The following is a 131,607-nucleotide window of genomic DNA, read 5'->3' as shown; positions in this document are numbered from 1 at the left end:
AAAAAAAAAAAAAAAAAAAAAAAAAAAAAAAAAAAAAAAAGTATGTTACTTATTTATTTAATGTCTATTTTCCTTAACTGGGAAGTTAGCTTAATGAAGGCAGAAGAGATTTTGTCTCCATTATTCAATGCTATAGTCTCAGCACCAATAATAATGTCTAGCATACAGTATGCGTCCAATATGTATTTGTTGAATAAATCAGAATGTGTACAAGTAATTCATGGATCTCATAAAACACTCTATATCTTATTTACATAAAGATAAAATGTTTCATATTTCTTAATACTAACTACCACATGTTCAAAAATTTGGTCTATCAACTGAAGAGTATCTCAATTTGATAATTAAATAAAAAGTTTACATTTTCATGTAAGCCCTTCCAAATACTCTAGCACAGATATGTGAAAATGAGATATTCTTCTTCATAGGCCATCTGCAAACTAGTAGAAAGTGAGAACCTGGGGTATAAGTGAATGTGATGGGTCTGACTTCTATTTTTCCATGCTATAAAAGCCACAAACAGTGTGGTTAATGAAGCTCCCATGGAAGCTAGGGTACAGTGGATTCGTGCTAGCTCTGGTGGCTGAACACCAGTTGAGGGCAGCAGAGAGCTACTTGAAAAAAAATAGATCCAAGAAGACTTAACAGCTCTCAGCTGAGAGTGAAGTGCTTGGCCAGGTCCACAGCGGGCTGCTAAAAATGCAGCCACTTGGAAAACTAGTCCACAGGGTGGCCAGCAAGAATGGAGTAACCAAATGTATAAATGCAGAAAGCCAAAAATCCAGGGAGATGGGTAGGAAGCAACACCAGGGAATTCAGAATAACCTGGACTCCCATTTCACACAGTTCTCAGGAGCTGTTGATTCAGACAGTCATCTTACTCCAGAGCTGCTGAATCACAAAATGCCTTACATTCCCTCCAACTCTAAAATATTAGTTTCCAAGATAATTTAAAAAGATGTTTAAAGTACAGTCTTCTTACAAGGATTATCCTTCCTGTAGAAAGAATATAAAATTGTCAGTGTGAAGAGGGAGAATCATACATGAATGAGAAGAAGCAAACACAGACTAGGGGTCCCAAAATTCTTTAAAAGTTGAAATTTCTCAAATATATGTGGTGAAATCCTGGTAAGGTTTAACGAAAAGCCCCAGCCAGTCCCCTTGGTTCCCAGTGTGAAGGCTCCAACCCTAAAATTGGCCAAGTGCAAGTTGCAGCCTGTCCAAAGCCAGGATTCATACTCCTTTCCTGTGTCTTCCTAGTTGTGTGATCTTAAGCAAGTCATTTCGCCTCTCTGGGTCAGCCTCCTCATTTCTAAAATAGAATAATACCTGTGTTTATGAGGTCTGTGAAAAATCTACAGAGGAAAACATGTCTTGTGAACTTTATACAAGCATAAGGAATTTTAACCACAAGTCCAAGCAGTAGGAAGAGTAAAAAATTATCTAGGGAACAACAAAAAGGCATCTATGAAAGAAACTTTTGATATATTTAGAATTTTCCCTGTAATGAACTTGTTTTTTTTCTATCAACCCAGGTCAATGTAGATGATTCTCCATATACATACCTATATACATATATGTGTATATATATATACACACACACAAGTATATGTCTGTGTGCATATATATATATATATATATATATATATACATAAACACACACATACTTGTGTGTGTGTACATGGGTATATGTGTGTGTCTTCAGCCACCCTGAGGTCTATATTAAATGCTGAGCATATTTGCATTATGGAGTGATATTTGCCTTCTGTGAACACTCTTCTTGCTAAAAGTATATAATGCTGTTCCTAGTCAGAATTTGGAGACATTTTATTGCATCCTCCTGAAGAAATTTATTCACAGAGACACAGAAGCAGAAAGGAAATGTGGGCTATTTGCAGTCAGAATACTTTGGCTCTGGTTCCTAAAAATAATAATAATAATAATAATTAATCATCACCATGAGGATATGGGAACATGTTAGAAAACTTGAATACAGCTGCCTCAGCTTTGTGTTCGGTTTGGTCCTATCTCACATTATGATTTTTCTGGATAGACAGCAAAGAAGAGCTGAGTGCATGCCAATGAGTTAGTAAATGGTGACTAGAGTGTCTGAGATTTTTGTTATTTTTAAAAGCAGAAAAGGGGAAAGATCAGCAAGACAGGAAGATAGAAAAGATGGAAGGCTCATCAATTCTCATTTCTGATGAGATGCCTAACTAGAGAACTCAGGAGCCATATGGAAGAGTTACAAATAACAATGAAGGCACCAGAAGGGAGTCTTCCCAAATGAAGGTTGATGATTGACTTAAAAATCTTTTGAGTTATAAGGGATAGCAGATTCAACTTTCTCATTTTGTGCATAAGAAATCTAAGGTCCAGGAGAAGTGTTGTGACTAGCTCAAATTCCCCCAAGTGTTAACAACTTGTAAATTTATCTTATTATTCTAGAACTAGCTAGACAGCATGTCAGTGACCAAATTTTAAAGTAAAATCTAGAAAATATTGGTGAAAAAATAAAATAGAATAAACAAAATTTGTTTCCCTTGAAGTTACAAAACATGAATCTATATCCATTAGTCATCAGCTGCTTTGCCATTAGAAAATTAAACACACACTTCAGCAAGCGCATGGACAAAACTGCACCCACGCACATGGCCAGCTTACAGTCACATGGAATGAGATGATTTCTACTATCTTTCTCGAGCATGTTAAATGCCAAGCGAATGCTAAAATTGTTATTTTGAAAAGTTTTGGGCTCCGCAGTCTGCCATTGCTAAAATTTTTTCTGTTCCCAGATAGTTCATTTTATCTTTGCTGTAAGAAGAGGAGAGTCCATCTAGACATAGGAATTTCACTCCTTTGAATTCCAAAATATTTTCAGCCAAGGAAATATAGACAGAGCATATATATGATTACTTAAAACACGTTATTTTTAGTATGTTCCCTGATCTCAAATCTAAGTGGTTAGTTCAGAAAAAAAAATATATATATATATCAAAAATTTCTTTTTATCAATTGTGTTAAGTATTTGTGTAGAAACACATTTGGTGATAACCTGGAATATTAGATAAATAAATTGCAGCCCCCTCCCTCAAAAAAAGAAACTTTTTACAACAGTTTCTTGACATGGAATTTAAGGTATTGGAAGAATACTCATAAAAAACTTTGTTTGCCCTGTGTACAGATTTGATATAAAAACCTTTGTCTTTCTATGTCTTATTACAACAATCGAAGCTTAGATTTTTTATTATCAAAAGTCTATTGTTTGCCAGACAGACAATCAAGATTTATTAGAAAAACCTCCATGGCTCTCTCCTCCAAAAACCTACTGTTCAGTAAACTCTTCCACAGCTTAATTGCTACTGTTGAGCCTTATGATCACTAGATGTCGCTGGTGCCGTTTGAATGAGATTTTCTTCCTGCTTCACCCCCAAAATTTTTTTCTAAAGATTCTTATGGTTTTTAAAGTTATATTTTGGTGGCGATGATGGTGGTGCTGGGAATTTGATGAATGAATGATATTGTATATATTAATAATTGCAGGTCACTTATTTTTCAGATTAAGAAAAAACTGGAAAGATGAAGTAACTTGCCTAAGGGTCCATAGAAAAGAATGCTAGAGCCAGAGTCAGGAAAACAGTTCACATGTCTACACTTCACCAACTTTTAAGAAGCAAACATGTTCCAGCTTTGAACAATTAAGACATTCACCTTTTTAAATCAAAACCCACTGGATAATATTTATCATACTTTAAGTCAGTTTCACTTTGCATTGCCCCTGATGGTCTTCTCCTTGGACAGTAGGTACACATGAATCATGAGGGCAGGTGACTTTCCCAGGCTAGATTTACTAGATAGAGTAAGAAGGCTAACAGAAGTTCATCATCCAAGTTAAGGTTATTCCTTGCTGCAGAGAATCTCCCCCTAGGGGAAACATGTCAACAAGCTCAGGAGAGTCTCCCCCCATAAAGTTATTAAAACTAAGCAAACATACACAGCACCCACACACAATCCAATACAGAGGGCATCTCCAATACAGCTTTCCCTGTTAATAGAAAGAAAGCCAGTGGAGTTTTCTTCAGAAGCCTGGAGATACAAAGGGCACAGACGGACTGTGAGGGCAATCCCCAACTGCTTCCCCGACCAAGGAGTGGAGAAAGAAAGACATGACCAAAAAAAAAAAAAAAAAAAAAAAAAAAAAGGCACGTTAACTGAGACAGGCAACTAAGCTACGCTGAAGCTTCCAGACAGTTCTGCTCTCCAGGGAAAACCAGAAATTCACCACCCTGCTTGATGGATTGGCAGGCAAGAGAAAGGGGGAAACTTCGCACACTGGGCTCAAAGTTGTTGGACCCCTATTCCAGTCCCCAACTCAAGAAAAGAAGAAGGGGGCAGGGAGGAATGGACGTGCCCTGAAAAGAAAAGAAAAAGGAGCCAACATTGCGGCCAGCCTTGGGAAAATCTCCACAGATGAGCATTTTTTGTTGCGTTAAGTGGCCGGCATTAGCAGCCTAAACACGTAGGGGAAGGCTAACATCGCCGTTAATATAATGCGGGAGAGGAATGATAGACCTGGGAGTTGAGAGTGGAAGCGCTAGTTTTGCATAAAACAAAACAAAAAACATTTCTGAGGACTTAAGCTCCTAGGGCGTTGGGTGGAGTGACAATTTGGGAAACGCCTCCATCCATAGAGGAAGCATGCATGGGGCATCAGTTTCAGAGGCTTATTTTTAAAATATGTGTTTATTTCAGCTGCCTTAGAAGTAATTTCACAGTCTGAAAAATCGCTTCTTAGACCATGGTTCTGAGGTCGTCTCTGGGAGGGAGAAAAATCATCTCTGCGATGCCTCTTTCAAACTCCAGCATTGGGATTAAGAACTGACAATTAAGGAGGTTCTGGAAGTCAGAATGATAATGGTCACCTCCACCACCCTCACACTGCTTCATTTCTCTCACACTTGGGGAGGTAGATGAGATATAGTTATGCCACACAGAGAGAGTAAAAGAGATGGGGAAAGGGAGAGGAAGAGAGAGGAAAGAGAAAAGGGAAGGAAATGCAAGGAAGGAAGGGAGGGAGGGAAGGAGGGAGGGGACTGGAAGGAAAATTAGAAGAAATGAAGCCCAATTGAAGTCCTATTATTAATACCTTTTTTTTTTTTTTCCAAAACTAAATCAACTCTCTGGTACCTCCCTCACCTTTCTAGGCAATTTTCAGCTTGAACAATATTCTAAGTGCCCTAAGGCAAAAAAACCAAAACTTTGGATGAGTGGGGCGGGGAGACATTCCTGGAGGGTCAGCGCGGGGCTCACAGCAGAGTCTGCAGTACTGATGTTAAGGAGACTTTGAGCGCTCGAATTCTGTTGGTAAATTTCTTCCCAAAGCCCCACATTCCCTTGTTTAGCATCTCCCTTCTCCAAGAATTACTTGAGAGGATGAGCTCGACAATGGTTGGCTTTTCTGGGTGAAGAGCCGATAGGATCCACCAAGACTAAAATCCAAAAAAGGCTCAAATTCTCTCCCACACTGCCTAAGTTTCTTGAAACTCGGAGACTCAGATCAGTGTAAAAACTTGGGGTTTCTCCTGGGTCGGTCTCCCTAACCACAGGGGGACCCCTGCAAACATGGCCTCCTCTTTAATACCTTTGTAACTTAGTTCTTCAAGCAACCCACCTAGAAGAATAAAAGGACCCACTGGGCTCCAAGAACTGAGTACATGATTAAATAAAGCCGGGATCTCAGATCTTCGCGCTTGGGGTGGGGAGTGGGGTCGCTGGGGAAAAGTCGGGAGTAGCCCCCGCGATACCAACTGGTGGCCAGAGGCGGGGGCGGGGGAAAGCATTGGAATGTGGCGATGTCTCCACCAGCCGTCACTTTGTGAGCCCCCAAGTCAGGCTGCTCTAGACCACTGTGGATGAAAGTGGATTGTCTCTCCAGAACCAAATATTCCCTGATCAGCTTCCCCAGCGCCCTCACGCTTTCCTGGGAGAGCACGGCGCTGATGGAGACGCGGCGCTTCTGTCAATTGCACAGAGCAATTACTAAGAAAATATTGTGACGACGTTGTAGGGCAGAAGGGGAAGAGAGGAGTGAGGGGGGAGTTAGTTAGGAGAGTAATTTCCAAAGGAATATTGACTTTGATTCCCGGGTCACCGCGGAAAAAGGGGTTCTGAGCTTCAGAGCTCTTCCTCTAGGTGGCGGACTTTGGTACTAAACCGCAGCTAGATGAGCGCTGACTTCAAACACAGGATTAAGCTTCTTGCTGGTTAAAAATAATAACAGTAATAATATAGAGGTGTGGGGCTGCTTTTTTCCCCTTTTGGATATTTATTTATTGCAGGGAAAAGTCATTGATTTTCCTAAGCAAACTGTGTTTCTCCTTCACTTGGTGGAAAATAAAAACTGTTTGAATAAATAAGTTATTTCTGAACATTTTGTTGTCAAAGTGTTAAATGTTCCCGTCATTTTTATTCAAACACTAACATGATTACAGCCAATTATATATTCACCAGTGTTCTTTATTTTAGAGTAATTGTACTTGTCACTAATAAAACAGAGGCATAATGGATCGCTACTGTTCTAGATTTTCAAGCAATTTTGTGTAATTTGATTGAATTATACATCTTATCTGCTACTTTTTTATTTTTATATTTGGGGATCCTATTTTCTTGAAAATTGCAGCTCTATGCTTGTTTTGTTGTTTCTCCAGTAACGTACACTTCGGTAACACTGATAAATAGAAAGAGTCCCTTTGAAATGTCAAAAATCAGTTGTTTTTTTTCCACACCCCCTCCCTGCACTTCAGCTTGGGGAAGACCTGAACTCTGCGCAGCAAGGGAGTCTGAGCCAGTGAGTGCGCTTCCTAAAAAAGTTCAACGTCAAGGTAAATTCCCCATTGGCCCGAAAGGTAGTCACCTCCCTGCCTTGAGTCTTTGTCTCTTTCCTGTAATGATACTGTTGGGTGTCTGGGGCTTCAAACATGCTAAGACAAGTAGACTATGGATTCAGTTCATGTGCAATATGTATCAAGGGAAAGAATATATACGGCGCAGCTAAAAGATAAACTGTATATATTACTCCAATTACACAAGCCCCAAAGGGCCTACCTACCAACCCACCCACCCCTCGACAATTAAAACAATTATCTGTTTGCCTATGTTCTTTTGGTTCCAAATATACGGGAAGGACTGGGATCAATACTTTGTTCCCCCACCTCTTTTTTTAAATGATTTCAATAATTGTTTTAAAAAGATGGGGGAAATATGCACACATCTTCCCATTGTTCACATAGCAGAACAATCAAGAAATAAATGTGACAGCTAGCAGACAGACGTTATGATCTTAAGGGACCATCTCCAAAACTGAAGGAGCAGAGAATATGTAATTCTTTTCCCAGTAAATACTTCCAGTTCCTAGGACAGGACGCAAACGTCCCGATAGGAGCTGCAGCTGCGAGATGGAGCCAAAGGCTCTGACAAGTGGCTTGTGTATGACCCAGTATTTATCAATAACAACAACAAAATCAAGTGAAACCAAGGCTGGAGATTTTGAACTGCTTCTGAAGCCCTGGCGTGGATATGCACGTGAGCAGAGAAAAAGTCGCTGGAGATGAGTTGACTCCACTTGTCCGCCCTGGGGAGCAATCCTGGGGCAAAATCCAGTGCTAATTGATACCAACCAGCCAAACTATCAGCTGTAAATGTTCAAGGGGACAAAGAATAAGCAGTATGTACTAAAGATACTCCAAGTATTTTTTTCAAGTAAATAGGGACGTGTAATCAGTAGAGTGTATATGCATATAAATAGGAAAAGAGAATTATTTTTAACTAATTAGGAAAATAATGTTTCATCTGTAATTCCAGACTTCTCTAGTGTTTCCCACCCTCCGACTGTTTTGTGATTGGGACTTCTTCTAGGAAAACTTGCGGGCCCTGTTTTGTGTTTCGAGCCGGGAGAACAGACACTCAGCTCAAATAGAGGCTGTTCTCTCTTCTTTCGGAGTGTTTATTCTAAGGCCAAAGGAAAGACGGACAAGGCAGCGGTGTGAGCTTGGTGTCTTGCACTACGGGCAGCTGAGGAGGCCCACGTTGGGACAGCTCCGGAGCGAGCTCGGTGCCCCTCAGCTGGGGGAGAGCGCGCGGCAGCCGCCTGCCAGACCCACAGGCTGCTCTCCAAAGGAGCTGGGCTTTTTCTGCGTTTCTATTTCCTTGTAGCCTCCTCTATCTTATCTAACAAGTTCAGGCTCCGGGAAAAAAGAAGAGGGTGAGAAAAAAAAAAAAAAAAAGAAAAACTCTTCACCGCGGTGATTCATAGTTCACAGGCTCGGGAGCCAAACTTGCCGACCCAGCTTTTTTCTCGAACCTTACTTTCTCTCCTGCGTGCCTTAGGACAAACCCAGAAGGAAGATACTAAAATTGGTGAACAAGAATCTAGGGTTGTTTTAAAAATAAAAGTAACCCGCCCCCCAATACCCACACCTTTGATGCTGTTGATTCTGACACAAAGGAGTGGAAGGAGTGGAGTTGCTTTGTTTACACAAGATAACGGTAACTGGCTCCTGATGCCGCTCTACCAGTAGCTTAGTCTGTCCTCTCCTCTCCTCCCCGCAAACGACTCCTTCCAAAGAGCGGGAGAGAAATACGGGTATGACTGTTCTCCCCGACTGGGCTCAATACCCATTATGTGCAATTGAATATTTGAATTCACATCATCTGCATGCACCTCAGTCTTTTAACTCCGAGATGTTTCGAGCCTTATAGAAATACAAGTTCCAAACCTTTAACTGTTTTCTATTTCCCCGCGTTTACCGTGGCAGATGACCTCTTTGCCCAAAATTATTGATATGTGTGTGTATCCGGTCTGATGTGCCAAAAAACGAGATACTTAGGTTGAAAAGCCAACTTTAAGAGGGGGGACATCTGGAGAGATGACGCCTAGAATCAAGGCCTCTGGCTCGATTGCGCTCGGCAAGCCTCTGTAACAAAGGAGCGCCGGGCGAGCGCGCGGGTAAGCGCAGGGAGCAGCCGGCGCGCAGACCTGGGAGCCCCAGCTCCGCGATGCTCCTCGAAGGAAACCCTGGCAGTTACAACCTCAAGGGGGTGGGCAGCTGAGGGAGAAGGGCTGGACCTTTTGAGAAACGCTGCTCCAACAGATTTTCCCTGGCTTGGGGGAGGGGGCTGGTGGAGTGGGAAGACCTACCGGAACCGACACCGGAGAGTGAGGGCCAAGTGGGTGTAAGATGAGCACAAAGTAAAAATTTGCTCATTGGTTTGTCCACCCAGGTTTTTTGAAATAAAACAGATAAATATGATTAGTAGATATGACTTTCCCCACGCGAAGGGAGACTTTGGGGGTGAAGGGTTCTCTGCGTGCCTCCTTGGCTTGCTTACACACTTGGGAAGTTTTCTCTCCTCTCATTTTTTCAGACCTTCAGTGGGTGCAAGCATTTCCTATAAGACACTTACTAATCTCTTACACGGACCTTGAACTGTTCGGAGTGTTTTCCGTGTTCATTTAACTATTAAGCAGTGACTAGTTCAAAGGTGACCAGCTAATAATTGCGGGGGAGTCACACCTTTCCATCTTTTCTGACACAACTGGTATCTGGGGGACCATTTGGAGGTGTGCTTCGAAACAGAAGTCTTGGTTCACCGCTCCCCTCCCCCCCGCCCCCACACGCGCACAGGTTCTCAAAAAGGTCCTATAACACTTCCCGAAGTAGATTGAGGCTTCTATTAGAAATCGCATTGAAGCTCCAACTAATTAAGAACAGTTAGGGGATAGTTGGGAGCTCCAACTCTTAAGAGGTCCGCATTTTTAGCCCTGTAAGTTTTTCTTTCAGCTTGATATATATTTATAAAGCTATTTTCCTTTTTCTCTTTCAGTGCCCCACTTATGGACAATCCAAGGTAGTGTTGTTTTGTGGGCTGGCTTTTGCCAAGTCTCACTTTCTCCCTTATGGGATAGAGCTGGGGGTTAAAACTAAGGACCTGAGCTCTAGCCTCCTTCATTCTAGTTCACCAACACCGTTCAACTCTGTTTTGTTGTTGTTATTGTTTGTTTGTTTTTTGAACTTCCCCTGTCTCCTTAAAAGGACTGACTGCACCATTTCCTTTGGCAACTAGAGGAAAAATAGGAATTGGCCTCTCAGGGGCACTTCCCCAGTGTGGAACCATTTCTCACAACTAGATCAGATATAAAAATGAAACAGGTCTATCCTCACACTATCAGGGACTCAAGTCCTTCAGCAAATCACTTACCCTCTGGAGGGCACTGGCAAATAATGAGAAACAAGTGAAAGGGTAGTGGACATTATGTTTACAATGTTTACAAGACGCTGTACAGGGTATTCGACTGAGAAGTTTTTCCAGAGACTAAAGGTCCCTTGGGCCTCTGGTGGTGTTTAGCCACGGATCTTTCCGCGCTTGGTTCTTCTTTGGGTGATGTTGGGACAAAGCTTCTCCCATGCACATTTTGCTGAAGATCACGGGGACTTTTCTCTTGGCTGCGCATGTACTAGGCTTCAGAGAGCCTGGAACACCTGGCAGCTCACAGAGACTTTCCTGGAGTGTCCCAGGGGTCTCTGTCAAGGCCTTCTCATCCTGGTCCTCTTCCTCCTCCTGCTCCTCTTCTTCACCTTGGACTTTCTCGCTTTTGAAGTGGCTCCCTAGCTTATACAAGCTAAACATTCCCACTCTCATATACGAGGCTCTCCCATAGATTTTTTTTTACTCGAGGTTCTCAAGCAAAATTGCCGGTGCCACAATGTTATGATGGAAGGATGCTGAAATGACAGGCCTAGTAGACGCTTGTCTTAATCATCGGCTTCTTAATTTAGTTTTAGTGCCGTGTGTGTGTGTGTGTGTGTACACACACTCGCAAATGTGCGCGCCCCCGGGGACATTGAGGGTGCGCGCTCGCTGAGAGCAGCCGCTGACAACCTGCAGCTCCCTAATGAGTGATGAGACAGGGCTGCTGCAGAAAAGTAACACTTCCCTGGTGTGAAGACCTCTTACTGAGAAGTTTAGTTCACTACTGTTCTCGCAAACCTAATCGTATAACCTGTAACCAAAACCCATGGAACAAGGATACAACACACTAAAGAGTAACTTCTAATCACTAAATGTTAGCACCATTACCTGCTGTTAGAAAGATATTACAGACGAGTTGGCTCCAGAGAGGGCAGACCTCGCTTACCACAGGATCTCTGTAAATACCTTGATGACTCTGCATAGGATCCCCTCACTCCCAAACGTCACAAGGTCAAAAATTCTCTGTGCATCTGCAGGAAGAAAGCTTTAGCGAAAGTTTGGTGCTGGGCGCGGCTCCAAGGACACCCTGTCCAGGGAGTGGAGGACAGGGTGGATTTCAGGTAAGTGGGGCCCACCCTCTTTTAACCAGCAGGTAGCAAGAAGAAAAGAGGCAAATCATGGACCAAAAATGGGAAACAGGCCCTAAGGAAGACTTAAATGACACTGCCAAATGGAAAAATGAAATGTTCTGGTCCCTACTCGGATGAAGTATGCTGTGGAGCCTTGGTTATTAATTAAAACTCAAGAAGAAATAATCTAATTCATTTCCTAAGCATTTCTTCCCTTGGAACTGCTCAGTCTTTACAGGGCCTGACCTCTTTGGGGGAGCTGGGGGACTGCAGACAGAGCAAGAGAGAAGTTTACTGTGACATATACCAGAAAATTACATTTTCTCTGACTTCTGTTTTTATTCATTAATAGTACACATACACATTTGTAGATATCTGTGTGAGATGAAGATGAGATTGGTCATGAGAAAAAAATTAGAATGATAGAGAATTTGTTTCGGGTCTCAGACAACTGATTCCCTCTGTCTTCTGAAGGTAATCACAAGGACAGAGGGGGGCTGGAGATAGGGCTTCAAGTGCTTTGGGAAGAGGCCCAAGGTGGACAGAGGCAGGCCTTCAAATCCAATTTGCACCCAAATTGACAGGTAGGATATACAAAGCCCCATCCAGAGACTTTCAACTTGCACAATACTATGTCCAGAACCCCCCCATGTCAGCTAGTAGCAGTTCTTTAAAAAAGCTATTGCTGAGATAAACAGGGGCTGCTGAGTAAACAGTTCGTGTTTTGTTGAATAAGCTATATATACATATACACATATATATGTGTATATGTATATCACCCTATATATACCATATATATATGATATATATATATATATCACCCTATCTCAACATAAAGTGCAATTGAAATTATTAAAATGAATTAAAACTCACTTCTTGCCAGATTACAAAAAACTTTTGTCATTAAAAAGAACAAATTTTTAAATATTATATTAAACCATATACTATTTATTCCTATAATAATATCCTATTTTAAGAGACTTGTATTCATGCAATCCTTACACTATATAACACATTCTTAATTTGAATGCAAAACATTTTCCCAGTTAATATGAGCTCCTGGCATGTAAAATCAAATTATTACAGTGCTCATTAGCAAACCCCAGTTTTTGCTATTTGAAAGTAAACAGAAGGAAAACTTATTTTCACCTGCTAAAATTCTATACAAGATTACAAAACAATGCACGCTCAGCTTTGACCTAAGAAACACCTTAAAACATTAAAAATTCATCAGTCAGAGTTGGTGTTGTATTGAAGGAATGCTCCTCCAGTTTGCTGCTGAGCTTGGATTTGAATAAAATGTCCAATGTTAACAAACAATACCCACGTTTGGCACTTTGTGTATTAAATTGATCAAACAGATTTTAGGAGGCACAATGCACAATTTGTACAGACCTGATTGAGTTAATATAATATCAGCAAATTTTACATCGAAATGATTCTGTTTCTTTTCTTTGTGTTTAAAACCAGCACAGATTACAAATTTTAATGATCTGAAAATGTTTGGTATACAAAATCATGCTTATTTCAGTATTAGCAAAAACACAAGAAATTTTTCAACACAAACACCCAGCTGTGTCTATTTTAAAAGCAGTTCAATGACAGCTTGCACTTATGAGCATGCAATCAGCTAATTTCGTTTTTTTTTCTTCTGTGTTAATCAACACTTTCCTTCCTGCATATCAGAGTACAAATAGTATAGTTACTCCACATCAGTAAATGTTTACGTAACCTGTCCTTTCCCAAGAATCCGGTTACACCGAATCATTTCACGCTAGACCGACTACGAAAACGTACCGGGCTGTCCACCTCAGAGGGAGCCCTGTGTGCCATTATAAGTGGTGGTGAGAAGGGGGGCTATAGGGGGAGAAATTGGGAGGAGTAGGTGGAGGAATGGAGACAGAGAGGAATGAAGGGAGGGGGGAAGGGGTGGGGGGAGTTAAGGGGGAAGGAGGGAGAAGGAGGGGAGGAGGGAGGAAGGAGAGTTGAGGAAAAGTAGGAAGAACAGGCCTGAGGAGGGGAGAAGAGTGGGAGGAGGAAAAATGAGCAGGAAGGGGAAGGCCCACAGATCTCTCCAGCCGGTAGGCAAGGCCCATTAGCTTACCCGTCTCTGCGAGAAATCCAGAGGATGGAAATCAATGTTTGGGGCCATGTCACTATCAGCACTGATTGTTGGAACCCTTGAATTTTTCCACATGTAAATACAGTTTGTTTTAAAGTGAGAAGATATATAGACATAGGAAAAGATACATACATACAATGGAAGGACATTTGAGGTTAGTCCAATATTCAAAGCCCCTTTGTGGCATTCCTAATAGATGTATATTTAAAATTCACTAGCTATTTGTAATTATCTATTCTTCTCTCCAAAGTTTCCTCCCCCGCCTTCTCTCTCTTTCTCAAGACTGGGGGTGGGGAAGACGGAATAACCCCCTATTATCCTAAGTATTCATCAATTGCATTCTTTATGTTACAATTTAACTTTAATATCAAGCATAAGCACCAATTTTCCTTCCTTCGTTTGCTTAAATACCAAATCTGCCAGATACCTTAACTGAGAATTTATCAAAGTGAAGAAATGCTTACGTTTGATAATTATTTACCTTACAGAGGAAGGGAAAAGTGCTTTTCATTTATGCTTCTTCTCCACCTCCCTCTTCTCTGGGGCTACATCCTCCGTAAAATGTGGTATGGTTCGTGCCCAAGTGGGATGAAACAGCCTTTGATCAATGTGCTCCCCACTAAATTCCAATCCCTGGGAAATGCTGGGCCTTAGCCCTGCCCCTGGCCACGGGATCCTTTTAAAGCCCCCGATTCGCAATTTCCCCATTCACTTCAACCTTCAACCGAACCTTCCCAGTTCCAAAGCCCAAGAAGCTGAGACTGTGGGATCGGCGTTCCCAAGGCTCCCTGGTGCTTTCCAGCAGCACTCAGGGTGGGCAAGCGCTGGCTTCAGTATACTGTTATTTCAGGAATGAGGCCCGCACAAAATAAAAGCATTTGAGAAACTGAAAGAAAAAAAGAGTGAAAATAGGAAAGCTTAAAAAAAAAAAAAAAAAAAAAAAAACAACCCCGGAAAGAAATAAGACGCCCACCCTTATTTTCCCTCCATTGTCAACAAGCAAAACGAAAATATTTCCAGGGTGATCGCTAGCAGCTACCCGCTTCCAATTTGAATTAGAAGCTGAGACTGGAGCAGCAAGGAGAAAACGACATCGAGTCACCCCGCGCGTGAGCGACGTTCTGGAGCAGGAGAGAAGGGAAAGGAAGAGACACACGTATATAGCATGTGTTACCTGATTTATTTCGAGATTGTTTGGTACTGTTTTCTCTCTGGGCACCTCTCATTTCGGAAGGCCATCAGAGGCGCCCACTACTGAGCGGCCCCCGCCCGCCTCAGCAGCACCGGGAGCCCCAGGCCCGGCTTCCCCGCGGCGCCGGAGAGCGGAGCTCGCCGCCGCCCAGGCCTCAGGAATCGAGTAAGTAACCCCTGTTTGGCCCCGCGCTCCTCTGCCGACTTCCTCCTCCTCATCCCATTGCTCCGAAAGCTCTCCCACACTCTCCTCCCCCGAGGTAAAGGACAGCCCCCCCACACACACGAGCCAGCGGTGGGCCCCGAATCCCTTCTTATCCAAAGCTGCGCCAGAATATTACCTACAAAGGGCACAATTTTCCTAAGGGCTCAGAAATGCCAGACCCGGGCCTGCAGGGCCGACTCGGAAAAGTAGTGCCTCTCCTCTCTACCTCCTCCATTTCCTGCCCTCTCCTTGCATCCTGTCCCTGCACTCCCACTCTTCCCACTGCCGCCACCACCACCCCCGCTTTCAAAAATAAAATTGGATACAAACTTTAATCACTAAGGACAAATATTGACGCTGAAACGAAAATGACCCAGTACAATGAGGAGGAAGCCGGAAATGTGAGCTATTGGCCCTAGGAGGGGGATTTCGGTGGAGCGGAGCCGGCGGGGTGGAGGGGGTGGCGGGGGCGCAGGGGCGCAGGGGCGCAGGGAAGGGCTGCGGCACCGCGTGCTCCTGCCGGCGTATCCCTACGCGGCTCCGCGCGGCCGCGGGGTCCGAGGCCCGCGGAGAGGGGGAGGCGAGCGCCCGAGGGGGCGGCAGCCGGCGGGCGGGGCGGGGGTGGGTGGGCCCGGCCCCTCCGATTGGTCGACGGCGAAAGAGACGCTCCCGCACGCCGCCGGCTCTGATTGGCCCAGCGGTAGGAAAGGTTAAACCAAAAATTTTTTTACAGCCCTAGTGTGCGCCTGTAGCTCGGAAAATTAATTGTGGCTATAGCCGCCTCGATCGCTGTCTCCCCAGCCTCGCCGCGGCCGCTCCGGGACGCGCCCGCCCGCCGCCCGGCTCTCCCCCCCTTTGGGCTGCTGCTGCTGCTGCTGTGACTGCTGCTGCGAGAGGAGGAGGAGGAGGAAGCAGCAGGGGGGGGGAGCGGGGGGTGGGGGGGAGACCAAGAAGTACAGTTGGGAGCGAGGGAGCTTCACCCCCGGGGCGGTGGTTGTTTCTTTTTTCTTTCTTTCTTTTTTTCTTTTCCTTTTTTTTTTTTTTTTTTTTTTTTCTAATTCCTGAGGGGTGGTTGCTGCTTTTGCTACATGACTTGCCAGCGCCCGAGCCTGCGGTCCAACTGCGCTGCTTCCGGAGCGCTCAGTGCCGCCGCTGCCGCCCGCGCCCCCCGCGCCCCGCTCGGCACCCACCGGTCGCCGCCGCCCGCCGCGCCGCTGTCCCGCTCCCGCGCCGCCGCCGCCGTTTCCCCCCGACGACTGGGTGATGCTGGACATGGGAGATAGGAAAGAGGTGAAAATGATCCCCAAGTCCTCGTTCAGCATCAACAGCCTGGTGCCCGAGGCGGTCCAGAACGACAACCACCACGCGAGCCACGGCCACCACAACAGCCACCACCCCCAGCACCACCACCACCACCACCACCATCACCACCACCCGCCGCCGCCCGCCCCGCAACCTCCGCCGCCGCCGCAGCAGCAGCAGCCGCCGCCGCCGCCGCCGCCCCCGGCACCGCAGCCCCCTCAGGCGCGGGGCGCCCCGGCCGCCGACGACGACAAGGGTCCCCAGCAGCTGCTGCTCCCGCCGCCGCCGCCGCCGCCGCCGCCGACCGCCGCCCTGGACGGGGCCAAAGCGGACGGGCTGGGCGGCAAGGGCGAGCCGGGCGGCGGGCCCGGGGAGCTGGCGCCCGTCGGGCCGGACGAGAAGGAGAAGGGTGCCGGCGCCGGGGGGGAGGAGAAGAAGGGGGCGGGCGAGGGCGGCAAGGACGGGGAGGGGGGCAAGGAGGGCGAGAAGAAGAACGGCAAGTACGAGAAGCCGCCGTTCAGCTACAACGCTCTCATCATGATGGCCATCCGGCAGAGCCCCGAGAAGCGGCTCACGCTCAACGGCATCTACGAGTTCATCATGAAGAACTTCCCCTACTACCGCGAGAACAAGCAGGGCTGGCAGAACTCCATCCGCCACAACCTGTCCCTCAACAAGTGCTTCGTGAAGGTGCCGCGCCACTACGACGACCCGGGCAAGGGCAACTACTGGATGCTGGACCCGTCGAGCGACGACGTGTTCATCGGCGGCACCACGGGCAAGCTGCGGCGCCGCTCCACCACGTCGCGGGCCAAGCTGGCCTTCAAGCGCGGGGCGCGCCTCACCTCCACCGGCCTCACCTTCATGGACCGCGCCGGCTCCCTCTACTGGCCCATGTCGCCCTTCCTGTCCCTGCACCACCCCCGCGCCAGCAGCACTTTGAGTTACAACGGCACCACGTCGGCCTACCCCAGCCACCCCATGCCCTACAGCTCCGTGTTGACTCAGAACTCGCTGGGCAACAACCATTCCTTCTCCACGGCCAACGGCCTGAGCGTGGACCGGCTGGTCAACGGGGAGATCCCGTACGCCACGCACCACCTCACGGCCGCCGCGCTCGCCGCCTCCGTGCCCTGCGGCCTGTCGGTGCCCTGCTCCGGGACCTACTCCCTCAACCCCTGCTCCGTCAACCTGCTCGCGGGCCAGACCAGTTACTTTTTCCCCCACGTCCCGCACCCGTCAATGACTTCGCAGAGCAGCACGTCCATGAGCGCCAGGGCCGCGTCCTCCTCCACGTCGCCGCAGGCCCCCTCGACCCTGCCTTGTGAGTCTTTAAGACCCTCTTTGCCAAGTTTTACGACGGGACTGTCCGGGGGACTGTCTGATTATTTCACACATCAAAATCAGGGGTCTTCTTCCAACCCTTTAATACATTAACATCCCTGGGACCAGACTGTAAGTGAACGTTTTACACACATTTGCATTGTAAATGATAATTAAAAAAATAAGTCCAGGTATTTTTTATTAAGCCCCCCCCTCCCATTTCTGTACGTTTGTTCAGTCTCTAGGGTTGTTTATTATTCTAACAAGGTGTGGAGTGTCAGCGAGGTGCAATGTGGAGAGAATACATTGTAGAATATAAGGTTTGGAAGTCAAAATTATAGTAGAATATGTATCTAAATAGTGACTGCTTTGCCATTTCATTCAAACCTGACAAGTCTATCTCTAAGAGCCGCCAGATTTCCATGTGTGCAGTATTATAAGTTATCATGGATTTATATGGTGGACGCAGACCTTGATAACAACCTAAATTATGGGGAGAGTTTTAAAATGTTAAACTGTAATTTGTATTTAAGAAGCATTCGTAGTAAAGGTGCCCAAGAAATTATTTTGGCCATTTACTGTTTTGTCCTTTTCTTTAAAGAACTGTTTTTTTTTTTTTTTTCTTTTGTTTACTTTTAGACCAAAGATTGGGTTCTAGAAAATGCACTTGGTATACTAAGTATTAAAACAAACAAAAAGGAAAGTTGTTTCAGTTGGCAACACTGCCCATTCAATTGAATCAGAAGGGGACAAAATTAACGATTGCCTTCAGTTTGTGTTGTGTATATTTTGATGTATGTGGTCACTAACAGGTCACTTTTATTTTTTCTAAATGTAGTGAAATGTTAATACCTATTGTACTTATAGGTAAACCTTGCAAATATGTAACCTGTGTTGCGCAAATGCCGCATAAATTTGAGTGATTGTTAATGTTGTCTTAAAATTTCTTGATTGTGATACTGTGGTCATATGCCCGTGTTTGTCACTTACAAAAATGTTTACTATGAACACACAGAAATAAAAAATAGGCTAAATTCATATATATCTTGATACTTTTGTCTCTTTTATTAAGTAGAGCTAATTTTTTAAAGACCTATCAAGTTATAGGGAATTCAAAGGCTTTTTCAGCCAAACTAAAATTTAAACTGCTCCTTTAATTTGAACTGACTCTAAAAATGAAAATGGTATTTTTCCCTTTGTGAATAAATTTTACAAGGAGCAGCCTATTTAAACACTAGCTTTAAACAAAGTATAGGCTTTTCAGCTGATACCTGTAAGTTTCTGTGGATATACAGCAAAAAGATATAATTTAATTTTTATGTGCATAGTTGTTTACCCTGTGTTTATTTTCAAATCAGTTAATAGAATGCTTTTTATATATTTTGTTTCAGGTATATTGTTAATAGAGCTTGGCAAATTATAAATAAATATATGTATATGGTTAGATAGAAGTGAATATAATGCACACATATGTAATATATATAGACACACAGAGCCCTTCAGTTCAGGTACAATTTGCGCTATGAATGCTGCAAACATTTTTGTTTAAATATTTGTATTTATACTTTCGAAGTCAGCATTTATTTTTGTGGCTGTTTACCCACAATGAAAGAGTTCTAATAAAGATGTGCTGAAGTTGCAATATAGATTTTGCTGAAGTGATCACCTGTTGTAATGACTTGCAGATCAATGTTTATATTTTATTTTGAAATTATAACAATTTAGAATTCTAGACATTCCGAAGTAAAATGCCTCTTTTCTTAATTTTCACAATGTAGAGGTATTTCTTTGATTCCCTTTTAAATGTTGGTGTAATTCAATATAGAGATTTGTTCCTTTTGCTTAGTCACAATTTTGTTTTAACTTGCCATATGCATATGTATGCATATACTGTATATGTGTATATATGTGAGACAAAATGAAAACATTTTTTGAATTGTTTCAGGCAGCCCTATAGCTACAATTGCAGAAAATAATTAGAAAACCCTAGTAAAAGGTTTAGTAACTAATTGGATCCTGTGGTGAATCTGTGGAGGACAAGTTGTTCATTTGTTACAATTGTATAGTCTGATATGTGTTCTGCAGTACTGCAATAAGCTAGTTACTTCTTAACAATGGGCCCAGTGAAAAATAATCTGTCCCTAAGATGTTATCAGCAAACACTTAGAGAGTTGCTCAGGAGAAGAGAAAAAAAAAAAAAAGAAAAAAGAAAAAAAAAAAAAAAACCTAAGGGAGAAGCAAGGTTACTGGAATAGATTTGAAATTGAAATGCTGAATACTTAATACTGGAAAATAGAAGGGAGTGGACTGTGGAGTGGAGACAGGAAAAGAGAGAGAAAGAGAGAGGATCTTTGTGGTGAAAAAATAATTACCACCAAAGAGAGTGAATGAGAGAGAGAGAGATAAGGTGAGTGATAAAGAGAGAGAGAGGCCTAAGAAAGACTATAAGGGCCAGGAAAATTAAAAGAGCTGGAACCAAATATACACAAATGGGGAATGGACAAAAATAGACCAAGACAGTTAGTTTAATTATCTCCTTTAAGCAATTAGACATGATTTTATTTTCTTAGTATAAGAACAGTTTAACCAGAGGTTCAAGTTTCCTTGAAATTTAAGTTATTCAGAATGAAGCACAAAAACATCTCCCAAACAAATTATTGTTTTAAAAGCCAAATTTATGGCCGATATTAAAAATAGCAATAAAGTCCAAGTGAATGGTTTTAGGCAAAGGAAATCCCTATTACACATTTTTAACTGAAATAGCTCAGAGAGGTATGTGTCCAAGCTGAAAAATGGTGATGATTTATTGCTTGCTTTTGCCATGGATTTTATTTGTGGAATAAGAATGTATTAACACAGGGGGAATATAGAATTTTGCTTACCAAACGTTAAAAAGAAGGTTGAACTCTTGTGGTGAGGTAAAGGGATATAGGTATAGAAGAAAGTTTTCCTGCATGAATTTTTTTTTGACCACATTAAATAACTATAGTTATTTGTGATTATAAGTGTTCATTTGGCTGACAGATAAATAGAATTTTAATGGCAAACATCATCCTTTGAAATCTAGAGTAAAACTGATTTCTTTGATTCATAGAAACGAAGTACTGGAGTAAAAGTTCTGCTTGGACCCATGTCCAAATTACATGTAATGGATATGCCTAGAAGTTTGTTAGGTATACTAGACATGAAGGCAGATATATGGAGAGAGAACCTTGGAAAGGCTTCCTGAAGCCCAGTATGAACATCTCATTTCCCTTGATCTATCCTATCATCCTTCAACTTACCTTCTCAAAAAACACATGACAGTCTGGAATGGCATGTAATACATTCTTGCATCGAACTGGTTGTAATGTTTTTACTTGTTGTCTCCAACCTTTGACGGTTAAAATTAGTTAATGTCAGAAATATGCTTCAAAACTTTTTGAGGATTTTTTTCATACTTATAATTGTTTTTAATAAGATGAAGGTTCTCCTTTGTGAGATTTTGGAACTGAAACTGATCAAAACTTAAAACTTGAAATCCCAAATTAAAGTTTATTTCCAGGTTTAAAGTATTTTACTTGAATTTGTCTGTTGTAAAGTTAACAAAAAAAATTAATATGTAAAACACAGAAAAATTATGTAATTGAACTAGAGGAGTTAAAGTATTATTTCAAATTCGTTTCTTCAGCCTGTTACAAAATTGGGAACCAAGTGAACATAAAGTCTAGAACAAAGTTTAATACAAATATACTTATGGTAATGGAAGCCTTCATGTAGTTTCTGTGACTTGCATAAAATCAAAAACAGAGAGGCAAAAATTTAGTCTTGCAGTGTATTGATTAACATATATTTAAGTTGGTGCATATTTCACCCAAATACGTAAATTTAATATATTTCGAAGTCTATAGAAGTGTGGTTTTTAACATGTGTTTTCTACATCATTGTTGAGGAATTTGCATGCTTTGGGAAAACTTTGCTTTTGGGAAATTAATTTTATGAATAGCTAAAGTGGCTGGTTGTGTTTGAGACTAAAAGCCTGTTGGAGAATTAGGCTAACAAAGGGTGAAGGTGAAGATCATTAGAGGTTTTAGAGCTGGCTGAGATGGGTTGCTGGGGTTGTGTAACTGTGCCTAGAGGGCGGGGTTCCTGTACATTCCTACTTCACCAGATAACCTGCCCCCAACACCACTTCAGCTTCTGCCAGACAGATGGAACTCTCCAGCATGAAAATCTGCGCAGCCATTCCAACAAGCAGGGTAGGTGAAACTTGAATTAAAATTCTCTCCTCTTTATTTTTCTACTTAAGGCCAGATCCTGAAGATATGGAAGAATAGAGGTCATTTAGATTCCTCTCTCAGGCACACACGTCTGCATTCTTCCTCAGGCTACCTACCTGTAAGAGTTAAAAGGCACTGGAGATCTTTTCCAGTTAGTACTTCATGCTAGATTTTCATTTGCGTGCATTTTTTAAAAGGATTTATTTTCTCCATCCCAATCATTCCCCATTTTTATTCTCCCTTCAGGGCCCTTTCCCCTCAATCACCAGCAGTTAAAATAATCCACTCAGATTTTGGCTCCCAAAGGCACCCATTCCCCACCCTAGCGGTCAGTTCTAGGGACCTTATTCTGAGGATGTAGGCCAAGCGGGCTCCAGGCTGGCAAATAGACGATGTATTGTTAGGTTTTGTATCTCTTGTCTCCCTCCCGATTTCTACTGTGTTTTGTTTTTGTTTTTTTCCCCTCCACCCAAGGCTTTGCCTGAGGTTGTCCGAAGGATGCCGAGGAAAAGGATATCAGGACTGGAAGCGCTCTTACCACAAGATCAGTAAGTGAAAGTGCTTTTCCGAAGGGAAGGGGTGGAGTAGGGAGTATGTGTAACTGACTGCTTTGACTGAGTTTTAACGCGTGACTTTGGGGTCCTGGGCTTAAGTGTTCATCTTGGAAAATGTTTGTTAGCAGGCGCGCTACCAACAGATGTAGCTGAAAGGATGCATAATGTTTTCCACGTTGACAGAAATCACAGTGAATCCCCAGGTCAAAAGGATGTAGACACGGCAAAGGAATATGGAGAGAAAACGAGACACATTTGTATGGAGAAAGGGTACTGGGAGACTGAAATAGGTCCTAAACTGTAAAATAATTCATTTTGTGGAAATATGATTTCTGATTCTTATGGCTGCTGCAGGAACTCCGGGACGTTCTTAACGCTCAAACACAGGGTTATTAGTTATCTCTGTTTCAGTTAAAGCTCTTTGCTCCAGAGCCAAGAACCTGCTTCTCTCTAAAGTTCTTCTTTGGATCGCCCTCCTCTCTCTATTTGCACACTAACAAGGCCAACCTTCCCTAGAGCTCGCCCTGGCCCCCAGCTCCTTGGCATGGGTCACACTAGGCTCCCAGTCGGATTTAGCCTGGCTGCTCTGGGTCGGGAGAGGCACTGGGCGCGTGTGGGAGTCTTCTCTTCTGTCTCTTCGAAAGACTAGGGAAATGAACACCGTTCTGGGCTTGACTTTGTCCCTGCTGGGAGTATCCCAGTTCCTGGCTTTGGAAATCTCAGGCAAATAATTGATTCTTAATGCACACTTAGGAGACGTCAGTGTACGCTCGAGAGCCTCGCTGTCCCAGAGTGGCTGAGAGCACGCTCCAGATACAGGCTGGCTCGGCCCGAGGCGAATTTGGGACTCTCTTTGCGGTGTCCTATTAATTGGCCTTCCCGGCGCCTCAGGGACTCCTGGGCGAAGATGGAGAGGTGGCTTAATAGTGGGACTTGAAGTCGTTGTGGTAGGGACCCGGCGGCGTTGTTTTCTCGGGTTTTGGACCGATCTGGAGAAGTAACTTAGGCTGCTGAGTTGGGGCCTCGCTGGCTGCGCGGTGGCCGGGAAGGAGAGGCGCTCTCGGGACGCTGCAGCGGAGATCCCCGCAGAAGGCGAAGCCGGGCGCTGCGCAAGGAGCAGCAACGTGAGGGCGCTCTTGCCCAGGACAAGCAGAGCTGAACGTTTGGTAGCTCACATTGGCTGATGCCAGGAAGAGAAACTTCAGAACCTTGACTGGCGCACTTCCCTACCTTTTCCCTTTCTTCTTCATTTTCTGTGTGCCATCCCCACCCCCCCACCACCAGCTCCACCACTTTTTTCCCCTCCCAAAGTTGTTTCCTTTTGTTTACCCGGTGCAGTTTCAGATCTCAGCACTTCTCGGCTAGTAGATAAAACTATTTGCTCTGTAATGGACATCTCCTCTCCTCTCCACTTGCTAACCGACTCCCCCTTCCCTTTCTACCCCATTTTGCTTCTCTCTGACCAAGGCTGTGGTCCAAGGTGGAGGGATCTTACAGGAAAAAAGGTAGCCTCGGTGGGAATTCCCATAGCACTGAGGGCGCACCGTTGTTGGCGAGAGGCAGGTAGGGGCTCCGCAGGGCAGAGTACTCCGTCAGTGCGTAGATTCTCAGGCGGTAATCTTCAGTCTAGGAAAGGTGATGGGAAGGAAAGGCAACGCAGAATAGAGGTGGTCCACTTCCGACTCCCCCTCACCGGCCCTCCCTTGTAAGTAAGTCTCAATTTCTATAATTCAACACCGTCTTCACCCGCTCCTCTATCAAACGTTGAGGTAGGCAGACATTCTGAAAGTGTTGTGAACACAACAGGCATTTACAATGATAACAAATAACTCACAAATTATGTTTGTGAGGGTGCGGGTTAAGATAAAATGCCCCACGTCTTTTTCGTGGTCTGTTGCTTAGCACAAAATGTTTTTCCCTATCTTCGGTCCTATCTTCCCTATCTTGCAGAAAAGCCCCATAGGAGGAAAGCATGTTGGACGTTTACAGATTTGAGATTCGTGTTGGAATGAAAGGGAGTGTTTAGTTACCAAACATATTTGGGTATTCATTTTCGGCTTAGGTTGAATTTGCCTGCTCGACTGTCACTCCCAGAAACTGGAGTCGTCGTCTTCAATTTTATTCCTCATCTCTTCCTATTGTGTCATTCTTTGAATCAGTGCATTTAAGGTGCAAACATATCTTCCTGCGTAGACGTTTTTTATTCCGTTGATTGAGCATGAAGATTAAAAACTGTAATGGGGTTATGGAGAGTTGTCTCAGTTCTTTCATTTTCTCATTGCTGTGAAATTTAATGACCTGATCATTGTTGTTTGAAGTTAAATTATCTGTTAAATTAGCCCTAAATAATAACTGATTTTTTCCTTTTGGATTTGGTTGCCCTTGAATTCTTGGCCCTGGATGGGAGAGAAGTCTGAGAGAGTGTTTTGTGATATGATATTATAAAGATAATCAAAATCAATATTTGTGTGCCAGTGATATCACATAGGAAAAAAAAATCCCTTTCAAAGTAGCTGAATTTCATAAAGAAGACATTCTTTTAAAAGCTTGTGCTTGAGAAGCCTGGATTCAAGAATGAATGTAAATAAGCATCTTTGTTGATGAAGAAAAAATATGAACACTGTATTTTCATTACTCTCCAGAATCTAAATATTCAAACTCATCACATACTGGTGCTTGCTAATCTAAATCAATTCGGCCTTCCAGGGATACATATTCTCAAAAAGAAAATTTAACTCTTAGCAAAATCTAAATCATTGTTTTAGATGTGAATTTCTAGAAATCCAAAGTATATTTATTTCTTTGAGTCAGATACTAGTTTGTTTTGCAATCATTATATGAAACACTATTAACACAATGCAGTTTTTTTTTTCTCCTTGCTTGTTTCATGGTGCCTCCATATGCAAGTATAGGTGTGAGAGCTTCTGTAGTGTATTGAGGAAATGACATCTTATTGTTTTAATAAAAGACCCAAATAATCTTTAAACCAAAATGTACTACAGCCGTTGAAAAAGATCTTTAAAATTAATAAGCACCATTGTGTGCTTTTCCTATTAAAATGTACTGAATGAATAATTAGAGGCTGGAATAAAGATTGAAAAATTCAGAGCAAGAATTAAGTGGTAATTTTATTATTTGATACTTTTATAATTTCTATAATTAATGATGTCATTTTAAAGTTTGGGAAAGCTTTCTTAGAAAAAAACAGAGTACTCCTCCCATCCCATCAGAAATACTCTAGAAGGAATAGAGTAGATTCAGGTAGAAGCGGCAGAAAGAATTGTTTATTTATTTATTTATTTTTTCCAGTGGTAGTAGTATTAGGGAAGTTGAAAAATATACTTTTAATTATACGTTGCAAGCTCTGATTGCAGGTTAGAAAACTAAAATCGATCATTCCTACATCAATAGTGTTGTTTATTACTACATTGATTTGTGTTTATTTATGCAGAGGCTTTCAGTTATTTACTTACATATTTCAGCATCTGCCTCTTGATTATTATCGTGGGTTGCTTTTAATGAAAGAGCTTATATAGGAAGCGAAACACACTTGACAGATCCATTTTAAGTAAACCTGATAGTGAATTATGGCAACCCAAGGAGATTATGAAATTACTTATTCATACTTGCTTTTTAGCAATTAGGAATATGTTTCTAATTAAAACCTCATGCTGCTTGAAAACGTCCATTCTTTTCTTCATACTTTGTATTGATGTGTTTCAATAAAATAGAAAAACAGATGATTTTGTGATGTCAGATATAATAGAATGAAATTGATAAAGAGCTTTGTTGTCTTTTTTCATTGGCATGATGAAGTTATCCTCATAACAATAAGCTGGCCATTCGGTTTATTAATGCTGTTTATGAAAAATCAAGTAGCAATCATTTGAATATAGACATAATACTTGTGTTTTAAAACACCTATTAATTCTAAATTATGCCAGGGGTACTTAGGCTGAATGAGACAATCTGGAGTTCTTTAGTATGTAGTTTATATACTCATATTTTGTATTACTTAGCATTATGTGTGATGATAACTTACAAAGATAGACATTTCTCTTGAACTAATATCTCACAGGAATGTTACGTATCAGAGTTCATTTGAACAAATAGGAAAACTAAAGACCCGGTAGTGTGCCTTTTGTAAGTACAGAGCAACAGTGGGATATTGAGATGTGTTAATATCTGTACTTCTCTTATCATCATTACAAAATATTTAAAGATTACTTGAAAATTGAGAGAAAAACGTGACCTAATTTATTGAGGGCTATTTAATCCTCACTTCATAGGACTTTTATTCAAGTTTGAGGATTAATTCTTCCTTGTTAACAGTTTGGAATACATTTACCAAATACTGTTAACAACCCTATTATTCTTCATCTTTTGCGCCAACCCCCGCCCCCAGTCTGTGCAAGGAATATAAACATAACCATTTTTGTTTTTTTTAAGAATGATAGGGCCTTGGGAGATGGAAAAGGAATTAATCGTCTCACCCTGGCCGAGTTTTCCTTAGCATCCGCACTGTGAGAGGTGGAACCGCTCAGTCCCGCGGCTGGCTGCAGGCAGAAAGTGGGCGAGTCCTGGGACTTAAAAAGTTTTGCAGAAGGTTGAAAAGAGGAGCAGAGGGAGAGTTTTGAGTTTAAGCTTTGAGCTTATTTATTTTATTTTATTTCCTTTTTTTTTTTTTTTTTTTGTCTTATGCCAAGCCCTTGAAGTTATCCTAGCAACGACATGGTCCTTGTAGGACCAAGCATTCTTGGCATTCTGTCGAGATTGTGATTCCAGAGCATCGGATGAAGGGGACTTATAGCTAAGGCGTACTCACCCACCCCTCCCTCCGTCTTTTTACGCACGCAGCAACTCGTCCTCACGTGCATCAGGGTAGTGGACAGTGTTGACTTGAATTGCTCTCCCTCGCTCCAAGCCTTTCCTGTGAATGAACCAGAAAACACTCGACAGGTCGTGAATAATCGTTTTAATGAGTGTGCAAAGCGTGCGACGGGGTGCACCGAGCTGTCGGGTTAAACAAACAACTTGTACCCTGACCAAATCCGATTGTTAAAGTGCAAAGTGATGTCAGTACCATTTCCATTGCCTTTCCGAAATCCACAGATCTGACACGCGGGAGTCCAATTTTCCCCATTAAAGAAAAATAACAATATTTTTCGACCGTGTATGTGATCTTCTTTAATATTAATCTGAGCCAAACCAAACTTCATTTGGAGAATCAGAGAATTAGTCGTGTCTGTCTCAAAGAACAAATAAGAAGAAGGGAATAAGGAGGAAGAAATCAGAACAAATATAAAATGTCTGAGGGATAATTTCTTCTTGATAGCTCGCACATCATTCCTGATCAATGTTGTAAAAATCTTCCCTTTATAGATTACTTCGTAGCTCACTAAAGACAAATATTAGGTTACTTGTATGTAAACAAATGGACTGGTAATTTAGTCTTGCGCTAAGATTGAATTTGTAGACCTGTAAAGGCTTTTACTCTCAAAAATTTAACGAAAATATTTGTTGTTTGTATAATAGTCTGTGAGAGAATGAAGGCATAAGTCGTTTGCACATTTATGCTTTCAAGGAAAACAGTTTGGAGGAAAGGAATGGAAAAAGAACCCTAACTGGCTATTATCTAAAATCATAATTAAAAAATTACAAATGAGATTTTCACAAATTATACCCTCCCCCTTTTCTGCAAAACTGCACTGGGAAATATTTTATTTCTCATCCAGAAAGAAGGCCTATTTGAAATCAGTCACATGTTCTCCCTTCTTTGTTGATTCTTTTATCTTCTTTCACAATTCCAAACATTAAATATTACATGAAGATTAAGAATAAACTGCAAAAGATTTTTTTAAAACATCTTTTACACATTACCTCTAAAAAAACCTGTGGAAAGGAGAAATGTGTAAAATATTTCCCCTACCAACATGTTTTACATATTCACAATTCAAACAAAATGGCCATGATGCTTGGAAATCAGTGTCCTAGAGCCACAGATCTAGCTTCTTCAACTCAGTAACAATATAGGGAGAGCAAGGTTGATATTTTTATTGGATTATTATATATTATGTATTTTCTATATGAAAGACAGAACATATATGATGCCCTACAATCTGCAAGCTTATTTTATCTCTTATAATTGTAATCCATTTGGAGAAATGAAATATTGGGGATATAAGACACTTGAATGTGGAAGCTCAGCATCTGCTCACTTACCTCCTATTGGCCATAATGTTGCCTACATATCTGTGTCTGTCTGTTGTGACCATCTATTTCATATACAAATATGTCTATATACAACCGATAGCAATTAAGAGAGTTAACTCACCTAAAACATACAGCTGAGGTATTTGATAGAGTAAGCAATTTCTTACATAAGTCATTGTACTTATGTTATTATGGTTGCTAGTTTTTATACATCTGTGTCAATTTAGCACCAATTAGGTAAAATGGAAGAGATTGAAATTCAATTTCCATCATCAAAACTTGGAAAAGACAACCAGGGTTTTAGGACAGTGTTTTTGTTTATTTTAACTGTTCTCTAGTAAATGTCTGTATCAGAATATCAATTCAGAATATACTTTATTTTCTATGAAATTTAACAGAAAAATTAGTATTAAAAACTAGGGGCTTGCATTTTTTAAATTGTTTTAAATATTTTTGGGCATGCAACAGACTATGCAGTTTTTACCTAACCAGATCTCTTCTCTGTGGGCTGAGCTGAGGAATTTTAGGAGTCACTCAAAGAACTGCATCCATTTCTGCTTTAGATACACAAACAGCAAAGCTAGAGGGTATGTCTGTTTTTGTGTGTATATATGTAGTTAAAGAACTACACTATCAAAACATTAATTATATTTGAAAGAGAACAGAGCGTGTTGTGAAGACAATTGCATTATTGAATTTACATTCCACAGAATTTGTCTGAGAGGGCTGAAATTCTATACCTGTCTTACATGATGCACCCTCTTCAGAGAGGGTGCATAATAAGAGCAAAGAGATGAAAGAGTCAAACTTGGAGGGGAGTGATCTTAAATGTTTGGTTGGTCCTGAGCAAAGGGTATCCACATGAAAATGCAAATCACAAGAAGAATATACATAGGATCTTTGTTCCCTGTCAACAAAAACAAATAGAAATTTTTTCCCTCTACCAAGCAAATCACAGAATAATCTTAGCTGAATTTGGGGGAGGGGAAGTGGTTGAATGACAGAAAATTTCAGTTATCATATTTTTTATCCCCAAGTCCTATTTATTTCACAGCTGCCAAATTTTATGTCCAAAATTTAGGTTCTCTTCCTCCCAAATCCTACATTAGTATGAATCATCCCTGATCATTTTTAGTTTTTGGCTTAATTACTAGCTTTCAGCTTTAAATTACCAATAAACTAATTAATCTGACTAATCTTTCTAAACTTCTGTTGAATAGTATAATAGCTGCAACAACAACAAAAATAAATAACAAAAATTACAATAATGACAAAAATAAACTGTTAATAATAATAATGCAAACAATAGCAGAAACAATTTTAAAATAATTTATCTGGCTGACAGGATGATGGAATCCATTTCAGTTTGAAATTTGTGTTTCACAGCTGCAGTCAGGCATTTCTCTGATTTCTTGTTTCACTGGTTAGTTGGATGATCTGTTCCAACCCAAGTTTCCTAATAGAGACTCCCTTGGTCTAATATCGTAGGTCTTTTTAATGGCACTGAGTATTTTTGTATCCACTCCCCTTTATTGCTATGGACATGCAGCCCTGCAGATGACATTCCCAAATAAACCAACCTGGGGAAAAAAATACTGGGTTCAGAGGCAGGTATGTAAAGGAATTCTTGGGTAGAAAGGATTCTCAGGTGCCTTCCGGATGGAGCTCTGCTGGTGAGTGGGTAAGTTGTCTTATTTGAGACGCAAGTTCACAAAGCTGAGGAGTTTGAGAAGGGCTGAGTCACTGAGGTGCCTAAGAGTTCAAAACGATCACTGGCCTTAAGGAAGCCAGCCCATAGGGCAAGAAACAAGAAGTAGGATTTAGGCTCCCCCCCGCCAAGATGAACTCTTTTGATTCCTTTAGAGATAGAGAGACATAGAGAGGATAATGAAGTCAAGGGAGTATACCTGAAGGGAAGAGAGCAGGTTAAAGATATTAGTAACTGGTGGTAGTCTGGCAAGTAAAGCTAAGCTCATTTCCTCAGAAGAAGAGAAAAATGCTTTTGTGAACTAAAAACTTGCCAAGGTTTATTGTTTAGGTGAAAGACCAGCCCCAGTTCCTAGGACTAAGCTTGAAAGTAACTGCCAGCGAGTCTGTGTCTGCAGTAATCCAACTCTCCTCTCAGCCCCATGTTCTTCCCATCTTAAGAACCCCCAGGCGCCATTATCCCCCCATAAAGAAAATGAACAAAAATTAAAAAGTGAATTGGGAGAAAATTAGACTCAATATTTATCAGGCAGATATTGAGGTGAAAGCAAGTTGTTTTATAACTGCCTTCTTTTGTGAAGGGGAAAAGAAAGCTGGTTAGGAAAGGAAGCATGATTATAGAAGAGAACAGAGACCATGACAGAAATTCTTTGGCAGTCCAGCAGCTAGGGCCAAATGGAGAAGGATCTTAGCTATAGAAGGACAATTTTAGATCAAGAAGATTAACCATTAAACATATTTTCTTTGTTCTGCTTTCTTGGAAAGTAATATAGCCCTAGTAATGTATGTAAAAGCAAGACCTGTACACCTTAAAAATTACAAAAAGAAAGACATAAATATCAATAGCAAGTTTTAACCTTTAGAAAATTTTAAAGAAGATATTGTCTTCAAACTCACATATACACACTATCACAAAACCAAACAGTAATTGATGGAAGAAAGGGAGGGATAAAAAAAAAAAAAAAAAAAAAAAAAAGGATGCAACTTCCCTGCTATAATACCATGCTTCTGTCTCTTAACCTTTCACCGCAGGGAGGCTGAACAATCTTTTTTCATTTCATTTCTTTCTAGTCTTTTCATTGTAAAAAGTATGAAAAAAATCCAGTTCATGAGAATATTATTTCACTAAAGATCAGCAAAGAATGAACAGCTTTCATTTCTGATGATAAATTCTCTGAGGTGATGTTCAGTCTTATCTTGCCTAAGACTGCAACGAGAGAAATGCAGCTCTGGCTGTAACTGTATATCAATCTACTCTTCAATGGTACCCCAGGCTTTCTCACTGCACTAATCATAACTATTAAATTCACTCAAACTCTTCTGGAAGTAGTTCTGCAACTTGAAATCAAATAGAAGTTTTCCATATGCAAGGAAATTCTAATTAAATAAAATTTTAAGAAATATACTTGGTTATTGTGATTGTTTCTTATTTGTTTAAATTGTCCCTTTGGTTAAGAAACAATCATTTATTTCAATAAGAAAATGAAAAGAAATCAGCACTGCCAGTAAAAGTAGCTTTCAATCCTGTTACCTTTACTCCCGAATGGCTTTTGAGAATTTATTTACCAACATTTTGGTTTTAATAGTATTTAACTGAGAACCTCCAAGTCAATAGAAAAAATGCATAACTAAAGTAAGTTGTGTAATACTTTTGTCATGACAGAAAGAAAACAATAAAAGCAGTTGCTTCAAGGTAGTAAGTCATGCAGACCCTATCACAAATGCAGAGTTTATGCACCCATTTAACAAAATTAATATGTGTCTATATCCCAATATCTTGACTGTTTAGCTAACCAGATATTTAAACCACATATTTAAATGCTTATGCACCTATATTACACACCATGCTGCATATGGCTCAAATACGTACTTTTTTTTTTTTTTTTTTTTTTTTTTTTTTTTTTTTTTTTTTTTACAGAAACTGAAAGCTAAACAAATGTTAGTATTTTCCAAGTTTTTACTATTCATAATTGGGGTTTACATGGGATCTATAAACACTGAAGGAAGGCCAAAACCACTATATTTTGCTTAGATTACATTATGAATCAAATAAAAGGTTCTTTCTGTTTTGGGATGTGCAAGAGTGAGGAATTTAGGGGTGGATGGAATTAGGATATATATTTTTTTTCTGTAAGTCAAGATGCAGTAATTTTATTTTTTTAACATTCTACTACTAAGTAAAATAAACATATACAGTTTCAAAAGCAGGAGCCGTAAGCTCAAGTCAAGAGACAATATTTCAGAGAAGATATTCAAATGATGCTCAATAGCATTTTTTCCAACAAAGGAAATTTCAGATACAGCCAGATCTGTTCCACAAGTGGTAAAGCAAAATATTTTAGTAATGGGCTGTAGGGGAATTTAATGGACTGACACTCTGAATATTTAAGAAGAGTAATATTCCTTTGAAGAGGATTGTATGATTTTCTATCAAACTTCTCAAAAGGGGTGAAGGAAGGAAAGGTTTGGAGGGTAGATTATGTCCAAGCATCTCAGCTATTGCTAGTCGTGAAAACATATGACCTGGGTAGAAAAGGAAAGGTTTTGATGACAGGAGAGGATCTGCAAGAGTCTATTGGCCCTATCATGTTTATTCTCTCTTAGATACACATTTCAAAAACACATCCTTTCCAATGGGCTCTCATTTCCAGTTGCGGCTTCACAGACAGCAGCCAGTTTGCATTCAAGTGTGGTCCAATGCATCAGTCTAGTTTTAAAAGGAAAATAATGGACCGGAAAAATAAAGTTACAGTCTTATCAATGAAATTCTTATCGGCAGTTGGAGAATAGGGAAAAGGAAGGCTCCAAAACAGGGTGATGGGGAGGGAGTAATAACTCTTTAGGTAAGTTTCGGGAAAATGCTAAGTAAAATGCTGTTCTGAAATTGGGATTAATCGAGCAGTTTAAATACAAATCTGCCGGAAATTGGAAATCGTGCTCTGTGCGAATGAAAATGAAAGACTTTATGCATATTCTAATTTTCCCTCTTTGGCTGCTATTTTGGAGGAAGAGACTTCTTTTGCTGATGGTGGGACTTTTTTGTTCTGCACAGGAAATGTGTAAATGAACACAAATGTTTTTTTCTTTTGCCTTTCCATTCCTCTCTTCCACTCTCCCCTCCCCCTTTCAACAATCAGAAGTTGTCAGGGTCCGCAGTTCTGCCATCACGGATCCCAGTGTTTCTTCCCATTCCCAGGATGTCAGAAGGCAGGCAATGCAGGCAGGACAGGAGAGTTGGGGCTCCTCTGGAAATCAGACCTTTGGAAATCAATGCAGAGTTTGTATTACATCTTTGGACATTCACAGAGCTAGAGGATAAGAAAAACTCTTAAGTTTAATATAATGAAAAATCATCTAGACAAAAAATCATCTAGAAAACCATTTCCTCTCAAACCGAATTCTCAGTGACAACTAGGAGGAGAGCTTAAAAGTGATCTTATAAACCGTGTCGTGAATACCTACTGACTATCAGTCCCCTGTCCAAACACTTTCCCTCCCACACCTTTGGGAAGACACAGGGATGGTACATTTTAATTACATGAAGACCAGCAAAAAACTCTAGTTTTATTCGGATGTATGTCAGTCACCTAAAGCTGAGAAGGAGTGAAGTGGCCCAAATGGTCGTTTTGGGTTTTGTGGAATACGTAGGGGACTCCTGAAGTGTGTGGGATGAAGGTAGGGGAAGAGCGATTCTGTGGGGAGAGGAGGGAGAAGAAGATTGAGAGAGAGAAAGAGAAGTGCATTTGCAGGACAGGCTGACAATTTCTCAATTAATTTGGGGCAGAGACAGAGAGACCTCCGAGTTTCTAGTTTCTTTTCTATGCCTCGGATGAAAAACTGAAGACAACCTTATTCTGAACAACTCAATTTGAAAAGAGGCCCCTGCGTACGTCCCCCCACCCCTTTGGCCCCAGCGGCCGCTGACAAAGCGCCACCGGAGCCTCGGGCGTCCGCAGAGGCCCGGGCCGGTTGTGGCCCGGATCACCGCCAGCCGCCCCGGCTCAACGCCAGCCGCCCCGGCCTCAAGGAAGCAGGGAGGCGAACATAAAGCGCCCCTCTTTCCAAAAACGCCACTGCCAGCCCCTCCCTCAGACACATTTTCGGGGCCCCCACCGGAGCTCCGGTGCCCCCGAGTAACCTCTTTCTGCGATCGCGTCCGCCGGAACCCCGTTTCTCTTTCCCCTTCAGTCTTCAGGGAGGGGGCGCCGCTCCGCATTTCCTGGGCAGTTCAGCACCCCCAACACCACCCGCGTGGCTCAAGGACCAGGGGTCCGTTCCCTTCCCCGTCCGGTTTAGGCGACGCCAATTCACCTAAGAAAACCCTGGGAGAAGAGCGAGCCCCTTCACTACAAACCTCATGTCAAGGTTACAGCCACATTTAGGAACCTCTTCGGAAAAGCTGAGAAATCCCTATTTTGCAAAAAGCCTTCTGTAATGTGATGGGGCTTTGTGGTGGGAGGAACCTCTGAGAGACCTCGTGCGGCCTGAGTTTAGAGTCACGCCCTGCCCAGGGACATTCTCCCGCGCAAGGGAGAGCCTGCACTTCCGGTCTCCAACCCTGGCGGCCGTGACTCTTCCCCTCCCCCGCGCCGGGCCCTGCATTTCCGGCCCCCTTGCTCTCCTGCACTTCCGCCCAGTCACATGGATGACGGATAGCGTTGGGAGCTGTTTTCTGTATCTTCCAGGTGACTGGTTAGAGCCTAACTTGTTTCTTTCATTTCTCTTTATTTTGAATGTCCTTTAGGGTTTTTTTTTTTTTTTTTTGCTTCCTTAAATTTGAGGGTGGAGAAAGCCAGAAGTGGAGAGAAAAGGGCCATTGACGACAATTATTTTTTGGGTTTTCAGATCACTTGCCCCTTTCTGAATTCACTGTACAAATTCATACAGCAATGAGATTTAGGCTTCTTTGTTCTCCTCCAGGGCGAGGCCAGTGTCTGCACTTAGTAGGCATGTAATGTATGTTGTAGGAATTACTGGATAAATGATATTCTGTCTTTAGGCATATTGTGCTTAGGGTTAGTAGGAGTCCTCAAATCAACTGACTTCTGTTTTTTCCTGAATTCAGTTGAAAAGTTGATAAATACCTGGGCTTTTACAGGGACTTAAGTGTTATTTATTTAGGGACTCCCCCAAACAGGTGTTGGGGATCTCTAAAGATTGTTGAAATATGTATATTGCTCATTGAGAGTCACTTTTATTGGGAATCTTAATTTTAGAAACACAAAAATCATTCTTTCCCTAGATTGGTTCCAGGAGCCCAAAATATGAGTGGCCCCTCTATTCTCCAAACTGGTCAATGACCTTCTTTATCCACTTCTTCAAGTGGAACATGTGTGTGTGTAGAAGCCATATTTCCCATCCTGGTCACAGCCTTCAATCCAAGAGACAGTGCCCATTTGATACCAGTGGTTGTTAAAGGGGTTCTTCATGACAAAGGGTCCCTCCTACCCCCCCACCCGCCCCGCACCGCACCGTTGTCACCTTCACAGGCATCCCCTCCTTTCCCTTCATCAGGCTGGTAATCAGCACAGAGCATGTTGTCAGTGATGAGGATCTGGGTGGAGGCCTTGCAGACCGGCCCCTCCTATATATACATAATTTTAAAAACATATATATATAGGTTTTTAAAAATGTGTTTGTTTTGATACAAACAAAATAAATTTTTAAATATATATATAGGTTTTTAGAATTTATCTTGTTTGTTTGTTTGTTTGTTTTGCCCTGTTGCCCAGGCTGGAATGCAGTGGTGTGATCTCGGCTCACTGCAACTTCCACCTCCCGGGCTCGAGTAATTCTGCCTCGGCTTCCCGAGTAGCTGAGGTTACAGGTACCCACCACCACACCCGGCTAATTTTTTGTCAAAGAGGTTCTCACTATGTTGCCCAGGCTGGCCTGGAATTCCTGACCTCAGGTGATTTGCCTGCCTGGGCCTCCCAAAGTGTTGGAATTACAGGCCTGAGCCACCTGCACCTGGCCTGAAAATATTTTCTTGAACTTCTTTATACATATGAGGTAAAATGCTGTGATTTTTAGATATTGGGTTTTATCAACTGTCACTCAGGCTGGAATACAGTCGTGCCACCTTGGCTTACTGCAACCTCTGCCTCAAAGGTTCAAGTGATTCTCCTGCCTCAGCCTCCCTAGTAGCTGGGATTATACATGTGTGCCACCGTGCCCGGCTAATTTTTTGTATTTTAGTAGAGACAGGGTTTCACCGTGTTGCCCAGGCTGGTCTTGAACTCCTGAGCTCAGGCAATTCTCCTGCCCGCTCCTCCCAAAGTGCTAAGGTTACAGGCATGAGTAACCTGCCCAGTATTTTGCTTTTAAAACAGTTTTATTTGATAAGAGGTCAAGACCTTTTGAAATGAATTTAAATTCTCATAGTGAATTTGAGGGAGAAACTAAGACTCCTCTTTTGCTTTTCCTCCTGCTCTATTATAGTTTAACCATTGTGAACCTTAATTCACTTCTGTGTTGTGTCTTCTGCATCATTTCACAGTTTTTGCTCTCTATAATAACTTCTGTTTTTAAATGCCAAAAGAATTTTTTGTAACCAGTTAAAGTTGTGAAGTTGTGAGACTGAATTCAGTCATTCATCATGTATTAAATGCATTATCTACTGAGTACCAGTTCTGTAACCAACAGTCTGGTTCCAAGAGCATTTCATGACCCATGTTTATTGATGGTAAAATACTGAAAATATACAGTCAATGAGCTAGTAATCATGACAGTAATTTGAAATGTTATAGTTGCAACTCAATATAAAGTAATTTTTTTTTTTTTTTTTTTTTTGAGACAGAGTCTTGCTCTGTCACCCTGGCAGGATCTCGGCTCACTGCAACTTCTGCCTCCTGGATTCAAGTGATTTTCCTACCTCAGCTTCCTGAGTAGTTGAGATTACAGACACAACATGCCATGCCAGCTAATTTTTTTTTTTTTTTTTTTTTTTTTTTTTTGTATTTTAGTAGAGATGGGGTTTCACCGTGTTGTCCAGGCTGGTCTCTAGCTCCTGAGCTCAGGCAATCTGCCCACCTCAGCCTCACAAAGTGCCAGGATTACAGGTGTGAGTCACCGCACCTGGTCTAGCATGTTTATTAGCATCATTATTAACAGGTGTCAAAGGGACACAAATAAGACCTTCTCCTGCCCTCTGGGAACTTACAATCTGATTGGGCAAAATAATGAAATGTAAATTGACAGAAACAGCTACTAAACAATATTCAATGTCTGGCATATTGAAGGCATTCAGTAAATAATTACCTCATAATAATTGCAGTCCTGCCATTCTTAGACTAGAATATGATATCGATAAGAAGTAAAGAAGAAATAATTAGTAAAACTATAGGAAATGAATTTGTCCTGTATATATATCACATGGAGGTTGGAACATGCAAGCTGTTTGTGTGTGAAAGAGTAAAGGGGACATAAGATGAGAAAGATATTTGATGAGATGGAATTGGTGGTAAATTGTACAAAAGCTTACACTATTCAGAGGAGTTTCCATTTGATAGTAGAGATGATAACGACTCATGGTGGCCCTATGAGCAGAGGAAGACATGACTAAAATTTAGTTTTATTTTAAAAATGATTCTAGGCCGGGTGTGGTCATTCACACCTGTAATCCCAGCACTTTGGGAGGCCAAGGCGAGTGGATCCTCTGAGGTCAGGAGTTCGAGACAGCCTGGCCAACATGGTGAAACCCCAGCTCTACTAAAAATACAAAAATTAGCCAGAGTTGGTGGCATGCACCTGTAATCCCAGCTACCCAGGAGGCTGAGGCAGGAGAATCGCTGGAACCCGGGAGGCAGAGGCTGCAATAAGCCGAGATCCTGCCACTGCACTCCAGCCTGGGTGACAGAGCCAGATTCCATCTCAAAAGAAAAAAAAAAAAAAAGATGAAGAAGATTCTAACCAGCTACTGAATATAGGGAAAATCTCAAGAGAAAAGGTGAAAAGATTTTGGTGCAGTTCTGGAATGTGATACTGCTAGAAAATGGCTATAGTTAGGGCTATCATTAGGTCCCTTCTCCTCAATTTTTATGCAATTGAAATTATATTGAAATGATGAAATCAAGAATGAATATTGAATAGAACAAAAGCCAGAGCACCCCTGGAATCAGTACTACCCCCTTATTCTTCATTATTGATAGTGACAGGGGATGTTAGACATTGAGAGATGGAGACTAACCACAAAATATCATCACCAGTTAACCTCTAGATATGTTTTTTGCAGTTAGCATATCTACCCATTATGTAGTTGCAGTGGTTCTCAACTGGGGTGATTTTGTCCCTTCCCTCCCCCGGAAGACTTTTCACAATGTCTGGAGACATTTTTAAGTTACAGCACCTGTGGGGCCACTATTGACATCTAGTAGATAGAGGGCAGGTATATTGCTGAACATCTTACAATTCAGAGGACAGACCTCTACAACAACAAATTATCGTGTCCAAAATGTCAGTTGTTTGGAGCATGAAAAACCTTCAGTTATGGGAATGTAGCATGAGCTCCAACTCTAGAGAGCTGCACTGAGTCCTAGGTCTTAACTTCTATTATGGCAACAATTCCAGTCAAAGTAATGCTTTGCTTAGTGAGATGAATATAACTCTGAATATGCCAGTAACTTTGCCTACCCCTGAGGCCTTAGAAACAAGAAAAATCAGAAGGGTACCTGTTTGGATTCTCTACTTTTTATAAAATGAAGTTAGCAATCTTCCTTAAGTATTTGTCATCATCTAAATGTTATTTATTAAATTAATAAAATGTGCCTTTGGAGTTGCTTAGCAACTTATGGGAAGCTTGCTTTTTAGAAGTTCATTTGTTTGTTTAAAACCTGGGTAGGTTGCATATTATTAGCTACATTACATAAATCAACAAAGAAATGTACACTGAAAACGGAACAAGATGTTTCAACACATTTTCTTCTCTCCTGTCTGGCAATTAAAACACTCTAATTGTCTGGTAGAATTGCATCAAGTACTCGACAAACATTATTTATGTATGAAACTTCAACATAATATTGAGTATGTAAGAGAACCAAAGGGGAAAAATTAAGCAGGTTTGTCATAAAGTATGTGTTTATCTTAACCTTTCTTCTTCAAAAATCTTATCTACTAAGTACTTTTATCAGACACTAATTATATGCTTTCTGAATAGAATTTCTCCAACACCCTTCAGTGCCTGCACCCTTTAATCATATCTCATTACATCTACCTAATCCATATCTTTTTCACATTGCCAGGGCTCATTAACAGTTTTAAAAGCCAATCTTGGACATCATTCCTTGTATTGAAAATAATGCCAATAATGTTGTATTTCTAAAATAAAATGGATTTTTAAAATTTTTTCTGAAGCCATTTCTTTTTTAAATATTAATGAGAAATTAACTTTCAAACATGCATTAAACTAGCAGGACTGGTAAGATGTGTCTGAAAACCCTGAAGCACCTTTTCAAAGAAGTTATTTTTATAAACTGTTTTAACAGTGGATCATCAGTCACTTTGAAGGGAAGTGATCCTTGATTAACAGTTGGCTGATATTGTGTTTCCACAGATGTGTGGCAGCAATACAGGTGCTATGCATGAAACAGAACAGGTGATTTACAGGATATATGCACTTTCTTTTACTGATTGAAAAAGCTTAAATGCTTCTTCATCTTTACATATTACCCCCATTTAATAAAATGTCTCACTGAAATAATGCACTATAGGCACTGTATTTCCCATAAATTTAAAGAAAACATTGTCAATTTGGCTAGTGCTTTATTCCTTTTGATTTCATGCTTTTAGAAAAGAAAACCCTTACAAATTTGTAGTTACATGACTAAAGTAGAGCATCATGATAATGACTTTTTAAGACTTGAAAGTCAAATCTTGTCTCTCAGAATATAATTACATAGGACTAACAAGTTATTCTCTTAAAATGGAAGCTTTCTTCACCATTATAATCACGCTTGAGATTCTTTCTTGAAAGTAATCAGGAAAAGTTTAATGGCCCATTATTTATTTATTTATTATGTACATACTGTTAAGTTACAGAGTTCAAAAAAACCACTAACCAAAAGTCATTGTCCAAAAGTACAGTTTTTTCAGGTGACATACTCCTGTAATCCCAGCTACTCCAGAGGCTGAGGTGGGAGGATCACTTGAGCCCTGGAAATCAAGGCTGCAATGAGCTATCATTGTGCCACTCCACTGCAGCCTAGGCAACAGAGACCGTGTCTCAAAAAAAAAAAAAAAAAAAAAAAAAAAAAAGCACAGTTTTTAGATAAGTGTTCCAAGCTATTGTTCATTAGTAGTGGAGACAAAAATGAAGTTTTCATTTTTCTTTGAGTTATTTCCCACTCATTAGTTCTGCCAGATAGCAAAGATCTCTTATTTCAAGTGTTTTATCAGGTGTTTCTTCAGTGTTTTTTGGAGTGTACATATTTTTTATTTTAGAATTTTGTGTTTCTTTTGAGTTGTCTCCATTAGTATGGTTCATCTTGTTGCTGACTATGGAAACTTATTAAGCAGAATCAAGTGAAACCATATAGTTGCTGAATTTGGTTTGCAAACTTTTATAGTCATACAGTTGCTAATAATTGAATAGAGTAATACAATTAGATGTTTAGGATCTGTAAGATTTTTTTTCTTCAAAACTCACTCGGAATTTTCTTTTTCAAATTCCCTCCCTCCCTCCCTCGCTTCCTTCCTTCCTTCCTCTCCCTCCCTCCCACCCTTCCTTTCCCTCCCTCCCTCCCTCCCTCCCTCCCTCCCTCCTCCCTTCCTCCTTCCTTCCTTCCTTCCTTCCTTCCTTCCTTCCTTCCTTCCTTCCTTCCTTCCTTCCTTCCTTCCTTCCTTCTTTCGAGTTTGGCTCTGTCTTCCATGCAGGAGAGCAGTGGCGCGATCTTGGCTCACTGCAACCTCCACCTCCTGTGCTCAAGTTATTCTCTTGCCTCAGCCTCCCAAGTAGCTGCAATTACAGGCACCTGCCATCATCATGCCTGGCTAATTTGCGTGTCTGTGTGTGTGTGTGTGTGTGTGTGTGTGTGTGTGTGTGTGTGTCACCATGGTTGGCCAGGCTGGTCTCAAACTCCTAACCTCAGGGGATTCACCTGCCTCAGCCTCCCAAAGAGGTGAGCCACTGCACTGGGCCCTTTTTATTTCTTTAGTCATACTTTTTGTAGGATAACATTGCATATTGCTCGCATATGCCCGAGTTGTTCACCTTTCTTTGCTTTACTGAAATAGCTTGATTATTCAGATCTTACCAAGTTTTTAGGGTGACATGATAGACAATACTTATTTAATGGAATTTCCTACATGTTATTATCAATTAAATTAACTCTATAATAAAAAAGTAAAACTTGGTGAACTTAACAACATAGTAAATCACCATAACAATTTTTAAATTACAAACACAGTATTGATATACTTTAAAATTGTTTTTGCTTTGGTAATCTGGTTTTTATCTTTGTTTATTTCTCTTATTAAGAAATTTTGCCTTTTCTGTACTGATAATCTTTTTCCTTGTTTTTTTTTCATGTTGTTATTTTCAGAGGTTTTTCATTAGTCAATACAGTGAAGGCTGGCATGATCATCAGCTTCGCATCAATTAATATCTACTCATCAGTGTGCTGTTATCAATCAGAGATTTTCAAGTGTGAGTTCTCCAACTCAAAGAAAAGTAGCTGGATCCTGGAAGAAAGGCATTTGGAGAGGAACAACATTCTTTATTTTATTTTTTTTATTTTATTTTATTTTATTTTATGTATTTATTTATTTGAGGCTGCATTTCACTCTTGTTGCCCAGGCTGGAGGGCAAAGGTGAGCTCTTGGTTTACCGCAACCTCTGCCTTCTGGGTTCAAACAATTTTCCTGCCTCAGCCTCCTCAGTAGCTGGGATTACAGGCATGTGTCACCACACCCAGCTAATTTTGTATTTTTAGTAGAGACAGGGTTTCTCCATGTTGGCCAGGCTGGTCTCAAACTTCTGAGCTCAGTTGATCTGCCCACCTTGGATCATTTCCCAAAGTGCTGGGATTATAGGCATGAGCCACTGCACTCAGCTGGAAGATTCTTTACAGTGCTCATCATGTCTCCAGAGAAAGTTACTTCAGCGTTAAAAAACAAAAAACAACCACAAAAAACAACTTCCCTCTACAGTATCTTCCAGGCTCTAAACTACTAGACAGGTTCCTAAGTTTATCCAGATCTCTCCCATGTCTGAATTCTTGGTCATCTTCCTTGCCTCTGGCTTCACAGGTAAAGAAGAAGTAATAATAAAAGAATAAAATTATGTGTTTCTGTCTGGCTGACTCATTCCACTTTTGAAGCACCCAGTGGATTAATTAGTCTTATTGCATTTACTGTCTCCTACACACTTGTTTGTGGGAAGGCACTCCTCTTGGCATTTTCCTAGTTGGAAAAAGGAACACTAAGACTGTAGCCACTGAATAATGCTCTTGAAGTTCATAGCACTGTGGCAGCATAAAGCTTCAACAAAGTTAGCTTTTTTATTGATGGAGGGCAACTGATATAGCATCATCTTTCTCCGACACTGTATGTCAGCTTTTAGTTATTCTGAACTACTTCATTTCAATGCAGCAGTCCTCGCCTATCATTGGTACCAGTTTGATACCATTATAAAGAAACATGGTACCTCTTATAGGAAGAGTTTGGAGAGTTTGCTATGGTAATCAAGACGTGTGTTGTAATAATTAACTGAATTCTGTGAACACACTGTTTCTACCTGAAGTGAAAGAAAAAGAGAACAGCTGCTGTTACTTATCTTCACTCATTTCTCGTGGATAGCCAGGATTTTTCAGTGTACATTCTTTTATCCTGGAATTATTTTCAATTCTTGTTGGTCCTTATAGATTATAATGAGAAAGTCACCAGCAAGAAATTTAAAATAAAGAACATCAAATGAGATTGCCCTTTGATTGTTAAAATTGCAGATCAATAAAAAATAAATCAGCACAATATGTGCAAAGTTATTTTAACAGGTTAATTCCTATCCAGCAGGCTTTGACTAAAACTAATGGAAGGTATTACCTATTTACAGAAACAGAAAAGTTTAACCATGAAAGCTATTAAAGGAAAGCCAGAAACAGCATAAGAAAACCCTGCTCAAATATGGTTCAGGGACTAGGGTGGGGACTTTATTCCATTGGACTTCAATCCCAATGACAAGGCCACTACGATTGTGAATTCTTATCAGGCTATTTAAACTTGATGCTATTAAATGTTCTATTCATAAAAATATTTTCATTCTGAATTCATGTTTTTCAAGAAATATTCTGGATTATTATTTAGCTGTCAAAGTAGCTATGCTCTTAGAAAATACATTAATCAGGGATGGGTACAGTGGCTCCTGCCTGTAATCCTAACGCTTTGGGAGGCCAAGATAGGAGGATCACATGAGGCCAGGAGTTCAAGACCAACTCAGTCAATGAATCAAGACCCTGTCTCTACCCCACTCTGCCACCCCCGAAAAAATTAGCCAGACATGGTAGCATGTGCCTATAGTTCTAGCTACTTGGGAGTCTGAGGAAGGAGGATTGCTTGAGCCCAGAAGTTCAAGGTAGGAGTGAGCTGATCACACTATTGCACTCTGGCTCATGCAACAGATGGAAACCCTGTCTCAGAAAAGATTAAAAGAAAATATGCTAATCACACAAATTTCAAATATACTATTTTAGTGAGCAATGTTCTAGGCCTTTAGTGAGGTTTTACTCATACAGTTATTTGTCATGAATGAATAATTTAATTTCTGGGTAAAACATTTTTCTTTTTCTTTCTTTTCTTTTCTTTTTTTTTTTTTTGAGACAGAGTCTCATTTTGTCACCCAGGCTAAGGTGCAGTGGCACCATCATGGCTCACTGCAACCTCCACCTCCCAGCCTCAAGTGATCCTCCAGCCTCAGACACTTGAGTAGCTGGAACTACAGATATGCCCCATCACGCTTGGCTAAGTTTTGTATTTTTTTGTTGAGATGGGGTTGTGCCCTGTTGCCCAGGCTGGCCTTGAACTCCTGGGCTCAAACAATCAGCCTGCTTTGGCTTCCCAAAGTGCTAGGACTACAGGCATGAGCCATGGAACCCAGCCTATGATTTCCTTGCTGTGTATCCACTTTAATAGAAGGGCATTTTTTTTTTTGGCATGTTGATAAAATCAGGGTGTAAAGTATCTGTTATGAGGGGCAAATCCAGGAGTATAATAAATTTGTCAACTTCAGGTTTTCCTGTTAGCCTTTCTTGTGATATGAAAAGTGCACATACAACTACATGGGCAGGGGAATCACTGAAGTAAGTTACCATTGTTCAAGCAATAATTTGTTGGTACCAAATATCACCCACAATGCAATTGTCTACTTTAAAAGAGCGGCCATAGAGTCAAAAAAGACCTTTGGAATCCTAGATTGCCTATTTATTTGCTGTGAGATCACCTTTACTTTTATACCATCAATTTCCTCTGTGTAAAGAGTATCTTATTAAAACTTCCTCACAGGGTCACTTCAAAATTAAAATACATAATTCACATAAATATTTAGCACTGTGCCCAAAGTATGAACATGAATGTAAAATAATGCTTTAACATTTATCACTAAGAGTAATAACATTATTATAATAAGATGACGTTGATTCAGGATATGATTTGGGAAGCAAAATTTTGACAGGGACCAGTTGCAGAATACTTGAGATCATACAGTTTCTAGAAATTATTTCTACTGTAATATTTACATACAGTATGGTCCCACCTTTGGCACCCTCTGAAGTATCAAATCTTATATTTATTTTTTATAATTCTTTATCATTTATAATATTTGAGGAAGAGATAAATGAATGAATAATCTTGTAGACTCTCTCAGATCTCTCTCAATGGCTTAATACTATCAAGATTTCTTACTCTTTCTCACATTCCAGTGCAAGTTGGGGGAAAAGTGGGGTGAATCTGCTCCATTCAGTCCCATTTAGTCATTCAGGAACCTGAAAGTGACTCTGCCATTCTTTAGGGCTTTGGAGTCTTCCAATGGATATTCAACATTGAGTAAGGATGGAAGAAAGCTTATTGGAGAACCAGCAGGATAATTCCTTAATCTCATTGGCTTGAAGTCAATCACATGGCTCAACATAATTGCAGGGAGGTTTGTGAATGTAATTTAGCTATGTATTTTGGAGGAAAAAGAAATGAGCTGGCACGGTGGCTCACACCTGTAAACCCAGCACTTTGAGAGGCAAAGATAGTAGGATACCTTGTGTCCAAGAGTTTGAGATCAGCCTGAGAAACATGGAGAGTATGTCTCTACCAAAAAATAAAAATTAAAAAATTAGCCAGGCATGGTGGCACGTACCTGTAGTCCCAGCTACTCAGGAGGCTGAGGAAAGAGGGTTGTCTGAGCATGGGAGGTTAAGGCTGAAGTGAGCCATGATCATGCCACTGCATTCCAGCTTGGCTGACAGAGTGAGACCCTATCTCAAGGAAAAAAAAATGGGTTTGCTGAACACATAGCATTACTTCTCTTCTACTAATCAACCAAACACTGCCACTAATAAAACTAAATCTTAGGATTCTTCTCTAAATTTTCAGTTACTTAAAGATGGTGAGGAATTCTTGCCTATGAAATTAATTTCCACATAGTTTTATAGAACAATATACCTTATATTAGAAAATCTTTGTCAAGAGGATTGGAAACTATCACCTTTTGATAAGTCTTTGTTCTATAGGAATTCTCTCAATAAATTTTTTTTGTGTGAAGCATTTATCCTACTTCATTTCTACTTAAAGCTCGTATATATGACAGAGATTATATCCTTAAATGAGCATTTCCTTGCTTTTATCATCTTGTGTCATTATCCCAACATTCTTTTATTATAGTTGTTATTGAGAGCATACTTTCAGATTTAGCATGGAGATTAACTGTGAAATAAGTAAATAGTGAATTGTTTTGTTGGCATGAAGTATAAAAGTCAATGCTTTTAAGTGTTTTTTTTTTTCAATTTTAACTGCCATTTATAAGTGACTACAATACTCAGAAAGAAGTGGATTGAAAACCGTAGATTCAGATTTTTTTCTATGAAGAATTGCTGTGATGTTAAACTTAACACACAATGTAAACTTTGCTATGATACTCCAAAATACGCTTTTTCTAAAGTTCCACTTTACTGATGAAAGTTCCCTATATTAAAAACTTTTCATCACATGAATTCTTGGGGTCTTTCCAAATGAAAGAGTTTTAATGTTTCCATGATTGTGTTTACTCATTATGGTTAAGGAAAGACATTCATATTTCCTGCTTATTTGACATTTTACCTAATAAATTCCAAATAATAACAAATAGCACTCTAAACTATTTATTAATACCAATAATCTGTTAGAGACTGGTTGTGTATATTTAATGGTTTCCTTTCCACTGAGAGTCTTTTCAATTATATTAATACTATTTTGTAAGAAATCACTGTTTTAATTATTTTCTCATAGTTAATATGCATATATGAAATGCATTATATTTTGATATTTTTAGTAGAGATCAAAATATCCTTTATTATCCATATTTAATAAAAGACGTATTTGCGATACATATTTAGATACAGTTGTAAATGGCCATTTTAGCTATTAAGTAAAGTTAAAGACTGACTTTTTCAATTTCTATTTTAGGTACAGGGTACATTTGCAGGTTTGTGACATGAGTACATTGCATCCAATCAGTGAGTATTGTACCCATAGGTAGTTTTTTCATCCACACCTTGTCTATTGTTCCCACATGTGCACAATGTTTAACTCCCATTTAGAAGTGAGTATGTGAGGTATTTGGTTTTCTATTACTACATTAATTTGTTTAGGATTATGGCCTCCTGATATAAAAAAAAAAGATTGACATTCCTTAGATGATTATATAGTCATGGACATACTTCTGCTTCCTTCTGCTTCTAGTGAGTATAACATCTATTAATTCTTATATAAAATACTTGTCATTTTCTAACTGCTTTTTAGTGCATGCATTTTATAATTTTTCATATAATTACCTGTTTGCAAATTAAAAGAGGTTAGAGAGTTCAAAGTAACATCATAATTTTGGTTTGTATGCCAGCCTAACCAACTTTAGCCTTTATTAAATAAATAAATGCTTTAAATGAATGTTTATAAATACACTAGATATTCAATTAGAAATGCATAGTTTTTAATTGAACAGTTCTGTGAGATAAAATGTTTGCAAATATACATTACATAGTAGAAAATGGCCTTTTACTATTTTGTTAAGTAGAAATACATTATGTACATAGCCACATAAAAACTGGGATGAGGCCAGGCGCAGTGGCTCACACTTGTTATTCCAGCACTTTGGAAGGCAGAGGCGGGCAGATCAGGAGGTCAGGAGATTCAGACCACCCTGGCTAACATGGTGAAACCCCGTCTCTACTAAAAATACCAAAAAAAAAAAAAAATAGACAGGCGTGGTGGCACGCTCCTGTAGTCCCAGCTACTCAGGAGTCTGAGGCAGGAGAGTCGCTTGAACCCGGGAGGTGGAGGTTGCAGTGAGCCGGGATCGCGCCACTGCACTCCAGCCTGGGAGACAGAGTAAGGCTCCTTCTCAAACAAAAACAAACAAACAAAAAGAACTGGGATGAAATTTTTTGGCCTTATGCATTATAAGTTCAGTCATCTTGCATTAGCTATCTTCGTATATAGCTTTTTATTGACTATATAGTTTTTATTATATAAATCATTTTCTTGATATTTAAGAATAACAGTTGATTGATGGAGATGTGGCATTTACTGAGAAAACAATTTGAGTTATTTTACCCTTTACAAATTCATTCTAAAATTTTCATTTTCATCTACTCTAGTGAACGTGAGCCTGTTAAAGAATTTTAAAGTTTTCAGTCTACTTGGACATACAAGTTATTAAATATTCATATACAAAATTATTACTTTGAGTGCTCTATGTTCTGTATGAGATTTCATATCATGTATTAAGTATTAAAAGATTTTAAGTGCTCTAGACTTTAAACTATTTTATTCCTTTTGTTTCAGATCTTAAATCGATATTATAAATTCTACATTTTCATCATTAAACTTATATTACAGAACATAGACATTTTAGCTTAAGGTTTTATGCATATTTGACAAAAATAATTTCAATCCTATAGTAGTTATGCAGAAATTATTTTAGCATTTGAAGTTGTGTAATGTAAATGTTAATTAAAATTCATTGGCAAATCATTTAAGATTTTATGTAAGCTGACTTCAAGACATTTTCTTCCAAAACAGTTGTTACATTTCTCCATGTTTCCTGCATGGTGGATTTTGAATTTAGCATCTGACATGTTTTCTCAACTACTGGTTTATAATGAAAACATGTAGGTACTCAAGGGAATGTGTTAAAAGCAAAAATTCTATGATCCTTGAAAGGTAAATGACAGCGCTGAGATAGTCACATCTGGATCAGAAATGTTTCATTTGTTTATCTAACTAAGCAAACACAAATAGAGATAATTAGGATGCTAGCAATGCATGTTTTAACAAACAACTTATGGCTTTGATTAGGTCAGAACCCAGTTTTCGGTTTTTCTTTGTTCCCACAAATTTGTAAAAATGAATTGACCTTCAGCATCAAGTGCCTTTAACTGATTACAGTAAATCTATTATTTTCTATGTTGAAATCTGAAGATAAAATTAATCCCTGGAATTCAAAGAATGATGTACATTGTATATTTAAATATATATTTTTATGCATATACACATAAACACACACAGATAATCATATACAGTATAGTATGCCTAATTATTCACTTCAATTTACCTCACCTTATTTTTATTCTTATTAGAATTGAGCTAACATATTTCAAAATTGCTAAGCTTTAGCTATAAAAAATCAGTCACATACAAAAGAAAAATGAATCTCTTGGTAAAATGACAATTGTTTATGTTTAAAATAGGTTTTCAGCATCATAGCAAACTGTTAATTGAATTTTAAATTTAGTTTTGCATATAGATTAGTAGGTTGAAGAAGAAATTTTAATGCAAATGAATACTTTCTAAATCATATTAGTTTTCTCTCCTAAAAAAAAACTATTTTTTGTATCCCGAAGACAGGAACTTAAAATATTTTGTTTACATTCTGGTCATATGGCTCAATTTTAAATTAGTATAATTATATTTCTTGCTGAGTTGAAATGTTTTCTTTAAATTCTAGTCGAAGGCTTGTTATTAAATTAATATAATCATACTCTCTTGTTCAGTTAGGAGTAAAGTAGTTGTTTAATTAAACATGATATTTGTTTATAATGTAGTATTTCAGAAATACTAGTTCAAAAGATAGGACAAGGATTTATATCAAAGGTTCCAATCTGACAAGTAAATTACATTTCTTCCACCATAAAAATGTAAGCAGAAAACTGTAGCAGCGGTGAAAAGACATATTCTTATTATCCAGTGATATGATATGCAACCACCCTGCAAAATATGACCTTTTCCAATTTCAAGACTCAGCCAAAGTTCATACAACCACTAAAATAAGGATCTTAGACTTCGCTTTTAGTACTTTTATTATGATGTTAAAACTGCCATTTCTTTCATTAGTCATCTCAGAGGACAAAAAAAGAACAGGATGGGTTTCTATATGAAAATCTGAATACATTGAAATCAAGTTATTATACTTATATGAAAAATTGTCTCAGTAAATTCTATGCTCAAGGATGAAATATACACAATGCCTCCCATTTGCCAAAGCAGAATCAAGAGGGTAACGTACATTAGGTTTTATTTCAATAAGTGGCCTTTGTTTTGATTTCTCCTTTCCACATGCTTTTGCTTTTATACCAATTACCATTGCTGTTACATTAGTAGAAGATATTCTTCTATTTAGTTAAACTTGCAAAGTGAAAAGAAAACTCAATAAGAATTGTATATGTAAAGTAAAATATTTACATAATGATTAATTTGCATGGAAGTGTGGATAATCTAAATTTGACAGAACTAGAAAACAGATTTTTTATTTTGACTATTTTTGATATAACTAAATTATTATAAATTTTTGGAGAACAATTTTCTGCATTTCATTTTCCCATTGGAATTAGAACATTGTATAGAAAAACAGAAGTTTACAAAAAGTTATACATAAATTTATAGTTTATCAGAACAAGAAAAATTGATGTTACTATGTCACAAAACATAAACAATCCAACTTTCTTGTTTTTTTTTTTTTTTTTCAGGACAGAGTCTTGCTCTGTCCCCCAGGCTGGAGTGCAGTGGCACAATCTCTGCACAAACTCACCTCCCAGGTTCAAGCAATTCTCCTGCCTCAGCCTCCTCAGTAGCTGGAATTATGTTTGCCCACCAGTATAACTGGTTAAATTTTGTATTTTTAGTAGAGATGGGTTTTCACCATGTTGGCCAGGCTGGTCTCGAACACCTGACCTTGTGATCCACCTGCCTCGGCCTCCCAAAGTGCTGGGATTACAGGCGTGAGCCACCGCGCCCAGCCAACAATCTAACTTTCTCATGTTTATTCAAAATTTAGCTATCATGAGCTTGTTAAGCATGTTTTCAAAATTGTTGAAATATTGGCTCCCTGTTCTATGAAATACAAGGTGCATATAAACATTTATTCCCTCAGTCTCTACTTGAATCTCTGTGCATCCCTCTGTTAGGTTTTCAAAATTATTATGATAGAAATATTGATATAATTAATATGTATTTGTTTTATTTTTAAACTAATATTTATTTAGCGATTGTTATGTGCCAGACACTTACATATGTTTACTATTTGGATAAATTTGGTCACTTCTCCTTTTACACACACACACACACACACACACACACACACACACACACACATTGTTATATTTGTAATATACTTGCATTTTATTCAGTAGGTTAAAATTATATATAAAAGAGAAATTGGGAACCGGTCTTTTTGAAATTAAGTGAATGAACAGGGATGTTAAAAAGTAGTAAAACCAATCTGGTATTATTTTATGTTGGCAGTTATATTTTTTCTCCCATCAGTGAACCACAAAGAAAGAAGATGGGTATGATTTGTACAGAGGTGAAATAGGTTGTCTGTCAGTTGAGGTTAGGCGACAGTCTGTCTGCAAGCCGTAAGATGATCTGCAGAGCGTCAGAGGAAAGCAGGCAGGATTCCTGGCTTGTAAGAATTGATATTGATCTACCTTAGCCACCTAAACAATGCCTCACCTGTTCGCCTTGTCCATACCTTATTTTACGCAGTCTAATGCTTGTTTTGTTTGACTTTTCTTTTATTTCTCTGGATCTGAGCTTTGATACACTTTGGGGAGTACATAAACACAGTGTTGTACTTGAACATCACCATACTTCTGAGTCCTCTGGTAGTCCAAGACCACCCCTTCCTCTTGAATACCTCTGTTATTGAAAATTATAAAGCAGAGCTAAATTACTAGTCCACATACAGAAGTGGCTGATCCAGCAGCCTAGTGTCCAATAACACTGAATGTGAGATGCTGCTAATTACTTCTCTATAGTCCTCATTTAAAATTTCTTAAATTTCAACTAGTAAAATACTTTATTATTATTAATTCTTTCTTTCCCCAGCAGATAGTTGAAAGATAAGTTACTACAGCATTTAGAATTCTATCCACTTATTTTGGAGCAAAAAAAAAATGTTACTATATACTGCCTCAAGCACTAATGAAATACAAAACTACACTCAGCTTCCCAGTAAACTATAATATAAATATTTTACCAGCACTTATTATTAGTTTGCCATTTCCTGCTGACAGCTATTCCAACTTTGCCAGCAGGCACTGGGTCTCACAATTGTATTATGTTTTGAACAAATAGCGACAAACAAAAATTCTCACAAAATAAATGAACAATATTTCTTGGGGGGAAAAAACTATTCCAATGTTAAATGAATATTTTTTTTAAACTCTGACATGGAATGTTATTTAATTTTCATATTGTGCCTTTCACTTTTACTGGAAAGCAATTAAGTTAATGAGGAACTAAATAATGTGTACTCAGAGATAATTTAATATTACTGATTGTCTGATTTTAAGTTTGTTTTTTAACTTTCTGCTATTCTAGAGCAGCCCATATCATAATACTTTTATTGATAACGGAGAACTCTGGTTTTCAAATGAATCAATTTAAAGACCAGCAGAGAATAAAGCAAGTATTTTAGAACCACAAAGTGAAAATGTTCACATAAAACTGTATTTTCCCTCTATGCTGTCAAGGAACACCATAAAACATAGCAACTGATGAAATCCAAAGATAATCAAAACGTGTCTTGGTTTTAAAGTGGTGTGACCTTCTAAAGACCTTATGTCAATGATAATCACTTCCCTGAAAACACCACCTACCTCTTTGCTCTACTCTTGCTTCATTATGATCAATTGGATAAAATACAACTTTTGTTAAACCAAACCCTCAACCTACTCTGCATTTGCACACTTGCAACTAAAAGCAGTCGGAGGAAAAAAAATACAAAACAATGCTGACCTCACCTTAAATTTAGAATCACACAAGTGGCTCCTTCATGCTGTCTAGCAATCACACTATATTTTTCGAGCTCCTTCCTAAAAATTAGATGATTATTTTATATCTTCTCTCATAAAATCTCCCACAATTATTTCCCCATCCTTATCCTAAGTTGTTGACCATGATTTCCACTTTACTAAGAAAATTGAAGTAAACAGAAGTCTTTGAGTGAGTTCCTCTACTAACATCTATCGACCTAAGTGTATTTGTGCTAATTTACTTGAACTTTTATTTACATGCTCCTAAGAAAGTGTAGCCCTCAATTTTTGTGCTAGATTCAGTTCTCTTCCCACCTAGTTTGAGATGTGGCTCCAGCAACTCTCTTTCTTGCCCTACACATATTTTTCTTTCTTGCACCACACATATTGCCCTTACTACTGGATAATTTGAATAGCACATAAACAAGTTGCAGTCACCTCCATTTCTAAAAGCCTCCCTTTTGACTCCACTTCCCATTCCAACTTATTCCCTTGACAATCTTTCCTCTTCTCAAATTTCTTTTACAACAACATTTATTGAAAATAGATGTACATTAGTTTGTTTTTGTGGCTAATAAAGACATATCCAAGACTGGGTAATTTAGAAAGGAAAGGTTTAATTGACTCATTATCACACAGCTGGAGAGGCCTTACAATCCTAGTGGAAGGTGAATGAGGAGCAAAGTCTTATCTTACATGATGGCAGGCAAGAAGGCTTGTGCATGGTACCTCCCATTTATAAAACCATCCAATATCACAAGACTTATTCATGACCACAAGAACAGTATGGGGGAAACTACCCTCATAATTCAATTGTCTCCACCTGGCCCAACCCTTGACCCATGGAAATTACTACAATTCAAGGTGAGATTTGAGTAGGGACACAGCCATCCCATATCAAGATGCAGTTTTCAATTTCTCTCCTTCTGTTCTTTCTTGAATCCATTCCAAAGAAATTTTCAGCACCAAAATTTGACCGAAATTGCTTTTATCCAGATTACCCATGAACTCCATGTTGCTAAATTTGGTGATCCATTCTCAGTCCCCATTGCACTTGAACCCTTGTTAACATTTGACAAAATGGATTACTGTCTCCTTATAACACTTTCTTTGCTTGGCTTACAAAACAATAAACTTACAGTGTTTGTATGTTTTTCCTATCTCTTTGGATGCTCCATCTGAGATTTTTTTTTTTTTTTTTTTTTTTTTTTTTAGTTTCCCCCAATTTCCTTGGCTTCTAAATGTCATAGTGTCTCTAGGCTCAGAACTCACATCAATCCTTTTTTCTATGCTTAACAATTATTTTGTTGAATTTCATCCCTCTGAAGGCTTTAATTATCATTGATTCACTGACATAATAAGTTAATATATTTAGCATGATAATATATAAAATATACACATACCTTATATAAAATATAGAAATATAAAATAGTATATATAAATCTATGCATATATAAATGTCCCCATATTTCTCTTTTTTTTTTCTTTTTTCTTTTTTTTTGAGATGGAGTCTTACTCTTGTTGCCTGGGCTGGAGTGCAATGGAGCCATTTTGGCTCACTGCAACCTCCCTCTCCCTGGTTCAAGTGATTCTCCTGCCTCAGTGTCCTGAGTAGCTGCGATTACAGGTGAGCGCCACCATGCCCAGCTACTTTTTGTATTTTTAGTAGAAATGGGGGTTTCACCCTGTTGATCAGGCTGGTCTTGAACTCCTGACCTCATGATCTGCCCGCCTCGGTCTCCCAAAATGCTAGGATTACAGGCATGAGCTACCGCACCTGGCCCATCATATTTATTTTCTAAATTCCATTATTTATAGCTGCCCATAAAATATCTCTACTTGCATAGCAAATATGCATCTTAAGTTCAACATGTGTAGAATTAACTTTTTGTTATTCTCCCACAACCTGTTCTTCGCCTAGTCTTTTCCTTTGCAGGGACAGGCAATTCCTTTCGTCGAACTGCTCTAACCAAAGGTATTATTATTATTTATTTATTTATTTATTTATTTATTTTGAGACAGAGTATTGCTCTGTTGCTAGGCTGGAGTGCAGTGGCTCTATCTTGGCTCACTGCAACCACCGCCTCCGAGGTTCAAGTGATTCCCCTGCCTCAGCCTCCTTAGTAGCTGGGATTACAGGCAGGTGCCACCAAGCCTGGCTAATTTTTTTTGTATTTTAGTAGAGATGGGGTTTCACCATGTTGGTGGTGATGGTCTCAATCTCCTGACCTCGTGATCTGCCCACCCTGACTTCCCAAAGTGTTGGGATTACAGGCATGAGCCACCACACCCAGTCACCAAAATTCTTTAGACTTATCTTTGGCTGCTAATTTTCACTTAAACACCCACTTTATCACTAGCTTTTGTTCATGCTGTTTTCAAAATTCATCTACTTCTTACCACTATTACTGCCACAACTCAGGTTTTCTGGTTTATTACAATAGGCTACTCTCTGGCCTTGTCTTTCTTTAGCTTTTCTTCAGCTGGTAGCAAGTGTACGTACAAATCTAACATGGGTAATCTCATTTTTCTGCTTGACCTCTTATTATTATTATTTTTTTTCATCTCACTCAGCCTACAAGCTAAATTCATTGCAAAGATAGGCAAGATGCTACTTACCTTTCTGACTTTGGATTCATTTACTCTGTTCCTTCACTGCTTGGTCTGAGCGCTTTTGCCTCCTGTTTCTCAAGGATACTCAAACTGTTCATGCCTCAGGAAATGTGCATTTCCTGTTCTCTCTGCTGGGAACACTTCCCTTTCTACAGCCATACCAACATACACACATGCCTCCTTTCCTTTATGTAGATGCAAATGTATCTTTCCCTGACCCACTATCAAATATTCAACCACTCCTTCATGCTTCTTATGACCTTTCCTGTTTTATTTTTCTTCTTACCATTGAACTAACATATATATTTTTAATTTATCTTGTTTATTTTTGTCTCTTCCACTAGAATGCATTCTCCATGATGTCAATAATTTTGTTTTTAAGTCTTATTTTGTCAGTGATAAACTTCCTTGTTTAAAATACTTGAAATCATAATTGGAAGGAATGTGTGAATATGTCTTTCCCGTCTAGACCTTTGCACCTACTTTTCCCTTCGTGCCGTGTACTTTTACTCCTTTTTCAACTTTCAACCTCTGTCCTTGAAGTCTCAGTCCAGATGTCACTTTCTTAATAAAGTCTTCTGACCACTTCCATCAACTGCAGGCTTGGTTAAGTGGCACACTTACACCTACTCTGACACTTACCATACATTATAAAAATATCTTTTTATTTTTCAGCCTGTCTTTACAAGAGATTTTAAATTTATCTTATTCTGTTTTCTATACACATCGTATAATTTAGTCCCCAAGTTGTGAACAAACATTAGTAAGTGTCTACTATGCTAGGCTGACCCCAGGGATGGGACTTGAACAAGGGCTGTGTCTACTTTGTTCATGCTTTTATTTTGAGCTTGTGCCTAATAAATACGTAACACATGGATGTTTAATAAATGCAATTTTACATTGTAAAACTGAAAATGAAAACATACTATTTGGCACATAAAGAAATGCTATTTCTTCCTATAATCTTTAACGATAAGACTCAAGAGGATTTCAAGAACCATCATCTAATAAACATATTCTGCTAACATGAAGTAGCCAGATCACACTGGCCTGGATTTTTGGTAGTTTCCATCATAAAAATATATATTTTTTGATTCTTGTTTCCTTCTAAGAGCCTGAGAATGTTTTTCATGAAAAAGTTATATTCCTCTAGGACATTTTGAGAAAAATCCTTTTCCCAAAAGCTAATATGAAAAAGGCTGATTTTTTGTCAAATATACTTATTTAATTCTTCAGTTTTAGTAGACAAGTTTTTATTTTGTCACTACTGTAGCATTTTAAGAAATATCCAAATTTTTTCTCTCTCAGCTACCTGCTATACATCTGTAGAGTAAGGGGTAAGGAGTAAAGAAGACAAAGTAGAGAATCAAGAGAAACTAAGTGGCATGAAAAATTTATTTTCACCAACTTCCTGTTATTTGCATAACATGAGAACCATCATAGCACTCAATTGCAGGTATTGGATTTGCTGTTGTTCTGTTCTCAAGTGCAAGTAATTGCCGGAAGAATAAACATCCTCCCTACATTCATTCAAACATTGCACACACACACACACAATCACTTCCTACAGCTCTAGTCTAAAATTATATCGAATTTTTAGGTTAAAAGTATTTTCTGACTCATAGGTCAGGAGAAGATATATAAATTACATATATGGTATGGGACATGAATCCATAATACGTGAAGAATTCTTACAACTCAACAATCATAAGTAACTCAATTTTAAAATGTGCAAAATATTTGAATAGACATTTCTCCAAAGAAGATATTCAGATGAGCAATAAGCACAAAAAAGATTCTCAATCTTCAATATCAATGGTCATTAGAGAAATGCAAATCAAAACCATAATGAATTATCACTTTACAGTACAAGGATGGCTAAAATAAAACAATAACAGTATCGAGAAGGATGTAGAGAGACTGAAACTCACACATCCATGGTGGGATTGTAATGTGGTACAACCACTTTGTAAAACAGCTTGAAAATGTCTCAAAATACTAAAAATAGAATTACCATATAACTCAGCATTTCTACTTCTAGGTTGCACTAAAAAACATATACATATATATGTTCATGCAAAAACATTATTTATACTAGCCAAAAGGTGGAAACAGCACAAATATTAATCAACAGATGAATGAATAAATAAAATATAGTATATTCACACAAAGAAACAACATTTGGCAATACAAATAAATGAAGCACTGATAGATGCTATGTATCAGTGTCTCAATGTTCAACATGTTTGAACATAAAGGCATTGTGCTTAAATAAGCCAGCCATAAATGACCACATACTATATGATTCCATTATGAGAAATGTCAAGCATAGATAAATCTGTAGAGATACTGAATATATTATTGGCTGCTAGGAGTTGGAAGAGGAGGGAATGAGGAGACACTGCCAGTGGGTGTGGGTTTCTTTTTGGAGTGATGAAAATATTCTAAATTTAGATAGTGGTGGATGGTTGCACACAACCCTATTTGTATACTAGAAACAGCAAACTGTACAGTTTGAAAGGATGAATTTTATGACACATGAATTATATCTAAATAAAGCTACTGAAAACAATATTCTGTGGTTATATGTTTTGACTATAAATACTGTGTACAACTTAGAAGTGTATGCCCCCTTGATTGCATTAACTTTCTAATATAATATTTTGTTTTTCCTAGAGCATGGCTCATAATTACATTACTTTATATTTGTTTAGTTTTTTAAGTGACCATCGTTATTTCAGAGCAAATTTTCTACCAAAATTGTAAATCTTGTTTTTTATACTGGAATCAATTAGATAACATATGTATTTCCTTTTATTATTATTGTTTTCTGAATATATATATATAACTTATGGCAGTTTAGTTTAGTTTAGGCCTACTGTGTAGCTGTTTTCCTCAAACATTTTTTCATCATCCTGGAAATTGCTTCTTTCTGATTCCTAAGTGTGATTCCCTTTTTCCTGGATTTGATATACATTGACTTATTTCTTTGGTGGAGTATATCCTTTAATACCTTCTTGAGAATGGCTACATAGAAGAAAAATTATTTTAGGAGTTACTTAAAAATGACTGTATTCTACTATCACCCTCGATTGTTAGTCGGGTTGGAAATAATTTTGTCACAGAATTTGAAAATTTTTGCTCCATTGTTTTCCACCTTCTTTTAAGAGTGATGCTATTGAGATGTTAGATACTATTGTTTCTTGATTCTTTGTATATGGTCTGTTTTTTTCTCTTTCTCTTTCTCCGGGTTGATTTTCTTTTTTTTTTTTTTGGATGTTTTTTGTGTTATATATATTTTTTCTTTTCAACTTTCAGTTACAAGGGGTACATGTGAACATTTGTTACATGGGAATATTGCATGATGCTGAGGTTTGGAGTACAGATTGCGTCACCCTGTAGGGAAAAAGCTACCTGTAGGGAATCAGCATAGTGCCCTACAGGTAGCTTTTAACACAGCTCCCCACCCATTCTCTGGTAATCCATAGTGTCTATTGTTTAGATTTTAAAATTCTGTGATGCTATGCATCTTTGGTGTGGGACTTTCTCATTAATTTTGCTGAATTCTTGGTTGTTACCTTCAATCTGGAATCTCATGTGTTTCAGGACTGGGAAATATTTTTCTATTATTGTTCTGATGAGTTTCCTCTCTAATGTTTTTTTATCCCCTGTTTTAAAAATCTTGGTGTTTGGTTTTTGACTTTCCTGAGCTGACACTTTAATTTTAGGATTCATTTTTTAAAACTATTTTCTATCTCTTTGCCTTTTTGTTATGCTTTCTGAAAGACTTTTTATTATTTCACATACAGCCCAACTTTAACTTATGATAGTCTATTTTGGCACTCTTAATATTTCACATAACTCTTTCTTGGTCTTTGAATGTTTCATTTTTGGTTCGTTGGTACAAATATTCACTCATCTTTCTCAGGATATTAATTATAGTAAAATTTTCTTCTCCTTGCTTTTGTTTCCTTTTAGTAATGCCTTTTTTCTTTTTGTTGTAATTCTCATATTTAATATCAGAAGATTTTCATTAATGTTTGAGAACTAAAGAGCACCAAAGTGCTGTTTGAAAACTTTATGTCTGGGGAGTAGTGTGTAGTGAGTTTCACATCAGTTGAGAATGTAGGAATTAGGGCACTTCTGTGGGAGATGCCCAAATTTTGGTATTATTACTTTTTTTCCCTATTTATTTATTTTATTTCATTGTAGGTTTTGGGGTACATGTGAAGAACATGCAAGATTGTTGCATAGGTACACATGTGGCAGTGTGATTTGCTGCCTTCCTCCCCATCACCTACATCTGGCATTTCTCCCTTTGCTATCTCTCCCCACTCCCCACACCCCACCGTCCCTCCCCAATTTCCCCCCCGACTGAACCCAGTGTGTAGTGCTCCCCTCCCTGTGTCCATGTGTTCTCATTGTTCAACACCTGCCTATGAGTGAGAACATGCAGTGTTTGATCTTCTGCTCTTTTGTCAGTTTGCTGAGAATGATGGTTTCCAGGTTCATCCATGTCCCTACAAAGGACCCAAACTCATCACTTTTGATGGCTGCATAATATTCCATGGTGTATATGTGCCACATTTTCCCTGTCCAGTCTATCATCAGTGGGCATTTGGGTTGGTTCCAGGTCTTTGCTATTGTAAACAGTGCTGCAATGAACATTCGTGTGCATGTGTCCTTATAGTAGAACGATTTGTAATCCTTTGTATATATACCCAGTAATGGGATTGCTGGATCAAATGGAATTTCTATTTCTAGGTCCTTGAGGAATCGCACACTATCTTCCACAATGGTTGAACTAATTTATACTCCCACCAACAGTGTAAAAGTGTTCCTATTTCTCCACATCCTCTCCAGCATCTGTTGTCTCCAGGTTTTTTAATGATTGCCATTCTAACTGGCCTGAGATGGTATCTCAATGTTGTTTTGATTTGCATTTCTCTGATGACCAGTGATGATGAGCATTTTTTCATATGTTTGCTGGCCTCATGTATGTCTTCTTTTGTAAAGTGTCTGTTCATATCCTTTGCCCACTTTTGAATGGGCTTGTTGTTTTTTTCTTGTAAATCTGTTTTAGTTCTTTGTAAATTCTGGATATCAGCCCTTTGTCAGATGGGTAAACTGCAAAAATTTTTTCCCATTCTGTTGGTTGCCGATTCACTCTAATGATTGTTTCCTTTGCTGTGCAGAAGCTGTGGAGTTTGATTAGGTCCCATTTGTCTATTTTGGCTTTTGTTGTCAATGCTTTTGGTGTTTTGGTCATGAAGTCCTTGCCTACACCTATGTCCTGAATGGTTTTGCCTAGATTTTCTTCTAGGGTTTTTATGGTGTTAGGTCTTATGTTTAAGTCTTTAATCCATCTGGAGTTAATTTTAGTGTAAGGTGTCAGGAAGGGGTCCAGTTTGGTATTCTTTATGGAGAAAGCTTGCAGTCTCCTACAAGAAGGGACCAACGTGGGTTGTCAGCAAAGAAGAGGAAGCAGGTATGCAAAATTTAAATTAATCATTCTCTTTTTAGTTCAGCAACTCATCTTGCCTTTGGCTCTGTTGGATGTCCTTGCATGTAGTCTAGTAAGTCAGTTTTCACCATCCTAGTCTATCTGCAATTTCTAATTTCATTGAAATGTTTTATCTTATTTCTTTTCCCATCCCATTATTCTTGTCATTAATGAGGTTTCTGAAGGGAGCAGAAATACACACATGAATTCAATCAAGGAATCATGCATATGTTAGCATGAACGTTATCAGTTATGTCAAGAAATGAAACCATTTTGAGCATCATCATCATCATTCAGAAATATGTATTGAAAATTTTCTGAGTGTAAAATCATGTTCTGGGCAATACAGTGATGCTAAGGAACAAACATATCATCCTTGTTTTAAGGATTAGAATGATGAAAGCATTAGAACCTAAATAATTACAATAAGTAAACATATGTGTGTTATGAGCAGTGATACTAGAGTTAGACTGTTTAGGTTTAATCTTTAATTATTAATTGTGATCTTGGACAGATTACTTAAGCTCTTTACATCTTAATTTCCTCATTTATAAGGAGAATGTATTAATGCCACCTATTGCTAAGGATGCCGACAGCTAAAAATAAAAAAATCCGTTATTATCATATTCCTTATTAACAGAGTCCTGATTTTGTTATGGATGAGAACACAGAAAAAAAAAATCTGTATAACCTCATAGTCCCTTACAGCTAGCTGTGACATTGTGACATAGTTGTGGCCAAATAAATTTAAGTAAAAGTCAGTAGGGTGAGGCTTCTAGTAAAGTTTGTTAAAGCAGGAGGGTTCTGCTGGCACGTGCTTCTTTCTGTTTTCCTTTCCTTTTGCTTGACTGAAGTGTTGGATTTTATAACCAGGCTCCTTTGGATTTGAAATTTTCTGTTCAGCCTTTCTTAACATGCTGTTTTTGGTCTTGTGCTTGTCAAACTTAATTCTACTTAGTAGAACCAGGGAATGCTTCCCAAAGAAGATGAAGTGAACTAGGTGTTAATGTCTGAGGAGATGTTAGTGAGGTAGACAAGATGAGTAAGAAAGCTCCAGATATAGGGACTGAACACGCAGAGTGGCAGAAATGGAAGAGTTTTTGGCAGAAGATGAAGCTGGAGAAGTAGTCAAATGCAGTATCACAAAAAGCCACAGAGGACATTTTAAAAGTTTGGACTTTTCTTGGAGAAGATGATGTGCTATTAAAGTATTTTGAGCCAAAGTCAGAAGATCAAATTTGCATCCTCAATAGAAATAATTCCAGCAATGGTGTGGATATTTGCTAGGAGGTGATTCAAAGCAGATAAACAAGCTAGATAGCTTATGTAGTAGGCTAGGCTAAACATTTTTCATGAGGCCCTAAACTAAGGTGCTGGCAATGGGGGTATTGAAAGGCACTTAAAAAGAAATTTAGAAAAAAGATATGATAACATTTTGATTTTATGCATTATGGGTAGGGAAAGGAAGAGGTCTAGCATGACTTCTAGAGATAAGAAAATAAATAAATAAAAGATTATGAATTTAGTTTCATGAAGTTGATTTTGAGATATTTTATGATATTCAGATGTCAAAGCCCAATGAACCTTTGAACTCAAAAGAGAGATCTAGACTGAAGATGAATATTTGGTAGTGATTAGTAAATGGGTAGTATATCAAACTATGAGTATGGATAAGACCATTCAATGTAGCAGGCTTTGTAACACTCCACTTCATATTCTCTAGTTTCATCTCTGAATTCATTTGTAGTCCCAATGGATAGTTTTTATGGCCACTGACAGGTTTCTACTTCAAGCTCTTGAATCTCTGCTTCTCTGACCAAGAGCTTTTACCAATGCCATAAGAACTTGCTCAGACATCATACAGGGTAGCAGGAATTTAATGTCCTTATGGGCAACCTTAAGCAATGAAGATGGGAGGCAGGGGATAAATGCTCAGGTTCTCTCTCAGTTGAACAGTTCTGAGACATACTCTACATGATACATTAAAGAGTTTTTAATGGATTCAGCTTCAATTTCCCACAGTGGAAACCCATTCACGAACATATTATTTTATGTTATGCTTTTTCCATTTTTTATTTGTGCTTTCTGGCATTGGTAACAAAATAATTTGTTTGCCTATAAGTTGTTGACTTAGAGTCTGCTATAGTGGAAACCAAATTAAGATATAAAAGAAAAATAGAGTAGTAAACAGGAAAACCTAATATGGAACTGTAAGAAGTACCAATAACAGGGTGGGCAAAGAAAGCAGAGCCTATGAAGGAGGCTAGGAAAGTGTAGTTAGAGTGTAGGAGGAATGGCAGGAGAAACAAGGATTCCAAGGCCAATGGAGAATTTTGAAAATAAGAAGCTAGTTAGCCTAACCATGATGACGTCAAGAAAAGTGAGGTCTAGAATGATTTAGCTGACCAAAATGAGATAAATTTCACTAGAGTGGTAGTAAGAAGTGAGAGATGAGTCTGGTTGTTGAAAATAAATTAAGTTGAGCAGTGTATTTTTAACTGCATTAGCCCAATAAGGCACAGATTTGTAGGTCCTATAAGCTTTTTAGAAACCTTCCGAAATGTTTGAGACACGGAATCTAGTACAAATATCTACCCACAGTCCCCACCAAGTGACCAGTTTTCCTCCAGAGACAATACAAGTTACCAGTTTCATCTGTGAAGAATTTTCACACAAACTAAGAAGTTTGTACCTAATTCATTTGGAAAATTGGGAGCCATTGAAGGTTTCTGAGAAGGGAGGCAAGATGACACAGGCTTCAGGATAAATTAGAATGATAAAAGACTGGAGTCAGAGATATTGGCTTTAAGGAAGAAGAATGCTAGTTGACTACATGAAGGATGAAGCATGAACCCCAAAAATAGAGACTTGAACAAAGCAACATGAAAAGTAAATAGCTTAATTGGCTGGAACCACTAAGGCCAACAAAAGAAAGTTGGATGGTAGTAAATTGTCATCCTGTACTCTAAGGAAGAATTTTCTAAAACTAAGAGCTGTACAGAAAAAGTGGAAAAATTATATGGTGGTAATATCTTTCCTATCATTAGAAGGAATCAGACAGATGATGAGGTACAGCTTCTCAGTAATGTTGTACACTAGGAAGTTGGACTAAATAGCTTAAATGAACTTATAATTTCCAGATTTTGTTTTCATTATTTTTTTGTTTACTTGTTAATATTGCAAGTGTGATTAATGCTCCTAATTCTTCTAAAGTATGTCTACTCATTTAAAGTGAGATGGAGTATTTCTGAAATAATTGGGGACATAGGGTAATTTAGAATCCAGTTTAATACTTGAGACAGTGTATATTTCTTTTCTTTTCCTTTTTTTTTTTTTTTTTGAGATGGAGTTTCATTCTTGTTGCCCAGGATGGAGTGCAGTGGTGTGATTCCTCTGCCTCAGCCTACCAAGTATCTGGGATTACAGGCATACACCACGACGCCCAGCTAATTTTGTATTTTTAGTAGAGATGTGGTTTCTTCATGTTGGTCAGGCTGGCCTCAAACTCCTAACCATAGATAATCCACCTGCCTTGGCCTCCCAAAGTGCTGGGATTACAGGCATGAGCCACCTCGCCAGGCTGACAGTGTATATTTCTGAATAAATTTATCCAATAAAAATAATTAGACTTTCCTAAATTTTGCTAGGTTTAATATTAATAGAATTTCTCATGGTATACGTTAGATATAATTCTTATTGTTCTTAGAATTGTGGTCATATCCTCAAACTATAAAAATCTTAGAAGAAAATCTAGGAAATATCCTTAACATCAGCCTTGGCAAATAATTTATGGCTAATTTCAGAGCAGTAAACAGACAACCTTACAGAATGAGAAAAAAATATATTCACAAACTGTCCATCTGACAAAGGCCTAATATCCAGAATCTGCATATAACTTAAACAAATCAATAAGCAAAAACCAAATAATATCACTAAAAAGTGGACAAAGGACGTGAACAGGCACTTTTCTTAAGAAGACACACAATGGCCAACAAACATATGAAGAAATGCTTAACATTACTAATCATCAGAGAAATGCAAATGAAAACCACAATGAGATCCCATCCCACACTAGTCATAATGGAAGTTGTTAAAAAGTTAAAAAAGTAATAGGTGTTGGCAGAGCTGCAGAGGGCGCTTATACACTGTTGGTGGAAATGTAAATTAGTTCAGCCATCGTGGAGAGCAGTTTGGAGATTTTTCAAAGAACTAAGAGTTGAACTACCGTTTGACCCAGCAGTCCCATTACTGGGTTTGTACTCCCCAAAAATATAAGTTATTCTGCTAAAAATACACCTCCACCTGCATGTTTGTTGCAGCACTAGTCACAATAGCAAAGACATAAAATCAACTCAGGCGCCTGTCAATGGTGGATTGGATAAAGAAAAGCAGATATACATACACCTCAGAATACCACACAGCCATAAAAAGAACAAAATCATGTCCTTTACAGCAATGTGGATGCAGCTTGTGGCCATTATCCTAAACAAACTAACACAGAAACAGAAAACCAAATACCACATCTTCTCACTCATAAGTAGAAACTAAATGTTGAGTACACCTGGATAAAAAGATGGAAACAACAAACACTGGGGAATACTAGAAGGGAAATGGAGGGAGGAGGGGCAAGGGTTGCAAAACTACTTATGGGGTACTATACTCACTTCCTGGGTGACAGGTTCAATTGTACTCCAAACCTCAGCTCATGCAATATACCTTTGGATTAAACCAGCATGTGTACCCCCAGAATCTAAAATAAAAATTAAAAAAGGAAAAAACAAATGGTCAGATGATATTTAACACATAGCAGAAGAGGAAAATGAAATCCTCTTCTGTAAAATCCTTTTCTTTACAATGGCAACAGTGTCCTTCTGTGAAAAAACAGGCTTACAATCACCAAAGCGATTCTTTTTTTTTTTTTTTTTTTCTTGAGACAGAATCTCTCTCTGTCTCCCAGGCTGGAGTGTAGTCGGGTGATCTTGGCGCACTGCAATCTCAGCCTCTTGGGCTTAAGCGATTCTCCTGCTTCAGCCTCCAAGTAGCTGGGATTACAGGTGTCCACCAGCACACCCAGCTAAGTTTTTGTATTTTTAATAGAGACGGGGGTTTCACCATGTTAGCCAGGATGGCCTCGATCTCCTGATCTCATGATCTGTCCTTCTCAGCTTCCCAACATGCTGGGAATTACAGGTGTGAGCCACGGCACCTGGCTGAGAAGAGCAAATGTTATAAAGGGAAGGTAATTATTGAATTGAAAATCCATTTGTTTATATTTACCATGTAATTACCTCGCCTCCTGCAATACTTTGTGAAGTAAAGGATTGGAGAAATTAATTGGATTAATTCAGTCAAGGTAGTTGCCAATTTTTATTTAAATTGTTTCCAAAGGTTTTCTACTGGGTGAGAGGGTGGGTGGGTGAAAAGACATTATTTGTCCTCCTGCCCTGGGAGTATATCAGCTATAATGTGGAGGGGATAGGTTTGTGTAGTATGGGGAGATGGGGCATGCATATATTTTGTAAAAGGTTCCCAGGGGATTCAGATTCTCCTGTCCTTACCATAATCCTGGTTAGGGCCAATGCAGGCTTGAATTTTACTTTACAGTAGCCATTTTACTCATCCTTTCAACTGCCTTACATCAACCTAGCACTGCTACTCCCCACCTTCTTCCTTTTTGGAAGGGCAAGTGATTGTGATGAAATGAGACATTTTGTAGTAAAAAGGATACAGTTTTAAATACTTTTAAAATATTTCAAAAGCAATACAATTAGCTAAGCACTTATGTTTTATTAGTAATAGCAAGCAAAATTAATAAGTAAATTCAACTAAAAATGATTATGTGTCAAAGTGTATAGTTTTTACATTGACATTTCACATAATCTGACTTTGCTTAGAAGAGAAATCACTAGGCTGTTAAAATTACTTTTAAAGAGCTGTCAAAATTAGAAAAGCTGCTGTCAAAAATATGATGAGAAAAGTTTAAAAACGGTAAGGTATGTTGACTTAGACAAAAAACATTACCTTCATGAAGGAAAACTTGAGTATTTATCATTGTCTTCAAAAGGGACGATCTTATCTCCCTGAAATTGGACATCTTGTTTTAAAAATTTTCATTCTGACACTTGTGTTTTCATTTTCATAGCAACATGAATGAACCATTTATACTAGTACCAAATGAGAACATCTTTAAGTGCTAAAAAATACTAAAATATTAATGCCATCTATAAAATAAAACAAAATAAATATTGGTAAAAACAAATATAGATGGTATACCCTTATTTTTAGCTTCTTTTATTTTACATATATAAATACTAATTAAGTAAGGTATTTTTACTAATAAAAGAATGTAAATATGTATTCTGGAAATTTTGCTAAGAATTTTATACTTTTATTCTGCCTATTTAAATTATAAGCCATATCAGATGCTCAGTTATATGCATTGAGAATTTGAATTCAATGAGAATTTGAATCCCAAGATAGTTTAGTTTTGAGACTTTATGCTAAACTTCACTTAAATATTGATTCTTCTATCTCTGTCACAATATAATTCCAGAGGAGATCAATATTAGCAGTGCATTTGAGGACAGATAGGTTAGTAAAACTAAAGCCTCTTTTAAACTCTTTCCATTTTACAATCAGCAAAATATATCAATAATTTAAATCTCAAAATGTTCTGTTTCTCTTTGAAATAGAGAGCCAATAGATTCTCCAGAATATCCTAAGCATTTAATTGTCAACTTTCAATAAAAATGCATAGGTGTTTACATCTAGATGAATAAAATGTGTGAATATGAAATAAAACACAAGATTTTCCCCCTAGTTTTCTTCATTTACTACAAATAATGTAGGCCTCTAATGTTGATATTCTGGGTAACTCCTCTATTGCCAGTGTGTCGCTGTTGTGTGATCTTATGTGTTTGCATTCTTCTCCACATGTAAAATGCAATTGTAGTTATCACCCATCTAGTACATTCACAAAAATCATATGAATATTAGTACACAAATGATTGTAAAGTACTCTGTAAATGTAAATGTTTAAATAGCCCTATTTTGTTTAGAGAAGAATTTCAAAATACAGATATAGCTACAATGGGATGAACTATTTGAACTAGAATTAGAGAAGATAAAAATTTTCCTTGCAAAAAATAACATTATAATTGTCCATCTTTAATAAAGAATATTACTGCATGGCATCAACTATATTACTGCTAATGCAAAAAAAATTTGGGCTAGCTACTAAATTTTTTGATTTTCCAATAAGTTAATATTTTAACACTACAATATTTAATCATCAAAGTTTTTAACATTAAATTTCACGTCCACGTGACATGTGTATCCTAAAACACGCAAGCTAAAGAATAAAAATGCTTATTAACATTGGAACAAATAAGTATGACTTTTAATGAAATCGACCTAAAATGCCAGCATATTTTTAGGGGATGTCAACTAAATAGAAAATTAAGTTTGAAGGTAGCAAATCTAAACACAGCTGAATGTGACTATATAAATCTTATTGTTCTCAGAAACATGTTAATATGCCCTTATTAAACAAATGGATTACAGTTCTATCCAGTAATACAAAGTACAATATGTGTACACTGGAGAAAAGTTTGTGTTGCTATGGGAACTTTGGTTTTTGTTTATATTATATGAGAAACTATATTATGTGCCTTAGTTCACTTTAATGACTACCTTCATATATTGCTAATTATACTATTTTCCCTCTTTCACTCTGATGATTAACTCCTTAAGGTTAATATTGCTCATCTTTATTGAGTTAGTTGATATTTTCCTTGAATACAGAAATATGAACTTACATTTAACTTCATTTGTGAAAATTGCATTATGCATGCCACCATCACCTATTCATTACATTATGTAAAAGGAGCTTTAGTTTCTATGAGATTTGCAAAATTACATTTATGAAAATTATAAGTTTGACCTTGTTTGCCTATGGAAACAACATTTCCAAATTGTGGAAATAAAATTTGTGAACACATTTTTGTTTTGGGCACAAAAATATATAATTTTCTTATTCAAAATCTCCTACAGCATTTTGAATGAGGAAGCCTAAACTATTAAGAAAAAAAATCATTCACATTTTCAATGTGTAGGCAAAGACACATTGAAATATTCATTATATATGTGCAGAATTCCCTGAGCTAGTAGGACTCTACAGAGCCCAGTTACTAAGTGAATGCATTATACTATCTATATTAGGACATTTTTTTTTTGAGGCAGAGGTTCAAGCAATTCTCCTGCCTCAGCCTCCTGAGTAGCTGGAATTACAGGTGCCTGTCACCATGCCCAGCTAATTTTTGTATTTTTAGTAGAGATGGGCTTTTGCCATGTTGGTCAGGCTGGTCTTGAACTCCTGACCTTGTGATCCACCAACTTCGGCCTCCCAAAGTGCTGGGTTATAGGCATGAGCCAAAGCACCGGCCAGGACTTTTTTTTTTTTTAAGGCTTATGAAACTTATGTTTGATACTCAAGTGATGGATACACAACAACATGCATTTGTCAAAATCCACAGAACTTCATAGCACAAAGATTGAATTTAATATATGCAAATTAAAAAATCACTTGGAATGTTGGGAATTCCCAGAACGAAATGCACACTGTGACAAAAGAATCTAACTGCATAACATGTACAAAATAATCTCACCAAAAAAACAGGGAGAAAATGATCTGGCATAAGGAAGTTTGAAAATGAGTGGAGCCTGTAAGACTAACTGCAAAGAAACTTCACATAAGTATTGAACTTTAATTGATATTTGTTTTCCATGGTAGAATGGGTTAACAATTCTAAAATCACTACACATGCATATTGGAATTGAACATTTAAGTCAATAGATATTTGAATGATGGAAGTCATTTTCTCACTGTTGAAACTGGAGGAGACAGACAAATGAGAGAAGTCTAGAATGATCCATTGGGTGATATAAACATCAGCATAAACTCATTTTTAGCTTAATACAGACTCAGATGGATATACCTAGAAACATTTATAGATATAAGTATATACAAAGATCAGTATACTCACATATATTTCCTACTTTATTAGCTGAGAGGGCCTAGAAACAAGCATGCTCAGTAGCAACAAACATACCTCACATTCAAATACGGGTTTCTAGAATTATCAAATTAGAGGAACTAGGGCTTCTTAAAGAAACACCTGATTCTAGGACTGAAGCAGAGAACATACAAGATGTATGTAGAGTCAGAAAGTGAGAAAGTGCTGAAGACACACACACACACACACACACACACACATTCTCTCTCTCTCTCTCTCTCTCTCAAGGATGGGAGTAAGTTAAAAGGAAGCATAAGGGCTCCCAATGGCAAAAGCTGGAATGATTTAAGCAACAAAATAAATAAAATAGTATTGGAGTATAGTCAAAAGTGTAAGATAAATATCCAGGAATTCATATTGAGAAATCTCCTGTGCCAATAATTTATGTAGATACTCTAACTTCAAGAAGATGGAACATAATTCTTCTTCTGTCCTTAAGTGTGAAATTGCATAGCAACTTTCTTCCAAGGGGTACAGTAGGTAAAAGGGCACAAAAGAGTAACTTTATAGCAGAGAAACCTAACAGCCAAGTGATCAAGATTAACATTAACAGTGGCAATTCATGTTGATAATACCTACTCTTGATATGATGTGATGAAAATGGCAATTAACTTCTGTGCTTTTCATCTCCAAAACACGTAATTCTAGTGTAACTGTAAGAAAAACACAAGGCAAATTCCAAAAAGTGGACATTGAAAAAAATACCTGAACAGTACTGCTCCAAACAGTCAGGGTCATTGAAAACAAGAAGTCTGAGTAATTGTCACAGCCAAGAGGCACCTGACAACATGTGACAAATTAATATAGCATCTTAAATGGAATCTCGGTGTCAAAAAGATCATTTGATGAAAACTAAGGAAATCTGAATAAAATGTAGACTTTAGTTAATAATACTTTATCAATATTTATTCATTAATGTTGATAAATGTATCATACTAATAAGATGCTTATAGTAGAAGAAACAATATGAAGCATATGGGGATTTTCTGTATTGCCTTTACAACTTTTTAGTAATATCTAAAACTATTCTAAATAAAACATTTATTTAGACAAATCCTTATTAAGTACTCTACTTGATACCATTCCTGCATTCTACAATGCCAGACTGAGTTTTCCAATTTTTATTTTCAGTGAACCTCCAGTTTTACAGGTCTGGGTCAGTCAGAATCAACTCTCGCCATCTTAAGGATAATGTGAGAGCAACTTAAGCTGACAGAATCAATTGCTTCAGGTTATCTTTGCAAAAATCCCTGGTGTTATGTATCTGTCTTGTCTCTCCTATTTGTCTACCTCAGCTGCTATGTAACTTTTCATTGCTTATCTACTTGTCATTGAATATTTGCCATGATCTGCATCTACAGCTCAAATAGTGACTATTTGCAGACTTCGAATCCATCATATTGTTTATTTAAGTAGGAGTGTTTGTGTGTATATTTGTGTGTTTGCATGCATGCACAGATGCACACACATGAACATATTGTCAATGCTTTATTTTAATTTTTGTTTTTAATTTTTATAGATTCAGGAAGTGCTTATACAGGTTTCTTATTAGGATATATTATGTAGTGGTGAGGTTTGGGTTTCTGGTATATTCATCACACAAATAGTGAACATTGTATCCAATAGGCAAATTTGTAACCCTCACCTTCTTCCCGTCCTCCCTCCTTTTGGAGTCACCAGTGTCTATTATTTCCCTCTGTGTGTTCATTTGTACCCATTGTTTAGTTCCCATTTATAGGTGAGAACATGAGGTAATTAGATTTTCTGTTTCCAAGATATTTCTCATGCTTTATTTATTTAAAGTAGGTCTCTTTCCAACTTCCCTTCGCAACAAACCCCCACCACCAAATTGAAATATTTTTTTCTGATTTTTATCATCTCAACTTTGCCAAATAGATTCATATCACTCTATGTTTTCATATAAAACCTTATGCCACAGTTTATTAAATTCTTGACATGAACAAGAAGAAATTTATTGCAAGTATTGTATGCTTCAAATATTGTTTCACTTCACATTATACTTTTTATTTTTATTATGTTATTATTATCACAGTATTATTTGCTACATTGACTGTTATTTGTCACATATTTGTAAATGACATTACCAATATTTTTTAAATTTTGAATTAATTTCAAATTTACAGCAATGTTGCATGAATATTATAGAACACTCCTAGATGTTCTTTTCCAAGCTTTACAAATTTAAAAAATTTTAATGATTGCATCAAAGAGAATACATTACCTAGGAATAAATTTAATCAAGGTGGTGAAAGGTGAAAGATATGAACACTGAAAACTGTGAGATTTTGAAGATGATACAAATAAAATGGAAAGCTATCCTATGCTTATGGCCTGGAATAACCAATTTTTTTTTTTAAATTTCTAACATATTTTGATTTAAAGTTTTTTTTTTTTTTTTTTTTTTTTTCTTTAAGTTCTGGGGTACATGTGCAGATCTTGCAGGATTGTTACATAGGTATACACATGCCACAGTGGTTTGCTGCCTCCATCTCCCCATCACCCACATTAATATTGCTAAATGTCCTTACTACCCAAAGTGACCTACAGATTCAATGCAATCCTTATCTAAATTTCAATGCCACTTTTCATAGATATAGAGAAAACAATCCTAAAATTCAAAGGAAACCACAAAAGTCCCCAAAGAGCCAAAGCAATCCTGAGAAAGAAAAAATTTTAGCTAGTGACATTATACTTCCTGATTTCAAACTATATTATAAAACTATACTAATCAAAACAGTATGGTACTGCCCCCAAACAGATTAACAGGCTAATGAAATTGAACTGAGAGCTCAGAAATAAACTCACACATGTATGGCCAACTAATTCTTGCCACAGTTTAAAGAATATAAAATGAAGAAAGAATAGTCTCTTCAATAAATAGTGTTGGGGAAACTGGATATCAACAAGAATGAAACTGAACTCTTATCTTACACAATCCACAAAAAGGAGCTCAAAATGGTTTACAGATTTGCATGTAAGACCTGAAACTATAAACTTCTCAAAGAAAACATAGGGACAATGTTTCTTGACAGTGGTCTTGGTAATGAATTTTTGAATAGGACAACAAAAGCACATGCAAGAAAGGCAAAAACAGACAGGTGAGATTATATCAAATTAAAAATCTTTTGCATGGCAAATGAAACAACCAATGGGGTGAAAAGGACACCTACAGAATGGAAGATAATATTTGCAAACTATATATATAAAATAAAGAGTTAACATTAAAAAATATAAGGAGCTTATACAATTCAATAACACAAAAACAATTAACTCATTTAGTAAATGAGTAAAGAGCATGACTATACATATTCTCAAAGAAAACATACCAATGACCAACAGGTATATGAAAAGGTTCTCAACATCAATTAACATTAGGGAAATGTATATTACCTCACACTTCTTAGGATGACTATTATAAAAAAGACAAGAGATAAAAAATGTTGGTGACGGTGTAGCGAGGGTATGTTTCCCTTGTACACTTTGGTGAAAATGTAAATTGGCACAATCATTGTGGAAAACACTATGATGATAACTCTGGAAATTAAAAATAGTACTATCATATGGTCTAGCAATCTCACTACTGGGTATGTATCCAGAGAAAATGAAATCAGTATCTCAAAAAGGTATCTGCACTCCCATGTTCACTGCAGCATTATTTATAATTGCCAACATATGAAAGCTGCCTAAATGTCTATTGATGGATAAATGGAAAAAGAAATTATAGTATATATTGTATACACAATTGAACATTATTCAGCTGTAAAAAGGAAATCATGACATTTGTGACATCATAGATAAACCTGAAAGACATTATGCTGTGTGAAATTAACCAGTCACAGAAAGACAAATTTTATTATCTCATTTATATATTGAATGTAAAACATTCAGACTCACAGAAGCAGACAGTAGAATGGTGGTTGCTAGAATTTGTTTGGGTCAGAGGTAGAAAAAACAAAGATATTGGTCAAAGGGTACAAACTTTCAGTAATAAGGGGATCTAATGTATTGTGCAGTGACTATAATTAATAATACTGTATTGTTTGCATAAAATTTTCTAAGAGATTATATCTTGAGTATTCATACACAAGGTAACTGTGAGATGATGAATGTATTAATTAGCTTGATTGTGGTAATCATTTCATAATGTATAAATATATCAAATTATCACAATATACATCTTAGATATATAGGGTTTCATTTGTCAATTACACCTCAATAAAACTGGAAAAAAGAAAAGTAAATTTAAACACTTTAGCATACTTGTTGTAATACTACTTTTTCTAGCTGTGTAACTATATATATATCTACAATTTGTATTTATATGTGATTTATTTTTCTTTTTTTGTTTTTATAACTTTTATTTGAAACATTGTTGATTCTTTACTTAAATGTTTTGTTTTCCAGTTTAAGATAATATTATCTTTTAAGCTATGTATACTTTACAGCAATTTGGTAAAGAATATTTTTGTGAACAAAGTTGGGTACATTTGATTTTTGTCCTGATTCCTTCAAAATTTGGAAATCATTTATGAATATTCTTGTGGCAAGATGCTTTATCTGTGTAAGTCCAAAAAATAGTTGTGATTTAATTTTCTAACCCATCTGAGAGTCAGTTGCATATATTAAGCCATTCTCTCATTTAAAACTTCGGTAATTAGAGTTGATATCTAAGAAAAAGATATTCTCTTATGTAATCAAGGTATAGCTATCAAATTTAGAAAATTTAGCTTTGATGAAATATTCTTATGATTTTAAAAAAATGTTCCCAATAATGTCCTTTGTAGCATTTTTAAAATACAAGTACAGTATCTAATTCAGGATTACATAGGACATTTTATTACCATTTCTTTATTTTAAGCTGGAAACTTTCTCAAGCTTACACAAAATCTTCCATAACAACATTGACTTCTTTCTCTTTCTCTCTCTCTCTTTTTCTGTTCGACAGAGTCTTGCACTGTCGCCAGGCTGGAGTGCAGTGTTACAATCTCAGTTCACTGCAACTTCCAACTCCCTGGTTCAAGCAATTCTGCCTCAGCCTCGAGAGTAGCTGAGAGTATAGGCATTCAGCATCATGCCCAGCTAATTTTTGTATTTTTAGTAGAGATGGGGCTTCATCATGTTGGTCAGGATAGTCTTGATCTCCTGACCTCCTGATCCGCCCTCCTTGGCCTCACAAAGTGCTGGGATTACAGGCAGGAGCCACTGCGCTGGGCAACATTGACTTATTTCAAGAGTTTAGGTCAGCTATTTTATACTGTTCCTCAATTTAGATATTTTTCATGATTAGACTCAGGTTAAGCACACTTGGCTTGACAACAAAAGTGACACTGTTTTTATGGTTTCATGTCCATAAGCTCATATTGTTGATATTAATTTTGATTCCTTGGTCCAGATGTTGTCCAGTCCTCTGCTCTCTGGTTACTCTTTCCCCTCATGCAGCTAATAGGCATTCTGTAGAGAAACATTTACAACCCATGCAAATAACCTGCTCTTCATTAAAATTCTATCCCCAGATTCAGCATCCGCTGATGATTCTTGTCTTACCCAACCTTAACTATGACGCTTGAAAAATAAAGATTTTCTAACTCTATCAATCACTCTCTTCCTCTTTGTTAGCCACAGCTTACTATAATGAAGATCCCTTTCTTCCTCCTTCCTTCCTTCTATCTATCATCAGTATAGACTTAAGGATTCCTCTTTTAATCATTGGGTTACACTCTATTACCACCTTATTTGTTTTGATGCTCAAATTTTCCTTGATTTAGCCAAAGGAAGACCCTGTAGGCTGGCTTCTGTGGGTTCTTGACATCACTTTTTAAGCACTATTCCTCTGACACAACAAGATCTTCAATACTCATTTTGTACTTTCCCTGACCCTCCCCTGGTATCTTTAGTGGAAAATAGCATTTAGAGAACAAGATCTGGGCAGAAATTGTGTTCATTATTGGTGTGGTATTTCTTCTCGACCCCTTCAACAAACAGAGCTATGATATTTATATGCATGTGTGTATGTATGTATCTAAGTAAAGTAAGTTTTCATACTAATACTTCAATTGCGAACCAAACTTACAAAGCTTCTCTATATTTGTATCTCCCTACCTCCACAGTGGAAACGCTCACTTGCAATAACATCAACTCATTTGTTCAATCATTTGTACTACATGAATCATAAACCTACTAAGAGGAGTTAAAGATTTGTTAACAGTTCTGTTTTTGTCTTGACCTGGATTGAGAGTATATAATCAAAGTATTATGATCAAAAGTTACTTGTATTAGCTCTTATAGTTTTTTCTCTTCAGTGTATTTAGTATTTTTTTTATTTGGAATTACAGTTGGGTTCATTTGTTTTTGTTTGCATTAGTTTTAGATGTTTTCCCCGTTCTTGCTAAATATTGATTTAGTTTAAGTTTTTGCATATGAAGAATACTTCCAAAATGAAAAGTATTCAAAAAGACATACTCAGAACAGTGTTACTTCATTTCATATCCTTTCCATCTGCTTCTTCCCACAACTAAACACAACAGATTTTGATATGTTTTCTTTTTATTATACTTACCCTGCTCAAACTTTATCTCATATGTACTCTATATGGTTTATTTCAGGTGAATGAACCCTGACTGATACATTTTTATCACAGAATATCTTCAAATAATATTATACCATTTCCCTCCCACCCTTTCTTGTGCCATTTTTGTCTCACATTTCATAAAATTTCAATCAATTTTGTTTCTATATTTGCCTTACAAACTCAACTTTAAAGAAATTACAGAGATCTTTAAAAGGAAGAGTACATTTGCCAAAATATTTGCCCTTTCAAGTACTCACCATTCGTTTATATAGGTAAAAGTTTCTATTTGTGTATATATGTGTGTAATGTGTATGTATGTATACATACACATTACATTACGTATATATATACATACACATTACACACATATATACACAAATAGAAACTTTACCTATATAAAAGAAACTTGCCTATAAAAAGAAATTTTTACCTATATAAAAGCAAACTATATATACAGTTTGCTCCCTGAAATCTTTTATTAACTTAAAAAATACAGATTAACTATTTGCCTGAAGAAGTATACATTTTCCTTTAATCTTGAAGGATTTTTTTTCTGGGGATACAGAATTCTAAATTGAAAATTTTTTGTTTGTTTGTATTTCTTTCAGCACTTTAAAATGTTTCAGAGTATTCTGATTTGAATAGTTTCTGACTGGAAGTCCGCATTCATGTTTATCTTTGTTCCTTTGTATGCAGTGTATCTATTTTCCTCTGGGTGCTTTTAAGAATATCTTTTTATTACTGGTTTTAACAACTTCCTCCTGTTGTATTTTGGTATGTTTTTCTTTGTGTATCCTACTGGAGTTTATTAATTTTGTTCCTGATGATTTCTTATTTTTTATTACATTTGTAAACATTTTGACTATTATTTCTTCCAGCAATTTTCCTGATCCTCAATGTCTTACCTCTTCCTTGAATTCCAATTATACTCATGTTACAGCAGTTAGTATCATTTCCCAAATCACTGGGACTTCATTACTTATTCTTTTTTTTAAGCTTTTTAAAAATGTCTGATCTATATTTAGGATACAAATACTGTATTAGAAGACTACAGTCTTCAAATTCATTGATATTCTTCCTATCATGTCTAATCCACTGTTAATTTTGTCAAGTGAATTATTCTTTAATATATTTATTTCTCTAGAAGTTTCACACTTTTGTCCTATATTCTATGTTTTTCTTCATTATGTTCATGTTACACTTTAAATGCTTGAGCAATTTTTGGTAGCCTTTTTCAAGTTGGTGTCTACTAATTTCCTCATTTCTGTCATTTGTTATCTATTTATAGTAACTGATTTTTCCCCTAGGTGTGGATTTAATTTTCTTGCCTTTCCAGATTTATAGCAGTATTCAATTGAATGCTAGACATTATGAATTTTATGCTGCTGAGTGTCATATTTTGTCTTGTTTCAAAATGTGTTGCACTTCATTCTGGCAGGCAGTTAAGTTACTTGAAGTCCAGTTTTTTCCATTCTGGTCTTTCTGTGAGGATTTGGTAGGGTGAGTTTAGAACAATCTTTACTGTAGGCTTGCTATAGTCTTCTTGGTATTGCTACAGAAAGTTCTGAGTATTCAGTGAGTAATCTGTACTCTGGCTTCTGGGAATGTGAACTTTTCCCAGACCTGCATTAGAGCTGGAAATTGTTTGACACACAACTCTCTTTTTGCTTTTTGTCTTGGCCTATATATGTACAACTTAGTGTTCAACAGCAAACTCAGAGATGATTGTGAAGATTTCCTGATTTATTTACTTATGTGCCCTCTCCTTTCGTGTACTCTTCTATACAAAATTTCAGCCTCAAAAACTCTAAGCACTTGGTCAGGTGCATTGGCTCATGCCTGAACTCAAAGAATAGACAGGAAAACAATAAAAGAAAATAAATCCCAGCACTGTAATCCCAGCACTTTGGCAGGCCAAGGTGGGCAGATCATGAGATCAGGAGATCGAGACCATCCTGGCCAACACAGTGAAACCCCATCTCTACTAAAAATACAAAAAATTAGACGGGTGTGGTGGCACATGCCTGTAGTCCCAGCTACTCAGGAGGCTGAGGCAGGAGAATTGTTTGAACCTAGTAGGCAGAGGTTGCAGTGAGCAGAGATCGCACCACTGCACTCCAGCCCGGGTGACAGAGAGAGACTCCGTTTAAAAACAAACAAACAAACAAATGAACAAAAACAACAACAACCAAGAAAACAAATAAACAAACAAACAAACAAAAAAAACAAAAACAAAGCAAGATCTCTTATCTATACAACTCAACCTGACCACTTAGCTCTGCTTGGAATCTACCTTCTGATAATGTGGTTCAGAAAGTTCTTCCCAGAAGAAATCCAGTTTGATTATAAGACTCATCTAATTTTTTTCTCTTCTCTTAGTGACTATAGTCATATAGAACGTGTTGTAGGATACCTGCAAACCCTTTATTTGCATCATTTTTCTGTTTTTCTTGTTGGTAATAGTGCACAATTAGTAATGTTCCATTCACCCTGTCATGACAGAAGGATAAACCCCTTATACTCCGCTGAGTTCTGTCATAATCGGTGACGGCTTTTTTTCTTCAAGTTCTTTTCCAAATCCTGACAGTTCACCATTTATTTTCTTTTATTGTTTTGCTGTCTATTCTTTGAGTTCTGTCTTTCTGCTCTGTGTCTTCCTTCGTAGTGGAGTTTACTTTATAAAATAGTTAAAAATCCTTGCAAAAATATTTGCTACATTTTTTATTTTCTCTGCATTATTTATTCCTGTTGAGTATTCTTCTCTTTTGTTGCCTATATTTTATTTTCTTCCTCCTTTAATGTCTTCCTATTTTTCAGTGTCTATTGTTGAATGATTTCATATTTCTTAAACCATGCTCAAGAGATTTTTGTGCTGGAGAACAGTAGGAATTGATATGTAAGTTTTCTGGCTTTCAAAACATAAAGTCTCCTTTCTACTCAAATGCCACAGAAAAATGCCTTTAGAACATGTGCAGTGTCTATGTCATTATATGTATATTATTGCTTCCACTATTCTTGGAACCAGACTGGGTCCGATAATGTTATTGTTATCGTTGCCAGCCTTGCTTACTCCAGTTCATGCACCCATAGCAGAAATAAGATGATTGATTTTTGCATTTCTGGGCCTATCCCTCCTCTTCAGAAAGTGTATCTTATGCTAGAACATTTTGAGATTTGATATTACAAGGCCCCCTCTTTGCTGATATTTCACTCTAGAGTTTTTAATTTTTGCTTTATCCCATATAGTTTGTGATCTCTTTAATCAATTTTGAAGCCATAGATTGTAAATGTCTTCCAATTTTGCCAAAATTGGAGTTCTGCATGATTATTAAAATTTTTTTCCTATTGAGTTTCAATTATTTTCAAGAAAAGAAATGCAGAATCCTGATTTCTGCAGCTATATTAATATCAGAAGTAAGATTTATTTGATTCTTTAATGCCTTTCAAGTGTCATGCTTTAATGCTTTTATTCAGTTGCAATTTAGAAAATTTTTACCTCAGTGAAACTTATAACTTGAGTGTGCTGTAGGTAGTAGATGATCAGTGCTGTGAAATTAAAACTATAGATTAAAATATCCCAGATAGAGATTTGTAATCATTTACATAATCAGGATGAGTACATCGTCAAAAATGAGGGAGAATGTCAAGGATACTGGTTGAAGAGGGAGCAGAAGTGTCAGAGTTGAATGATTGCTTAGAAACTGAGAAGCATACAGCAACCAGTTATCCAGTTGGAGGAATTAATCCAGGCCAGGTAAGAGGCATAGATTCTATGCTAAACCAAGAGAAAGCCTGATTTCTTTTCTTTTTTTTTTTTTCTTTACTTCTCTTTTTTTTTTTTTTTTTGAGATGGAGTCTCACTCTATTGCCAGGATGGAGTGCAGTGGCTGCGATCTCTGCTCACTGCAACCTCTGCCTCTCAGGTTCAAGCGATTCTCTTGCCTCAACCTCCTGAGTAGCTTGGACTACAGGTGCACACCACCACACCCTGCTAATTTTTGTATTTTTGGTAGAGATGGGGTTTCACCATGTTGGCCAGGATGGTCTCCATCTCCTGACCTCGTGACCTGCCCGCCTCGGCCTCCCAAAGTTCTGGGATTACAGGCAGGAGCCACCGTGCCAGGCCAAAAGCCTGACATATTTTCTACCATAGCAAGAACTAACAGCACCTTACCTAGCATGAGACCAACACAGGTCTGCCTTAATATATACCTGACACTTAACAACAGTGTTGTGCTAAGAACTCAGGGGGCTTCAAAAAGTTCACCAATACCTCTGTCATTGGTAAACATTTTTTAAAGTACCTTTTTTTTTTCGACAGACTCTTGCTCTGTTGCCTAGGCTGGAGTGCAGTGGCGCAATTTCGGCTCACTGCAACCTCCGCCTCCTGGGTTCAAGCAATTCCCTGCCTCAGCCTTCTGAGTAGCTGAGATTACAGGCACTTGCCACCATGCCCAGCTAATTTTTGTATTTTTGAGAGATGGGGTTTCACCATCTTGGCCAGGCTCGTCTCAAACTTCTGACCTTGTGATCCACCTGCCTTGGCCTCCCAAAGTGCTGGGATTACAGGTGTGAGCCACTGTGCCCGGCCTTAAAAATACCTTTTTATGCAGGGCGCGGTGGCTCACGCCTGTAATCCTAGCACTTTGGGAGGCCGAGGCGGGTGGATCACGAGGTCAAGAGATCGAGACCATCCTGGTCAACATGGTGAAACCCCGTCTCTACTAAAAACTACAAAAAATCAGCTGGACATGGTGGCGCGTGCCTGTAATCCCAGCTACTCAGGAGGCTGAGGCAGGAGAATTGCTTGAACCCAGGAGGCGGAGGTTGCGGTGAGCCGAGATCGCGCCATTGCACTCCAGCCTGGGTAACAAGAGCGAAACTCCGTCTCAAAAAAAAAAAAAAAAATACCTTTTTATATATCTTTTCATATATTTATTTTGCTCTATTGTAACAATAAGCTGTATACTTTATAGGTACAAGTCAGTTGTCTTTTGGTCTAATTTTCAGACTAATACAGTCTTATCAGATTTTAACCTTTATGAAATTGCTCAGGAAGATTATTTGAAGTTCAAGAAAAGAGTAACTTAAGTAGAACAGATCTTTGAAAGACTTTTCAAAACCCACAGGAACAAAAAATCAAGTAATATAAATCTCTATAAAATTCTAGAAGATGTGTGCCTGTAATTTAGGAGGCCAAGAACACTTTTAAAAGAAGGAAATAAAACTCTATAGCTTAAAGTTTAGAAGCCTCCAAAAAAAAGTCTGTAATTTCAACGTGATTTCTTAATAACAGCATTTTAGAGAACAAGTTTACAGCTACCTTTAGACAACACGAAAGAAGCTCACAGGTAATCTCCCAGGAGATGATATTGAATAGATTGGGATACCAAGGAAGATATTTAACTTTAATGAGTTTAAGTATTATACATATTTACTTTTAAGGTGTTCATTTAAAAAAAATAATGTGATGAGAATGTAGCATAATAGGAATATATGTCCTATTTTAGAAGTATGGTAAAAGAAGGCTGTTGAATGCAAAATTGTGAGTGAGATAATTTGAAGCTAAGAAAACATAAATACAGTATGAGCCCACATACCATGAAAAGTTAACAAATAGGGAAGGGAAACAGCGGGGAAAACCCCAGAGCATTTAATCTTATTTTATGGTGGCATTCATGTACTGAAAAGAGTGAAAGAACAGCCCCCACACTTCCAGAAATGAGTCAGTTTCATGTCTCAAGCTGATTATAAACCATTCAAGGGCGGCAGCCTCCTACAGCTGACTTTAACTGTGATTAGAATAGAGGATGGTCGTTAGTTTGGGCATGCCATATGTGCCCTCAAGTCTCAAAGACTGATCGTCAGGTAAACTTGAAGTTTCTCTAGGACCAGCTTACAAATAACTTTTCATGTATGTATCCTGAAAAAGACAGCTCATCAACAGGCCGGTCACATATGCTTAAACCATACTCCAAACCATTTGGCATGCACTAGAGCAATTTTACAAGTTTAGAAACTCCATCTTAATTTTAAACCACTTCAGTTCTCCAATCCTTTTCCCATCACAAAGAAAAGTATTCCATCTGATAAACGTAGGTCATACTGTTTCATACAAATCCCCAGACTCCTGTGAGAATCAGAATTTTTATCAAACAGTATGGATTCAGGACTGCTTATGATCTGAAAGAGAAAAAAAAAAGTTATTGTCTTAGATTACAAAACCCTGCATAGAAATGCTTGTAAAAATCATTTTTTCCTTTTTTCTTCTTTATTAACAAAGGACTTAATATTTAGAGATACATTTTTATTCCTTTCATTTGAACAGAAGTTTATTTATAGTGCCTATAATAAAACATTTAAAATTTCTGTTTGCAGGGTGAAAAGATTTTCTACATCTTTTCTTGATTAGAAACAGAAGTCCCGAGACAAGGTGTTCCCAGTTATGTTGCACATTTGCAAGTATTAAGCTGCAGATATGAAATAATTTTTTTTGTTCTGTGATCAACTTTGATTAAAATAATTATGATAGTATCAGAGCCGAAAGATAGTAAGTGTATTCTCTCTCAGCTGGCAGACAATGAAAACAATACACACTGGTTATTTTTATACTAGGTATATCCCAGTATATACAACAGGTTACTAAAATTACAAATTGTAAATTTAAAACATTGCAGGCTGTGATTAAAGAAAAATAAAATTTCTTCACGAAGCTATCATCTTATTTAAAACAAAACATGGAAACATATTCCAGTATAATTTATGATTACTTCACATTAACAAACAAATATACTTACTTATTTGTGAAAAATTAATTGAAAAAGTAGAATATTGAATTTAAGATAAAGAGAAGTTAGTATTTTAAATAATTATCTTTTTTCTGTGCTCAATTTAACCTGTTAAACCTCATTTAAAATTGATACATTTAAAATAATTATAATAGAGGATTTGGAAAGAAAAATCCTTTTCCTCCCACACGTACAGGAATGAAAACCAAATTAAAAGAGCATGTAACTCAAAGTTGCATAGTGATGTATTCAAAAGGAAATTTCAAAATTTGAAGATGTGGATCATAACAGAGGTGTTATATGTGTTATTTTTTCACAGTATCTTCTTAGTTTTGCTCTCAGATAGACAGATTTTAAAAGTAAGCTGAATTATTAAGGCTCCAAGATGCTTCCCACCCCTTCCTCCACTATCATGACAATAAAGGAATCTACTCCAATATAAATTCACATTCCATTTTTCTTAGGATGTTTATGGCAAAATTAAATTTTAGCTTATTTTTCATGTGAAGTAAAAGCTAAGAATGGTCACTATGCCACTTCATTTTCCTTCCAAAGAAAAACAAATAAAGCACATAATTAATCCAGGAAAAGTAATCCAGGATTAACATAAGTGGCACTACACATTTCTGAAATGTCCTCCAAACTAAAGGTTTATAATGAGTGAGACAAGAAATTATAATTCACTCTATCAAAAATCTGAAGAGGGAGGGAATATTTTTGCTATGCACAAGCTGAATCAAGTTAATGAGGCATCTAACATTGCAAAAAGAACGTTGTCTATAAATAAATTCAGTCTGATTGGGATGTATTAGTTGTCTGATAATATTCTGTAGCCTACAGATGCTTTGGGTGGAATGTAGATTTCTTAAAAGAGAAAGGCCAACGGAATTACTTCAGCAAAACTCCAGGTCATTTTCTTTAAATGGCATTAAAGGAAATTTTCCCTTTGAAATGTAGCTTTGCAATCACAATAATATTTCCAAAGTAATACATTTAGCATAAGACAAAATATGCTTATCAGCTGAAATCTACCGGAACTTTAGAATTTGAAAAAAAAAAAAACATCTTCTCACTCACTCTTTTTTTTTTTTTTTTTCCATTGAAATCTGTCTCTTAAGATACCACTCATGGGCAACATACCTAAACTCTAGAGAATCGGAAGAACGTGCACTTTGAATCTCTGCTGTTGCTCAGCCTAGACCTAAACCTTGTACGTGTACTTATGCTTCTTGTTTATGGGAAGGCTAGACTTTTATTAATGAGTACAAGTTATTTCTGACTAGTTACCAGGTGTTTCAGTAGAATGGTGAGAATAATTACAGCAATCAAATTTAAAGTTCAGGTTAATGGAACTTGTTTTTTAATGATATTGTAGAGTCTAGAAGTGAAATACATTTTATATTGTCTATTCTGTTGCCTCCTCCTTAGAGAACTCTTAATTTGTTCATTTACTCAAATTTATAATAACTCTGAAGATATGTCTTCTTTAAAACCATTTCCATATATTCAGCATAAAATTACTTTCATTATTTTACTCCCTCTAAATTATTTTTAAAATGTAAACTCTATGCATCTTTACTGAAACGGGCTCAAAGAGAAAGATATGATGTGAAATTAGAAGTACTCCCTTTACCACATACCTAACCCCTCCCTAAAACTTTCAACTATTAACACTTTCTTGTGTATTATTCCAGAAATATTTTCAGAATTCTTTGCATTCTCAAGGAGCTTAGTCTCATGATCATTTCCTCATATCCTATTTTCCCTGAATTAGTTCCCTTGCCTCATTTTCCCAGGCTTTCTTGTGTTTTAAAACCAGTCCTTGTAGGTGAAGGTAGGTAAAGGTTGTCTGGTTATCTTTCCGTCTACATGAAATCAGGAGACATAGGTATCAACTCTTGGAATTCTCCCTTAATTTTACTGACCTTTTTTTTTTTTTTTTTTTTTTTTAACAGGTTTTAACTTGCAGTTCTGGGAGTTTTACAGACTTTATAGATAATATTGTTTTCCTATCATTCTTATTATTTTTGTTTGTTTTATATTAGTGTCAGACTGGGCACTAGAATAATATCTTCAAAATGGCATGTTACACTTAATAATTACCTTTATTCGCTTAGATAAAATTTTGCTAAATTACACATTTTTGTGTTCAGGAGCTCTCTCTAGCCACACTCAATTCATTTACTTTTTTTCTCTCTTCGAATTCTTTCCAAATGGAACCCCAGAATCTTGGAGTTGAAAGATGTTTTTAAAGCATATAATCCAGCTTTCAATTGGTGAAGACATCTTTCCTTTGATATTCTTCATAACTGTTTTCTGTTCTCTGTTTGACAACATCAAGAGATGCACTATTGCATGGCATGTCCATTTTACTCTCTGCTTCTCAATAACTACCTTTTATTGTTCCTAAGTACACCTTCTTGAGCCTTACTTGGTGAGTCTAATTTGTCTTCTAGCACCACTGCGAATTTGAAGGCTTATATCTTCTTCCCTGATCATATGTTTTCTGGATGTCAGGGCAGAATATTTCTATTTCTTTTGAATATTTATCAAATGTAATAGCTGTCTGTCCCTTCATGATTTCAATGTATTCAACAAATCCTTCATTGAGTAGCTACTATTTTAAGGGTCTATGCTAGATGTTAGGTCTATAATGACTATGAAGTGATTCAAACTCTGGAGAAGTTCATCTTGGTCACTAACACTTTCCATCTTCTGGTCTAATGCAGGGGGATCAGCAGACTGTAAAGCAGCATAACATGTTTGTTTAAATATTATGATAATAAATAGGATTGTGGCCAAATACATTTATTGTCAGGCAGATTATTTAAATGGCCTCTGTTTCTATTTAGAACAAAAATCCACATTTCTTTTGGTGATCTATTCATTCCTGTTTGATATGGCCTTTGCCACCTTCTACGACCTCATCTCTTACTGTTCTTATGCCCCTATTACACTTTAGGAATATCAGCCGTTTGTAAATTCTTCTAGCAAGTCAGCTTTTTTTTTTAACTTGAGGCCTTTGCGTGTGCTCTTTCTTTTGCCTGGAATACCTTGAATTTGCTGAGGGTTTAATGCATATTTGTTGAATGAATGTAGGAGTCAATCAATCGATTTAAACAAAATTTTCTCTTTTAAAATTCAGGACTTTGTAGAACTTTTGGTATGTAACTAGACAAGCTAAATTTCTAAAAGAATGATGTAGTATGTAATGACTCCCAAATTTATTTGGCCATAATTTTTTTCATGCAAATCTCTAAGGACAAATTTATCATGTACAGACTTTGAGAACTGTAGCAGAGCAAAAATCACATTTGAATCCTGAATGTCACCATTTAATTGATATAATCTTGGGCAAGACAGTTAATTTCTCACAATCTCATGTTCGTGCCTCTGACAGAGATCGCAGAATCAACTTTTATTTTTTCAGGCTTCTGAAAAAACAATAAATAAAGCAAGTGCCAGATAGAAATTAAAACATTTTATTTATAATGAATGTCAGTGGGAGGACAGAGCTTAGTGTGAAAGATAAATGAATCTGCAAACTGGACCCCAGGCATGGGTATTGATGAAATATTTCAGGCTGTGCACAGGGTTTTATTTATGAAATATTCTATCTATGGCTGGAGAAAATTGCCCATGGGAAACTCCAGCCCAAGTGAAACATTTTACTTTATTGCAAGGAAGGAAACTTACTAATGGGAAGAGACATTGTAGTCTAAGTTTTCCCATGTATACAATGTTGAAACTACCCTGTTATACCTGTTGCCAGGAGTAATCTTGTAAGGGACCTGGAATACTTAACAAAGGCTACTTTGTAACATCTATTACCATTCCTTCTTATTTTACACATTCAAATACCTCTCTAGGTAGAGTTTCAAGAACTTGAAGCTTTCAAGTTCCCACTCATAAAGTACTGAATCTGAACAAGTCTTACAGAAAATAAGTTAGAAGCCATTACTAAATTTAAGTGTGGTGTCCAGAATTTTGTAGTTTTCCATATATCTGGCATCTGATCTCTCTAATGTACACCATAGGCACCGAAGTTCCAACTAAGAACTTTTTCTTACCTGCCTTGGGTTTACCCAATTTAGACAATTAGGCTTTTGTCTTTATATCGTGTGGTGGCTCATGCCTTAATCCAAACGCTTTGGGAGGCAGAGGCAGGTGAATCACCTGAGGTCAGGGGTTCAAGATCAGCCTGGCCAACATGGTGAAATAGTGTCTCTACTAAAAATACAAAAATTAGCCAGGCAAGGTGGCATATGCCTGTAATCTCAGCTACTCAGGAGGTTGAGGCAGGAGAGTTTCTTGAACTTGAGAGGCTGGGGTTGCTGTGAGCTGAGATGGCACTCCTGAAGTCCAGCCTGGGAAACAAGAGTGAAACTCCATCTAAAAAAAAGGAAAGAAAGAAGATATTCTCAAGAAACATATTTTGTGTTTTATTTTTTATATTATAATCTAAGAATATATTATTGATTTGTTTGCTTGTTTTTGGTTTGTTTGTTTGTTTTTGAGATGGAGTCTCCCTCTATTGCCCAGGCTGGAGTGCAGTGGCGTGTTCTCAGCTCACTGCAACCCCTGCTTCCAGATTCAAGCAATTCTCCTGCCTCAGACTACTGAGTAGCTGGGACTACAGGTGCATGCCATCACAGCTGGCTAATTCTTTGTATTTTTAGTAGAAATGGTTTTTTACCATGTTAGCCAGGATGGTGTTCATCTCCTGACTTCATGATCCTCCCACCTCTGCCTCTCAAAGCGTTGGGGTTACAGGCATGAGCCATATAACTCACCCCTGTTTGCTTCTTTATTACCTCCTATCATAGAATATAATGTCATGAGGGCAGAGTCTTTGTCCTGCCTAATGTGTTCTTTCCAGACTGAAAGAAAGCACCTGAATCCTGATAAGTGCTCATATGATTGGCTCAATAAAAGAATAATAAATAGATTGGAAAGGGGAAGACAGTGGGGATATAGGAGATGCCTGATGGCAACTTGCTGCCTCTCAGCTCAAAATTCACCCTTCAATACCTTCTCTACACCAATAGAAAGAATTCCTGTCAGCATTTCTCCTTTACATTGAACACAATGTTAAACTTCCTCAGTGGAGGATCCTGGATGGACATTGCATGAAGAAGGGGCTTCCCCTGTTGGACCTGGTGATTCTACCATCATTGTAGGTGGGAGGACATCCACTGGCTTTCTGCAATAGCCATGTATCCATAAAGTACAGTTCCTCAACAGTATCCTTGCCCCATCTAACCTTGGCAATCACCCTCCTGCAGCCTTATCAACACATTGCTCCAGGCTGCATGCCCACATAGAACCCTCTCACTCTGTATGTCCACATACCCGACTGATTTGTCTGTACCTCATAGTTTTGCTTCCTGCTTGCCTAGTAACTATAGATCAGTTCTGTCTTTGATAAGTCAGAAAACTTCTGTGCCTTCTATTGGGATGCTACTATGCCTTCTCCAGTAAAGTGTGAAGTATGTTTTTGTGAATAGAGCTCCTTTCCAATCTTTTCCTTATATCGGTACTCTCCATCAGGTCTAGGGAGAGTTACAGTAATCTCTTACAACTTATAGTTACTCCTTTGTCATACCTCAGCAATTCTTTATATTAAACTCATGCTTAAATCACTGCAGGCATTCTTTTTTTGTTTTTTTTCTGAGACAGGGTCTGGCTCTGTCATCTAGGCTGACATGAAGTGGCTCTATCATAGTTCACTGCAGCCTCCAACTCCTAGACTCAAGAGTTCCTCCTGCCTCAGCTTCCCAAGTAGTTGAGACCACAGGAATGCACCACAGCATCCAACAATTTTTTTTTTTTTTTTTTTTTTTTTTTTTGTAGAAATTGAGTCGCACTATGTCGTCCAGTCTGGCTTGAACTCCAGGACTCAAGCAATCCTTCCACCTTAGACTCCCAAATTGCTGGGATTACAGATGTGAGCCACCACAACTGGCTGTTGTTTTTGTCTCCTGAATAGATCCAGACTGATTCATATGTGGCATCAGAAGTGGTTGGGCTGCAAGACCTAGACCTTTGAGGATGGCATTTTGAGATTGTTTGGTCATGTCCTTGAGCTTTAGCATGGTGCTGAGCTCCCTTTGTCGATGGGAAATAGGTATGATGACATCACAGTTACTTAAGCTACCAGTTGTGGATTGAGATAAAAACCAACTGAAGCACATCCTTTGCGAACTCAAGTGGTTTTTAAGCATGACCATATGGCAGGAGTGAATGAGGTAATGACAGGAATATGGGATGAAATTTTGCTTTGTGCGCACCTGAGTGTTTATAGAGTAAAAATGTCAATCCCAAATCCATTATTTTTCACCTTAAATTACAACATGAGAGCTAGAATACTTTCATGATATCTCTAAAAGCATCTTATTTCTTATAGCCACAGGACTCGTATTGGTGAAAACCAAATGCAAAATTCAATTGTGTGCAAAATTACATTGCCAAATTATAATGATAGGTAACTCTACACTATTGCTAGCTTTCTCCTGTAAAAGTTAGAACAGGGAAAGAATGGGATTTTGGCATTTGTAATGGGGACATTTGCTTGGAACCAAATGAAACTAACAATCTTAAATCCACATGCCATTCTGAGCCTCTCTTGTCAGTGAAAGTGGCTTGTCTTCTGATGTCCAAGGAGAATAACTTTTTTCTGCTTGAAAAGCCATGTGATAACCACATTTAGATGCCTTGGGAGGGGATGTTTATTCTCTTCAAGACTGTTTCATGAGCTGTCCATTTCACTCAGCCATTAATATTAGCGAGAGGAGTAACTACAACCTTGAAAACTTTGTGCTTGGTCTATTTTTTAGACCCAATATGCTGGAAGGAGTTTCAACATTGGGATGGGCTCCCTAATTTTAATGGGGTGTGAGCCCAGAGTAGCTAAGCCTAAGTGGCCACACTATTGTCAAAGACAAGGTGTGCACGTCAACTCATAAACGGCAGCAGAGACTTACAAAAAAATTAAAATGCCTTTGCTCATAGAGATCTTTGGTAGTGACTAATTGATCACAGAGTTCCTAGGAAAAAAACAGATAGGCATCCTATCATATTATTTATTGAGCTATGTAATCAGAAAGACTCTAAGTCTGGCATACAAAAATCTGACTTGAGTTGCTACAGTTTCTCACCCAATTTCAAGAAAGAAGTCAGATCACAGACTTGAAAGGTAAGCCAGGTCCCTTTGAGGAAGGACTCTGCACCACTGGTCCAAGTACATACTGTAAATCTCCCTCCAAGTTTTCTCCAAAGGGAACAGCAGCAATTATCCCTTTAGAAAACTCAAAGGTTACATTGAAGAACCATAGGACAAAGTTTAGGGCAACCACAGGTACTGGAAAGAAAGGAGATAATGTACTAGAAAGAAGGCAGCTAGAGAGGGTAACCCGAAATCAAAATTTGCATAACATTTGTAAAAATCTTTGGCTGATCTAAGCACAGGGCTGATTCCAAGCAAAAGGTGACAGGATTAAAGGGGGAAATAGACAATTTCGTAATCATAAGTAGAGATTTTAACTCTCAGCATTTGATAAAAGACAAAAATTAGTGAAGAACTATAAAATTGGAACAACACTATCAATTACCTTTATTTAACTGGTACAAAACAGAGATGTCATACAGATTCCTACTACTGTACAGAATATGTTCACCAAGGTAGATTCAGTGCTGGAATATGAAAAAGATGTGTTAATAAACTGAAAAGGATAAAAATCTTACAAAGTATGTAAATAAGTAACTATGTAAGTAAGACTAGTGCCTAGAACATTTTGGTACTTAATTTTAAAAAATCTGTTGATTGAGTGAATTTATACATAAATAGATCAGGGATCTTGGTTATGTTAATTAACCTCTTGGCACAATATAAAGACACAATATAAACTGTGGGAGATTTGGTAATAGCAGCCATGTAGTGGATGGTGTGAAGTGATGCCAAGACCCCCCTTCTGGAATGAAAGAAGGCCTTACTCCCTCTGCTGCTATAAGGGCTGCCAGAAAAAAAAGTCCCTCAAGAGACACCTCCACTGTAGAGAGCAGTCTTGTTCAAATTCTGATAAACTCAATGACTACTTGAAGTGACTATTTGGGTGCAAAGATCCAAACCCTTCATCCTGTCTCAGAATAATTCTGATGGGTCATTCAGCTTCAGAAGTCCCAGTAGTTTTCACTGAGGCTTCCGTTTAAACTCCGTTAGAGTTCAGTTTCTCCTGCTAATCAATTCTACTTGCTTCCATTGCCTTCTGCAGTGTCGTTACCAAGAATACTCCTAATAAACCTCTTGTACACTAATCTCTATCTCATTCTAGAGACAACTTGCAACAAGCCCTTAAAAAGAAAAATGGTAATTGACAGAATTAGTGTATCTTCTTGTGAATTATCTTCCATTTTCCTGGCCATTGTGTTTTTGTTTTTGTTGTTGTAAATTCTTTTCTTCTGCTCTAGATCCTTGACATTTCCAAAGAATCTTCTGAGCAAGCCTTGGTGTATTGGTTTTTGATTGTTGCCATAACAAATTACCACATATTTAATGGATTAACACAGCATACATTTATCACCTCACAGTTCCATAGGTCAGAAGTCTGGTGGGCTCAATCAATTTCTTTGTTTGATTTCGCAAAGCTGAAATCAAGGTAGAAGTCATCCTGGGTTCTTAGCTGGAGGCTTCTTCCACTAAGAATCTACTTCCAAGCTCATTTGAGATGTTGACAGAATTCAGTCCTTTGTGTTTCTGGTACTGAAGTCCTGTTTCCTTGCTGGCTATCAGCAAGGAGGCTCATCTTAAGGCTACCAACATTTCTTGTCATGTTACCCTCTCCATCTTCAAATTCTGATTTATCCTCCTGCATCTCTTCTGACTTAAGCCAGAGTAGATTCTCTACTTTTAAGGACTCATGTGATTAGATTTGACCTACTGGAGTAATTTAGAATAATCTCTCTATGTCTTGAGATCTGTTACCTTAATTACATCTGAAAAAATCTCTCTTGCATGTAAATTAACATATTCACAGCTTCTAGAGATCAGAGCCTTGATTTCTTCCTGGGGCCATTATTTGGCCTGCCACTTGGACTAGGTGCTTATAGGTCACCTCTAAAATAATGGATAACATGCAATTTGATCAGTGATTTACATAATGTGTATGTTTTTCCTATTTGCTAAGGCATATAGCAAGAAAGTAAAGCCAAATTTTTAATCTCATGGCAAAAATAATGATATTTTGCAACAGACTAAAAGCTTCATGTTATATAGAGTTTGGGTTGGTGGAGTTACTTGAGGATTTACTCCAGCAAAACCAAAAAAATAAAAGAAAGAGAAAGACAAAATATGAAAGAAACAACAAGCCTATTCCAGAAATGTAATGAAAAAAAGCTACATAGTTTGACAACTATGTATTAAATTTACAATCAGTCCGAATTAGAATGGTAGTCAGATTGATATAAAAAGTACATTTTCAAAAAGATGCACTATACCAAATAATATGAGTACAAAATTCTGGATGATTTTAATAATAATGTGAAGACATATTTGTTTTGAGAATTAAAAAAAAAAGAAAATGAATCGGAAACTCCAGGAAACTTCAGGAAAGACAAAATCCTCTGTAAGAAGTAATTGTCTAAATATGCAGCAAAATACAATATATTGTGATTTAGAGCAATTGATAGATATGTAGAAAAAAATTCAATCTTGATGTTTGAAATATTCTACTTTGAGCAGCAGCCTCGTAGTGACCTAAATGTATTTCCATAGATACAATTGAACTATTTGGTACTATAGTGAATAATTTGTTACAATATATAGTATGCAAAATTGTAAACATGAAGTTTAGAACACTTCTACATTTTAATATATGTAATATAATTATACTTGTATAATTATAATCAGATTTTAAAACATAATAAAAAGTAAATGATGTTGTTTGTTGCTGTCTTTCTAGGAAGATTGTGAATTTTTTTTTTCTTTTTGGAATCTCACTCTGTCACACAAATTGGAGTTCAGTGGCACTATCCCAGCTCAGTGCAACCTCTGCCTCCCGGGTTCAAGTCAGTCTAGTGCCTCACCCTCCCTATTAGCTGGGATTACAGGTATGTGCCATGACACCGTATCTAATTTTTTGGTATTTTTAGTACAGGCAGGGTTTCACCATGTTGGTGACGCTGGTCTGACATTCCTTGTCTTATGTGGTCTGCCTGCCTTGGCCTCTCAAAGTGTTGGATTATAGGCATGAGCCACTGCATCCGCTCAATTGTGAGAAATTGAATCAGCCATTGAAATTGATAAACTTTAATAAATTTAATAAACTGAAAATAAATTATTTAGTCTGTTTAATGTCAGAATCAAGAATACAGAGGAAGAAAACATGGCATACGTTAAGGAATTTACCTGATACTAATTCTGGTAGGGGCTTCCCATTGAAAGCTTTAGATTTCTAGATTGAAACTCCAATTAGAGGAAAGAAATATTTTGGTTAATACAAAAAAGTGTTGATAAAATAAAAATAAAATTATTATGTGATTTAAAATTCTCACAGAATTATCAGTGTCAGGATTTAGGAATGAGAGGAAAGTGCTTGCGCATGACCTCTCCTTGGGTGATCATATAAGCCACTTGGAACATGCGTGCATGGGATTAGGAAGGTCAAGAAAAGGGCAATCTCATTTGCTTCAGTTGAAGTTGAAGTTGAAAACTGATCATGTTGGTAAATGAGACAAACACTAGTACTTGAAAAAAAGAAAAATAAATTCCTTTGGAAACTAACCTCTTTACCTAATTACTTTTAAAATATTCACAGCACTAATTTTGCCTTTTTTTGTTGTTCACAACTTCTCTAAATTTAGAAGCAATAATTTCAGATGAAAAAGTTTCTGTTTGCAATAGAGGGAACATACCACCGACTGTTGGTACAATGGTATGTTGACACAAATCAGTGCAACTTTATTCTTTGAAACAAAAAGCCCGGATGGCATGTCTCAATACAGGTTAAGCATTCTTAACTTAAAATCTGAAATATGGCCCACATAGCATATTATGGCTTTACCAGCCTCCATAATAGTGTGAACCAATTCCTTATAATACTCTTACACACACACAGACATGCAGACACACACACACGTACACACACACACACACACACACACACACACACACACACACGCTGTTGGTCCTGTTTCTCTGGAGAACTCTGTTTAATACAGAAGTTAATATAGGTTCTTGACTTGAAGACAATTCAGAGCAATCATTGCCCACTAAGATCATCACATTCTTGAGATCGGCAATTGATGTCTTTCTTTCTCAAGGTTTTTTTTGTTTTTTTGCTCCAGCCCTCAGCCTTCCAAACTCTCTATGACAAACACAAGAGCAATGTTCTGAGGTTAAAAAAAAAAATTGAGGTAAAATATCTCTCTCCTTCATTCTTTCATTCCTCCCTTCTTCCCTGCTCCCCTCCCTCCCTCCCTTTCCTTTTTTCCTCTCTTCTTTCCTTCTTCCCTTTCTAACTTCCTTCTGTTTTACTTTGTTTTTATTTAGCACTCTAAGACAACAAGGTCTTATAAATTTTCTATTATCCTTTTTTTTTTCTACAGGAATAAATCATTTTAGTGGATAGCTTGATAGTTTATGTATAATAATGTATATAGACAAATATATTCTAAGTGTGTACCACCTTTTACTTCTTGCCTCATAAATTTTTGTTTTCTTCTTCATAATTTTAGGACAAATGCCATGGACTCTTTCATCATTTTGAATTACCTAAATTCGACATAGACCGAAACCAATTTTTGTGTTTTTATTTGTGTGATGAGGTACTGCTTTGCTTGGGCTGCATATAGACAGGAGGATGAGGGAATATGAAGAATGAGAGCAGAGAAGAAAGGAAGAGAGAAGAGTTAGGGGAGAGATAGAGAAGAAGGCAATTATAAACAAAAATAAGTTTCAAATCTATGGAGCAAAAAAATATATATATGTATGTGAGTTAGAGATGAAGAGAGACAGTTAATTTTTCCAAGAGATAGTATCCCTTTTGTTGATATGCCCAGGCTATCCAAAACTGCCATGAATATCCACTTGAATAAAGCCCCATCCCAGCCTCCCTTTCCCACTGCCATAGACTTTTACATAGGTGCCTTTGAAGTTTTTTTTCTGTACTATGTAACTGCCTCAAAAATGACTTTATCCATTAAAGCATTTATTCTTCAGTGTTGAAAGAAAACAATAATAATGATGATTAAAATTTTAATTTACTTAAATTTTATGATGTGTAAATTCTTTGAAGTTTCTTTGCATACCATTAGATTGCCCCCAAATAACTTGATAAAGTGTTTATCATTTAAAGTGTTAAAAGGAAAAAAAGAGAATGATTAAATATTGAAGTTACTCAGATTATAGAAATTGCTATTTAAAAATGTATTAATGGTTTGGATACTTTATGTATTCTTCAAACCACACATTGAAACATATTTCTCCCTTTAATATTTGCAAACATGCACAGAGACTCTTTCACATAAGAAAGAAAAGAGTGTAAATTTTTCTTTGCTTTGAACATGGTCATCTATATCAGTCCAACTAAATAGGGTGGTGTCATGAGAGTTATGTAGTATACTGTGTGGGTGGTAGTGCATATGGCTGTAAGCCTTCAGAATCTCTGGTGAGAGGCACGTGGCTGGGCAGACCTCTGCCTTATGTTGTGTTGATCTGGTGAAACTAGTCTGATTCTCTTTCCTCTCTTGACCTGTGATGGATGTTCTCAGGGCTTCTTCAAAGTTCCTATATGCCCATGGCCAACTGATTATTGCTTAGGAAGGTCTTTTGTTTATTCCCTGTTCTAGTACTTGATCTTATTCTGTCAGTATTAGAAAGATTACATTTCTCTTTTGTTTTGCTGGTACTTCTGGGAACCTCAATTGCTGTGATATGAGGAAAGTTACTGAGAATATTTCTGTTTCAGCAGAAATACAGTTTTTCTAATCTTATGCTGTGCAGTTTGGCAGGTTAAAAAAAAAAAAACCCTTAGTAATTCAGGCCACCATTCTTCTTCTCATCTAAGAGTTGCTTCCAGGGCACCATACCTTCAGCAGTGTTTAAGCTTTGCAGTCCATTATTTTGCTGCCCTTGCTGAGTCACAGAATCATGATTTTGGCTTTGAGATTCACTGTTTCTTGGTTGGGGTGAGAGGGAGGGTTAAATACTTTCTGTTGTTTTAGGTTTTTAAAGATATGCCCCTGACCCTTGAATAGGTGGAACTGTAATGATGACATCTTCTCTCTGACATCCGGAACTTCTGCTGTGGCAATGTTGATAGAAGCCCAATAAATCTCTTTAAATATTTTACTGTGTTGACCCATTTTTTCCCATGTTGTCTCCCACAGCCCAGATGAGATGGAGAGATTCCAATATCCTGTTCTGGATAGTAGCGATGATGAGGAAATGGACTGATGTGGTGAGGCGGAAATGGAATATAGAAGTTTTAGTACATACCAAAGAGGCAGGGGTGTGGAGGAGGTTCCTCCAGTCACAGATTTTGAATACCAAGAGCATGAGATTCAACCCTGGGATGAGATTGGCTTGTTGATAACAAGTAGCACATTGCTTTCAAAGGTTTTATGCAGCTTCTTAATACTCTCTGCCTTATCATTGGTGTGAGAATCAAGGTATTTTTTCAGGGTTTAAAAGTTCAAATCCTGCAAAAGTGGGATTTTTATCTTGGTCCCCGCATCATGTTCAATTTTCTTCAAGCATCCTTCTCTTTCCTTGATAAGTCTTTGGACAAGCAACTGTAGGATAATATTTGCAGAGGAATTTTTGCAGTTGGTTTAGTCTCATCACCCCCTTTCTGCATGATTTCAAGAATTGTAAGGCATGCATCAGAGGTTTCACCTGAGGTGATGGTTCCACCATAACCATGGGTAGAGAAAGGTTTTCCTACATCTCAGAATTCTCAATTCTATAGATGCTAATTCAAGACAGGGTTTGTTTAATGTTAACCTTTTCATCAAGTCCTGCTCTTTTTTGTTTTTGTTTTTGGTTTCCTTTTTGTTTTTTTTTCTTGAGACGAAATCTGGCTCTGTCGCCCAGGATGGAGTGCAGTGGTGTGATCTCGGCTCACTGCAACCTCCACCTCCCAGGTTCAAGCAATTCTCCTGCCTCAGCCTCCGGAGCAGCTGGGACTACAGGCATGTGCCACTATGCCCTGCCATTTTTTTGTATTTTTAGTAGAGACAGGTTTCCCTGTGTTAGCCAGGATGGTCTGGATTTCCTCACCTCATGATCTACCTCCTTCGGCCTCCCAAAGTGCCGGGATTACAGACATGAGCCAATGCACTTTGCCCAAGTCCTGCTTTCTAATGTTTGCAACAACCACTCTGTAGGGTCCATAATCTACAGCAGGGGTCCCCAAACCCTGGTCATGAACTGTTAGTACCACTCTGTGGCCTGTTAGGAACCAGACCATATAGCAGGAGGTGAGCTGCTGGCAAATGAGCATTACCCCCTGAGCTTCACCTCCTGTCACATCAGTGGCAACATTAGCTTCTCACAGGAGTGCAAACCCTATTGTGAACTGTGCATGCGAATTATCTAGGTTTTGTGCTCCTTATGAGAATACAACTAATGCCTGATGATCTGAGGTGGAACAGTTTCACCCTGAAACCATACCCCACATCTTGTGCCAAAAAGGTTGGGACCACTGATCTACCGGGCAAAGAAATCTGTGTGGAATAATGTTCCCGAGAAATATGATCTTGCTTCAGGTGTGGTCTTCATACTAGAAAGGAGCGTAATATTTTACCCGAGATGTAAAAAATCTTGACAGAGTAGTTCCAAAACTGATAAAATCTTACCTTCTTACCTTCTTAAGGTATATTTTTTCTTTTTTATCTGTTGCATATATTATAATAACAATGACAATTTCTGTATTGGTACAGATTTGATCGACATTATTTATTCCATTCAAAGTCATTGCAAGATTTTTTTTTTTTTTTGAGATGGATCTTGCTCTGTTGCCCAGGCTGGAGTACAGTGGCTGATCTTGCTCAGCTCACTGCAACCTCCACCTCCTGGGTTCAAGTCATTATTGTGGCTCAGCCTCCCAAGTACCTGAGACTACAGGTGCGGGCCACCATGCCCAGCTAATTTTTTTGTATTTTTAGTAGAGATGGGGGTTTCACGGTGTTAGCCAAGATGGTCTCGATCTCCTGACCTCGTGATCTGCCTGCCATGGCCTCCCAAAACGCTGGGACCACAGACATGAGCCACTGTACCCTGAGTTGAGGATTTTAAAGACAACTTTAGCTGGATAACATTAAAAAAAAAATTCCAGCATTATTGAGTTGTAATTGATACACAATTGACAGATGCTTACCCTAGTTGATTTAATAAGGTTTTTGTTTTGTTTTGGACGGAGCTCACTCTGTCACCAGGCTGAAGCACAGTGGCATGATCTCCACTCTCTGCAACCTCAGCCTCCCAGGTTCAAGTGATTCTCCTGCCTCAGCCTCCCAATAGCTGGAACTACAGGTGCATGCCACCATCTAGTCTAATTTTTAGATTTTTAGTAAAGACAGGGTTTCACCATGTTGGCCAGGATGGTATAGATCTCCTGAATTCATGATCTGCCCACTTTGGCCTCCCAAAATGCTGGAGTTGCAGGCATGAGCCACCTTGCCCGGCCGATTTAATAAGTTTTAACATAGGCCTGCATCCATGGAACTATCACCACAGCCAGAATAATGAACATATCCAACACTATGTGAGGGAGGAAACATCACTCTACACATTTCCTTGTTTAGAATTCCATTTTTGAATCTAGTTTTTTGTTCTTTAACTTTTCAGAGACTGAATAATCAACTTCTATAATTTCTCATGTAAGTCTACATTATCCAAGAAAGTCTTAATAGATCAAATGGCACAATTCTGATGGAGGTAGGTAGATTTAGCAGAACTCATTCTGCCAACAGAACGAGTTTATTTACCTTGGACTTTTTTCCTTTTATTTTGCCCTTTCTTTTCTCTTGTTTTCATTCTTGTTCTTATTTTTGTTTTTCTTTACTTTCTCACCCTTTTCTTCCACTGTTTCTTCTTCCCCTTCTTCTCCCCTCTTCTACTTATTCCACTTTGTCTTCTTTTCCACCCACCTCCCATCCTGGCCTTTTGCCTGTCCACCATCGATTTGCTACACCTTCAGCCTGGCTGTCTCCAGAACAAGCCAAAGCTGTTTCTACATTGATATAGTTTGTATGTGTGTCCGTGCCCAATTTTCATGTCAAATTTTAATCTCCAGTGTTGGAGGAGGGGCCAGTGAAGGGTGACTGGATCATGGGGGCAGATTTTCCCCTTGCTGCTCTTGTGACAGCGAGTGAATTCTCAGGGGATCTGGTTGTTTAAAAGTGTGTAGCACTTCCCCTTTCATTCTCTCTAACAATGTTTGTGAAGAATATGCAGTATTCTGTCATTTCAAAAAAAAATTGAACTACATATGATAGGTGTATTATAATAATTTTCATTAAAATAAAATATTTTGAATAGTAGAAAATGTTCCATTGATTTACAAACGCAAGTCAGGCAGCTACTTTACTTTAACAAGTATTACATTTTTGAAAAGGCAGATGAGACCTGGACAAACATTTCTACTTGGAGGTCTTAAAACATACCTAACTGCTGGCATTTGTTGGATTGTTTTTGATGAAACAAATTTGTTTTTTCATTGTTTTGTTTAGAAAAAAAGGAAATTATGTTGTGGGCAAGTTTTATAAATGAGTTTTGGTGAACAGAAAATGTTTAGCTTGTGGAAAAAAGGTTTTGGTTGGTAGCAACAGTTGAACCAAAAATCAACAGTAGGAATTTGATTGTGAATCATCAAGCAAAGGAAACAATAATCTTTGCAGGTGAGTTTGAATTTTCCAAACCTTGTAGCAAATATTTAGAGTTTCATATGAGAAACAAAAGGAAGCTGAAAGCCACTGTAGCTTTCTAAGAGAGCTGTGGTTAGTTTCTTAAATTGCCTTTCAGTTTATTGCCTGACTGAAAACAGCATTTCAAAATACGACAGAAGAAAGATTTGAGAAGTTGATAAAAAATGTTTCTTCTGTGAAAACAATAATATATTAATAAAGTATATTATGTATACAGGATAAATTAATATAAACATTAGGATACATGATTATTCTGTTCCTCAGAATAGAGGTATAAACTAAGCAGTGTTTCTGCAAGATTTCCTACCAAGTTACAAGTATGATAAAGACATTTTGCCCTCAAATATGCTCTATGCAAATACACACCATAACAAGTACCCAGTATAGACCTCATCTCCATTTTCAAAATAGGGAAGTTTCTTGGAATTACTTTCTACACATTCCTTTAAATGAAAATACTATAGGATCAACTTTGCTTTATTTGAGGCCTCCCCACATTTTGGAATTATATTCCTGTCCTGAATCTGAGTAGAAATATTATTTACAATTGATAGGGTCTATTTGATTAAATGTATTCACACCTTTAAAAATGTTCATAGTCATTTACTGTGGGCTGAATTGTGTAACCTCAAAAATTTCATATATTGAAATTCTAACTTTTACTACCTCAAAATGGGGAAGAGGCTGTCTGTCTACTGGAGCATCTTCCAGGAAGTCTTGCGGTAGAGATGATAGACCTAGTTCAGAATGGCAATTTTGATCATTATCCCAATGTCCATGTCACAGAGGTGATATTCAGAACTTGCACAACCGCATGGTGGTGAAGGGATTATACAAAACACTGGGACCCTTTCAGTGCTAGCTGCAATGAAGACACAAATGCTTTTACTGAAACTAGAGTACAAGAATCGTGTGGACCTCCACTGTCTGTGTCTTCTTCTTTTGCTAGGGAATTATTGGGGTTGGGTTCTGTCTCTGCAATGGCTTTGACTTGTCCAGCTCCATCTTGCTTGACAGGAGCCAGCTTCATCAAGTTCTGGCGGCACACATTAGCCACTCCTTGATGCTTTTCTTAAGCTCCTTGCAGGACAAACAGGCAAGATCGCAGTCAGGATGCCAGAAGGGTGGGGCAGCATGGTACTGCCAGTGTTAAATGAACTCTAGCATTTAGCACATGGCTGCCAGCTGGATCAGATTGTCTGTGATCTGGCAGTGCATCACCAGGATGCTGATCATCTCAACATGAGGTTCTTTCTAATTTCTTTCCAGAATTATCCAAACACCACCTCACACAGTTTTGGAATTTCTTCGTCTTTGTTTCCCAGAATTTGGAAGAGTTCATCTAGGATCTCTGGCAGGTAATCCAGCAGGTTAAAATCTGACACAGGCTCCAGAACCAGGACCCAAGAGATGATGAACTGGCAGGACTACTTGTTGTTGGATCAAATCCTATCCGGCAACAAAAGATTGGAACCTACTAAGTCAACCTTCTTTTTCTCAATCACAATGTCTTTTAAAAAAGGAAGTGTAGGAACTCTGATTTGCTTTTTGTATTGTGTGTGATTAGCAGGGAATTTAGTCCATCAAAGAGAATGTTGAGTGAGGCAGCACGGTGCCTGGGGACACCTTGATGAAGTTGTAGGCATACTAAGCTCCAGTTTAGTGTTACAGTCCACTGTTCTGTGTCATTGAAGCAGGTCAGCATTATTAGATCAATCAACTCCTTCATGTAGAACCCCGAGTTCTTGTTCAGTGGCATAGAGCTGTTGATCAAATAAATGGACCCCTTCTAGCTATGGGGAGGCTAAGGCAGGGCAAACTCCTGGGCAGAGGTGATCTGCTGTGTGTTCTTGGCCATGAAATCCCAGATGACCTTTTAGATCTCCAGTAGTGCTACCTTCTCCTTTTTGTACAGCTTGTCATTGAGGACTCACGTGATGTGGGGTGTGATTGGTCTGAAGTCTTTCTCCAAGTTCATCATGTCAGCTCCCAGCCTACCCGCAAGCCCTCTCAGCAGCAACTTCCATCTTCCTCCATGAGCTACTAGTCCTTCCTTTTTTTAAAAAAAAAGTTGTTTTATCAGAATATGTGTATCCCTATTGGTTTTTCCTGCCCTGAGCTTTATAACAATGAAATAATTATGTATATCATCTGCTATTTGTTTTTAAAAATTCAACATTAGTTTTCTCAGAATTGTTTATGTTGATTTGTGTAATTTATTAATTTTCACTACAAATAAATAGTGTGAACTTAGCACTTTTTTTTTTTTTTTTTGAGATGGAGTCTTGCTCTGTCTCCAGGCAGGAGTGTGGTGGTGTGATCCTGACTCACTGCAACCTCCACCTCCTGTGTTCAAGCGATTCTCTTATGTCAGCTTCCTGAGTAGCTGGGACTACAGGCACGCACCACCACATCCAGCTAATTTTTGTATTTTTAGTAGAACTGGGTTTCACCATGTTGGCCAGGATGGTCTCGATCTCTTGACCTCGTGATCCTCCTTCCACAGCCTCCCAAAGTGCTGGGATTATAGGCATGAACCACCACTCCCAGCCACACAATTTTTTTATCCTTACACCTGTTGATGAACTTCTGGCAGATTCATATTTTTCATCAATTTTTGAGAAGTCTCAGCTGTTATCTCTGTAAATTGCCCCTCATCCATTCTCTGTCTTTTTCTAGGATTTCAATTAGATATGTGATGTAGTCTCATTCTATCCATATTTAAAATACTTCATTCATATTTTTCATATTATGTTTCTCTGTGTTGCATTCTAGGCAATTTCTTCTGATCTATCCTTGCACTGGCTAATTATCACTTTAGCTTATCTAATATGCTATAAAACATGTCATTTGGGTTTTTAACTACAAAATTATATTTTCTATTTCTAAAATTTCAATTTGCCCCCCTTTCAAATCTATGCTCATGTTTTTATTACTCTCCTGCAATTTTGTGATTGCATCTTCTATTTTCTTAAACATTTCATTTGTAGAAATTTCAGATTCTGATTCTTATAATGTCAATATCTGAAATCTTTTGAAATAAATCAGTTATTTGTTGTTTCTGCAGACTCACTCATGATGGTTCTTTTTTCTCATGTCTGGGGATCTTTGATTAAGAACTCATGTTTGTTTGATCTTAATTTTTGAGAATCTTGGATACCTCTGTGCAACCATAACATGTTGTAAATGTTCAGCGTCTCCTATTAGAGCAGATTGTATTCATCTCTCTACCATTGAAACCTAAGACTCTTCACAGTACCAACCTCTTCTTTCCTTCATTAAATAAACATTTCATTATTTAGGAGAAGATTACTAACCTGAGATCACTCTAGCTTTTTTCCTAGAGTCCTTCTAAAACATAGGAATCTAAGTTTCAAGTTCCCTTCCTTGAAGTTAGCTCAAGATTGTTTCCTGATGCAAGGGAAATATTAGCCTGAAACTACTTAAACTTTTCTCTAGATACTGTCTCTAACACAAGGACCCTGGGCTCAGTACTGCTTCCTTAAGTCTTGCTCAAGACTTACCTAATAAAAAATGCTAAAATTGGCATTTAACTTCAGAAAGCTACTCAGTTCTCATTTGAACACAATCCAAGTTTAGCAAACAGAATTTTTCCCCATAAAAGGATGGTCTTGGTAATTTCTCTTACATCTACTGTGATCTTGCCATGTATAGAAAACTAGGTTTTATCATGGATCTGGTTGCTTTGTAGGATGAAGTTTCTTTGGGCTATTTTTGGGCCACGATACTGTACATGGACTTGGATTTTGCATTTTAAGTAAGTTCTTCTCCATATTTTACATATGCATACCAAAATATGAGAATCAGTGATATAGACTAGGCATGAAAATGAATGGCCTCTTCCAGCAATGGTGAATGTTCCAGTCTGACAGAGCCCTAGCCTGTGTAGTAGTACATTAAATTGAAAATGTTGATTAGATTCAGAGGCTTGATGGACTTTAAATGTAATCCTACAGAATTTGAAATTTTTCTGGCTATGGAAAGTAACTGAAGTGTTGTAAACAGAATAATTATATTTAAAATTTGTGTTCTAGAAAGATAAGTTGGCTTAAAGAAAATAGGGAATAAAAGCGTAGAAGTCAATTTGAACACTGTTTCTTAACTTTGACTTCTTGTTAAAATTACCTTGGAAACTTTAAAAAATACTGATCTCTGGGCATAGCACTAAATCTATGATTGTATTGTGTAAGAATGGTTGTGAGCCACTGAGCTAAAAGTCTACATGAAATTTGATGATGAACGTGGCAGTGAGAACCAAGAAGTGAGTCTCACTGAGGAAGCATGGACAGGACTTTGTGACTGACGACATATAAGATGGCAGGAAAAGTTAAAGATGACTCCAAGCCCATACACTAAAGCTGTTATCAAGATTCTCTTGGGCAAGCGTGGTGGCTCATGCCTGTTATCCCAGCACTTTGGGAGGCCAGGGTGGGTGGATCATGAGGTCAGAAGATAGAGACTATCCTGGCTAACACAGTGAAATTCCTTCTTTGCCAAAAATACAAAAAATTACCTGGGCATAGCAACAGGCACCTGTAGTTCCAGCTACTCAGGAGGCTGAGGCAGGAGAATTGCTTAAGCCCAAGAGGCGGAGAGTGCAGTGAGCTGAGATGGGGCCACTGCACTCCAGCCTGGGCTAACAGAGTGAGACTCCATCACAAAAAAAAAAAAAAATGAAACCAAAAAGCAAACAGAAAAAACCCCTATAGAATAAAAGCTTCTCGTATGCCTGGACTATATTTAACACTTCAGTCATGAGTTGATTATCTTGGGGAGAACTTTGTAATTACCCTTCTCTCTCAAGAAATATAGTCCTACTCCATTTATCTGTTTTTCCTTGTGTGAGTTTAGCTAGAACTTCCAGTCTCATGTTTCGTAAGACTAGTGAGAGAAGACTTACTTGTTTTTTTCCTATCTTTGGAAGAAAACAATTAATTTCTTACCACTGTGCTGTTAGCCATAGTTTTTTGTGTGTGCATCTGTGTATGTTCCTTATCAAGTTGAGGAAGTTATCCTCTATTTCTATTTTGCTAAGACTAAAAAATCGTGAATGATTGTTGGCCTTCAAAAATGATTTTTCTGCATGTATTTAAAATATTTGAAATGGATTTATGAGGTACAAGTGTATTTTTTTCTAACATGATTATATTGCTTAATGCTGAAGTCTAGACTATTAGTGTAACTGTCACCTGAATAGTGTACATTGTACCTGTTAGACAATTTCTCATCCTTCATTCTCCTCCCATCATTCTGAGTCTCCAGTGTCTACAATTCTTTTCATGTCCATATGTACACATTATTGAGCTCCTTTATATGTTGGAACATGTTCTACATGTATTAATAAGATTACAACAGGATTTTTCTTCCCTAGCCTGTTAAGGTAGATTACAGTAATTGATTTTCAAATGTTGAACTGGCCTTGAATATATGGAATAAATCCCACTCATTTGTAGTGTATGATTATTTTTACATATTGTTGGATTTGATGTATTAATATTTGACAAATTTTGTACCTATGTTCATGAGAGTTAATGCTCTACAATTTTCCTTTCTTGCAATGTCTTTGTCTGGTTTTAGTGTCAGAATAATGCTGGCCTCATAGAATGAGTTAGGAAGTTTCCTCTGCTTGTGTTCTTTTTGGAAGATATTTTAGAGAACTGGTGTTATTTCTTCCTTGAATGTTTGGTAGAATTCACCAAACAGGTGAAACCATCTAAACCTGGTGATTTTTGTTTTGGAAGATTACTAATGGTTGATTCAACTTCGTTAATAGATACAGAACATTCAGTTTTTTAATTTTTTCTTCTGTAAGTTTTGATAGATTTTCTCTGCCCAGGAATTGGTCCATTATATCTAAGTTATCAAATTTGTGGGCTCAGAGTTTCTCATAATATTTTTTTATATCCTTGCTATATCCATGGTATAATTAATAATTGTCCATCATTTATTTCTGAAATTAGTAATTGGTGTTTTCTTTTTTCTTGCCTAGGCTAGCTAGAATTTATCAATTTTATTCCTATTTTTCAAAGAACCAAACAAAAAGTTTTGTTTTGCTGATTTTCTCTTTTAGTTTTTATTGATTTTTGCTCTAATTTTTGATATTTCCCTCTACTTTCTTTAGATTTAATTTGCTCCTCTTTTTCTAGCTTCTTCATGTGGAAGCTTAGATTACTGATTTTAGATATTTATTCTCTTCCAATGCATGCATTCAATGCTGTAAATTTTCCTATAAGCATTGCTTTTGATGAAATCCAAAATTTCCTGTTAGTTGTATTTTTATTTTCATACTTAATTTTGCTATATTCACATATGATAAGAAAATGCAGAGTCATTTAGAACTTATACTTCTCGATCTTATCTGATTTTTACTATGTACTCCTACATTTACTGGGTGTTGAATTTTTTAAAAACTCTTATATTTTATTCAAATATATAAGGTTAGTCTACTGCAATAATTTAATTCATTTTTTTAGGAGTATGTTTTGTTTCTGATTGGTATAATCTGGTAAATACTCATTTTTTCTTGTGATCTTGGAGTCAGACCTTCTTCCTCATGATGGAGTCTAGGATTATTAGTAGAAAGGTAACCAGCCGCTTCTGACTTGGAATTCTTTGGGTCTTCCTTAGATTTGGCTGGGATTCATTGGTCTAATCTCTGTGGACTAGGTCCTTTTGAGTCCAAGTGGTGTCATTCTTGAACATTCCTTCAGCCTATGTTATTGAATCCTGCCACTAGTATAACTTATAATCTAGCCTCTTAGCTTGATCGAGACTTAGTGTTTTTCCTTGGGTGAACCAAGTTTCATTTCACCTTTTGCTTGTCCTATGGACCTTTCCAATTCTATGTCAAAGTCTCCGTTCTGCTCTTGGCCTATAATAGCTGCACCATAATCTGTGTTGTGGATTTACTTTTGATTGTCACCACATAGGCCCACATGTAGATGTCTAAGTATCAATTTGGCTATTTTCTTTGTCCCTATCCAAAGTTAAAGGAAATCTTGAGTACTCTCTATGATATGCAACAGCTCAGAACAATTGTAAGGTATTAGCTCAGGTATTTTCTCTACTTCTATGCAGTGCTACCAAGATTTCTTTGTTGGGGTCATCTTAATATTGGCATAATTTCATTTCTTTTTAGAGAAGGCACTGGATGGAAATTCCAGATAGTTTAGGTGGCTAATGACATCTATATAACCTATATTTCAATATTCTATATAATACTACAGACTGTGTAATTTTTTTTAAATGTCTTAATGTATGTTTCTCAGTTAATGTAATATTTCTAATCTTGTCCAAAGAGGAAGTAAGAGGACATGTCTGAATACCTGCTTTCTCTTGCACTTTCTCCTTCATCTCACAATTCATTTGTATGAGAAGTGGATGATTTATTCCTAATCCTCCTAGAAAGATGTCCCTTATATTAAGTTACATGGCCAAATGGGCAGGCCTGTCTCTTAAAATGTCAAGAGAGAAAATATAAGAATTAATAAACTCTTCTTTTTCTAGTAGTATATTCATTTCAAACCTACTTTAACACTTGGAAATAGCTTTTAAACATATTTTGAAATTAAAATTTTATTTTAGAGATCATCAGCTGAAACTCTTTCTCCATGCATTTCTGTTATTAAAGCTTTTATTTCTTATTTCTCTTTTTCTATTTATCTCTCTCTTCTCCTTCCTGCAGATGGCTGCCTTGATTCTACTGGAAAGAGATCATCTGCAGAAAAGTACAAAAGAGAAGAGCACATTAAATTTTTTCTTTTTAAAAAAACCAACCCCATAGTTTAAGCAGGCAAAATACTAAAATTTATGTTCTATTGATGTCATTAGCACCCTACATATTATATAGAGAGTGTGAGAGGAAAAGAGAAGTTTTGGTAATGTCATCATGTATTTTTATGTGATAAACTAATGATTTTTGTTTTGTAGCATAGACTTAGATTATCTCACTGTGACCCACATGCTTTGTGCTAAAAAACAAAGGAAATGAAACACTATCTCTAATTGATTTCTCTTAAAAACAAAGCAAAATAAAAACCTGGAAAAGGAAAGAAAGCCATTTGTCAATTGATTTATATAGAACAACGGAAATAGTGGTTACAAACACATTATGGAGACAGAAGATCTGGGTTTGAATCCTAGCTCTACCACTGAAAACAAGTGTCACATTACACAAGTTATTTTCTCTGTTTCCACTTCAGTTTTCTCATCTGAAAATTTGAGACAATTAAAGAAAATTAAATGAGTTTATGTGACACACTTAGAACACAGCCTGGTACATAGTGTATACAAACACACACACACACACGCTCGCTCATATATACAGACAGAGAGTCTTCAACTTACAATGCTTTGACTTAATTTTCCAATGTTACGGTGATATGAAAGCAATCTGCAGTCAGTAGAAACTTTACTTTGAGCACCTACATAACCATTTTTTTTCACTTTCAGTGGAGTAGCCAATAAATTTCATGAGATATTCATCATTTTAGTATTAAATAAATATATTTTGTAATAATAAATATTTATTATAAAATAAATAAAATGCTATCTCCTGTAATATAAAAAGCTTTGTGTTAGGTTATTTTGCCCAACTACTGGCTAATGTAAGTATTCCAGGCATGTTTAAGGTAGACTAAGCCAAGCTTTGATGCTCTGTAGATCAGGTGTATTAAATGCATTTTTGCCTTAAGTATTTTCAACTTACAATTGAGTTTATTGGGATATAACTCCATCATAAGTTGAAGAACATCTGTGTGTGTGAGTGTGTATGTATGTGTGTGTGTGTATCCATACTTGCAATGATTATTGCTATTGCTGTAATAATGTAAGAAGGAATTTGAGGAGGGATCACTAATTCTAGTGATATGCTAAAACAAGCTAAAGGGATTTTAAAAAATGATTCTATTAAAGCTTGTGAGACATCTCTTTAATCTTTTGATGTATAAGCTTGGTTTATTTTAACTAGTAGGAAGAATATAGATTGAAATCCCTTTGGATACAGTGCTCATATTTTCTTTATTTCAATTACTTAAGGCATCCTGTTTATAGCACTATGTACTAAATAATAGCATAATTTAAAGAGCAGAGCACAGCAACTCAGCACAGGCTTTATAGTTTGCAATCCTAGATGTAAATTCTACTTTAACTCTGCTGCTTACCTAATCTTTGAAAAGGTGCTTAATCTCACTGAGGCCCACATTTCTTATCTGTAAAATTGGAATAGCAACAGAATCTACTTCCTAGAGTCTTTTTAAGGATTAAGTGATTTAACATTCATAAAGCTCTAAGGAAGTACATGTTCATTTTATCTACTAAACTAATTCTGCTAATAGCAGAAATTGTAATAGAGTTTATCAGAGACAACCTGTCAAACGTTAGTTTTCAAAATATTGCTCTCCAAAGTCAGAGTTGGAAGAAAGCTACAGAAAATTGAATGGAAAATTATTAGATCCATATTTACAAATTCAGTAAAGGAGCTGCCATACAGTCATATAATTTGTTTCTATAATGTAGTCTTCACATGGCCCATTTTACCTGTGTGTTAAGGAAATGCCCTTAGAGACCAGATCAAGTTTTTGTATTTAGCTTCCTAAAGCAGGAGCTTAGCCCAGCTGGCATTCTGGGACTCCTTCCATCTTTGGTTTGACTTGATGATTCAGTGAAGTACATGCTGTTCTTGCATCAGAAGTAGCAGTGTTAATTTTTTTTTATGCCAAATACTTTAGCAGGAGCTCAGGCTGAGTTCCTTGGATGACAGCTTATTGCAAAGTCATCGAAGCAGCTGGTGGAAATGTCCATGCCGATCCCTTTGAGACCTGTGCCTTTGCAAAACGTTCTGAGTTTTTCTGTATTTCAGAGGAGCAAATAGCATGGTAGAAAACTACCAGGAGATCTTCCTTCATTTTCACTGGCTTGTAGGAACTCCATGGATAGATCTGTAGCATCCTAGACTAAAGTTGACTATATAGTTTTTCATCCCAGGAACACTGTTGAGAGTGCAATGGGCCGTGGCTGATGATGAAGGTGGGATAATAGATTTAAACAAAGACTGTCTTGAGTAAATTGGATTAAACAGTCACTCTACTAGACTACAGTTCCTGATCTGGTTATTCCTTTACATATACCTTCAGTTTCAAACTTGAATAGCCCTGTTCCTCTACCCTCCGTTTACTGTGCAAGAATGAATGTCCCAATAGCCTATAATTAGTTTTTGCTTTCCTGCTATGGCCTTGGTCTTGCTATTGCAAAAGAGTATTAATAGTTCATGTTTCTCATCAGCTAGTCAAAAGGGTTGCCTCATTTTAAAAACAATGCTATGACCATTTTCCAGTAGAAATACTAATCATTTATTTATTCCACAAATATTTACTGAGTGTTTCTGATGAGGCAAGAGCTGTTTTAGAGCTGTTTTACTTGCAGGGAAACAATAATGCAAATGAATGATAATCTGCTTGCCTTATGGAGCTTACATTCTAGTGGATAAACACAATATACACTATAGAATAACACATGTATTTTCGATAGTGAAAGTTATGATGCAGACAATAAAACAAGGTTGATGACTTGGTGGAAGGAAACCCCTTGAGATGGGCTGTTCTCTGAATGCCTGAGAGAGAAGGAACCAGATATAAGGGTAAAATTGTATGGGAGAAGAGTGTTGTAGGAAGGGCAAACAGTAAGTGCAAAGGTACACGAGTGATCTCAAGGTACTAAATAAATAGAAAGTGTCCCAAAACAGAGAGAATGTGTGGAAGAGTGCTGAGGGGTCAGATCTTATATGATTATGTATGACATGATATGGAATCTGAAGGTTTTAACTCTAATTACAGTAGAAATCTGTCTAACGCTTTTCAGCATATGAGTGGTAGAATCTGATTTATGTTCTCTAAAAATCACTCCAGTTGTCATGGGGAGACTACCTTGTTAGGGATAAGAGTTTAGGGTGATCAGATGAGATATTGTTGTAGAAACACCAGCAAAAGATATTGGAGGCTTGAACTAGGTCGGTAGCAGTAGAGAGGATAACAAGTGGTCAAATTCAAGACATATTTTGGAAGTAATGCTTATAGGAATTGCTGCTGATTGGATGTAAGTATTGAGGAAAGGAAGAAAAGATGACTCAAATTTTTAGTTCAAGTGACTGCAGTGGCAGCTAAGATGGGGAAGGCGTATGTCTGTGCATGTGTGTGTATGCCTGCTGGAGAAAAGTCCAGGCCCCTTAGAATATGTTTCACTTCTGCATCCATCTTTGTAGGCTCAGAGGAGATGTTCCCATTCTAGTTTCTGCTACAAAACTTAATATAAAAGAGAGGAATCTATTACTCATGTGTCTTTTCCCACTCAAGCATTTTCACCTTTTTTCTGTTTCAAAGATGTCCGATTTCTTTATTTCTACAACCATACCACCGTCTGTCTTGGTGATTCAAACTGGCTGATTGTTAACTAAACAGAAATTTAAATAATCTTTCTCTGTTTCTCTCTCTCTCTCTTACACACACACACACACACACACATCCTTTGATTCTTCCATATATTTTCATTCACAAGTATTGAGGATTGTTTTCTCAGGTTCTCTCTCAGATTTACCATTTTCAGAGTCAATACACAACTATTTAAATTTACACAACTATTTGAATTAAAAATATCTCTGCTGTTTAATTCAATAGTCTAAAACCAACCTCATGTCCAATCATTTTTCCAAAACATATATACAATTATTAACATAATATCTGTCAATTATTCTGTTCATAATGCTTCTTCAGCACTTTCCTGCTTATGTTCACTGCTTTCTAAATAAGAACTTCTCAATCCTACCTTGGTAAACACAGTCTCATATTCATTCTCATCATTCTTACTAGGTAAGTCTAATTTGTTAGGGGTGGCAAAATGGCCAGCGAAAAACTACAAGGGCAGCATTTCCTACAGTTAGGGGGCACAGTATGGTTCAAAGAGGTATAAAAGGAAGTCGCAGGGTGAGTCTTTCATAAAAGCTCCTCAAAAAAGAATGGGAAAGTGACACAGTCATATCTTGCTCTTTCCTTTCTTTTGGTCTGGAATTCAGTCCCAGCACTGTATTGTGGGTTGAAGACATATTGTGATTATGAGTTCTAGAGCTTCACATTATGAATCATGGAGCAGAAAGAGAGCAGGAACCTGGGACATCAATGATATTTTGGAATTCTTGATTCATAGCTCTCAGGACTGAAACTGTTTCTAGCTGATGTGTGTGCCTTAAACATCATCTGCCAACTGGTGATCCACTCCTGCTCATTTCATAAATGGATTCTAATTTTTCTACATGGAATCATTAGTGCAGGCAAACAAGTTATTTTCATTCCCTGAGAATCTTACCTGTGTTTCTGCTTGTGAGGCTTGACATATGCCATTGCTGCTTGTCTGTACATTTCCATCACTAGATGGAGAAATTAGGAGGGCAGGCACAGTGTGTGAAGCTTTCGTGTATCAAAGAAGCTCTGAACCTCTGAGTATAGTGCCTTGCACATAGGAGATATTCAGAATTTGTTGAATGACATTTAATTCCCTTCTGGTGAGCTTATTTAATCCCTATCCTTCCAATCAAATGATAATAACTACTTCAAAATCTGGCTTAAAACTATTTGTTTTCTGAAAAATTTTTCATGATTAATCCCACCTGATTCTAATTGTGCTTCCACTCTGCATTTTATTGGAACATATGTAACTCTGGTTAATAAAAGTGTTCAGCTAAGTCTTGATGTATCTTCATTCTCCAATATATACTAAAATGCTTTGTGGGCAGGTATCTGGCACTGCACTCTCCTTTTATGGACAATTCCTACATAATATCTACATAGTATCCTATTATGAAATAGGAGCATAATAAATATTGTGGATTATATAAAACTTGGAAAAAGTCACTTGGGCAAATATCCTACCTGATGTTATAATTTTCTCCCCAAAGGGATAGTTTCCTGTAAGAAGACTCAATTAATTAGATAACCACACTTTTAATTTAGAAACAAATAGTTCAACAAAAGTAACAATGTATAATTTGGAAATAATGGGATAGGTTTCATTCTAAGTAAGTACCATATCCACAGTATTATTATACGTTATAATGAGATAAATGTACACGTAGCATGTTTGCTTGGTTCATGCCTATAATTCCAGCACTTTGGAGGGCTGAGGCAGACAGATCACGGGGTCAGGAGTCTGAGACCAACCCGGCCAACATAGCGAAACCCAGTCTCTACTAAAAATACAAAAAATTAGCCAGGCTTGGTGGCGGGCACCTGTAATCCCAGCTACTTGGGAGGCTGAGGCAGGAGGATCACTTGAACTTGGGAGGTGGAGGTTGCAGTGAGCTGAAATGCTGCCATTGCACTTCAGCCCAGGAGATAGTGTGAGACTCTGTCTCAAAAAAAAAAAAGAAAAAAAAATTATACCTATGCTTCATGTAAAGATTTATTATTATTTTATTTAGTTATAGAATTTCCCCAAGGCACATCACCTATACTGATGGCATTTATATTAATTAGAATGTATATTACTTGGATGAAGACTAAAATAATTGTATAGAGTCATATGTTTGATATTAAATAAAAGGACTTTTAAAAACACTAGAAGAATGAGAACAAGCTGAAAAAGCACAAATAGTTCATTTTTGTTCAGTGTATGTGCAAATTGACTATTGGCAATAGTTTTTATTCACAGACAATTGATCATTAACTTATTTTAACTTTCTGAAGTTACTTGAACTATGGGCAGCTACAACTTTTAGTACATTACAGTAGGTATCCAATTCACTGGTTTGAATATATTTCAGTAAAAAGGTGTAGTACAATGCAGAATAAACGAAATTGAGGGAACAAAGCATCATTTCCACTTAACAAAAATCTAAAGGTTAAATAGATGAGAACTAAAGACTAGAATTCATTTCCCAGAACAGTGCTTTATCAAAGTAAATTTGAGACCAGCACTTAAGTGCAAAGTGAAGTCAACAAAGATGTTTGATAGTCATTAATCATCCTAAATAAACAGTACTTTTAAGTGTTTGATTGACACTGTTAGCATAAATTGTGTCCTTCTTTTAAAAATATGCCTCGGATTTTTAACACACACCTACACAATTAATTTAATGCCTACCATTCTAGATTTAATATCTGAGAGGAGACATTGATGGGAAAATATTTCTAGCCCTAAGAAGAGTCCAAAGTAACCATGAAGATGTTTTGTGGATGTTCTTCTAGTTTGAATGTGAGAAAATATGTTCTTTTGTCCTTTAAGAGGTTCTTAGCAATTTGAAATATTTGGCTACTTTTAACTGACTGAAGCTACATATAGGTAGCTTCAGAGTTTGTTTTAACAAATTATGTCTGTCTTGGTCTCTTTCTCAGTATACATTTCTGTGGTAAATATATGACCATGCTGCATACTTACTCAAATCAAACAGTTACAAGATTGAAACTTTATATTTTCACATACAATTTTTAATGAATGAGTTGATTAATACTGTCTCATAAATCTATAGCAATCATATCTTTTATAGTATTCTTCTTATATCTATATTCATGTGCACTAATGTTTCATAGGATTTTATACTTTACAAACTTACCACAAAAACGGCTTAGAAATTTACCCTTTCTTCCACTAAAATATCTAATCTTATAAATACAGGAGTAATATCACATCCAAATATAGCATGTGAAACATTGCTTACTATTCTGTTTTTCATTCTTATTCATCTTATATCTCATTAAAAGGCGCAATATAGTATATGCAACAGTTTGTAGCTGCAATATGATACTAATCTGAAAAGCTATCAACATCATTCTCATAAGTGCCAAAAATTAGTATAATCTGCTAAGATGCCATATATAGGCTATTTATGTCCTGGAAAGTTCAGTTAATTCAATTTAGTGAATATTTACTGAATACCCAATATGTGTTTAATGTGTGTTAAAAGTTAAACAAGACACTTACCCTGTCCTCAGGATGCTGCAATCTAGCAAGTAAAACATAAACCTCCACCTAAGTGTTTACCAGCTCTGGAAATTATAAGCCTTCAGCAAGAAATATGAAGGTGTAATCTAAAGTCTAAAGAGTATCGAATTCTTATTTTGACTTAGCCATCAATTATTTCTCCATGAAGTTATCTTCAGTTTTCTTCTATGTGATAAAAATAATATTTGTTCTCAAAAACCTTAAAATATTAATCAAGATATATAATGTTCTTGTACTCAATACACTGGATATTTTAAGAATAGGGCTCAACATTAAAAAGCATATATTGAGCTCACTGGAAAAAGATGCTATTGATTCACAAATTATGCATATCATTATGTTTACAAATGACTATTATGTACCTTATGTTACTATTTTAATAATGTAAGTTAAGTAATATATGCAATAATAATGCAAATCACTACTACCCACAGTAGAAGACTAGAATACTGTCTAACAGTTGGCAAAAATTATTTTTATTGAATCAAGGTAGTAGGGAAATCCTCACTAAAATGTTGTTAAATGCTTTAAGCTCTGAAAAAATATAGAAACATAAATAACTAGGCTGCCATTATTTATGTAAATGTAGTATAAGAAAGCACAGGGAATGAAAAAACAGCAGGGAATGCAACTTAACCAACTTTAAAATATCTGTGATATATTATTTTTAATTAATAACATGGCTTTTATTGTATGATCAAAATTGAGCACAAATGTTGTGGCTATTCAATAAAAACAAGTGGCTGCCATTGCAAAATACGCATTTCAGGGAGTATGTGTTACTTCATAATTAAAAGTGCCATAAACAGTACTTACATTATGTTAAGGGGACACATTTGAAGGAGATGGCTATGTTAACAATTATTTTGTCATAGTTCTATCATCACACAAATTTATTTTTCCTTAATTTTGTTTGAAATCTCATAGTTGAGTTTGTTGATGGAAAACATGAGGCAAAAGGTTCTGTTTGTGGAAATAGAAAGGAGTGTACATGAGGGGCAGAGTGTGTTTTGCTTGGCAGTTCTTTTGCTACCATTTTGTTTTTGTTTTTACTGCTTGAGGGCAGCAAATTGGCAGGTGCAAATAGGCTCTAGCTTGTTTCGTACTGTATTTACAATCAGTTATTATGGGTTAAAATGTCTGTGGTGCATAGGGAATTAGGCACACAACTTCTGTTAAGAGTAAAGGAAGCTTATCGCCTAATTTCCAACGTAGAAAAAAAAGTACTTCTTCAGCCTAATCTTGCAATAATTGCCAATATTTATAAAGTATATACAATGGATTATTAGAGATTTTTTGTTTGTGTCTTATTTTGTACTTACATAAAGTTTGGAATTTTGAATATACATGTTTATATACATATTTGTATCCAAAATGCTTATACAGCATATAATTTCTTACAATAAAAAACCTGGAAGATAATGAATAAATATTTCTCCACAATTAACTTGAGAGAAGAAGAAAGAAGAGGGAGAGGAGAAGGAAAGAGAGAGCGCTTTCTCAATGTTAACTATTATTTGTTTTATAGCATCTATAAAGCATATTGCATTTTAATTTTTGAAAATAGAAAATATATAATTGCCTAATTTGATGTAAAACAGAATTGTTTTATAATATACTTTGCATTTTACTGTGATTTACATGTACCACATGGCAAATCATGTGTCAGACACATAGCAACCAGTAGCAAATAAAGCCTAATGTCATATGATGACACAGAAAACAAAGGTTATAATATTTGTGCTGATATTTCTTTTTAGCAAAAAATTTTTGTGCCAATCAAAGGGGAGTAAGAATACTTTTAGAAAACATTTAGAGTGGGTATTTCCGCAAAACACTGATCCATAGCAACTTTTTTGAGAGCTCCTGGAACAGGGCTCCCGGTTTCTGTATTTGCTCTGTGCATTCAGACAAAGAACCAAGATAATCTTGACTTTGAGGAAGAAGAGTGGAAAAGGATTATAGGAGGGGAGTATGAAATAAATAATAAATAAACAAGCTACTGTTGAATAAAACAATTAGTTTTGCCGCAGGCTTCTGCAATAGCTTATGAATTCTTACCAGCCTTAGTTTACAGCTGTAACTTCAGGATATAATAGGAGATTGAATCTTATACAGGCAATGAAACAGATGATCAAATTCACAAGGGATTGTGTCAGGCTTTTTCCAGTACTAAAGAAACATATTAATCCTTGTCACTGTTTTCAGAAACGCTGTGACAGAAATAAACCTGTACTGTAACTTGGCCCTTTTAATGAGCTTCTGGAGTGTGGGCTTTCCACTCAGCACCTGAAAAACACAACAAAACACCTTTTATATTAAAGATGTGAGGTTTGCTGCTGGCTAAATTTGTACACAGAAGTCTATAAACCAGTGCTCAGCCAGCTGGGAAGCAAGAAAGCAAATTCAGATTCTGCCATGAACTTCACAGACCAATTATCTACTTGGAATCATGGGAGTTTAACAAACAAATACCAGCCCCTGCTGAGCCTTTTCAGGCCAGCAGCTTATGGGTGATTCAGTTGCATCCGAGGCTTTTAGACTGATCAATTCTTAATCACAAAGCGCAAAAATTATTCTCAGACTCATGTCAGTTTCTTTGGACACCTTTGTTAACAATCTGCTTCAAATCATTTTTTTAAAAAGAAACTGCAGACACTGTTTTTATTGACTCCCCACTTGTAAAATGTTTATAGCTTGTTAATTTATATTTACCCCTTTACTTTTGCCTGCAAATCAACATCACTTAGCACAGTTTGGTTACACTTTGTCCAAAGGAAATTACAGAAGCCTGCTATGGGGCTAAAATGAAGGAAAGCTGCGGAAAATCAATACACTGCTGATTAAACAGATCGTAGCAAATTCACGGCTGTATGCTACAGCATGGAGACATCAGTGTGATGCCTATCTAGCAGTTAATGTGCTTTCAGTCAGGTGAAGAAAATTTCAGAATAAGGCAAGATCACCCAGAAAAACAAGAACTACCTTACACAAGAATGCATGTGTTTATATGAAACCTACATTTTGTATAAGGTAGTATTCCACTCGGGGAATTAATGGGATGCATGTATTTTAAGAAATAAAATGGTGTTATATCTTTATTATGACATTTACCCTGAGTATTGTGAAAGAAACTAATAACATTGCAAAATAATTTCTATTTGCTACGACAAGTTGTTTTATCTTTTTATAGAATCGTAGGTTTATCGACATTTTCTTGTATAATTTCTGTTTGGCAATTTGACAGTAGTCAAAATGACTGAAAGGTAGAGTATATTTAGATGATAGCCTAAAGTAATTATGAATATCCAATGAAAATAATCTAAGCAACTCAGAAAGAATCATTTTATTTTCCATTTTAGAATAGAAAAAATGAACATGAAGTAAATCAGGTATAAAAAGAAAATGTCGTTCATGCGTAATTATTTTTTTAAATGGACTGGGAATGCATAATATTAACACAGCACAGTTATAAAGACAAACATTTGTTTTTTTGAACCACAGACAAAGACAAGCATTTGAGTAACAGGGATGATTTGAGGTATCCTGGCTAAAGCAAAGGTACTGTGAATTAAAGCCTAAACTCTCATTTCCATGATAACCAGTTCTTAGGCTCTTCAAACTTAATGCTTTGAGAACCGTAGGAAAATGCACATGTACTGAGGCTGATTAAGAGGTGGTACCTTCTTCAGTCCAACTTGAAGGACAGCAATGCATTGTACCGATTGTGGAATAAGGAGATGAGGAAAAACAAAAAAGTTTAAACACAATGTTTTTGAAAAATACAATAAGAATAATTTTTATCACAACATCCAGTTAAGCTTTTTACTTGACAGAAATATTTATCCTTTATGTATTATCTCTTTACCAAGAACTTTGTGTTTTATTTTGTTTTGTTTTTAACTTAATACACTGAAGGAAACTTTGCAGCTATATTTATCATTGTTCATTCAAGATAACTATGACTTTGATATGTTATGGTATTCTGGCAGATAAGTTTTCGTAGTAAATTCTTATACTAAAAAAATACTTGAGAAAATTGTGTTCTATACACAAAAGCCAACTTAAGTTTCAATCTCTGTTGTTTTTAATTCTCTCTTTTTCCAAATATCAAAGTCTTTCAAATGGTAACATGGTTAAGTTCTTTGCCAAATTTCATGTGTTAAAATGAAGGTGTTTTTGAGTCATCAAAGCTTATAAAAAGACCTTTAACAAGTAAACAGCTTTTCTCCTTTTTTTTTTAAACTGGAAGATGTGGTATAAGAAAACACATTCATGGACACCATATGTGAACCAAGTTTCATCCCAAGATTTTGAGATTTTTGAGAATTCCTAGAAAATGAGGGATTTAATTTTATAGTCTGAAGAGGTCCAGTCAGTAACACTATTTTCATATATATCTATCTGTATGTGTATATATGAATATAGGTACTGTAGACACACACACACACACACACACACACACACACACACACACACACACACATATATATAAATAAAACTCAAGGTATTATGCTTTGATTATTCTATATAAAATACTTGTTAATTTTGTTTAGGAAAAAAGCTGCACTAGGTCTTCAATAGTTCAGGAATCTGAAAAATAATCATTACTTCAGTATTTCTAAAATAATATCATCATTTTCTTGTATTATGATAAACTATCAAGCTTTTTCGCATGTAAGATTAAAAAAGATATTACTCATATTCAACAAAACATGCTTTTGTAATACTAGAAAAGTAAAGCAATGAATATCAATGGAAAGAAAAAATGGTTTAGGGAATATAGAAAAATACCTATATTTTAAATCCTTATTGGTTTACTAGGTTAATTGTTTTCTTGTGAATGCACTTTCAGATTTTTTTTTCTTGTGGTGTCAAAGGAAAAGTAAATTAAATTGACATATTGGAATAGAAGGAGATAATGGAAGAAGGAAAGACTGAATAATGTAAGTATAAACTTCCAAGCAAAAATTATTTTTAGGTCTTACAATAGATGTACATATTTTTACATTTTTATAGTTTAATAACTTAACATTGGTTTTTTGTAAACATACTTTATTGAAAATCTATACACTCTATAATTCTGAGAGTTGGCAGGAGTTTGAATACTCTGGTTTGAAACCCACTTTTTCTTATTAATACATGGTAATTTATCACCATTAAGTATATGATCCCTCTGGAAAAAAAGCTGATGCACATTGCTCTCTAGACTATAATTTCGATGTTCATGATATTAATCTTTAATTAAATTATAGTTATTTTAGAAATGTATATCCTTAATTAAATTATACCATGCATATAAAGAAGAAATGACTATGGCATGATTAAAACATGTTTAAAAATATACTACTGAATTTTGAATGCTGTCTGTCATCTCCAAAGTATGACTAACTAGGCTTCAGAAATGACTACGAAATCAACTGAAAAATTGCCAAGTAAGACTGGCTCTTTAAAAAACTGTGCATTATAATTTTGGACAGTTTCTCAATTAAATCTAGATATGCTTCTTATAGTATATACAGTATTACATTTTTAAATTAATTGCCATACTCCCGTTTGTTAAAGAATTTCACTCCATGGGAAAAGCAAAGTCTCACTAGACGTGAATTTTACACTGCGCTAGATCAATCCCAATACCAGTAAATGGATATTATTAAACAGCATGGGGTAGTGCAAACTGGGAAAGAAAACTTGTAGTGTGCTGCCTTTGAGCAGACCTGGCTTGCATGCTGTGACAGGGCAATTGTCGACATGCTTTTTCATGCCAATCTGCAGCTTTTTCAACTCTAGATGCTATGGCAACCAGGGTTTAACAGACTAAGCAGCTAACAAGCTTCCCTGATGGAATTGTCTGGTTGTGTGATTGCCTTGTCTTAGGGAAAATATAAAATAGAATGAAGACGCTTGTGGACATTTGTCAAACTGATTATAATTTGGACAGTTGAATCATAATTGTCTGTTGTGTACTATACAGTAGTGACATATGCTATTTTCCACGTTCCTTGCAGAGCACACCATTGCATTCCCGCATAGGCTATGCTTCCCTTGGGAACAATGGATCCTGGTTGCTGTGGGTTTGGTGCAACATGGCAGTCCACATCGCACACCAGATCATCTGGAAAAGAAAAGAAAAACGAACAGTTCTAATTTTTTTTCTCTTCGAAAAGTCTTGTGTTTGATTTGAGCTATATTTGTATGAAATATAATGAACACAAGTTGATGTAAAAAGATATTTCTCTTTTATAAAATGTTCATGTTCATAGGGTAAATTGTAAATCAAAATATGCAGGTGAATTAATTTGTTATTTATGATTGGGCATAATTTTAGTTCTTTGGGAATATTGATTTTTTAAATTTGCAACCACTTAAACATGTATTTGTGTCACCAATCATATGCATAATTTAAAACACGGAAAATAATCAAGCTTCTCTGATGGAATGGTCTCGTTTTAATACTGCCTTGTCCTATTGAAAATGAATAGATGATACTCTCTTTATCATTTTAAATGATTAAAAGCCTACTAATAAAATTTAGGACTCTCGGCAGTCAAAGGCATTGTATTTTCAAGATCATTTTATACCAAACTTTTAGTTTTTGCTTAAAAGAATCTTTAAAAAAATTAAAATCATTTTTAAAAATTCAAATGAAAAGTGAATTAGCATTTTTAAAAATTAGGGTTTCATTTTGCAGGTAGATATTTTAAAAATGAACTATTTTGCAAGGCAACCTCACTAATTATAGGATATAGATTTTATAGGTTGTTATGAAATATATTATTTTGTACTTTCAAATACATCTGTTCTTTATCTTGAAGATAAAAATTAATATTTTTAGAAGGCTCAGACTAGTGAAGAGTTGTTAAGTTGATGGTAAGAAGATTTTATCTAGTGTTTGGCCTCATGGAAAGGGTACAAATGATTCCATTAGCACACTCATCTGGGCTAGATCTCATCAACCACAGAGGTCTGCTGAGTTTTCTTTGTTTTTTGAAATACTTATTTAAATTTTGAAATACTTCAAATTGGTGTCCTTGATTTGAGACAGTAGAATAGACCATCGTCCACACTGCCTTTTTAAAAAATTCTTCAAAATCATATAAACATATCTTCAAAATCTTAAAAATGATTTATGTCTAGGTGGTGCAGTTTCTAAAGCAGTCCCATTTCTAGTTTGAAATCTATTTCTTTTCTTAAACAGGTCTCAGAATGATAACAACGTCCTCTATGATGAGTGGCACACACAACAAAGCAAGAAATGAATTGGGAGCATTGTGCTCACTACATAAAGAATATCCTCTAGGCTAGGTTGTAAAAAACCTATTGCAGAGTTATAGTGTACCAAAATTAATAACTTCAGAATCACTGCCAAGAAAACTTTGATATTAACATTAATAATTTTTCACAAAATAGCTTTTAATCACTGGGCTACCAGGTGTTCCCTTCTAATTCTCTCTTAGTTTTGAAATTAGCCTTCTTTATTATGTACCTCTATGCCTGTCACTTTCCTGATGTTAGCTAGTGTTACACTTGAGAAACCTTTGCTCCTTCTATTTCCTTGAAAAATATAATTTTTTCCCTACCCATCAGGTAGTCATATGCTATCTTATTATCATTTGAAGTTAAGGAAAATCATATATTTTCAATGATAACATGGAATCTCGTTTTTCTTCTGAGTATTAAGACTATAGGAGAACAGAGATGATGGATTCTGCCTTTGAATTCATTGAAACTCCTTTTTATTCAATTGGCACAAGATTAGAATGGGATAAATAGTACCTACTTAGGAGTTTAACGAGTTTAACCTGAAAGCAAAGGAATACTTTAAGTCACCATAGAACAGAGGTGAAAGTCAACGTATCTTATATTAGTTTAATGACAATTTTCCAGAGTACAAGAAAATTATAGTTGAAGGTGCAAGCATTTTCTTTCTTGTTTAAGAACTGAAAGCAAATAAGAAATGGTATTTATTCAGTTACTAAGGAAAATTTCAGCAGTGATGGGAGGCTGCCTTGGCTTTTTGAAACATTTTGCTTTACACCCATTATTTAAAGTTATTATTTATCATCCAAAATAGTCAAACACTGATAACCCCACATTAAAGCTTAGAATCAAACAGAAACCTTGAGTTTATGGGTTTACTCAAAAAGTTGTAAAATTGGCCAGGCACAGTGGCTTACGCCTGTAATCCCAGACTTTGGGTGGCCGAGGCGGTTGGAGCACGAGGTCAGGAGTCCAAGACCAGCCTGGCCAAGATGGTGAAATCCTGTCTGTACTAAAAATATAAAAATTAGCTGGGCATGGTGGCGCATGCCTGTAATCTCAGCCTCTCAGGAGGCTGAGGCAGGGAATTGCTTGAATCTGGGAGGCGGAGGTTGCAGTGAGCTGAGATCATGCCACTGCACTCCGGCCTGGGTGACAGAGCACAACTGTGTCTAAAAAAAAATAAAAATAAAAAAGAAGTAAAATTATTATAAGAGACAAAGATGAGTCTTAATCTTTCCTTTTTAAAAAAAACTTCCCATATTTATAATTTTTTTCTTTGCCAAGATGTATAATACTTTATTATTTCTGTCACATTAAAATCAATTTTCCATTTTGAAAGACCTCATAAAGCTACACCATCCATAACATATCCTGCAGTGGCTTTTCAGTGAAAAATCTCATCATACCTTTATTGAAATGGAATTAAAGTACTAAATTACTTCATTTACAATGGAAATATATGGAAGTCATTAACATTTTAGTACATATTAGTTTCTAATATTATCATCTTGATAATATCAGCAAAGCTCTACTTGGAGTTGGACAGAGGGCTATGTCTGAATCCCCACTTGGCCCTAGACATCTGCACAAAATTCACATTGTGAGGTATCTGGGGGAATCCCCCTGAGGAAGAAGAGAATGGCAGCAATAATGGTGGTATGCTGTCTTCCTCAAATGTCTTACGAGCCTCTGACTTCTGTGAGGTGAGCAGAGATAAAGTGAAATCCCTTTCTGCAAAAAACTGAAGCTCTTCTTTGAGAATGCCAGAAGGTGAGCTTTGAGCAAAAGAATAAGTGTAAAATTAAATAAGTCCTTGCAATAATTTGAGTTATTTGTGTACATGTGACCATTCTTATGGTCAGAGGCAGGTGAAAGGTGTTGTTTAGAGTTTGACTGATTTTTCCATAAGCTGTAGTCCGACTGGGGTGATATTTAGATTACTGGACATCCATCAGCCGGAAGAGACTGCTACTACTATATTGCGAAAAGTTGTGACTTTTAAAATTTCACTGCTTAAGTTCCATATTTTTTCAGTGACAATGCATATTTTAAGCTGATTTTGTTTTTGTGTAAAGTTCTCAGTTGAACCAAGCTTTCTATAAAAAAAAAAAAGTATGAAAAAAAGTGTTATTTTCCCTAAGTTTAGAGTAATTGCTCCTAGGGTGTCTCCAAGTTTTCATGGCTACACAGGACTCCTCAGCCTCTTGGCAGTTTCTCTCAAGTGCAGAAACTTCACCCCTGTGGAAGGTTGCACAGATCACTGGAACAAAGTGATGAGGCAACGAATCGAAAATCCAGGCAGGGCATAGCACATTTGGAGTGATCCTGCCAAAGATGGCATAAGGATGGGGAACGTTGATGGGAGAAAACTAGGGAGACAGGGTGAGTGATCCCTCTGGGCAAGACCACAGAAGTCATTATAAGCCTTTTTTTTTCTTCCCTCAAAAGGCATTCTATTCAGATTGGCCACAGCATGATTAATAGAGTAACAATTATACATTCACATAGAGGTTTGGAGACACTGAAGTTGTTTTTGACAACTTGCTCTGAAATTTACCTACCTGCAACATTGGGCTTCTTCCTGAGATTCTTTTCCCTTTGAAGTGTCTAGGGGTTGAAAATAAAACCTTTTCTTACATCCTGGGATGGTACCATGCAACCATAGTTCTAGCTACTCAGAGGATGAGTGAGGAACCCCTGAACCCTGGAGTTTGAGGATGCAGTGAGTGATAATCATGCCAGTGCACTCCAGGCTGAGTCACAGAGTAAGACCTCGTGTCTAATACACTAAAATAACTCAAAAATAATAACACACAAAAATCACTGGAAATTATTTTAAAATATCTTGTATAATTTTAGGAATGGCATTTTCTTTTAACGTGTGAAACTCTTATTTATCATGTTAATGAAAAAAGCAATTATTAGTTTAATACTTCATTTCAGTTTCTCATTTGTTTTGATGTTTCCATTCATTTAATCCTCCCAACAACTCTAAAAGATAGGTACTATTATCTTTAAAGGCACAGAAAAGTTATTTATTTGCTTGATTTTACAACTCTAAAAAGTTTAGAACCAGTAGTTTAACCCAGGATATCTAACTTCCAAATAAAATCTCTTTGGCTGGATGCGGGGGCTCACACCTGTAATCCCAGCACTTTGGAAGGCCGAGCTGGGTGGATCACCTGAGATCAGGAATTCGAGACCAGCCTGGCCAACATGATGAAATCCTGTCTAAACTAAAATCACACACACACAAAAAAAATATCTGGCCGTGGTGGTGCACACCTGTAATCTTAGCTACTTGGGAGACTGAGGCCGGATAATTACATCTCTATTTGCACGTAAGGAGGCTGAGATGTAAAGAAACTTTCACAGAAAAGTAGTAAGTAACTAGAATGAGATTCCACTCAAGGTATATTTAAATCCACATCTTTCTCTTATGGCTTATTTTGCAATCTAAGTTATTTTCTACCATAGAAATTAAGAATTGTGGAAATAAGAATTTAAATCTTTCTATAATATTATTTGTGGGAAAGAAAATGAAATAAGTTATTAGTGGATTTATGGTGCTTGCATAAATTCAGTCTTTTAAAAAGTCATTTGAGAATTTATGTGGTCTTTTTCAGCACATTAGCTCATAATGCTCCATATCTACCTCATATTAATGGTGGCAATTTATGTGTAATGCATTTTTAAAAAGCAGTTTCTTTTACTATGGACTGATCTTGCTTTGGAGTCCAAGTACTGTTAATGAACAAAAGAAGTTTTAGTTTGTCAGCTACAGGTAGTTTATCTCTTCCAGTTTAAAACAGTTGTGGTGAGTGTAAAGTATTTCCTATATTCTTTGATACTTATTTCTTTAGAAGGTGGAGCCTGATTCTCTATCCTTGAGTGTAGGCTTACTTAGTGACTTGCTTCAAAAGAAAAGAATGTGATAAAATTGACAACGTGTAACTTCTGAAATTAAAACAGAAAGGCATTGTAGTTTCCTCTTTGTGCTTTCTCTGTACCATTCACTTTGAAGAAAGCCAAGTGCCATGTCATGAGCCCACTCAAAAAGCCCTGTAGAGACACTCATGTGGCAAGGAACTGAGGGATCTATCCAATAGCTAATGAGAAAGTGATGCCTCCTGCTCCCACAGCCATGTGAATGAGTTTGAAAGCAGATGTCGAAGACCCAGTTAAGCCTTCAGATTATAGAAGCCCTGGCTAAACTCTTATTTACCATTCCACGTAAAACCCAGAGCCAGAACCACCAAACTAAGCCGTCCCTGAATTCCTGACCCATAGATATTTGAGAAAACAAATGTTTGTTGTTACAAGCCACTGAGTTTGGAGATAATTTATTGCACAGAAAAACATTATTAACACAGTTGTCTTTGTCAGCTAATGTTGAGTAAATTTCAAGTTCGAACTCCCTAACAGGGTTAACTCTTCCAATATTCCTCAGAGCGTCTCTCTTTTCTCATGTCCTTTTCAAGTTGGTATACAGCTACAGAGGAAAGCTTATGATGGAAGCGTTATGAACTGTCCTGTGGCCATTCTCCATGGAATGAGAGAACCCTCATTCAACTTGGACTCTTTCTTTTTTTGCTGAAGTCCACCAAGGAATTGCTCTCATTTGAACATCACCCTGGAATCTACACATGCTGATTATTAATTTGGCCTTTGCTTCCAGTCATAAAATACTTGCAACGTATAGTCTCTGCTATGGCCCCAGTTCTCCTTTTATCAACTTACATTTCCAGCAGTTGTGCATGTGGAGCTTTGTATGTCCTTCATAACAAGTATGGGCCCCAAGGAATCTGATGCTCCACCACCACAGATTATTCTTTATCTGTTGCTCTTGAGGCACCATACTCTTGGTGCTGTGTTTTATGTGGAGTTTCTCTAAGGTTTTTACAGTTTTTTTTTTTTTTTGCTAACTGAGGCTCAAGGAACAAATCCATTCACTGGGAATCTCTCAAATTTTCTTTATTATAATTATAAAATATTAGAAGCAGCCTAAATATCCATACATAGAAAAGTCATTAAATAAACTATGACACACAATGGACTACTATATATATTTTCAGAATATTGTTATATGAAAAAAGCAAAATCCAAAAACATCTATAGCATGTGATTCTTCATCTAAGGAAGAAGGAGGTATAAGACAATGTGTATTGTTCATTTGTGGAAAAGTACTATAAAAATGTATAAAAGAGAAATCAGTGAGACTAGTTACATATCGGGGTGGGTGGGAAAGAGGTAAACATAAGGGGAAATGGGAACATGGTATAGGGCTGGAGGAGAAACAATACCTTGTGAATGTACATCCCTATACAGTGTAGCTCTTATTTTTAAAATCACAGTATTACTTCACATACCCCTCCTGCTTATGCTGTCCCCCAATTTAACATTACAGGGTTCATTTTAGTCTTTTCCCATTCTCATGTGTAACCTCATTCTCTGGCAGTCAGAATCAGGGCTCTTGTTATTTACATCATATTTACTTATTTGTTTGAGTCATAGAGGAATCTCAAGAGCCCACAACAAAATTTAAATAGCTCCCAATGGTTGTAGCTGGCCCAATTTGGAACAACTTAATGCTAGATTTGGATTGTGACTCATAGAGTAAAATAAAGATTATGGCTTCATATGGACATACCTATATAAATGAAAAAGTAAACTAGTAAGAGAGAAGACACAGGTCTCCTTTATAGTAGAGTATAAATTAATAATGTAGAAGGAATATCGAAAATAGAAAATCACTATTAAGCAAATATCACGGAAATACATGTCATATCTATCTGTATATACATTGTTCAAACCATCAGCAGATACTAAAATTAGTGAGTGTTGAGAAACAGCATATGTACATAGTTTCAAAAAATTTTCTCACAAGCTATTTATTAATTATGAAGGGGAAATGTTAGCATTACAATAGAGAAACCTGGTAGACAATATTTAGTCAAGTGATTAGCATTAATATTACTAGTAATGAGATATTATGCTATCACATGCCTCATGATATGATGTACTGAGAATGACGTTACATCACTTCAGTTTTATTTTTGCCAAAAAAGGATAACCGCAATCTAAGTATGAGAAAACATTAGATTGACACAAATAGAGGGATATTCTAAAAATTAACTGGTATGAACTCTTCAAAAGTGTCAAGAGCATGAAAGACAAAACAATACTAAGGAACTGTCATAGATAAAGGGCCCTAAAGAGACATGATAACTAAATGTAATATGAAATCTTGGGTCAGATCTTAGATTATAAAAAAGGATGTTAGTGGAAAACTGGCAAAATTCTAATAGGGTCTGTATATTAGTTGATAATATGGTATCACTGTTAATCTCCTGGTTTCATTTATTTAGTTTTCAGAGAGGGGCTCACTCTGTAGCTCAGGCTAGAGTACAGTGGCACAACCATGGCTCACTGCAGCCTTGACCTCCCACATTTAAGTGATCCTCCCATCTTAGTCTCCTAAGTAGCTGGGACCACAGGAACATGCCCCCATGCCTGGTTATTTTTTCATATTTTTAGTAGAGACAGGATTTCACCATGGAGCCCAGGCTTGTCTCTGACTCCTGGGCTTAAGTAATCTGCCTGCTTCAGCCTCCCAAAGTGCTAGGAGTACAGGTGTGAGATACTAAATCTAGCCTAACCTCCTGTTTTTAATAATTGCACTATGCTTATAAAATATGTTAGTATTATGGGAAGGAAGGGAAGGATGTACAAAAATTACCTGTATGATTTTGCAACTCTTCTGTAAGTCCAAAATTGTTCTTAAAACATGAGAAAAAAACTTGGCAAAAGTGGAACACTAATGAATTTGCCCCGTCTAAAATAACTCAAGTGTTTTAAGAATACACTTTCAATTTGCATCAAGGTGAGTTAATTCCAGTAGTTTGAAAAGACATATTGTATCAATTGAAGTCATTAATGATTTCAAACTAGTGTTCTGAAAATATTTAAATAAATACTCTATGAGACTCAAAACCTCAAAACACACACACATGCACATGCATACACACATTTACTTCATTATGTATCATTCCCAGCTCTTCATTTTTTGGAGAAGGGAGAATGTTAAGAAAGGTGAGAAAGGACACTGATGATTGACCTCATGCCTTTCCCTTCATTCTGTCTGTCTTTCTTAGCTTCTTCCTCTACTGGTGACAGAGATTTCTACTTCCGCATCTGGAAGGAACTGATACTGTTTGTACCTTTCTCTCTCCTCAAGTTGCGTAACTTTAACCTTTACTGGAAATAAAATATCAGAAGTCAAAAAATTTGGATGATTATTACTCAAGACGCAGAGGCACTTAAAAACATTATTCCTGGCACATTTATAGACAGCTAAATATATTTTAATATTTGAATACCTGACTATCCTCTCAGGTTTGTTCCCAGAAGTTTAACTTTTGCTTTTCCTGCTTACATTGAAGCCAAGTTTAATATCTCATATATCATTTGTATCTCCATAACATATTAACAAACACCAACTAGTCAACGCATATTATGGTGATTATTTGAAGTACATTCACCACCAATCACTGAGTATAGTATTAAAGAAATGCAGGGCAATAGCAAAGACATGGGATCAATCCAGGTGCCCATCAGTTGTGGAGTGAATAAAGAAATTGTGATAAATATATATCCTGGAATATTATGCAGCCATAAAAAAGAATAAAATGGCATCCTTTGCAGCAACATGAATGTTACTAAAGGACATTATCCTAAGGAAACTAATGCAAAAAAAGAAAATCAAATAGTATCTGCTCTCACTTTATAAGCAGGAGCTTAACACTGGGTACACATGGACATAAAGATGGAAACAGTAGAAACTGAGGAATACCAGACAGGGGAGAAAAGGATGTGGGGCAAGGATTGAAAAACTACACATTGGGTATTATGCCCCCTACCTGGGTAATGGGTTCTATTATACCCCAAACCTCAGCATCACACAATATACCTTTGAAACAAATCTGCACATGTACCCTCTGAATCTAAAATAAAAGTTGGAAAAAAAAAAAAGAAAAAGAAACATGGAGGGGTGATCTATAAATAACAAAGTCTATTATTCTCCTTCCTACCAAGTAGTTTGTCGATCATACGAAAAAGTTTGTCTATAGGTAACTTTAAGTTTGCCATTTTGCCTTTCCATACCAAAAATGTTTTCAGCTATAGAAAATCATCATAAATGCCATCTACTTAAAGCTCATACATATTATAAGTAACTACAGGATCTATGGGAGATGAAAACATGTGTTGGAATTTGAGGGCATATGATTGAAAATGCTGTTCATGACCTAAATCTTCATGCTTCAAAAAGTTCTTGAAGAAAACAGAGTTTCCGGCCATGTGTGGTGGCTCACACCTGTAATCCCAGCACTTTGGGAGACTGAGGTGGGCAGATCATTCGAGGGCAGAAATTTGAGAACAGCCTGGCCAACATAGTGAAACCTTGTCTCTACTAAAAATACAAAATTAGACTGGCATGGTGGTGCATGCTTGTAATCCCAGCTACTAGGAAGTAATCCGTTCCCAGGAGAATTGGTTGAATTCCGGAGGATGAAGTTGCAGTGAGCTGAGATTGTGCCACTGCACTCCAGCCTGGTCAATAGAGCCAGACTGTCAAAAACAAAAACAAAAACAGAACAAACAAGAAAAACCTCACTATTTCTATCATGAGAATTCTAGCTTTCTCATATAAAATGTGAGCAATTTAAAGACATTAAAAAAACTGATATGGGATCAAACGGTGGGTGACAAATGGTGTGATATATGTGCAGATTTAATAGTAGAATATAGCTCATACAATATTAGAGCTAGTTGAAAAATCAAAGCCTTAGAGTCAAAGGTATAAGCATTTTGGCTGGTATAGGAAAGTAAATTCTGAAAATGTTTACCTAGAAAATATCATTATTTAATTTTCTAATTTTATGTGCATTTAATTATACCTTTTAAACTATAATTTCTGTTTATGTGCTGACATGATAAGAATGAACTAGTATTTTTTTACAGGATTATGTTTCGATCTTATTGAAAATTCTATATTCATACTGAACAAAAATGGTAAACTGATTTAATTTATGACAAAAAGGACACTTCAT

At 37.0% G+C, this 131,607-nt stretch overlaps 3 protein-coding genes and 1 long non-coding RNA gene across 4 annotated transcripts; 2 read left to right on the top strand and 2 right to left on the bottom strand.

Moving 5' to 3' along the window:
• Positions 1–10,300: 10,300 nt before the first annotated feature.
• LOC116526327 lies at positions 10,301–13,299 on the bottom strand. Its single transcript, XR_004258095.1, has 2 exons — positions 13,176–13,299; positions 10,301–11,279 (listed from the first exon to the last, which is right to left on the bottom strand). It is a non-coding gene; the product is annotated as an uncharacterized LOC116526327 (long non-coding RNA).
• FOXG1 (forkhead box G1) lies at positions 12,953–18,563 on the top strand. The gene is made up of 2 exons (XM_032242649.1): positions 12,953–13,222; positions 14,521–18,563. The coding sequence occupies exon 2, from the start codon at positions 16,160–16,162 to the stop codon at positions 17,633–17,635; it is 1,476 nt and encodes a 491-aa protein (XP_032098540.1). The 5' UTR covers positions 12,953–13,222; positions 14,521–16,159; the 3' UTR covers positions 17,636–18,563.
• An 843-nt stretch (positions 18,564–19,406) lies between these two features.
• Positions 19,407–108,303, top strand: LOC116526326. The gene is made up of 4 exons (XM_032242651.1): positions 19,407–21,759; positions 22,255–22,328; positions 101,498–101,586; positions 107,934–108,303. Exons 1-4 carry the CDS (start codon positions 21,712–21,714, stop codon positions 108,035–108,037), a joined length of 315 nt encoding a protein of 104 aa, XP_032098542.1. The 5' UTR covers positions 19,407–21,711; the 3' UTR covers positions 108,038–108,303.
• LOC116526325 lies at positions 32,475–34,609 on the bottom strand. The gene has a single exon (XM_032242650.1). The coding sequence runs from the start codon at positions 34,468–34,470 to the stop codon at positions 34,021–34,023; it is 450 nt and encodes a 149-aa protein (XP_032098541.1). The 5' UTR covers positions 34,471–34,609; the 3' UTR covers positions 32,475–34,020.
• Positions 108,304–131,607: the final 23,304 nt, after the last annotated feature.

The sequence above is a fragment of the Sapajus apella genome, unplaced genomic scaffold (genome assembly GCF_009761245.1).
Source record: "Sapajus apella isolate SASKATOON/1434 unplaced genomic scaffold, GSC_monkey_1.0 scaffold50, whole genome shotgun sequence".
Lineage (NCBI taxonomy): Eukaryota > Metazoa > Chordata > Mammalia > Primates > Cebidae > Sapajus > Sapajus apella.
This window is presented reverse-complemented; position numbering and strand designations above follow the sequence as displayed.

Bases quoted from the DNA above. Each gene is read 5' to 3' on its own strand.
- LOC116526326 (XM_032242651.1), top strand. From the start codon at position 21,712: ATGGAACTCTCCAGCATGAAAATCTGCGCAGCCATTCCAACAAGCAGG. The intron at 22,329-101,497 runs GTAAGTGAAAGT...ATTTCTTTCCAG, and splicing joins GCGCTCTTACCACAAGATCA to AATTATCCAAACACCACCTC. The intron at 101,587-107,933 runs GTAATCCAGCAG...TCCTTCCTGCAG, and splicing joins TCATCTAGGATCTCTGGCAG to ATGGCTGCCTTGATTCTACT.
- FOXG1 (XM_032242649.1), top strand. From the start codon at position 16,160: ATGCTGGACATGGGAGATAGGAAAGAGGTGAAAATGATCCCCAAGTCC.
- LOC116526325 (XM_032242650.1), bottom strand. From the start codon at position 34,470: ATGCGGAGCGGCGCCCCCTCCCTGAAGACTGAAGGGGAAAGAGAAACG.